The following is a 144,179-nucleotide window of genomic DNA, read 5'->3' as shown; positions in this document are numbered from 1 at the left end:
ATATTAATTCTTTTATTTCTTTCAGAATCCATTGATCCCACAGTTGTTACTTTTTTATAGATGGATAGTTCGACGTCGGCGCGTTGAGGGTTTTGTGTTCCCAAACGTTTTAACTTTTTGTTGACGGAAAATGCTTCGTGGGCGTGTTCAGGAATTTTTTTTTCCAAACTATATAATTTTTTTGTTGACGGATAATTCTACGTCGGCGTGTTCAGGATTTTTGGATCCCAAACTATAAATTTTTTTGTTGACGGATAATTTTACGTCGGCATGTTCAGGATTTCTAGATCCCAAACTATTTGATTTTTTTTGACGGATAATTCTACGTCTGCTCAGGATTCTGTGATCCCAAGCTAAATAAACTTTTTTCCACCATTTGTGAATCTGTTTTTTTTCAAAGTATTTTTATACCCTTGCAGAGGGTATTATAATTTCAGTCAGAAGTTTGCAACGCAGTGAAGGAGACGTTTCCGACCCTATAAAGTATATATTCTTGATGAGCATCACTAGTAGAGTCGATCTAGCCATGTCCGTCTGTCCGTCCGTCTGTCCGTCTGTCCGTCCGTTTATATGCAAACTAGTCTCTTAGTTTTTAAGCTATCTGCATGAAACTTTCCCAAAAGTTGTCTTTCTATTGCAGGTAGTATATAAGTCGGAGCGAGCCGGATCGGACGACTATAGCATATAGCTCCCATAGGAACAATCGGAAAAATAAATGAAAAAAATTATAACTTTGCTGTTTTTTAATTTTTTTTTAATTCTTCGAGATATAGTAAGGGTTAAATATTTCAGAATTACGGTTTAAATTTCATCAAAATCGGACGACTATAGCATATAGCTCCCATAGGAACAATCATAAAAATAAATGAAAAAAAATTATAGCTTTTCTATTTTTTAATTTTTTTTTTAGTTCTTCGAGATATAGTAATGGATAAATATTTCAGAATTACGGTTTTAATTTCATCAAAATCGGACGACTATAGCATATGGCTCCCATAGGAACAATCATAAAAGTAAATAAAAAAAAATTATAACTTTGGTGTTTTTAAATTTTTTCTATAAGTTCTTCGACATATAGTAATGGATAAATATTTCAGAATTACGGTTAAAATTTCATCAAAATAGGACGACTATATCATATAGCTCCAATAAAAATAATAAAATTATATAAAATAACTACCTAATAATGAGCTGCAAATCATCATTGCTTCAATGTTTTTAGACATATACGCAAGTAAATCAAAATTTTAATGTTTTCAAAAATATTTAATTCTTGCAATAGCTGCAAGGGTATATAAACTTCGGCTTGCCGAAGTTTGCTTCCTTTCTTGTTTTTGTTATAATTGATGGTCCCTTTTTGAATATCAATAACCGCCCCTATTTTTTTTAAAAGATTAAAACCTATTCGGATTCTAACCCTTCTATTTCATGAAATACTTGTCTTGTGTTAAATACCGTTATTAAATGAAAAAATTTTATTATTGTAAACCCATTAATAGTTGAAACTCTTTTGTAAATTGGGAGCTCTTTTTTATTTTGATAAATTCCCCTTTTTATGTAACAAGATGTTGCTCCTGTGTCGATTAAAACTTTTAATTCTTTTTCGATTTTTTTTCTGTTCTCATCAAGTAGGGTAATCCTACTCCGGATTCTGATCTAATAAATGATCCTCTACTATATTATTTACTCTCATAATTTTTTGAGCAGGCTGATTAATTGAACCAGTTGGTTCCCGCTTTAACTGTGGATGTAATTCAGATGGTTTGTTTTGAGTTGCGCTTATATATGTTTTTTGGCCTTGGTTTTGATTGTAATTATTTCTTGGATAATAATTATTATAATTTTGTCTGTTATTATTCCCCCATTAAAATTATTATTAGGACGTTTTTGATACTGGATTGATTCATCTTTCTCCATTGGTTCAGGAGCAGACTGTACCTGATTGTTAGTATTTTGTCCCCACTGATTATTATTATTCTGACTCTGATTCCATTGATTATTTTTAACTTGTTGCGGAGATCTTTGATTGTATCTCAAATAATTTAAATTATTGTAATTAGTGGTCTTTTGATTAAAAAAATTATTATTTTGTTCTGGGCCATTACTATAATTTGAGCTATAATTTCTATAACTCATTCCAACGAAATTGTGAGCGAATTTTGCTCTCATATTATTACTTTCCATCTCCTGTACAAACGCCATTGCATTAGGCAAGTCAGTTGGGTTCATGGAATACAGAGTTGATGATACTGGGCCGTTAAGGCCAGTTGCGAAAACTCTTAGTGCACTCTGTCTTTGTCTATTTCTGAAGTGATTGGCTTATTACGACCATATGTCATTATAGTTTTGTTAGTCAGTAATGTTAGTTTCCTGTACACTTGGTTATAGTATTCCATTACACTTAGTTTTCCTTGTGTAAGAATACTTAATTCTTGTTCGATGTGTAGCGGTCTTCTATCGCTAAAAACGATGGATGGTTAGAGCATCGTTTGCTTTTCCTGTTATCTTGTTCTTAATATTGATAGTGCTGCGAAATATCGCTTACTTTTTCGAATATACTGACTCATAGCGTTTTCTGCCGCTTCCCTCCAACTCACATAATTATCAAGTTCCCCCTTAAATTCTGGAACTGATTTAATGATTTCATTGGATTCTTCACATTTAATAAATTGTCAACTTCTTCAATTTTATAATCTTCTGCTTTGTTGACATTCGTTTGATGTTCTGTTTTAAGTGTTTCTATTTCGTTTTTTAAAGAATTTACTCCTGTTTTTTTAATTCTTTGGTTAAAAAGGCTTGCTTTTCTAATTCTTGATTCGCCATTTTACTTGTGCTTGGCGTATCGGTCACTTCTAATTTATTAAATAGATTCAACAAATCTTCTAGATCTTCCAGGATGTATTATATAATTTATCTTTCAAATTAAATTTTAACTTAAAATATAATTGTTCTTATTTCTTACGATCTTTTAATTTTTAAGCTTGTCTTCTTTGATGATGGCGGGGGAATGCCCTTCAGCTTCCTTCCTTCTTTGTTATTTTGGTTGTAGTCGTGTTAAATTTTGGCGAGGGAATGCCCTTCAGCCCTTCCTTCCTTCCTTCTTTGTTTAAATGAAATATTTCGTTTTTATTCTTCTTGGATTTCCCAGTTGATATGTTTGTGTTTATTTAACTTCTTTATTAATTGTGTTTTTGTTTATTATGCTTTAATTATTATTTTTGATTTATTGTTCTTTATTTATTTGTTTTTTTGTTGTGTGTTCTTGTACTGTGAATTTTTTTTTAAATTTCCATTTAAATTTTTAAATCACGATCACATTCACAATATTGGTTGTCGTCGGTTTGTTGGGTTTTTGCGGCGCAAGTTCCTTTTTTATATTAACTTGTTATAATTAATAATTTTTTAGAACTTTTTTATTCACAGCCCCACGTTGGGCGCCAATTTAGTTTATCACTAGTAATTCTGTCAAAAAAATATATTTTTTATTTTATGGAATTTGGTGTTAAACCTTTTTATTTAATTTCACTAGTACAATACACTTTATTTTTCACATTCGAATTTTTTACTTCCGAACTGTTTCTTGATCAAAGATGGACTGCCGGCTTAATTCTAAAATCTTTTCTTTGAGCTTCTAGAACTTTTCCTTTTGTTTAGAATATAAGCTTAGGATGAAATCATGGCTTCCTATTGCGAAATTCAAATAGGCTTGGGCTTTTGGGCTTGGATCGCAATAGTTTGAACTTAGAACGCAATTGATTGGGCTTCGAGTGTAAACTTATGTTTACTTTAAGTTTTGTTTGTTTATCTTGGTAGGGAAACCAAGAGCGGACCCCAAAGCCAAAGGCATGGGCAAAGACAAAGGCAAATGCAAAGGCATAGGCAAAGATTGTTTAAATTGAATTTTGAAAATTGTTTATTAATTCCATAAGCGGCCCGGTTTCACGGGTTGGTTAACTTGCATACCATTTTTAAACAGCTCTAGATTTGATTCGATGTTCTCTATTACCTACATTTGTGTACTAATTGATTTACCTAAGATTACGTAGTCTTTTATACTAACCATAACATGAAAATTATAACGATATCTTCTTCTCTTTTATCTACACACATATACAATAAAACTAAAACACATAACTATGCCGTGCCGAAAAAAACTTCCGGCGTCCTTTTTGAGTAAGTGTACACTTTTTGAGGATTTTGAATGCGCGTGGTTGTCACTCGTAGCATGCGGTCCTTGTAGACCCTGTAGTTAGTGATTTTCTTCGCAGTTTCCACATTTCTTCTTTTGGGGGTCTTCCTTGTTGGCAGAAAAGTTTTCGGAATTGAGAAAATCTCCACAAACTACACAGACTGCAGTATGTCCTGGTGTGTCCATACTCCTGACAGTTTTTGCATTGCACTGGGCCGTTCCTTTTATGTGGCTCATCCACCGTAGTTCTTCGGTGCAATAGGTTATAGATAGGATGCACTTCATTTTTCGTCAAGACTCTGCTATCTGGCTCCAGCTCCACCTTGAAGAGTGGTTGCGGCTTTTTGTTCTTGTTAATGATGTTACTAACGTTCTTTGCAAAAAAACCGTTTTCTTTGAGGGCATCGATAACTTTATTAGGGGTTACATCGGGCTCGATTAATTTTAATACAACTTTCAAGCCCTTGCTGCTTCTGTGTTGGTACGTGTTGTAGTTTTTTCTTAGCTTCCTCAAGGTATTTGAACATTTATCTAAATTAAATTGTAAAAGTGTCTTACTTCTTTTAACCGCTAAATGTACTAAATGTGCGAAACGTGTTGTGCTGGGACCTTTTTCGTCGTCTTTTAGCGATTCTGGTCCTTAACTCTACTTCTGAAAAGTTCACAACACTGCCAACAAAAGCTTCCAGCACAGATTCTGCAAACTGCAAACATTTTTTTCTAATAGTAGTTCTTTTGATGTTATGCGTTAAATCTTTTTACCATTAATGGCTTTAGCTGAGGGACACCAGCGGGGACCATTCAATGACCTGTTCGCAATCATTCAAGAGGATGACAATAAAACTACACTGACCATGCTCAACTCTTTCACCAATAATAAAAAATTTACAATGGAACTAGAAGAAAACAACCAATTAACTTATTTGGACTCAGTGATAATTAGACGTGGAAATCGATTAAAATTAAAATAGTACAAGAAACCAATTGCGACCGGACGAATCATCAATTTCAACTCCAAACACCCAAAACAAATGATAATAAATAGAGATAGAAGCTGTATACATAGAATGCTCAAAATTTCAGACACGGATTACCACGAAGAGACGACCCAGGAGATAAAATCAATGTTGACAGACAATGATTTCCCAAAACACATAATAAAAACATTATTATCGGAACACAAAACAACAAAACAAAATAGCGTTAAAAACAATAAAAACAAAAAATATATGTCAATTACATACGTCCCGGCATTATCCGAACGTGTAGCGAAATCGGAATGCTACGACAAAGAAAACATAAGTATCGCACATAAACCGGACCACACATTAAAATCTATATACAACAGAACAAAATCAAAGATAAATGAAATTGACAAAAAAGACGTAATATATAAAATACCGTGCAACGGCAACAACAACGAAATATGCAATATGATATATATAGGAACAACAAAATCTAAACTAAAAACTAGACTAGCACCACATAAATCGGACTTCAAAGCTAGACATCATACGAGCGCGCAAAAAACAGCACTCATGTCCCACTGTGCCAAGAGTAATCACTCACCGAACTTCGAAGAGGCGAGTATTTTATCACAAGAACAACACTATGCCAAACGATTCACCATAGAAATGCTACATATCATAAAAACACTTACAGACATACGGATGAACTACAAAACGGACACTGACAATTGCGCTCATTTATATAGACACTTACTAGGGAAAGAAAAATTAGTTAACAACTCCACGTCACCGGACGCAGACGTGTAAATTAAATGTATGTCAAATGTAAATTGTTTTCTGTTTGTTAAAAATATTAAAATCGTTGTAATTATTTTATAGTTGTCCTGAAGATGGTTGCCGAAGAGCAACCGAAATATATTGACAAATAACCAAAATTGAAATAATTTTGTGTTTTTTCAACATCCTGACCTCGAGCCGGCTAACAATTAATATACTTTGGAAAGGTCGCCAAAACCAACTATACTTTTAGAAAAAGTATTCTGAACTTTTTTTTTTTTAAATAAAATAAAAGTCTTTTGCGTAAATATATTTTAATACGAAACAAAAAGCTATCCCTTTCTTTTGTTTGATTTTTTTTGTTTTGTTTTTGCCTGATGAAAAATAAAAATAAAGTCATGACGATCGAACCTTCAACATGCAAAGGTTATTATATCTAATTTTGTGACAAAAACTAACAAACATACGACTACATAAATACTATTTTTTAAATGTTCCCATTCGTATCTCTTAAGCCAGGTGTTCAAACCGTTTACCTACACAGTCATTTCTTCTCAGCTGCATGTCCTTTTTTTGGCGGTTTTGTAGATTTTAATGCTGTTGGTTTTTGAAGTCCCTAAATGCTGGAAGCGACCAAGTCTGAATATGTATTTTGCTTTTGCAATAATTTACTGGATATCCATTTTAACACGATCTGGAAAATTTTTATATAGGTTTGTTTTATTTTTTATTTATACCGTATTTTATTTTAGAGACTAACGAGAAGTATGCAAATCCTAATCTGATATATATATTTAGATAATTACAAATAATTATTTGAACAAAGGAAGGAAGCAAAATTTGGCAAGCCGAAGTTATCTGCATGGGTATATATTGCAGATAAATATTCTTGAAAACATTAAAATTATGATTTACTTGCGTATATGTTTAAAAACATTGAAGCTATGATGATTCGCAGCTTAAATGTTCCTTTGGCAGCTATATGATATTGTTTTCCGATTTCAATAAAATGAAAAGCGTAATTCTGAACTGTCAAATTATTAATAAGTCAAAAAGAAAAGTTACAAAATAGAAAAGTAACATTTACAAAAAAAAATTGTTTTTATATTTTTATTGTTTCTATGGGAGCTATATGATATAGTTCTCAGATTTTGATGAAATTTAAACCGTAATTCTAAAATATTTAAGAATTACTATATGTCGATCTTTCTATTGCAGGTAGTATATAAGTCGGAACGAGCCGGATCGGACTACTATAGCATATAGCTCAGATAGCATGCAAGTCAATCATAATTTTAATGTTTTTAAGAATATTTAATTTTTGCAATAGCTGCAAGGGTATATGAACTTCGGTTTGCCGAAGTTTGCTTCCCTTCTTGTTTTTTATGAAGCTGTTGAATTTTTCCGTGATACATGCTTTATACCCCACGCTATTAAGTCTTAAAGAAAGCAGGAAATTATCTGTTTCAGTAGACTACTAAAACAAAATTGTTTTCCGTGCTTTTGATAAAAGTCCTCACAGTTGTTGGTGGTTGTTCGTGCTTTAGACAGTTAAATTCCAAAAATTCGCATCGGGCTTGTTTGTTTCGTTTGGCCATGAACTGTCCTAAACCTATTGGGTGGTTGTCCGTGCTGCATCACAGCTAAAAGTCCATGCAGTTAATGGTTGTTGTCTATGTTGGACGTAACGAAATTTGTTCGTTTTTTTCTGTGCTATAATCAAGTTGAAGTCTGAAAGATCTCTGGGCTTTCGTTTTTTTGTATGAACGTTTAGAGACCGAATTGTTGTGTTTTTATTTATGGTGTAGTAAACTTTCCGCCAAGAAATTGGCAATTGACAACAAGCTGAAGGGAAATCCAAAAATTGTATTAATTTCACTACCGAGTGAAAACTTGAACAGGCATGAGGGCATTCGTTTAGAGCAGTAGCGTCAGTCAGCTTTTTTATTTCTCACCAAGTTCCTCTCCGTTATGAAATTTTACAACAAGCAAGGAAAATTTTAAGTTTTAGAGACCAAATTGTTGTGTTTTTATTTATATTGAAGTAAACTTTCAGACAAATGGGCGAGGGCGTTCGAACTTGTTTGCTGCTCGCTGCTTGCGCTTTGCGGCCGGTAATTCGCTAGACATTCTTCAAAAAAAAAATTTTTTTGAATCTGTGTTTAAAGCCGGAACCAGTTTTCCAGTTTTCGTTAACGTTGGCGGATTTCCCTTTAACATAATCTGGTGCTCACATTTAATGTCTAAGATCAGTCAATAAATCATTGGTAGCCAAAAAAAACCAAATTTTACTCATTTTAAAGGCAGTGATGGAAACTGACAAACAAAAGTGTTAAACAACTCGTGTGGAAATCAGCTGTGTTGCCCGAAATAATTCAAAGATTGTTGGTTTGATTTTAACAATGATTTTGCAGTTTTTGGCAAATAACGAGTTGAGGAGGCAACAACTGTTGGACATTAACGCAATATCCGAAATTTAAGATGCAATTCCAGATCGCCAGTAAGTAACTATTCATTCGAAATTAATTTAATAACTGAAAGTGTTGCAGATTTTTGCAATCTTACCGGATTGACAAAGATCAATTTTTTTCCTTATTGAGAAAATTGGACCTGACTTAGGGCATCCCTGGATTGCCCATGTTACCCAGCTTGAGGCAGTCATTCGTTTTCTGGCAACCGGGTCGTACATTTTGTATTTTAAATGAATCAGCTGCTTGGTACCAGAGTTGCAAACTATTCACTAGTAGTGTTCGGGACCAAAGATGTGTAACGAACATTGATAAATTTTGCTTCTGCGGCCTGATGTTGGGCCTGACCACTGAGCGCACGCAATGGTTACCTCGGCTCTGGCTCGTCAGCAATTGGGGTGTTGTTCTTGCTCAGAAATCAAGGCGGCCTAACTAATTATTAACAAATTCGATTTGCGTGCTGCGACAAGCAAAAAAAAACTACTTTGAACACACTTCTACATTTAGGGCTTTTGCAGTTGGCCAAGAGAGGCCAGGCACTTAACTTGATCTGCTACCGCATCTCCACCTCTGCTGTTATTGAGGCTAGTTTCGCCCACCCTTCCATCGGCCGTTCTCCCTTCCCTTCACTCCCGGAACAGCCCCTTCGTGGCTTTGGTTAATTAAGGCATTGTCCGCCGAGGACAAACATTAAAATTTAAAACATTATAAAAATTTATTTATCAACTAAGAAAGACAATATACTAACGTTTGGGAGCACTCCATAATTTTTTAATATTAATTATATATACATATAATTAATATGGGACAAAAGGCAAAAAAAATTGAAAATATAAAAAATTGTATAATAAACAATATAAATTATAAATGGGTGCAGTTCTTGGTAATAATGTGGTATTCTAATTTAGTTTTGCTTGCGATTACATATGGTATTCGATGCAACAAAATAAAAAAATCTTTATGGACGAGGCAAGGAATTTAATTTGGTTAGCTAAGAACCTGACCATTTACGATATTCGACTGCAAAAAAAAAAATGCAGGGTGATTCGAGTTATCTCCTTTTCTTCCACTCGAATTCCCCTCAATAGTTTTAGTTTTTTTTTTTCTCACTTCTTTCTCTTTTCCTTTTGAAGGTTAAAAAAAAATCATTTTTTTTTTTTTTTTTTTACTCAAAATCTATATTCTTTTTGCTTTTCTTTATTCATTAATTAGCTTTCCTCGCGATTTTGCACTGCACCACGAAATCATTTTTGCTTTTCATTTTTTTGTTTTTGAACAATTAAATAAAAACGTTTAAGTTTTCGCTCACCATGGCTGTCGCTGCGGATCCAACGAAGAAAGCGCTTTCTCGAACGGTCGCCGAATGCTGTAAAAGAATTCACGTCTTCGCGGTTAAAAAATCATGGGGCAGGCAAGTCTGGGGATAATTTCTTTTCTCTTTCTTCAACTTTCAAAAAGGAACTCGAGGCGAATTTACATTTTTTCTTTGGCGTAAAATAACAAACGAACTCAAATCACTCTCACATATAAAAATATAAAAGAAATATTAAAACTGATTCCTAATAACTAAATTTTATGACTATTTTTAAAACCTGGTTTTTTGGATTTTCTTTTCCTTTTCTTTCTTTTGTTTTTCTTAAACTTAAATTTTCTTGATTTTAGGGTTAATTTCCTCCCTCGGTTTTTTCCGCTTTTTCTTTTTCTTTTTTACACCGTTAAATTTCTATTTTTTCGCACTACCGATCTATATTTTTTTCTCTGCCACAACGGGCCACAATTACTTTTAGCACATTAGTTCGGGTCGGGACAGGGGTGAATTATATAATTAAATATTTATTTCTTTAGCACTTTTCGTCGCCGATCTCCTCCGCTCGCTTTGCAAGGCGGTCGCGTTGCCACTGTCGCCCCTCCCTCGAAGCACTCCAGGCGTAGGCGGATTTCGGTGATCGGCTTGAGTGTTCCCACTAGACTTCGCTTCGTTAGGGCGTTGTAAAAAAAATACAGCAATGCTGCAGCCCTAATGCGAAAAAATAAATTTCTTAATCTTTTGCCAAAACATTTTTTTTCTCTTTTTTTTTCCCCTCCATGCCAGCGTCTAAAAAAAATCTTTTTATCTGCCCTTTATCCGAATAACTCACCTTATTTCGTTGGCTCTATTAACAGTCTATTGGCTCTATTTGAGTCGTTGATTGGGTATAGCGTCTCTCTCCCTTTCGAGTGAAAACTTCTGGCACCATAAAAAAAACTTTTGACTGCGGTATCAACCTCTCTAGTGGAAGGCTCAAAGGGAAAAGAACGCAGGTGCCGCCCAATTATGGCAGCAAGCCCCTTAACAGCGAAAGAATAGAAATGCTCTCCCCAGATCAGTGCTTGACACTTAGCCCTGTTCACCCGCCACATTCGCCACGAACTGTTTGGGTTAAGTTTAAACTACCAGCGCTACAAAAGCCCCCCCTTAAGATCTTGACTGGGGTCCGACAACCCCAAAACAGATCCAACCAAAGCTGGTAGCAACGCCTCGTTACTGTTTTAGATCTTTGGCATGGAAACGCCCTACTGATCGACCTTGCAAATCCTCTAATTCATAGCAGGCATTTCTAAGTTTTTTTCCGGACTCTGGCCTAAGATAAGCGGGCCCTAACTAAGAACTGTATCCTCCCACGAAACTGTTTTGTTTAAAATTCTTTCTAAATACTTCCTGACCTTCCTGGTAAGACACCTCACGAGACCTTAAATTATACTGCCGCTCGTTCTTCTCATTATGTTTCTGCAACACCTCCCGAGCTTTTCGACGCACCAATTCCAAGGAGTCCTCTTGCGTAAACCTCGCGGCTCTTTCCTCCAACATCTCCAGGGATCTCAATAATTTATATGTCGAACCTGATGAAATAAAATGTTGCCCGAACGCCATATAATGCGGCGTAGTCCCTATCCCAGAATGCACTGATGAACGCAACGCACAGCAAATGCTACTCAAATACTCATCCCAATCTTTCTGGTCGTCCCGAATATAAGACCTTATGGCCGCTTTGACTGAACGATTGACTCGCTCAGACGCATTAGCGTGTGGCGCATAGACTGCTGTCAAACTATGGGCAACTCTATATTGCCTCAACAACTTTTGAAACGGTTCTGATTTGAATTGAGAACCAATATCTGACACAATTGTTTCGGGAATTTCAAAAGTATGAAACAAGTCTTTTTGCAGATACTTTATTACGACGTCGGCCGTCATTTTCTTCGTCGGTCGCTGTACTCTATTTGGTGCTTTTGTACTCTTACAGACATCGCAATTACCAATTTATTCTTTGACATCTGCCACTAATCCTGGCCAAAAGTAGTACCTACGAATTCGCTCTAAAGTCTTGTGTACGCCTCCATGCAATGCAAGTGGGTCGTCGTGGGCTTTCTTTAAAACCTCTGGAATCAAATCGCTTGGAATACAAAGCTTCCACGCGAAAGTGTGTTGCATCAGCTCTCCTGTCTCATGCTGAGTCCTGCGGTACAACAAACCATCCACAACCCTTAATCTGGAAATTTATCGCTGTTGGCACTGACTTTTTTCTGCATTTCCAAGTAATCACTCTCCTTAAACGCCGGAGATTGCAAATCGACTAACAATCCGTGGCTGTCATCTAAAACCGCCACTTCCTGCTCGTTCACTCTGGAAAACGCGTCGGGAACAACATTTAGTTTGCCACTACGATGCTCAATCTTAAAATTAAAGCCTTGAAGCTTTAATGCCCACCGAGCCAGACGACTATTTAGATCCGTCTGATATAAAGCCACTTGAGGGATGCGTGATCGGTGATCACCGTAAACTCATGTCCTTCTATATACGCGCGGAATCTTTTGATGCAGATAATTGAGACCAAGCATTCCTGTTCAGAAATCGAGTACGCCCTCTGACATCTATTTAATTTCTTTGTCACGAAGGCAATTGGATATTCGTCCCCTTCATCCGTTTCCTGAACCAGGACTCCACCCACACCGGACTTGCTGGCATCACACTGCACAAAAAACGGTTTTGTAAAGTCTGGGCTCCGAAGCACTGGTGCGGAACACAGCATCTCTTTTAGTTTCTCGAATGGCCCTCAATAGTCATTTCAAACTTTTTCTTTGGCTTTAGAAGATCAGTTAGCGGAGCTGCCACCGAAGCGAAATTATTAATAAATTTCCTATACCACCCCACCATGCCGAGAAAACTTCTAAGTGCTTTTAAGGATTTGGGCAATGGGAAATCCTTCATGGCGGACACCTTTTCAGGATCTGTGCGAATCACGCCTTCTCCAACTATATGCCCCAAATACTTGACCGATCGCATACAAAATTTGCTTATTTCAACATTCAGAATTAATCCAGCGGAGCGAACATGATCAGCAACTGTACTCAAAACCCTCATATGGGCTTCAAATGTATCTGAAACAACCAGCAGATCATCCAGATTCACAAAGACTTCATTTCTCAGCGATGGAGGAATTACCTTATCCATGAGCACGGTCATTGTTTGTGATGCGTTTGTCAAACCAAATGGCATGACCTTATACTGATACAGCGGCTTTCCGGGAATGGTAAAAGCTGTATTTTCTCTGGAATTGTGCTCTAGCGGTATTTGCCAATAAGCATCTTTTAAGTCCAAGCTGGAAATGTATATTGCCTTGGTCAGTTTGCCTAATATACCATCGATTTGTGGAAGAGGATACGCGTCCTTTTTCGTCACAGCATTGACTTTCCTACTGTCGAGACATAGTCTCACCTTGCCAGGCTTCTGAACAAGGACAACAGGAGAAGACCAAGGACTATTCGATTCCTTCACCGTACGGTAACTTTTCGGTTGCTGGAGATACCGGGAAATGGCGTTGTTTAACAGGTTTTGCATCGCCTATTTCTATAGAATGCGAAATAAGTAAATTAAAATTTTCCCAAAAATCGATTCCTAAATATAAATCTTGGCTTAAAGAAGGTATTATTTTTAAATCTAAATCTTTACTAACATTCTTATAAGTACCTAATGTACGCAACCGACCAACCACTTCCAGCTTTTTCCCATCTGCCGTGCATACTGCTGACATAACTGTCTTAAATTTCCGCCTATCACGCTGATTGCTGCTCCTGTATCCAACAGCCCTGTAACTATCCTGTCCAACAGCCGAACCTCAGCATAAGGTCGTTTATCATTCCTTTGAACCGAATTGTATTCATAGTTTTGACGGATCGCCAATATGATCGCATGCGTGTTGTCTGCCTAGATACGGATTTGACTGGAGCTGCAACATTATTATCAATAAGCTGTGCTTCGATTAGTTGAGGCCAAACCAAAAGCTGAGTTTTCGCCCCGCTTAAATCCTTCGGAAAAATGTTTGTGCTTCATGACGGTTTTATTGGCTCAGCTCTGTATTCGTGCTTTTGTTTTTCGGAGCACCCAGTCGCTGGCGGTACTGCGTTCACTTTTTCACGTTTTTTTTGGCAACGAACACAAGAAGGCTTAAAAACAATTTTCGTCCCACAGATATAGCAAAAAATCCTTCTCTTATCCTCGCAGTCTTGGTATCGATGACCCTCTTTATGGCAATTCCAACATATTAATGCTAGAGCGCCGATTTCTTTTTCATCGTCGACATCTGAAAATTCTACGGGCTGATCCAACTGCATTTCCTCGACTAGCTCCACTTGCTTGCGAAAAGGAACTACCTTCTGATAGCCCTGATTTTTCCTGACATCATCCAGAAAGCTTTCACGACGGCGCAAATTTCCCTTAACCGATCTACAGAATGAATGGACAATTTCAAAATCTCGTGCCTTACTTCGGGTCTCAAATTCCTCTTGAGAATCTCAACCACAGTATACTCGTCTATAGGTACCTCTAAGCCATCCATCATCTGCATAATAGCGTCATAAAAACTGTCGAAATTCTCTCTCTCCTTTTGTTTTCGATAGCGAATTGCCTCCCGAATGTCCACGTCGCTTCGAGTATCCCTAAACTGCTTCCTCAAAGCTTGGCAAAGAAAATCCCAACCCCATGGCATTGGAGCCGTCTTGTGGAACCGCCAATAAAAGTCTCAAGCTTTACCCTCGAACAGAATGCTTGCATTACCACACAGTGTGTTGAAATCCGATGCCAGGGCCTGTCGTGTAAGAGCTTCAACTCTATAGATAAAATTATCAATATTAAGTCAGTCTTCGTTTCCACTGAAGCGAATTTTCCACCCATTCATAATATGAGCAACCTTATCAGGTCTCTGCGATAGCTTGGAAACTCCGCTTCTATGGGATCCGTGTGCAGACCCGGGACCAGGACCAGCGTCCAAATCTCTATTCCCTAGACCAAGAGGAGACGTATTACCAGCACCTACAAGCCCTTCTCTTTGAGACAGGTTTTCATTAAGCGGCCACAAATGCTCAGAAATATTTGTTTGAATTAATTGAGCCATCTGCGCCGACAGTTGAGCTAATAAATCGTTCTGCATTGCTCGAACTGCTCGAGATACGGCATTCGCTATTACTTCCGACTGCACTGCGTTATTCTCTTGTATTTGTCCAGACGCAGATGGAGCTGGTGAGCCCTCTTGGTTTGATCGAGTTTGCCCTCTTGTATTTGGAGGCGGAGGCTTTTCAAAACAAATAACATTACAAGATGGGCATGTGTTTTTTTTTTTTGGAATGCGCTAAAATACAGGCTTTATGATTTTCATGCATTTGGTTCTAAAAGTGGTGGTTACGGTTAAAGTTTTTACGCACAGCGCGCAAATCGCTACTGGGGTTTCGGGAACATCTTCCTCATCACCCATTTACATTAAATATTAAAATATAGTTTTAAAGATAATCATTATTAACTATATATAATTATACCCAAAAAATATTTTAATAACTAACCTACCCTAACAAAACAGTCTCTGCCAATTGATTTTAATTCTCTCCTTTCGTTTTATCTACTTAAAGTTCAATGCCCTCAGTGGTCGAACAGCTGATCGAACGCTTTTCGCTTTGCTCTCAAATTCTCTGCTTAAAGCTTAATTAGTATGTATGCAGACGGAACGAAAAGTAACCAATATAAACAAATTCGGAAACAAAATATTAATTTGCCTTTAGCGTGACTAATCCCTCAAAAAACCAAATTGAAACATAAACCAAGTCAAGTGCATAAAGAATACCAAAAAAACGAAAAAAAAAAACAACGGTTTTGTCTTGGGCATGCGTACGGACTGCGCTTATCTGTAGTCAAACGACAACAACAACGATAGCGATTGTGGTCAGCGAGCGGTCGCTCTAACTGTGATCCATGCAATTTCGATTTTCAATTTATGAACGTGGCCACTTGACTTAATTTTTTTTTTTATACATTTTTTTTTTTGAAAGTGTATCCAAGCGTTCGACAAGTGACTGATTTTACTCTTTTTACGGAATGAGTATTTAGTGTTATACTACAGACGTGGCTAGGCAAACTGTTGAAAAAACTGTGGGCCTTTGAATCCTATGCGGCTGAAAGTTAAACTCTTAAAACTCAAATAAGCTGCGTGTAAAAAATAAAAACAATGATTTTGCTACCGTGGTCGGTTCCAAAACTGTTTTGTTTAATTTCGGCCACCGCTTTCCGATGCGCCTGAGTCAGTGTTAAGCAAAAACAAGAATAAGTGAAAACATGAAGGTAAGAATTTGTCAAGACAACATTTATACCCTTTGTGGATAAAAGTGAATATTTGTGTAGGTGTGTCTGGGTAATACACTGAAAAAATCAGCCTTAACGTTGGGCACCAGAATAATATTAATAATTATCTTATAATAAATATTAATTTATAAATGTAACGAACATTGTTAAATTTTGCTTCTGCGGCCTGATGTTGGGCCTGACCACTGAGCGCACGCAATGTTTACCTCAGCTCTGGCTCGTCAGCAATTGGGGTGTTGTTCTTGCTCAGAAATCAAGGCGGCCTAATTAATTATTAACAAATTTGATTTGCGTGCTACGACAAGCATTTAGGGCTATTGCAGTTGGCCAAGAGAGGCCAGGCACTTAACTTGATCTGCTACCGCATCTCCACCTCTGCTGTTATTGAGGCTAGCTTCGCCCACCCTTCCATCGGCCGTTCTCCCTTCCCTTCACTCCCGGAACAGGCCCTTCGCGGCTTTGGTTAATTAAGGCATTGTCCGCCGAGGACAAACATTAAAATTAAAACACTATAAAAATTTATTTATCAATCTAAGAAAGACAATGTACTAACGTTTGGGAGCACTCCATAATTTTTTTAACAGATATATGCATATAATAAATATGGGACAAAAGGCAAAAATTAGAAAATATAAAATAATGTATAATAAACAATATAAATTATAAATTGGGTGCAGGTCCAGGGTGATTCGAGTTATCTCTGTTTCTTTCCACTCGAATTCCACTCAATAGTTTTAGTTATATTTTTTCTCACTTCTTTCCCTTTTCCTTTTGAAGGTTAAAAAAAAATCATTTCTTTTTTTTCCTTTTTTTTTTTACTCAAAATCTATATTCTTTTTGCTTTTCTTTATTCATTTAATAGCTTTCCTCGCGATTTTGCACTGCACCACAAATCATTTTTTTTCTCTTTTTTTTCACCTCCATGCCAGCGTCTAAAAAAAATATTTTTATCTGTCCTTTATCCCAATAACCTACCTTGTTTCGTTGGCTCTATTAACACTTTGAGTCGTTGATTGGTTATAGCGTCTCTTTCCCTTCCGAGTGAAAACTTCTGGCACCATAAAAAAAACTTTTGACTGCGGTATCAACTTCTCTGGTGGAAGGCTCAAATGCTCTCTCCAGATCAGTGCTTGAATCTTAGCCCTGTTGACCCGCCACATTGCCACGAACTGTTTCCGCCACCTGCTCGCAGCTGGCGCCAGAAACTGGGTTCAGTTTATGCTACCAGCGCTACAGATGCAAAGAAGGATGAAAAACACAACACGCTTTGCACAATAAGTTCATTAAATGAAGGGGTAATAAGAACATAAAAACACTTTTAAAATAAACTTAGATTATTTACACTTCTAGCCATATAAAAACAAACCGAAAAGCGCTTGTTAAAAATAAATCCCAAGAAAATTATTATTTTTCGTACCGAGACAACCCTTGCTTTATTTCTATCAAATTCGTTCGGAAATTAGAACAGGGGCAAAATTTTAGGAGGGAGCCGACAGCCAGACGAAGTAGAAATTTGCAAAGGTACTGCGTTAGATAACTGAAAGGATCCGTGTTCGATTTGTTCTCTGAGCAGAGCTTCAAGCTTTTCGTACATAGTATATTTTTTTTCGTATTTCGAATTGAGATGGATGGATGCCGCATCCTTGTCAGCAGCCACATTACATTTGGAGCATGTATAATATCTAGGAGAGTCGATCTAGCCATGTCCGTCTGTCCGTCCGTTTCTACGCAAACTAGTCTCTCAGTTTTAAAGCTATCTGAACGAAACTTTCCCAAAAGTTGTCTTTCTACTGCAGGTATTATATAAGTCGCAACGAGCCGGATCGGTCGACTATAGCATATAGCTCCCATAGGAACAATCGGACAGACGGACATGGCTAGATCGACTCGCCTAGTGATGCTGATCAAGAATATATATACTTTATAGGGTCGGAAATGTCCCCTTCACTGCGTTGCAAACTTCTGACTGAAATTATAATACCCTCTGCAAGGATATAAACATACGTACATACTTGATTTTTATATCCTTGCAGAGGGTAAGAAGTTTGCAACGCAGTGAAAAAGACATTTTCGACACTTTACGGCGTATATACTTATGATCACCAGGAGAGTCGATCTAGCCATGTCCGTCCGTCCGTTTCTATGCAAACTAGTCTCTTAGTTTTAAAGCTATCTGCATGAAACTTTCCTAAAAGTTGTCTTTCTATTGCAAGTAGTATATAAGTTAAAACGAGCCGGATAGGAAAAAAAATATAAAGAAATTATAACTTTGGTATTTTTTTAATTTTTTATATTAATGGTTAAATATTTCAAAATAACGGTTTAAATTTCATCAAAATTGGACGACTATAACATAAAGCTCCTATAGAAACAACAAAAATACAAAAAAAACTTTTTAAAAATTTAACTTTTATTATTTTGTATTTTTTTTTAGAAATTCTTTAATTCTTTAATAAAATTAAAAGCGTTATTCTGAACTGTCAAATTATTAATTAATCAAAAAGAATTTCTAAAAAAAATTACGAAACAATAAAGTTAGTTAAATCGATCATTGCTATATGAATTTAAGCAACTTTCATTTAAAAAGCACTTAACAAAGTGAATTTCGAATTGCAACAAAAGATACTGTATACTGTGCAATGTTTCACCATGGTCAAGGATTTATTGAAGGACATTACGAAAAAGAGGGAATCTTTTTTTAAGCCGATGACGCAATAATAACTATATCTTCTTGGCCTCCTAACAGCAAAGATTTATATATATTTTTCTATGAGAATAAGTAATTTAGAGGGTTACATACAGGTAAAAAGCCTAAAAGCGAATTACCAGAAATGTTTTTAAGACAACTTTTGAATTCATGATCTTAAAATTTGTTCTCATATATTAATAGCTTTTAACTGTATTTGAAGACTTAGTATTAGTATAATTAATTATTTGGAAGGAAGCTACAGCTGACCTCCGGGAGCGTTTCTGAACTGTAACCTCCGAAATTAAAAAAAACCAAATAGATTCCGTTAAGTAATGTTAAATTTAGTAATTTATCGATGGAACAGCGAACAAACATTTTTTCTGGCGGTTTTTATAAAAAAAATTGATTTATGACCAACATTTTGGTTTTAAATTGTTTTTAAAAAACAAAATATATATTTATATGGATTCGTACCAAGGTGGAGTTCTGCAGCGCGGGTTGTTTAAATATTGTGTTGACAATACCCGTCGATTGACAACCAGTTTGCTTGGATCCGATGCTCCGTTCAAAAGTTATTAAAAAATAAATTTTTTCGGTATATCTGAAAATGAATATAGCGGGAAAACTCTAAAAACAGCTAAACTTTGCACGGCTATAACTTCTAAACTAGTAAAAATCCGGCATGTAGTCAAAATACCTGAATAAAGCGCTCCGAATGGGAACATTTAAAATATGTATATATTTAGTCGAATGCTTATACATTTTTCGTCACAAAATTTGTGATCAGATATTTTATATGTTGAAGGTGCGATCGTCACAACTTTTTTACCTCGATAAGAGGTGTTATTTTTTTAAATATAATAATACTAAATAAAATTTACTTCTGAAAGCTTTTAACGTTATAAATAATAAAAGTTTTTGGCCTAATGATGAACTAACAATAAAAGAATTTTTTCCTAAAAGACAAAGAAATTATAATCGGCTTCCGATTTTAGAGTCTGTTCCAAAAAACTGAACACTCTTATATTTCTAGCCTTTCAAAATGTAAAGGGACTTAATATGAAGTTACCTAGGTTGTTCGCTCACTTCTCTGCCTTTAATGAACATATTTTAGTCTACACAGAAAATTGGCTGAATCCGGAGATTTCACACTCCGAAGTTTTTCCAAACAACTTTAACACTTTTAGAACTGATCGCCTTTCTCGTAGGGTAGGTGGGGTGCTTATTGCTGGTAACTCCAGTTAATTCAGACTGATTACTTCAATGAAATAGAATTTGTTAGTGCAAAAGTTTCCATACAGGCCTTATCTATTTTTGTAACCTGTTTTTGTATCCCCCCTGGGTTTGACATTTTAATTTATGAACAATATTTGTCTGCTATAAATTCCGTCTGAGGTCGTTGTATCTAGAATTGACCCTCTAGTTGTCCCAGAGGACCTTTACCATCCCACAATGGAATTGACAATTTCCCTGCCCTGCCCTATTCCCATTTAGTTTGTTAAACTAAAACGAAATGCTTCTGTAAATGTTAATTTTTATATGCTATACTACTTGATTTCCCAATACAACTGGCCAAACTTATACAATTGCGTGGATATGGAAAGTGCCACTGAATAATTCTATAGCGTTTCAAACAAGTTTTTAGTGAATGCGTTCCTGACAGTCTTCCTCCAAGACATAACAGACCTACGTGGTTTACACAAGAGACTTAAAAACCTAAAAACAAACACTTACAAAAAGTACAAAAAGACGGGCAGCCATCTAATTTTTCGAAATATTATACTGTTCGATCGGATTTTAGTGTTCTTAACTGTCAATGGTATTCTATGTATTGGAACCGGCGTAAAACCGAATTTTCAAATAATCTGAAGCAATTTTATAACTTTGTGAATGTCAAGCGAAAAAACTCAGCCTTGCCTTCATTAGTGCGATTAAACTCAACTGAGGCGTCTACTAAAAATGAAATTGCTGATTTATTTGCCAAGTTCATCCAAACTACTTGTAGTGCGGAGTCTTGTCTAAATTCAGTTTACTCTTACAAATTGAACAGGTCAAAATTTATTTCTCTTCTAAGGGATTTGGAGACCACAACACCAGCATACTCTTCAGGGCCGGATGGGCTCCTGGGTGCATGCTTATGTTTTGTGACTCAACTATTTGTAAACCGATTCTTGAACTGTTTCAATTGTCTACCTCAACATCAGTTTTTCCAACTATCTGGAAAGATTATTTTATTATTCCACTCCATAAAACAGGAAAAAAGTCTGAGGCTCAAAACTATAGAGGTATTTCTAAATTGTCTACAATACCTAAAGCATTTGATCGCATTTATATTTCTCATTTTGCAACATTTTTGTTCCTCACCAATATCACCATATCAACATGGTTTACTACCACGAACCTACTGGAACTGACATCTATTATAGTTAAAAGATTTAATAATAAAACTCAGACTGAGGGTTATTTCTAAAAACGCAGTCTAAACTATGATTAACGTTACGTCTGGAGTGCCTCAGGGTAGTCATTTGGGCCCATTGCTATTAACTTTATTCATCAATGATCTTCCATCTGTCATAACACATTCTCGAGTATTAATGTATGCTGATGATGGTTAACTTTGTTTGTCCTATAATAATTTCGGGTTTCGGTTTACAGTCGGATATTGATTGTTTTCGAGATGGTATCAATCTAACCTCTTAAATCGGAATTGCCTCAAATGACTTTTTATAGGAGTACGCCTTCATTTATAATCTATTTTCTTCATAATATTCGGTCAACAATTTAGGAGTTTTTCTTGACCCAAAATTAAAATTCGACTGCCACTTAACGTCTACTGTTAACAAAACTATGATTGTTCTTGGATTTATTAAGCTAATGTCAAAAGAATTTGACGATTCTTATACAACTTATTTACTTCCCCTTTTAATGTGCCTTTAGACCAACCCGCAACTAACATTCTCTTAACTGCATGAACCCTTTTGTGTTCTTTGTTATATTTATAATTATAAGTTTGTATTTCAACCTTTATCCCAGTCTTAAAAACTACAATTTTGACATATTTGCACCGTACTTAATTTTAGCTTTTTTATAAATGTCTATATTAGGGCATTTGTGTTTTTCTCGCGACCTTGATAATTGCCCACAATGTTAAAAGGGCCCGCGCGTAACAAGCTCGTGATTGGTTTCGTTGGGCCACTTGTTTGCCCTGTTTAAAGAGCATTAACGTTCAAAAATATAAAAAAAATATATACTTTCCATGTATCTATCAAAATAATTACCATCATAAAACCTATGTTGGGATAAGCGGAAGCTGTTACATTTTATCATGCGTGTATTTTATTGTAATGATCAAAAAATGTTTCTATACAATTTATATTTAAAAAAACCAGTAGGTAAAAAAAATTTTTAACGGACGTTATTTGTATGATCATAATAGTTATAGTAATTATAATAAAAAGTAAACCAATTTTCTACAATAGTTCTAAATTAAATGCGTCTACGATTGAAGATAAGGGTTAACTTTATTTTTCAAAACCGTTCCCAATGGAAACAGTTTTGATTAAGCTTTTGTGCAGAGAGCTTTAGCAGTAAAGTTTATTTTCATGTGTAGATACAGCTGAACTGTTCTGTCGTCCAAATTCGAATCCGTTAGAACAGTAACACACTAGTATTTCATTAAGCTGCATTGAAAGCCGTGCGATTCTCTTAAAAGCTTCAATTTCATATTCATTTTGAGTCCGCCAAGCAAAGTATCTCGGCAAGGAGAAATCCGACATACGTATTTTCACCGTTCGGCAGCTTGGAGCGTTCGCAGAGCATTTCTTTGTAAGGCGCACACGTTTCCAGTAAGTGGATATTAGCCGATTTATAAGTCGGTACGCGAGTGAAGCAAATAAAATCTCTAGCCAACGTATTTATTGAGCTGTGCAAGTCGCGGATAATTTAAAGAATTAATTCTACTTCGTTAAATAATAACCATCAGTAAGCAAAAAAAACTGACCAGTGCAAATCATAAAGTATAAAAAAGAACAACAAATCTACCAAAAAAGGTATTAACAAATTAAAGACTTCATAAAATGTGACCACAAATATAAAAACCTGTAACTAAGTATCGGTTAAAAATTACTACAAATCCAAATGGATACTGCTTAAACAACTCCATATTACCAGACATAAAATTTTGTCAGTTTAAGAAAAATGTAAGACTTTCTTGAATTATTCTTAGGCAAGAAAGGAATATAAATTAATAACACTAATCGGCATTGCTTCGTTCAAGGTAGTGTGCAAAAACCCCTTAAGTGATTTAAAATCCTCGTTCAGTATAAAACATACAATGCAATGTTAATATCAAAATAAATTATTATGAGAGTAATATATTCTTTATTCTGAACAAAAAAGTTGTTCAATAATTTTCAACGGATAAACAAGACTTGCAGAGACCACTCGGATTATAAACTAATTTTGAAAGGTATGCTTATTTTTTAATAAAGCAGAATAGAGTGGAGTAAGTCCGGCGCTGTGGCTATTATTCTACCGTCATCTATATAGCCATTAAAATTCAATTTTTATAACAGAACAGATTACTCGTAAATACCGAATTTACTAGTAGAGTATAGAATACAATAGTATTTAAATCCTATAAAATCTCTATATTCAGGGGTTTCTCAGAAATGACATAACGTCAACCAAAATAACAATAAAAGAGTTTTTTTTGTAAAACTCAATTGATCATTCACTTGAAAGTATCAATCAGCGAACACTCCATGAGTGCCCCTAGTCAGTATCGGGTTTTTGAAGTTAGTGCCAGCAGTGACACCTCTTTTATATCGAACAAAATATTCTTCACAAAGCAATCGGGGCTTAGGTGGCGACATTTTTCGAGCTGCTTTGCCAACAGTAGAGACTAATATCGTACACCACCCCCGCTAACAGTTCTTTCACTCTGTTTCTTTATATCAACAATCACCAAACCCTATTTAATGAGTATGATAGTGTTTTGCCGGCAGAGCAGCGGAAGATTTGACCGAAACACACATATACAGTCCAATAACTAATCTTTACCATGCATCAGAAAGACATGACAGACTTTTGCGCATGGCAGCGATTTCCCAAATCTCTAGCTTTTTGAAAAGGATGGTAACAATCTCTTATTATTCTCGAGTACTTATAGCTTTCGAGATTACCCAACCTTTTATATTTCTTACAAAAACACCTATTGGCGAGGTAAGAATAAAGTGACGATCGGACCTTAAACTCCAAAAGTTCTAATATCAAATTTGCTGACGAATTTTTTTTATTTTACCAAAAAACAAGAAAGGATCAAGCTTCGGCAAGCCGAAGTTCATATACCCTTGCAGCTATTGCAAGAATTAAATATTTTTTAAAACATTAAAATTATGATTTACTTGCGTATATGTCTAAATTAAAGCTATGATGATTTGCAGCTCAATTATGAGATAGTTATTTTATATATTTTTATTATTTCTATGGGAGCTATATGATATAGTCGTCCGATTTTGATGAAAAATTAAAACGTAATTCTGAAATATTTAATAATTACTATATGTCGAAGAACTAAAAAAAAAATTAAAAAGCAGCAAAGCTCTAATTTTTTTATTTATTTTTTCGATTGTTCCTATGGGAGCTATATGCTATAGTCGTCCGATCCGGCTCGTGCCGACTTATATACTACCTGCAATAGAAAGACAGCTTTTGGGAAAGTTTCATGCAGATAGCTTTAAAACTGAGAGACTAGTTTGCGTAGAAACGGACGGACAGACGGACATGGCTAGATCGACTCGCCTAGTGATGCTGATCAAGAATATATATACTTTATAGGGTCGGAGATGTCTCATTCACTGCGTTGCAAACTTCTGACTGAGATTATAATACCCTCTGCAAGGGTATAAAAAACGTAATTTTTTTAATTAGTTCGGTAATCGGTACGATGATTTGGAATTGTTAGTTCACAAGGCTGTACTCTTGTGCAGCTTTAAACTTCAAAACCATGACTTGGCTATTGAACAAACCATAGCACACGGTTCTGACAATTCATGAAAATTTTACAGTTTCCTTAAAAATGACCGTAACAGGTGTCAAGCAGTATTAAGTTGCTGAGAAAGTGTATTAATCATTTAAGCAGTGACAATAGTAAAATACTTATAATTTCTGAGTATACAGAAATACTCAGTTATAAAGCTATCTGCTTGAAACTTCACCAAAACTTATCTTTCTTTTGCAGGTAGTAAATAAGTCGGATCGGACGACAACAAATGAAAAAAATTTATAATTTTATTGTTTTTAAATTTGTTGTTTAGGTTTTTAAGATATCGTAATGGTTTAATAATTCAGAGTTGCGGTTTTAATTTGATTGATATTGGAGAACTATCACTATGGAAGGCACATGTACCTAGAGCGTGTGCATAGGAGACAACTATATACAGCAGCAGACCCGGGTTGTTAAAAGATTATTTTTTTTTTAGCACAGTTAAAGTTTTGTTGAAAATACGCGTTTGATAAACCCCAAATTGCTTGGATCCGATGCTCCGTTCAAAAGTTATTCAAAAAAATATTCCTTTTTGTATATCTCAAAGTAAACATTTTTCGGTGTTTGTCAGTTTCAAAAAAAAATAGCGAAACTTTGCACGGCCAAGCTAGTAAAACTACAGCTGACATAAAAATGTCTGTATAGGCAAATACCTTGTATTGCTATTAATATTCTAATAATCTAATATAGATTGATTTCGGTATAGACCGAAAAGTATTTTTTTAGTAACACATAATCATGAAATGAAGACCATTTGGTTTTTATTAATTTAAGACCAAAAGGTATTATTTTTAGTAAGGTGGTTTTTTGTTCTGAAGGGAAGAAAAGTCGGTATTATTAATTTAAGACCAAAAGGTTTTGTCTAACTCCTTTTTGGTCTTATTTTAATATCCAATTGGTCACATGAACTAAGAACTATTTTTTCATTAGGTTTCAATCAATAACATTCAAATACATAAAGTGCGCCTATTTAAATAAATTAAGTCTAAACTATGTACATATTTCCGTAATTCAAAAAATACCTTTAAAAAGGGTTAACTTATAAAAACATCTTTGGAATTTCATATATGTATAAAGCAGTTACATTTGATTACTTAGGGTCGTACTTTGAAGTAATTTTGCTTAGAAATTTTTGAATGAATAACCATGCGTCACTACATGCTTCTGGATGTTTTAAGTCCATTACATGAAATATTTTGAATCAAAGATCAAGACATTCAACAAATGATGGAAGTTTTATAAGCTTATAAAACGCTGATGGAAGTTTTAGAAGCTTATAAAACGCTTCTAGGTTTTCGTTATGGTATTGTAGTGATTCGACTACAACAAATGTAAATATTTGATTTGAGATTAAAAACAAAAAAATATGTATACGAAATTAAGTAAAATTAAAATTAGAGCAACAAAATTTAAATAAATAAAACTTTTCCGAATTCACATGTGTGAACATGTTTAACAAACGCCTAAAATAAGGCGCATCTTTACATACACATGCCCAAAAACGGAGGCAATTCAACTCACACATATGAACATAAAACTCGACGTTATTCTTGTGTTAATTTAAAAAAATTTGTATATATAAATAATTAATATGCAACATTTTGTTTTCGTAGTGTATAGTGTGTGAGTTTAATGAAACACGATACAGAATTTCACAAATCTATACTGGTTTTTGCACAGTACTGCCCAAAATAGTGCACCGCAGTACAAAACTTTACGTTTATGCACAGGACCGTGCAAGACAAAACAAAACTTTTTTGATTTTTGCACAGCAGTATGAAACTTAAGTGTTAATTATACACACACAGGCTGACAACACAAGGTTACGCTTGTATTATTTGTTTTTTCGTTTTCGGAACTCACATCAGAATTTACCTCTGTAATATATGTACATATGTATGTATTCCAACTCGCACCGCAGCCAGAATTAAAGAGACGCGTTCCTAATGCAGCATCAATCGCGCGGTAATATTTTTGTCTTAACTTCCTCATTTATAACCGTTCACTCATAGGCAAATATAAAAACCGCGAAGGCGCAAGAACCAGTGTTGAGAAAAATGTTAGCTGAACTTATTCACTGTTCTTTACTTTTCACTTAGTCGAACTGCTCGATTCGATTCTCAAAAATGGACTGCCCTTCCTCGAGTTCAAACCTCGGCTAAAGAGATTTATCTCAAAAAACTGATTAGAGAATGACTCAAGAAAGTCGGAAAATAGGATGATGAAATTTGTCAAATAAATTTGAAATTTAATTTCGGCTGGATATTGGTGTTTACGTTAGCGGACTTTAGGAATAGCTGGGTGGGAATCATTTGAAAGCGTAGTTGAAACAAATAGCTGACCACGGATTTATTATTTTGAAAACTTGCTCTTGGCTCAAAGTTGTTTTTAAATTGGGTAAGTGCCCCTAAATAATGTGTCATATAACTCCCCCCGTTCTAAATTGAATCGTCACGATTCATTGAAACTGATGGGTATATTGATGGGTATAGAATTGATTGGTCAATTCGACAACGATATTTTCTGCTATGGTATTTTCATTGTCGGGAGTATTATTTTTGTCGATGTCGGAAATAATAATTTCCGGATTGAAATTCTTTATGGAAATGAATATTAAAAATTTTCTGTATTTGATTATAACCATAATGATTAAATATATAATGTATACATGTATGATGAATATTAACTTACTGGTATTTGAGTTAGTTTGATTTGATAAAAGGGTTTAGTATGTTAATATTATCGAATGAGAGTTCCGAATCATTTGACACAATATATTCGGATACTAAAAAATCAGTTTATTTTTGAGCGGTTATGTACTCCAATATCTTATTGTCTACATTACCTCACCTCCTGGGCTTTTTGTGCACTAGTTATTAAATATTTCTGTCTTAAAGTTAGACATTACATAAAACTTTTTTCTAGATTTTGCGATATTATTAATTAATAATTTTAGATCATTATGAGAAATAGATCTTGAATTGAAAACGTCACGTCGATCGTTAATAATAGGGTTCTTAATGTATATTTTATCAAGATCTTGATGCAAAGCATTTCTAAATTCTGATATATCAAACAGATAAGTTATAATAACAGGTTTATGTTCGTGTTTATAAACTTATTGCATGTCTTTATTGTTTAGAATTTTAGTTAGCGGAGACGATTTTTTCTATGTGGAATATAAAATCCATTTTGTATAAAAATGGCTGAAAACAAGAGCGCATGCTGCAAATTCTGCTCGCAGTACCACAACGCATTACTGCCTGGATCTCTAGGCAAGAAATAACTCCCTCAAATAAGGGGATCCTTGCCCTTTTTAGAAACTGTGGTGGTCGCCATTGCAACCGTCAAAAAACACCATCAGCTTCTCTGCCTTGTCGTCTAAGTTGGCAAATGCCTCGGTCGCATTATGAATGTCCTGCTGAGCTTTAAAGAGTTGAGTTAGCTCATATTTATTATTTTTAATTAATTTCTTTTGGATTTTCCAAAATTCAAAAGTAAACATACCCAGATCAGCTGTTCGTGCTTCTCACATGTCGGAGTAGCATTAGATAAATGCTAATGCGCACATGGAATCAAGCACATTTAAAAAGTCCACTAATGCGGCAATCAAATCAGTCTATTAAATTCGTCAGATAAAGTTTTTATTTCTATTTTAGAATAATATCGATTTGATCGTTATTATTTTGCATTAAATCATCGATTTTATTTCGCCCTGTTATGAAATCAAATAGTGCCTTATTCAATTATAACTATTTTTGATCTATTCGGTTTTATTTGTGAGATAAATTGTTGGATATTTCCCAATGAAAATTCTGGATGACATGATTGTTTAAAAATTCTCTTTCAACAATTTATTACTAATATCTTTATGAAAACTAATATTAGTTAACCTTATCTGGAATTTGATACAAATTATTTAATATTATCTTTATGAATCGTACAAATTAAGCTCGACTTTAACGCAGTGGGCAATTTCTGTTAAAGTATAGTGTTCTCTTTTTATTTGTCATTTGGACGTACTATGTCAAGGATCCGCAAAATATAAAGAGACACCGTGTTTTTGTGCAAAAGATTTAAATTGGGATGAAGAAAAACTTGGCTCGATATTCATCATCAAGGTTTTGGCTAATGGAAATTGTTGCAAAATTCGGGAACTTTGTTTTCCATACTTAGTTTATTAGGAATTTCTTTCACGACTAAATATTTTGAATAAGAATCTATACAAGAAATGAATATAAGATTTTGGTCATAAAATATGTCGATATGCTAATTTTCACCTTCTCTTTCTGTAATAGGTACTTGGTGTCTGTTATATTTCTTTTGATTGCAGATAGTGCAATTTGGACAAACTCCCTAAGTTTTTGGTTTAAATTAAACCAATAATATAGTCGGGTTATTTGTTTATAGTTTTCATCAAGCCCTATGTGCCTTACAATGCGTTTCTGTGGTTATAAAAGATCCGTCTTCAACGTTTTCGACATCCTGGACAAATGTTTTTGTATATATAATGAATGAATCCATCAATGGATGATGCGAACAATGTTATGTCATACCCGTACTATTAAAGTTCGTTTACTATTAACCGTACCATAAAAATCATTATGGACAATTTTCCCTGACTCAATACTCAATTCTTGCTCAATCATATGGATGGGACATTTGTCACTGAAGACAAGGTCAAGTCTGTCCATTATGGCATCGAAATTTAAAACCGTTCCATTATGGGTAAAGGCATCATTTGGCATTCCCGTTATTTTATTTCTGAATAATTATAAGGCAGAACAAAACCTTTTACTGCCTCTGGCATATTGCGCCATAGTTATTATAGCTGATTCTCTCTAACTGGCATATTTTTCTTCCTCACCTTTATATTCTCTGAACGATTTGATGATCTCATAAGATGTGTCGCATTTTTTATTAGGATTGATAATTTATAACTAAAAATCTTTAATCGTTTTAATTTGGGAGATAACTGCGTTATTAATCTGGTCTCGTCTCTTAATGGATTCAATTTGAAATTTATAATTTGTTCTATTAAATCTTTTCCATTATTTACTACTGCATGAGTGTTTGTTGGGTAAAGAGACGCACTCATTGAGTGAGGTCTTTTAGTATTTGTTCCAGCCTGGCTGGATGATGATTCTGAAGGATTAATTTTGGGAATTTTTTTAAAATCAGAAATTCATTCTTCCACTTTGTTTTATTAATTCTCTGTAAATAAAAAAAAGTATTATCGCTCGCGAATCGTATTCTTTATTGGTCTTGATTGATGATCCTGCTCGGGGTCGTCCATCTTGATTAATGGTCCTGTCTCGAGTCGTCCTTCTCTTTTGATTTCCAATTTTTTTTTTTAAGGGTCTTCCTTCTTATTAAATGTTTTTATTTGGCGAGGGATTGCCTTCAGCCAGGTGTTTTGATTTAAATAGTTGTTTTTGATAAGGTTATTAAATTATGATGATTTATTAATTTTTTTGAAATTTTTGTTACGGTTACTATTTTGTAATTTAGAGAGTTAAGGGGATTATTACATTAAATATTTTTCACCTTATTTTTTTTTTTTGGTCAACACAAACTTCATTAATTTCGTCGGTTTCTTCGGGTTTAAAGTTTATTTTCCTGCTTATTTATGATCAACACAAACTTTTTCGATTTCGTATCCTGTTGTATCAGAATTGTGGGCGCACTAATTCTTTTTTCACTTTAAGACTTTTGCATTTTTATTTTCAAGCCTGGTTTTAGATTTATTAGTCGCGCGGCCCCCGTTGGACGCCAATAAACTTTCTCCTTAGTAAATTTATTAAAAAAGTTTAATTTTATTTCACTTATTCGAACTTATTACTTATTGACTGCTCTTTACTTTACAAAAACGGACAGCCCTTCCTTGAGTTCAAACCTCGGCTTGAGAGATTTATCTCAAAGATCTGATTAAGAGAATGACTCAAGAGAGTCAGAAAACAGGATGATGAAATTTGTCAATTAAATTTGAAAATTTATTTCGGCCGGAAATTGGTCTTTATGTTAGCGTACTTTAGTGATAGCTTTTGGGCTCTGATGTTTACAATATCGGCTTGGATATTTACAGTATCCGTTTGATCAGAACATTTAAGAGGTTTATTAATTTTCAAATGCTTATTTATTTTTCGTCGCAAAATTTGATATCAAATATTAAATGTTGAATGTGCGATCGTCACTACTTTTTACCTAGTTAAGAGGTGTTTTTGTTTGATAACAGAAGTTTTTGTTTGAAATATAGTCAAATTTTACAACAAAAAACTTTTACCTATACAAACAAACAACGTTTGGCAAGATTTAAAAGCTTAACTAACAAGAAAGGAAGCAAACTTTGGAATGTCCAAGTGTCCGTCTGACTGAAATTAAAATACCATATGTAAAGATATAATAATTAACGAGAAGTTATCTGGCCCGATAGAACATTAAAATTTGAATAACTTCGTTGTTTATACGATATTTGCTTACAACTTCCTATTTTTTTGCAAAGTATCTGATTTCAAACAAGAAAGGAAGCAAACTTCGCCAAGTTGAAGTTTATATACCTTTTAAGCTATTGCAAAAATGAAATATTCTTGAACACATTTAAAATTTGATTTATTTGCGCCCCGATCGTACGTTTATATTATATAGCTATCTGATATTACTTGCAAGGAATTTTCGCGCAGTCTAAAAGCTATTGACATGCATCTTTTCAAATCGAATTTTTTATGCATACCTTGATCAGACATCAATATCCTATAGCACCCATAGAAACAATATGGTGAAATCGTTTAAAATTGTATACTTTTCAGGATATTTCGCGCATATATAAGCTATTGACATGAATCTTTTTCAAATCATATTTGTAAAAATATCCCTTATATATCCCTTTATACCCTTTCAGTGTATTATAATTTTAGTAAGAAACTTGTCACGCAGTAATTTAATTTAATTAAATTTATTTTCGTTTTATCACAGTGCTACAGGCCAGGTCAAGCCAACTTGTTATGACTTTTTAGAACAACGTTTAACATAAATGATTTTGTCTCACATGCTAACATTATAAAATCTTAAACATAAAAACACAAGAAAACGGACATTTGCAATCTAACAGTCAAAAATTAAAAATGGATAATATTTAAAAACGAAAAAGTACAAAGAATTGTGGATTGACAGAAATTATCAAATTAAAATTTAAAGTTAAAGATGAAGTTAAAGTTAGAGTGTGCTTCGATGGTAAGATAAAAATTTAGTTTTGACTTGTGTTTAATTTTTAATGTTTTTTAAATTGTTCGGCAGTTCATTCCAGTAGCGAACAATTTGGATAAAGAAATGTTTCTCTGCCGATCCTAATTGTAGTCGGTTGCAGATAATATTATTTGCTCTAGCGGATGCTGACATTAGGTACTGTGGCTCCTTCCTGGATTTTAGTTTGTGTAAAAATAAGAGGGTTCTTAGCTTAATCCAGGACTCAAAACGGAGCTCAATGAAAACGAGGAAGGAGCCGCCGCATCCGTTAATAGATTTCCGCTATCGCGGCATGTTGGAAGAATTTTTCTTTCCCCAAAAGGAAGAGGAAGATATATATGACTTATGGTTCCAGCAGGACGGCGCTACGTCCCACACAGCCAACGTCACAATCGATCATTTGCGCGGTACGTTCGAAAATGACATAATCAGCTGATCCTCAATTGAAATTAATCGTACTGAGAATGGAAAGGTTTTTCGCTTGACATTTACAAAGTGATATAATTGATTCGGATCATTAGAATATTTGGCTTTACACCGATTCAAACACATATACACATTGACGGTTAAGAACATTAAAATCCGATCGATGGCTTGCCCGTTTGATCTTTTTGTTAGTGTTTGTTTTTAGGGTTTTAATATTTTTGAAGCTCTTGTTTTATACCACGGAGGTCTGTTATGTTATGTCTAAAACGCTATAAAATATTTCAGTGGCACTTTTCATATCCATGCATTTGTATAAGTTTGCTTGGACACTAACAAATTATATTTCATTGGGATACTAAAGCTGAATTATATGCGTTGCAAGACTGAAGTTAACAGAAATAAGTACCCCAATTCCCCTTTGAGAAACGCGATCGGTTCTATAAGTGTAAATTTTGTTTGGAAAACTTCGGAACTAAAAATCTTCGGTTTCAGCCAAGTATCTGTGAAGACTAAAATATGTTCATTTAAGACAGAGGAATCAGCTTAAATTTAAAGTAATTTCCTATAATCTTTTGATAGGCTAAAAATATAGAAATATTCAGCTTTTTGGAACAGACTCTAAAATCGGAGGCCGATTAATTTTTCTTTGCCAGCTAGGAACAAGTTCTTTAATTATTAATTGAACAACAGGATAAAAACTTGTGTTATTTAAAACATTGAAAGAATCTGGAGGAGCAGATATTTTAATTTTAAATTGTTTAAACCGGTTTACCATTGAATTGTGAAGTACATAGCTTGTTAGATTGTTACTGTTTGTCAAGCTCTAACATTTAATATATTTCTAGTAAAAGAAAAAACGAGATGTAGACGCCCGAAATCGGTTAAGCAGAACTGGAGATAAAAAATAGAACTGCCTTTTTTAATCACCTGAAAATTAAGGTTCTATCTCTGGACATAAATTTTTAAACCATTTTTATCGATAAAAATAATGTTTATAAAAATGTACTTATTTAATTATTTTTGCTTTAACTTAGGGGAGCGTACCAGGACATGAAAATCATTTGGCTTAGGAGGAAAAACGGTGAAATATAATATACAAAACCAATTTAGAAAATTTGATCTCTTTGGGCAGATTGGGCAAAATGTTTTGTTGTTTTAACATAAAATGAATTTTAATTTATTTTGTCAGTTTCTCATTCGGGGCGCAGCTTTGGACAAGTTTAGTTTTATTGTGCAGCTCTGTGCAGATACGAAACTTATTAAAGAAATTAAAAATTTAGAATAATAATCATCACACAGATTCATTATTAAAGAAATTAAAAAATAAAATAACAACCACCCCAACATATATATAACAAATATTTCGCAATCTATCGTCGGAAATGAACACCTTCTAGAATGACACTCTTCACGTTTAATTTTCAAGTAAAAATTAGAGCAAGTATTCTTTCACAAGTGATATATGGTCGTTCTAAATGCGATGCATTGGAAGCGGTCGGCTGTTCCTTCCAAAAGTACTTTACGAATTTCCATTAGAATATGCTTAGAACCTGAGAAACCGTGCTGATTTTTGAATGTGTGTTGTAATTATTGACCACAAATTGTAGAACTGTTGAAATGATTGACCAAAAATTCTAAACAAATGAATACAAATTCTATTTTTTTCGATTTTGTAGCAGAATATTAAATTTTTTTCGGGTAAGTTTGTTCCGCATTTTGTTCACCCATATAGCCGCCATATTCGAAATCAGCTGAGAATAGCCCGATCTTAAAAAATAATATTGCAATCAAAAGGTATCACTTTTATAAAAGTTTGTGCATACTAAGAGCTTTAGAAAGTCATTTGGTTTTGGATAAATGGGTCCGGCGAAGAAAAAAGTCTTACTTCTGGCATTAAATACGCTAACACAACGATACCACAACCCGATACTCAGTTAAAATAATAAATAAGACAAATACAGCTTTTTTAAATAAGAACTTTTCCGTTTTTGGCGTGTATGTGCGTATCAAGGCGATGTTTTAGGTCCTGAAACCAATTGAACTGTATTAAGCAGCTCGAGCTGAAAATTTTTTGTTTCACCAATTTTTGGAAAATCCGTTGGTTTAGCGGAATAACGGCTAAAAAATAGATTTCACACGCCCACAAAATTTCTAAAGCTTCGGTTGCGTGGTATTTTTAAGGGCTGTTTATATTTTCTTCCAGTAAAATAATTACGGAAATTTAGCCAAAATTAGGTTTTTGTGTTCAAATTTTAGCGATTTTATAGAAAACGCCAGTATAGATTTCTTTTTATTTTCGAGGACAGAACTGTGTTCTTAGATTTTTTTAATATACAAGTCATTTGGGAACAACTCCTGGTATAGGTGCTGACGTTATTTAAAAAAAATGGGTTCCCGTCCTATACAAATTAAAAATAAGAAAAGAAACAAACAAAAATCTATATTTATTCGTATATGCTTAAAAACATTGAAACTATAATATTTTCAGCTCAATTTTTCGATCGATTTTGTTTTGAACCCCGATTGTTCCCGTTGGAGCTATATGATATATTAGTTCGATTTTAATCAAAGGACTAACAAAATAATTGAAAAACAGCAAAGTTATAATTGGTTTTTCTTTTTTTTTCCGGTTGTTCCATTGGGTGCTATTTTTATTATTAAGTCGATCGTTCCTTAGGCAGCTATATAATATCGTTTTTCGATTTGAATAAATTTAAAAACAAAATGGTAAGGTATCAAATTATTACAATGTCAAAAAGAATTTAAAAAAAATAAAAAATTGTCCCTTAACCTAATAATTGTGCAAAGCGTGTTGCGTTGGGACCTTTTCATCGTCTTTGGAACCTTGGTCCCGAACACTACTTGTGAAAAGTTTGAAACACTGGTGCCAAGCAGCTGATTCAGGCACACAATTTAAAATACAAAATGTAAGTAAGAAAGACGAATTATTTCTCTATTAAAAATTAATTTGATTAGGAGGAAACATAATGCAAAATGCAAAATGAATGCAAAAGTCCAAAAAGGTCTTGAGTGGATCAACCCAAATCCTTAAAGGAGGTTTGCGCTACACAATATAACATGATGGAGCGCGTGGTGTCGTCTTTGGAGGAGTTAAACTAGACAATGCGCACCCAATCCGAATTGATAGTCCAGCATTATGCAGAGATGCAGAAGATCCAAGAGAAAAAGTTGGAAGTCCTTTCCAAGATGCTGAATAATAATAATTAGATTATAAACCGTAGAATGTAAAATAGATAGTAAGATATAAGTTCTTTCCGCAATAAAGCAAAGCACTCAAAACCAGTAATTCAGAAGCATTTTTAATATCCTCCTGAGGACTCGGTCCCTCCTCTGCTTGGCTGCCCTCATCGATCGCCTCATCAATCTCAGGTATTGACGCATTACGTCGATAGCAGAAGTTTTGTAACAGGATCATAATGATGAGTGCCATGAAGGCATCTAAATCTAATTTTTATTAGACCAATAGTCCTTTCTACAATGTTCCAAGCTGCTGCATGTTTCACGTTGTACACATGCTTCATACTTTCATTTTGTTGAGAAAAATTCACTAGTCCTGCTGTTGTTCAAAATAAAATAATCATGGCAAGATCCGGGATGTGTGGCATTTATTGTTATTAGTTATTGTTAATACCATAATAGGTTTTCCAAAGATTCCACTACTTTGTGCAGTATTTTGAAAAATGTGCTTCTTTGGCAATCTGGTCTTTGTCAATCCGGTAAGATTGCAAAAATCGACAAAGCTTTCAGTTATTAAAGTAAAATCGAATTAATATTTACTTACTGGTGATCTGGGAAATGAAAAATGTTAGCATTAAAATTAAATTTTGGTTATTGCGTTTAATGTCTACCAATGATTTTTTGACTGATTTTAGACATTAAATGTGTGCACCAATAATGCATACAGATTAGGAACAGCAGCTGGCCAAATGTTGATCAGCGATTTGTCTAGAAAACTAAGGCACATCATACAGGCCTGTTCCAGTTTTCACTCCCTAAAAATACACACGGATTCAAATTTCCCAGACCTGTTCCAATTTTCACTTCCGAAAAATTCACACGGAATCTAAATTCCCTCTGTTAATTGTCTGTTAACTTCCGTAAAAATCTCACGGAAACGTTTCGCCAAGAAATTGGCTGACGAATTCAGATCCGCAAGAACAGAAATTAATTCTTTTAAAATACTTTGAGAAAATTAAAGTGCAAATGAAATTTTTATTATATTCTTTGATGTTTTAAGAACATTGTTGCATAACAGATTATGTTATTAGAAACATATTTTGCAAATCCGCCCCCCCCCTGTACTTGTTTTCGAACGATTTGATCGAAACAAAGCATGGGTTGTCATGGTAAATAAAAAAAATATATTTTTTTGGGACTCTTTTTTAGGAAGCACTTTTCGGTTTGGTTTTCCATGGTTAGAGGTGTTAATTATCTAAGTTTAGTTTAAAAGTGTTGTTGTTATTATTACTCTTTAATTTAATCTACTTATTGTGCAAAGCGTGTTGTGTTGGGACCTTTTTCATAATATTTGCGAACTTTGGTCTCGAACACTACAAAAAAAAAAATTTGCAACACTGATGCCAAGCAGCTAATTCACACGAGTTGTTCAACACATTTGCTGGTCAGTTTCCATCACTGCCTTTAAAATAAGTACAATTTTTTATTTTTTTCTATTAATTTTTATACCCTTGCAGAGGGTATTATAATTTCAGTCAGAATTTAGCAACGCAGTGAATGTTAACGAATTCACTTCCGAGTGAAATCTGGAACAGGCATGATAGGCTTTTGTTAAGAGCAGTAGCGGCAGTCAGCTTTTTTATTTCCCCCCAAATAAAAATTGCTTTGGGAAAGTTGCTAGCAAGCAAAGGAACTTTGATTATGTTAGGGAAATCCGCCAATGTTAATTCACTTCCGAGTGAAAACAGGAACAGGCCTGATAACTTATATGTATTTATTTATTTATTTATTTGTATTGTATTTATTATAAAAATTCATCCTAACGCTACAAGTTTGGAACATATAAATTAATGCGCTAGTCACTAAGAGTTTGCAAATATTGAATTGTTACATTAAACTTAAAACTAATTTTCATAAAAACTAACTTAAGTCGCCTTCTATTTTTACTTTAATTACGTAATAGTGTTTTTAAGGTGTATGAATAATTTTATCTTATCTGATCTAAATCCGACAGCCAAATTTCTGCCGGAAAGTTTCTGTGAGATTTTTTCGGAAGCTAACATAGAATTAACAGAGGGAAATTTGAATCCGTCTGAATCTTTTGGAAGTGAAAACTGGAAGGTAGGCATTTAGCAATTCCGCCGCCCCCGTTCTAGTTTCCAAACCAATTTGAGAGGGAGTAGGAAAAAAAGTATTTTCTTGGGATTTATTTTGAATAAGCCCTTTCGTGTTCTTTTATTTGCCAGAACGTTCAAAAACAGTGTACAAAACAGTACAACAATGTTTGAAATATGTCGGGCAACACAGCTGATTTCTACAAGAGTTTTTCTGACTTAAAAGATAAGTACAATTTCTCATTTATTGCTGTCAATCATTAAATGTGAGTACCAATAATGCATATAGATTAGGAGCAGGAGCGGGCCAAATTTAGATCACCGCTTTGGCTGGAAAACTCAGTCAAAACATTGGTTTTTGCTGAGAGCAGTAGCGGCAGTCAGCTGTTTTATTTTACCCCAACAGGAATATTTACCTTGTTTTATACTCCGATGTTGTGTGTTGTTCATAGCATGCTCTACCTGCTCTACTATTAAGTCGCACAGAAATTAATTAATTTAAAACACTTTAAAGTGAAGGTGATATTTTTACCTTATTCTTCAATGGTTTCAGAATTATTGCTTTACAAATTTGGTTTATAAAAACATATTTGACCTATTACAAATTATTTTGTGATTGCATTTTAGTTTCCGAACGAAATGAAGGGGAGGCTGTAAGGGTTGTAATGGTACGAAAAAAAACAATATATTTTTGGGACTTATTTTTAGCACGCTTTTTTGTGTTCGTTTAAATATGGTAATATAGGCATTTAATCAAAGTAAAATTTAAGTGTTTTTGTTCTTATTACCTCTTAATTTAATGTTCCATTTGTTCCTTTTTCATCTCCTTTGGCAACTCTGGTTCTCAACACTACTTGTGAAAAGTTCACAAAACTGACACCAGCATTTTCTAGAACTGGCTTAATGCGGCATACAAAAATTTTTAAATTTGTATGGCCGCCAATGCATGCTCCTTCGATTTTATGCGCTAAACATTAATCCCATTAGCTAAGGGACATCAGCGGTCCAAAATTTAATTAGCCCTGAGGCAGCAAAACTTTGTCAAATCAAACGCCTTTGTCAATAGGGGACAGCTGCCAGTAAGCTGATTTTGTTTGGGAACAAAATGGACCAAAAATGGAAATGTTTAAGGGAAATCCGAAAATGGAACTCGCCTGACAGACTTCAAAAGAAAACGCGCGGCCATAAGTGGCTCATTTAAGGGAATACACTTTTAAGGAATGAACTAACTGACTAACCACTTGCAGAGGGTATGATAATTAAGGTCAGAAGTTTGCAACGCATTAAAGGAGACGTTTCCGAAAGTAGTTATGTTCTTGATTAGCATAACTAGGAGTGTCGATCTAGCCATGTCCGACTGTCTGTCCGTCTGTCCGTCCGATTCTACGCAAAACTAGTCTCGCAGTTTTAAAGCTATCTGCATGAAATGAATTGCAGGTAGTGCATATGGCGAAACGAGCCGGATCGGACGACTATAGCATATAGCTCCCATAGGAACAATCGGAATAATAAATGAAAAAAAAATTATATATTTGCTGTTTATTAATTCTTTTTTTAGTTTTTCGACTGCTAAATATTTTTTTGGAATTACTGTTTAAATTTCATTAAAATCGGACGAAATTAACGTAAAACTCCCATGAAAGCAAAAAAAATTTTAACAATTTTTTTTTAAATGTAACCTTTTTTGTTTTGTATTTTTTTTTTAAATTCTTTTTGACTTGTTAATAATTTACAAGTTTAGAATTACGCTTTTAATTTTATTAAAAACGGAAAACGACATCATATAGTTTTTCAATGTTTTTAAATATATACACAAGTAAATCATTATTTTAATGTTTTCAAGAACATTTAGTTTTTGAAATACCTGCAAGGGTAAATAAACTTCGACTGGCCGAAGTTTGCCTTATTTTTTGTTTTTTACTTAATTTCCACCTGATCTACAACTTGTTTTAAAGCCATTTGAATAAAACTACCAAAGAAACTGTTTTTACCAACTTTGACCTAGTTATTCGTAATCAGGGCCCTGAAGTATACGTATCTATTCTTAAAATTGGAAAACGATCAAAGGTCGTGTCGTTTCGAAAGTTTGGATATATATAAACAAATTAAACAATACAAAAAACCAACTTGGGTATTCCCTAAACTACTGAATTTCTGAATTGTTAAAAACGACCCAATATATGAATGTCCTGCTGAATTGTCAAACAGCTGTTTCATCAAACAGTCGTTACAGCTGCTGTTTTCTTAGCTTTTGCTTGAAATTTATTAAAAAGCTATGAACGATCTAAACTTCTATATTTGCATATATTTAGGGATAACTTTAATTTTGGGACCAGTGTTGCCCTCTCAATTTTAGCAGGAAAGAGCGACTACCCTAGCTTTTTATCAATTCAACCACAAATTTCAGCAGTCTCTGTGAATTTGTATAAAACAGCTGACGAACAGCTGACCGAATTTTAGCAATTCAGTCGCTTACGGAATACCGAAAGTAATAAAAAAATAGGAACAACAAAGTTAAAAACCAAAATGCAAGAAGTTAGACTTGCGAAAGCCTTAGTGATGCGCAGTTACGCATTTTTTTTTAATATCGATTATTATTTATTTATTTTTTTTTCGGTTGCGGTATGGTAATGGGCTTATCACACTACATTGTTGCCCCCATTCATTGCTCATTTATTTTTTAGCTATATGATTTTACGTACAGTAAGTAAGTGCGAGCAAGACAAACGTGTGACGATTCCAATGAGAATTAAATGAAAAAAATTGACAGAACCCGATACCCGATAGTAAAATACTTTCGGAATTGGGTTACAAAAATAACATTCGATAAAATACCACCGGGGCGATACATCATGAGCAAAATTTGATTTTAAAAGTAAGTAAAGCTTTTCTGTGTCTTATGTATATATGTAATATTATTAGTTCGTCTAGAAGAGGTAAATGATAGTTTTTTCTGAAGGTAGTAGGGTTGTTTGGTGCTAATTATTTCATGAAATGCCACTAGTTTCCTGAATCGGTTCCATGATTGAAGATCGGGAGCGTAGTTACCCATGTCTGGCGCGCGTGGCCCGACGTGGTGTTGATTTAATGGCACTTAGTATTTCCACGAACTTGTGAAAAAGCAAGAGAGAGCTTAGCCACGTGGGTATCGGCTCATCCGGTTTAGTGTGGCTGTTTCCCCTTTTCCTTAAGTTCTTCTTTTTTGTGAGATTAGATCGTGGTAAATCTCATTGTGCGATCGGGTAGCCTTGTTGCGTGGCTGCCATATCTGACGTTCGGAGAATCGGGCTATCTAGCTATTTGTTGGCTTACTAGCCAAATCAGTTTTAAGAGTTATTGATTTTAGCAAGCTATGTAAAAAAAAGTACGCGGTTATTTTTCTGGAGCCGTTGGGCAAAACTTTTTTTGATTAGAACAAAACCAAAGAGGTTTATTATTTATTTACTTTCACATTAGTAAACAAGAAAGGAATCAAACTTTGGCAAGCCGAAGATCATATGCAGCTATTGATAAAATTAAATATTCTTGAAAAAATTAAAATTATGATTGTCTTGAGTATATGTTTCAAAACATTGAAGCTATGATGATTTTCAGCTCACTTTTGATAGTTCCTATGGCAGCTATATGATATCGTTTTTCGATTAAAATAAAAATAAATGAGCTGTCAAATTATTAATTAGTCAAAGAAATGTCTAAAAAAAAATAACAAAATAAAAAAGTTACATTGTTAAAAAATTTTTTTTCATACTTTTATTGTTTCCATGGAAGCTTTATGTTATCGTCGTCCGATATTGATGAAATTTAAACCTTAGTTCTGAAAAATTTAACCATTACTATATGTCGAAGAACTAAAAATAATTTTAAAACGGTAAAACATTTATTTTTTTTGATTGTTCCTATGGGAGCTATATGTTATAGTCGTCCGATCCGATCGATAAGTGTTCTGTTGAGTGAGAAGATTGCATGTTGAGACTTAACAGGATGGACAGCGATATTCCACCGAGAAGCCCATGCTTCAAACTCATCTCAGAAACGCAGTGTCATCGGCATACGTAGCTGTGAGAGTTTGACTACATCCATGTTTCAGATTTTGATCCTCGAAGATTGAAGTATGTCAATGGAAAATTTGGCTTAAGCTTATAGAGTAAGACGCAGCGCCAAACAAGATATAAGGATTGTTTCACGTCTAGAAATACTCGGCAGCAATACCTTTTCGTCTCAAAGGCTTTCAGAACATGATTACCCACCCGATGCATCTGTTCAGCAGCACCATGCAGACTTCTAATACCAAACTGGTGATCAGGGATTACTCATGGAAAGGAGAATGCGCTCGAAGATCTTGGAGAAGGTCGGTAGAAGGTTTATAGGCTGGAATGAGTCGGCACAGCGGTGGGAGACACATCTTTTTAGGGATCATAACAACATTAGCGCGTTTTCATTGCTTTGTATAATAAGAAAGAACAATAATATCCATAAGCATGCGCGTTAGAAAGAAACTAGCAGGCACCGGAAGCGCTTTGGCCACTTTTCCGTCAATACTGACATGCCCAGGGCCTTTATTCGACATTAGCAGCTTGATTTCGACTTTAACTTCTTCAAATGAATAAAATGAATTCTGTAAGCAGATGAGGCGTCAGCGGCAATCTTGATCTTGACAGCAAGGTCTTTAACGGCAAAACTTATAATGTAATTACTTCCTTTAGTGGGCACTTAAACTAATGATAAAATAATTAATGATTAACGATTATGAAATAAAAATATACTTTTAAATACTGCGTTTAGTTATGGTTTACTTATTAAATCACTGTTTCCAAATATATCGATCCCGTAAAATAATGCAAGTGTCAAATAGGTCTTTGACATTAAAAAACGGATTCTATGAGATTAATATAATTGCGTGTGGTAAAAGGACCTTAGAAGATCATATGTATTTCCAACAGCTTGGTTTAAGTGAGTGTTTGTTGAATACGATACCCAGATTGTTTGCCTCTTCAAAATATTGTATTACCTCATTTTTTATTACGAGAGACTTCAGGGCAATGGTGCCATTCACTTTTTTATAAATAACTACATATTTCATTTAATCTTCACAAAAAGCGTGATATACACATTTGTATGTCCTCAGGCATCATATATGGAATAGCAGAGGTTCTAAAACTGATCCCTGTGGAACTCCTCTAGAGAGCTGCTCATCTTTGGTCGTTTGAGAGGGTGTTTCTATGGCATGACGTCTTCGTGTCTTTAATATCGACCTACATGGCCCTAAAATACATGAATTCTGAAAATTAAATCTGATTTAAGCTTGGAAAAAATCTCACTCCAGTGTTATAGCTATCTTTACTTCTGCACTCATCCACCATAGAGCGCATCCAAATAACACGGTTGGGATTTCCATAGATGTATAACTCGCGTTCTGCTAAAGTGTTTTCAAACGTTAGAAGTCTACAATTTATGGTGTGTTTTTGCAGGCTCAAGATCTGGGTATTTATGGTGCCTATTTTTCTTCTTCTCCTTTCTGCAATATTTTTCAAACAAAGAACTTTTAAATAGTAGTTAATAATGTATATGGTTTGTTCTGAATGTTTAAATAATGTTAATAAAAAGTGCTGGTTAGCCTCCCAATCCACCATTTCTCTTCTGACTATGAAACTAGGGTGGCTGACATGTAAATTCAAATTTTTTCTCACCAAGATATCATGGCTGCACCGAAAAACCATCGGCTTAACAGATTCCAAACCTACGCAGGCTTTACTAGAATTCGTAAAGTAGTTCCCAGTTTCTTGGCTCTTACAGTAACCAAAAACTTAAATAGTAAATTAGTGATATATAAATATAAATTATCTAAAGTAACCTTTTAATGTCGTTTTCCACATAATTAAATTTTCCTCATGCTACATTTAGCACCACTCCCCCAAAACCAGCTTAAAATAGTGTTTTATCGTCTTGCAACGAGTGAGTTAACAAATTAAATATTCATTCTTTCTTACAGATCTCAGCGTTGGAATGTATAAAAAAGAACACAGAATCTGCCTAAATAAACTGCCATTAACTCTATTACCAGACATGCAATTATCTTGGCTTTGGCGTTATGTGCACCTCGCTAAATATATCCGTGTGTTCTAACTTGGATTAATGCTAATGTTTAGTCTTGTGGGAAAAAATCATCGTATTCTACCAGCAAAAAAGGAAACCGAAGTCAAGTTAAAAAACGATTTGCAAATAAAACCTACTACTGTGTAAACTATTGATAACAGTTAATAGCAGTAGTTGGAGTGATTGAAATTTCCGAACGCCTTCGTCCACAACCGCGCCTCAAGGCTGCGACTTTGCGATGGAATCCTGCCTAGTATGGAGCCGACACCGCTTTTACTGCAGATCCCTTCATCTTAGAGTGGTGTTTCTGGGATGGGCTTTAATATGGACGCAATCCCTAAACTGTGTTTTCTGCGGAGAAAAATTGGGTAAGGTGCTAAAAAACAAATTTAAATTTTTCGTTTTTCATTTCAAAGTTTAAATAACCTTTTATAAAAAAATATATTATTAAGATTAGCTGAAATTTGAACACCATTTTTTTGTAATGTTAATTTCAATATTTTTAATATAAATTTTTAATAATTTTTGATTTAAGAGGATATATATGAAAAAATTCACACCTAATCTCTTGCTTGTATAAATATTATCATCGTTTTGAGTACAGATTCAGCCCTAGAACTCACATTGAGGATATTTGTAATCATATTAAGAACAAAAACTTAAACTGAGGATATAATGTTTTAAAATTGAGGCAAAATGAATTAAAAATCCGTTGTCCGAGATGTCCAGACAGAAAGCGAACAACCAAGGGTCCGAGTTCACTTCTTTTTTTTTCATTTTATTTTATTTATTCGTTTTTAATGTAGCTGTTTATTATTTCTAAAAATAACGGCAAATATTATGCTTAAAATAGTATAGTTTGCAAATTAGTTTATATCCATCCGGTGCGCCCATCAGAAAGTGGTTCGGTGTCAGTGCAATATCATCAAACGATTCTACACTTACGAATGTTAGCGGCCTAGAATTGATAATAAGTTCATATGGCCTTCAAAACATACGTATCTAGTCCTGATAAGGCGCTCCCAAACTCCTCCCATGTGTGGGGGAAAGGTCGGTTAAAGCGCCACTTTATACGATCATATTTGACGGTAATAGAGTCAAAATCATTTTTCAGAATTGCCTTCTCAATTCCTTTTCTGTTGCTCTAAAATTTGTCCCGTTGTCTGTGTAAATTTCAGACGGAGTACCACGCCGTGTCATGAAGTTTCGAAGGCACACGATGATGTAATGATGTAAAAATTACTGCGCACCTTTTTTCCTTGTGTCGGCCAACAGTTACCAAAATTGGTCCGAAATAGTATACGCCTGTGTATGTGAAGGGTTTTTGATAGCTGGCCGACCTTGATGCCGGAATGGGTGCCATTTGTGCTACAGCACCGTTTTTGCTTTTTTGGCATGTTCTGCGTACCTACCTACGGTTTCATGACACATATGATGTTCCTTGAGAACCAGAAATGTTAAATTGCTTTGTTTTGTTAATATTATGGCATCCTCAAATAAGCCTTGGCTACGCATAATTCCTTTTGAGTCGATATATACGTTCATCCCTTTTAGGGAGCTTTGAAAATTTCAATGTATAGAACGAATGTAGCTACTACTCTATACAAAGTACACAAATTACACTGCGAAAAGTATCTTTCATTAATATTCAGAACAGTTTTATTAACCGTTATATGTACTTGTTTGCGAAGTTATTTTTCGTCGTGTTCAAAGTAAGCGCAATTAGATTTTGGCCATTCGTGTTGTGGCTTTTACAAAAACTTTGGCCCTTGGGACCATGTGTTTATATAAATGGTGCTAGAAACCGTTGTTGCTTTGTCTGCGAAATTCCACTTTGTCTGAACCCATCGCCATTGCTTTAAGTGCTAAAAGTTTCGCGGATCCATCTCTAGCCAGTGTAAATCAGTTTTGAGTCCGTCCAATAATTAACTCCGTCAATTTCTAAGTCATGAACAGATTTAATCTTTTTTGCCAAACGCAAACGCGGAAACGAGAGAAAATTTAGAGGAGCCACTTTTGTTTTGCTACCAAAGCCACGTGTACAGTTTCGTTCATCTGTACGCGAATGTAGCCTATAGCTGCATAAGTATTTTCGCTTGCGTCAACATATATTTGAAGGGTTATTCGAGTCGCTGCTGCGAAGATTTGTGAATAACAACTAGAATATATTTTCTTGATCAGCATCACTAGGAGAGTCGATCTAGCCAAGTCCGTCTGGTCCGTCTGTCAGTCTGTCCGTCCGTTTCTACGCAAACTTGTCTCTCAGTTTTAAAGCTTTCCGCATGAAACATTCCCAAAAGTTGTCTTTCTATTGCAGGTAGTATATAAGTCGGAATGAGACGGATCGGACGACTATAGCATATAGCTCCCAAACTCATAGAAAAAATCCAGAATTTCGATGTCAAATCAAGAACGAACGATGTCAAAAGTAGGGTAAATTCGAATTTTTTTGATTCAAGAGCGAAAGGCTATATTCAAGTACGAATTATTCAATCCTGAAGTTCTATATTTGAGAATGAACGTCATCAGTCCAAGAACTCAAAAGTGCTTGAAGAAAGTGCGAAAGATATTAGAAGATATTTAAGTTTTTTTAAAAAATGTTTTTTTTTGTCTGTCTTTCTCTTTTTTTTCTTTTCTCTTTGATATCATATGAAATTAGTTTGAAAGGGAATATGATAAACTGATATGTAAAGTAACAGAAAAGCAAACCTTATTTTATTTTTTGCAAGTTGACCCAACCGGGATTCGAACCGAGGCCTTTGGATTCGTAGACGCATTAGCTGGTTGCGCCACACTGGCATCACGATTTAATGTGTACTACGCCCGTATAAGAATTCGAAGCAATTTGTTTGCAATCAAATAGCTTTTATTTGCTATACTTTTGAGGTCGGCTAGATAAAAATTTAAATAAAAGCAGAACGTTTGAAAAATAAAACATAAAAATCAAAAAAAAAAATTTGATAACTTTGTCTGGGATTTGAGCTCGGGTTCTTAATAGCTTTACCAATGTTTGATGTTCCAAGACACTTACCCCCTAGGCCAATCATTTTAAGAACGAAATGTTCTTGTTTTAAATTAATAGTTCTTGTTTTTTGTTAAATTAATAGTTTTTAATAGAGTTTACTGTTTTTAATAATTCTGATTTTATTTACAAACGCTAAAGGCAGGGATAAAGCAAAAAATATTGTTTTCTCTATGTATTAAAACAAACTTTTTTAAATATTATTATCAAGTATGACCCGTACTTGTTCTGTACAAGTTTTTTTTTTTAATTTTATGAAATATTCGGACGATTTTCAAGAACGTCCGTTCTAAAATTATTCGTTCTACTTTTTTCTGGGTGCAGAGGAACAATCGGAAAATGAAATAATAACTTTGGTGTTTTTTATTTTTTTTTTAGTTCTTCGAGATATAGCAATGGTTAAATATTTCAGAATTACGATTTAAATTTCATCAAAATCGGACGACTATAGCATATAGCTCCCATAGGAACAATTGGGAAAAAAATACACAAAAAATTATAACTTTGCTGTTTTTTAATTTATTTGTTAGTTCTTCGACATATAGTAATGGTTAAATATTTTAGAATTACGGTTTAAATTTCATGAAATCGGACGACTATATCATATAGCTCCCATAGAAATAATAAAAATATATTAAATAACTATCTAATAATTGAGCTGCAAATCATCATTTTTAAACATATATGCGAGTAAATCATAATTTTATTGTTTTAAAAAATATTTAATTCATGCAATTGCTTAATGGGTATATGAACTTCGGCTTGCCGAAGTTTGCTTTTTTCCTTGTTTAATAACAAATTTAAGACGATTTCCCATTGATTATACTAATTTTTTCGTAGTTTCTACTGGAATTTTATTCCACTCCTCCAATAAGGCAGTCTTTAGCTCGTTTTTGTTTGAAATTTTCCTTTTTCGAATGGCCTGGTCCAAAATCTACCACAAATTTTCTATCACGTTTAAGTCTGGAGACTGTGCTGGTGTCTTTATGGTGTGTTGATAGTTTCAGACCAATCAAAGAATCACATTGGCAGCAATGTGCTCGGGGTCGTTATCTTGATAGAACCTAAAATGGTCCAATCTATCTGTTCTTTGTAGTAAGTTGTCTTTGAAAACAGTTAAGTACAACTTAGCATCCACAATGCCATCAATGTAAACCAAGTTTTCAACGCCAGACGCAGCTATACAAGTTTTTAGTTTCTAGCTCTGTATTCGGACCCGAAAAGGTTAAATTTGGATTCGTCCGCGAAATCGTCGTCGGGTGAATCTCAATCTCCTGACGAACTTGAAACGATCAATCCCATTTTTGTTGCTTATAAATGGTTTCTTTCGAGAAAATCGACCATTGAAATTATAATTGTGCAGTACGTTGCGAATTGTGTCTGGGCAACATTTTTTGCTCATTTCCTTCTCTACCTCTGCAGCAATTTTTAAAGCCGATAGCTTAATGTTTTCTTTCTTCTTAACTTTGTTCGCGAAGCCATCGTAGGGTTATAAACTTTTTTCTTTTCATTTTTTTTTTAAATCAGCAGTATGTTAAGAATATTCTACAAATTTCAAGTCAATCCGACTTAAACTAACGGAGTTACAGCGTTTCAAACGACCGGTCCACGCTGCACCTATACAAGGTAAACTCAACGCACAAGCTGATCTCTTTTTTTAGGTCGGTAATTTTGTCACACAATTAATTAATTAATTAGAGGCACACTTTTTGCCGAACGGTTGTGTTGTGCAAATCATCATAGCTTCATTGTTTTTAAACATATACGCAAGTAAATCATAATTTTAATGATTTCAAAAATATTTAGTTTTTGCAATAGCTGCAAGGGTATATGAACTTCGACTTGCCAAAGTTTGCTTCCTTTCTTGTTTTTTTATTCAATTGCAAAATGACAAAAAAAAGGAGCCCGGCAGGATTGACAGAAAAGTGGACTTATTTTGGGTTGACCGAAAAATAGACCTATCCCAAAGCGTAAAAATGGTAGTGTCAATGTGTGCAGCGCGTTACAAAAAAAAAAATCTTAGTTGTTCTGAACATGTAAAGCAAGATTTGGAGAAACATTAGGGATTATAGTTTTCCTGTTTGAATTTTCAACGTTAATTGTGATGGAAAAATGAGCTGTAAAAGAAGAAAAAAAGTAAACATGCAAAGCGAATACCGTAGAAGATACTAAAAAATTAACAATATCAGGTGACGGAACGTGGAAGAATCGTGGATCACTACATTAAACGTCGGTCACTAAACAGGACACCAATGTAAAACTTGGGATAATAAGTTAGAGACTGCCGAATTTGAAGACTGGTACGAAGAACACATCAACAGCGGATATTGTAAAGCAAAACATGAAGGCCCATCAGGTAACATGGAAGAACACGCCATCATACAGATGTTCAAATGGTCCACAGAATATCATGGAGTGAAGTTCAGAAATTAAATAGGAAATCGCGATGGTGAAGATTTCACAATAAATAAGAACGATTGCGTAGGACACGTGCAGAAAAGAATGGGTACGGGATTTAGTAAAAACAACTTTGGTCGATAGTGAAACTGAAGCAGGAAAAAGAATTAAGAGGAAAAGTCTCTGGAAAAGGTAAGCTCACTGCAAAAATTATAGACAAATTTACCGTATATTATGGACTTGCTATTCGACGCAACCACAATTATGTAAAGAAAACGAAAAATGAGAATCATTATTGCTCGACAGACAAAAATCCACAGCTCAACAAGTGCCCGAGCGGTGAGGACTCTTGGTGTGAATGCCAAAAAGCGGCAGCTGCAAATACCCTGCGTTCGTTCAAACTCTACTGATGTTACAAAGGCCATAAAGCCAATCTATGAAGATTTGAGCAAAGACGCACTTTTGAAGCGGTGTCTCGGAGGCTTCACGCAAAATAACAACGAGTGCTTTAATCAACTTATTTGGAAAATTTCTCCAAAATCACTAAGCAATACTGCAACCGTTGTTGAAATTACAGCAAATGTAGCAGCATGCATTTTCAAAGAAGGAAGTTTTGCTCAGTTGTCCTTTTTGGATGAAATGGGCATCTCTACCACCAGTGGGCCCGCGCCTAACTGATGAACTACGAATAACCCGAGCGAACGAAGAAGCTGCGTGCACAACAAGGAGGATTCAACGTAGACAAGGTTAAAAAGATGCACTGGAAATTATGAATGACAGTGTTTCACTGTACGAATCCTTTTATTGACGGTTTATTTCAAATTTTTACGTATGAAAAACTTTAAATCGATTTTGCCGAAAAAGTATTTTTTAAGTCCGTAAACATGTTACTCTTCAGAACCGATTCTTTTAAAAATTTGAACATAACTTCCTCTCAGAAATCAGCAAGTATATCACGTGACCGGATTAACTAAAAAAAAAATGTATGTGCATTTAAAAGCTGATGAGTTTATCGAGGTAATGACGAAGAGTTTTTTTTTTTGGTTTTTTATAAAAAGCAAAGAGCGATTTTTGTAGCTAAAAATCGCTTTTTCACTTCAAAAGGGTGAATATTGCTTACGAAATATGTAGCATTTCGAAGTTCAAATGATCTGTTCGTTTTGTCCTTTTCGTTAAACTAATTTTAAGGTCATTTAAATATTGGGTTATTGTCCAAGCTGCAGCACAGCTTTAGGTATTAACAGTCGATTTCTGTTGTCCATTTTAGTTTTATGAAACTTGTTGAATTTTTCCGTGACACCATGCTATATATTGAGTCCTAAAGTTCGCAGGAGTTTGTCCGTTTCAGCAGAGTACTAAAACTAAAATTGTTTTCTATGCTTTTGGTAAAGTTCCTCACAGTTGTTGGTGGTTGTTGTGCTTTAGACTAACTGCCATTTAACACGAACTGTGTTAAACAAAAAAGTCGCATGGAGTGTGCCCGTTTCGTTTGACCATGTTCTGTCCTAAACCTATTGGGTGGTTGTCCTTGCTGCAGCACAGCTTGCAGTTGATGGTTGTTGTCTATGTTGGATGTAACGAAATTTGTTCGTTTTTTCTGTGCTATAATCAAGTTGAAGTCTGAAAGATCTCTGAGCTTTGAGTTTTGTGTATGTTTTTATTTATGTTGTAGTAAGCTTTCCGTCAAGCAATTGACAACAAGCTGATTTTTTGTCCTTGAATGAAAAAGGAAAATTCTTTTATTTTAAAGGGAAATCCGAAAATTTTTTTATTTAATAACCGAATGAAATCTGGAACAGGCCTGATGACATTTGTTAGGAGCAGGAGCGGCAGTCAACTTTTTTATTTCCCACCAAATTCCTCTCCGCTATAAAATTTAACAAAAGCTAGGAAACTTTTAGTTTATTTTTTAAAGTTAACAGAGGGAATTCAGACATCGTAGGAATCTTTTGGGACTGAAAACTGGAACAGGGCTGCGAGCAGTGTATCTAGATAAGTACTTACGTAAGAATTTATGTTACCTTACCTAGGTAACGATTTTTATTTGTCTTATTTAGGTACAGAAATATTTTTTTATACCCTTGCAGAGGGTATTATAATTTCAGTCAGAAGTTTGCAGCGCAGTGAAGGAGACATCTCCGACCCTATAAAGATATATATTCTTGATCAGCATCACCAGGAGAGTCGATCTAGCCATATCCGTCTGTCCGTCCGTTTCTACGCAAACTAGTCTCTCAGTTTTAAAACTATCTGCATGAAACTTTCCCAAAAGTTGTCTTTCTATTGCAGGTAGTAGTCGGAACGAGCCGGATCGGACGACTACAGCATGTAGCTCCCATAGGAAAAATCGGAAAAATAAATGAAAAATAATTATAACTTTTTTGTTTTTTAATTTTTAGTCTTTCGACATATAGTAATAGTTAAATATTTCAGAATTACGATTTAAATTTCATCAAGATCGGACGGCTATAGCATATAGCTCCCATAGGAACAATCGGAAAAATATATGAAAAAAAATTATAACTTTGCTGATTTTAATTTTTTTTAGTTCTTCGACATAAAATTCTCAATTTTAGACCATTTTACTCAGTTTGAGTACAAATTTTCCAGAATGAAAAAACTCAAAATAAGAATCTACCAAAATAAATCGGCAAAAAATGTAACTTACATTTTCTTTCAACTTTATTGTATTGTTTTACATTATGTTATATTATTAATTTACGTGTTAAATGAAATCATTTTACTTACGAAATATTTTTATGAAAAGCACATGCCTTGACAAAGAATTGAACCCGGAACCTTTCGCACTCTAGATGTAATCCTTAACTACTCGTCCACGCACGCTCTAACTTGTCACTAAGCAAAAGCCCCACAACTATTTTCTTTCAAAAGGCTAATTCGTATTTTTAGCAAAATATTTGCGGTATTTTTTAGAAACGATAAAGAGTTACATAAATAAGCATAAAAAAAAACAACGAAAAAAAAAAAGAGTCACACAACTCGAAGTGAACTCGGAACCTCAAAACCTTGGGTGTTGGCATCCTGGTCCGGAAATCTCAGACCGCTAGAACACGGATTTTGAGTACATTTTGCCTTATTATTAGCACATTTTTTCTCAAATTAAGATTATATCCTCAGTTTAAGTAATTTTTCTTAAAATGAGTACACATATTCTTAATGCGAGTTTTTGGGCTAAATCAGTACTCAAAATGAGTATATCGTCAAGTTGAGAATTCAAATTCTCAATTTCTGAACGTAAGAAGTTTCTTTGTGTGCAAGATATAAATTTTTTTTATTTTTTCCTTCAACCAGACTTAGTTGCAAAATAGTATACACTATATAACAATTCATGTACAACTTCGTGAAAACTTTTAAGCAAAAAAAACTTTTTCGAACAAATTTTTTTTTTAATCTGTGTTTAAACCAGGAATCGTAGCAATTATAAGATGTACTATTTTAAAAACCTTAAAAAATTTATAATTATCCACTTACAAAATCTAACTCAATAATAATTTGTAGTCTTCGATAACGGCTATCAAAGACTTAAAAAAAGACAGTGATTTATAAAAGACAAATTATGAAATGATACTTTTTTATTTTTCAAAAAATAAAACGAAGGCTTTTTGCGTATATGTATTTTATTACGAAACATAAAGCTATCTGTTCCTATTATTTTTATTTCGATTTCTTATACCCTTGCAGAGGGTATTATAATTTCAGTCAGAATTTTGCAACGCAGTGAAGGAGACATTTCCGACCCTGTAAAGTATATATGTTATTGATCAGCATCACTAGGAGAGTCGATCTAGTCATTACCGTCTGTCCGTCCGTCTGTTTCTACGCAAACTAGTCTCTCAGTTTTAAAGCTATCTGCATGAAACTATAGCATATAGCTTCCATAGGAACAAACGGAAAAATAAAAGAAAAGAAATTTTAGCTTTGCTGTTTTTTAATTTTTGTTTTCTCGACATATAGTAGTTGTTTAATATTTTAGAATTACGGTTTGAATTTAATTAAAATCGGCACCTATGTCATATATCTCCCATAAGAACAATCGAAATATAAAAAAGTCATTTGACTAAGTAATAAATTAATAGTTCAGAATTACGCTTTTATTTTATTCAAATCGGAAAACGATATCATATAGCTGCCATAGGAACGATCGAATAATTAATCTGAAAATCATTATTGCATCAATGTTTTAAAACATATAAGTATATAAATAGAAATTAAGATGCTTTAAAGAGGATTTAATTTTGGTCTTGCCGAAGTTTGCTTCCTTTGCTTCCTTGTTTTAATTAAAAAATAACTTTTAAGTACAGCGAGAAAATGAGTCCAGCAGAGTCCACTTCTAAAACTTTTTGACATTTGTAAAGTATTTAATTCTTGTTCAAATGTATATTGTTAGAATCGCTTTTTGCCACTTTTTCTGAAATTTAGTTTTTAAGAAATAACCTCAAGTTTTGCAACTTGGATAGCGGTAAAAATTACATACTGCAAACTTTTTAAATTGGAGCACATGGGCCTTACTTGGTAAAGTTTTTCACTCTATAAGCCTAGTTTCAGTTTTAGTGAAAAAACGCGTCGAAAGACACCCAACTTTCTTCCTTCGTTCAAAAGATATTCCAAAAATACCGTTTCAAAATATCCATCTTTGAGGCTCTGTTTGTAGGTTTCAAACAAATTTAAGGGTTTGTTTTAGGGTCCTTGAATACATCTGTATGTATAGGGTACACCGGCAAGTTGCATCTCGTGACATCGCCCAGTAGATCGGAGTAAGACACCAAACCACTTTAAACCATCTCCAGAAGGCTGGATACAAAAATAAAATTGATTTGACGCAAAAAAACCTTCTGGACCGAATCAACGCCTGCGATATGCTGCTGAAACGGAACGAACTCTACACATTCTTAATGGATGGTGTCTGGCGACGAAAAATGGATCACGTACAACAATATCAATCAATATCAATGTCGGTGAATCGGTCCCAATCATTGGCCAAGCCGGAATTGAAGGCTATGAAGGTTTTTGCTGTGTTTGTGGTGGGATTGGAAAGAATCATCCACTATGACCAGACCCTTCATTAACCGTTTGAAGCAGGCGATCGACCAGAAGCGTTCAGAATTGACCAACAGGAAGGCTCTAGTATTCCACCAGGACAAAGCCAGACCACACACTTCGTTGATGAGTCGTCGGAAGCTACGGGAGCTCGAATGGCATCCACCATATAGCTATATATATATATATACTATATATCACATAGCGCCAAGTGATAACCTCCTATTACTACCATTGCGAACGCCCTTGGTGGTGTAAATTTGAACTCAAAAGACGCTTGTGAAAAGTGTCTTTCCGAGTTCTTCGCGAGGAGGTGGGCTTCTACGAGGGGGTATTGTAAAGTTGCCGTCTAGATGGAAACATATTATTAAACAAAATCATTTAATCAAATCATTTAATAAATAGCAAAATAGCGGGAGGCAGATATTTGCCTGGGCTTGAATTTTCTCCCATAACTATGCATCACCAATTTGGTTAGGAAAATGTAAAAAATTTCTAAGTTAAAGGAAAAAAACATTTTCACTTAATATTTTTAAAATATTAGTTATTTTTTAAAAATAAAATGTAAAACTTAAATCTGAATCAAAATTATATGCAGTCAGATACTATGCAAAAAAGTGAGCAAGATGTAACCAAATATCTCAAAATTATGTCTACCGGAACACTCACAAAAAGCGATAGAGTGGAAAAGTCATATGGGCACGATTTCGGGTCATGGAATTGGGGTACTATAACAGTAGTTAAAAACTACAAATTCTGATATCAAACTAAATTTTCTTTAAGCGAGTTAAAAAAAATTGTGGCTATCCCAAATAAATAATTAAGCATTTAACTAAATAAATAGTTAAAAAAAATTGTTTTCCTAATATCGTCGTTCCAATGTCCTTGGCGACATTGGAGAACACAACTTGTTATCAGTGCTTCGAAACCAGGAATACCATAAAATCTAGAGCTTAAACACACGTTTAGTCTACAAATAACACCAAGAAAATTACTGGAATGTAAGAATTACTATTAGTTTTAAAGCCTAATAAGCCACATCGTTTGTTTTCAAACAAAAATGCTATTGTTTTTAATTTTCAATACATAAGTACTTAGTTTTATTTTAATTAAATAAATATGAGCGACGATGAAAACAATAAAACTAATTCCAAACTGTGGAAAAACAAATTAAAGAAAGATCAAGTTAACACATCGTTCATTACACATTTTTTCGGCAAAATTCCATTTTAGTCATCAACATAGTCCTCTTTTAGGACGATACAATCAATCCAACGCTTTTTCAATCTTTGTATACACCTTTTATAAAACTATATTTTGAGGCCTTTAAATATGCTTCAGTTTCGGCGATTACTTCCTTATTTGATTCAAATTTCTTACCACGGAGCATCTTTTTGAGTTCTGCGAAGAGCCAGTAATTGTTATGGGCCAGATCTGGAGAATTTGGTGGTTGCGGCAGCCATTCGTAACCCAATTCATAAATTTTTCCCATCGTTTTCATTGACTTGTGACACGGTGCATTGTCTTAGTAACGAGCAATGGCGGCACCCAATTCGGTCTGCTGATATCTTCAGAATGTCAGCGCTCTCATTCACTTTTACTTTACTGCTGTTCATAATGATTTTCAGTGATTTTTCTTAGTTTTCTGGTGTAACTGCCTCATCTGTCCATCCAGCGCGATCAGCATCATCGGTGTTTGTACGATTTGCTCTTGTTGGTGTCCGAGTAATATTTTTCAAGAAACTCCTGGCTTTGAACAGTATTTTTTTCAACAAAACGCAATGATAAATCAATACACGAAACTGCTTCGGAGTCATTTTTTTGAAAACCGCAAAAGTAGCGTCACTTGCAGCACTGTAACTTGTAAACTACTGGTTGGATTGTCATGATATTTGGACATTATGCCTGAAAATGTTGTCTCTTTTGAATGGATATATGGATTTACAACAAGCGCCATGCTAATGGGAGACTTATTGAACGAAGACTGCAACTATTTTAAAAGATATCGGAAAGCTAGACTAAGAAAAAAATTGGTTTAGGAAATGTTGAACAATTATAGAAAGAAAGCGGTACAACCGAAAAAAAAGATGGAAAAAAGGAAGAAACTCGAAGAATTCTAAAAAGTATAGTAAACTGAAATGATAATTTCACCTTCCATTGCTAAAGGAATCACTATGAGCTCTTTAACTGGATTTTTATGAAAAACATCATGCTCTAAATAGAAATTGTTGAATTGTCGTCTCCAAAACCTTTGAAATAGCCTTGATCCACTCATCCTGACGTTAAGCCTGCTGAGTTCGGTGTCTGATCGATTCCTGGTTTGATAGACCGTAATCTTGGCTAAATGCATCGACGTGTTTCACGCTCGTGCCTGGACGATGTTCGATTGTATATTCAAAATGTTGCAATAACATTGCCCAACGCAATAGAGTTAAAGATATTGATCTCTTTCCCTAGCAAGTAAATTTTTGCACTACTTAAGAGCCTGAACTATAGCGAGTACTTAATAAGGATATTTTGGTTCAGTATCAGTTGTCTTGAACCTCATTTACTCCATTGGGTAAAACTCTTGATCGACCGAGACTCTTTGGAGGAGATCAGCTCCATATTCAAAACATGCTTGCGTCGAAGCACTCTTTTGGTCAAATAGTTTCAGTACAGGATAACTGGGTAAGTATAATTTTATCAGGTTGAAGAATGCTAATTCTTTTTCGCCGATCTTAATGGGAGTGTTCTTCTTGAGAAGGTTGGACAATGGTCTGGGAATGATATCAAAATCCTTCACAAACTCGATAACACATAAATAACTAAGCAGAACCCTCAATAAATAATTGAGTGAATGTGGTATTTTTATTTTGGGAGCTCTTTTTGTCGCCCGAATACTGGGCATTATACGTAACCCTGAGTTCTTTGCAAAATCTAAAACCTTTAATTTTTCAAGTTCATCCTGTCGTCCTCTGATGAAATAACAAAATCATCCATGTACAAAATCAGTGTACCGTCTTCTATCAACGGCCTGAGCCCCGCAAAAATGTATCGAGGTATATTTACCGGAACTTTTATGCACAAAGACATGGAAAATCCATTGGAAAGGTCTAATGTCATGTAAAGTTTTTCCGTCTGGAGTTTATGTAAAACGTAGGAAAAACGTGAATAATCTTTTGGTTTAACTTTTTTTGGTGCCATCTTTTTTAGCTGCAAGGACTAGCATATTCAGAAACACTTTCACGGTTGATTCCTTCTTTAAGCCAATCTTTTAGTAAAAGTTTTTGACCTGATGAGGAACTAGCTTATCAAAATGTAAGGGGACTTAATATGAAGTTACCTAGACTGTTCGCTGACTCCTCTGCCTTTAATGAACAGAAACTTGGCTGAAACTGGAGATTTCCAACTCCGAAGTTTTTCCAAAGAGCTTTAACAATTATAGAACTGATCGCATTTCTCGTAGGGGAGGTGGTGTGCTAATTGCTGTTAACTCCTGTCTTACATCGGAGATAATTCAGACTGATTACCCCAATAAATAGAATTTGTTAGTGTAAAAGTTTCCTTACATGCCTTATATTTTTTTGTAATCTGTTTATATATCCATCCTGGGTCAGGCATTTGTGAATTTAAACTACTTGATTCCCAAACAAAATTGGAAATTGCATGGATATAGAAAGTGCCACAGAATAATTTTATAGCGTTTTACACGTTCCTGACAGACTTCCTCCAAGACATAACAGACCTGCTTGGTTTACACAAGAGACTTAAAAACCTAAAAACAAACGCTTTCAAAAAGTACCAAAAGACGGGCAAGCCATCTGATTTTCGAATTATGTGGTTGCTCGATCGGATTTTAATGTTTAAGAGTCAATGCTATTCTATATATAATATTTGAACCGGTGTAAACCCGAATTTTAAATTAATCCGAAGCAATTTTATAACTTTGTAATTGTCAAGCGCAAAAACTCCGCCTTATCTTTATTAGTACGACTCGACTGAGGCGTCTACTGACATTGAAATTGCTGACTTATTTGCCAAGTTCTTCCAAACTAACTATAGGGTGGATTCTTGACTATATTCAGTTTACCCTTACAATTTAAAAATATCAAATTGTTTATTTATTTATTTTATTTATTTTACATCCTAGCACTACGAGTAATTAAACTCTTAGTAAAATGTGCTAGTCACGTTGTGTTGTGATACGGAGTTACAATATTCTTATTCTAAATTACAATTCATTTAATATAAAATTAACATAGATTTAAATTTGCGTTAAAATTGAGTTAAGTTAGATAGAGTTTGTGGTAAAGTGAGCGGACTAAATTTGTATGTTTGGGGGCTTTTTATTGATTCTATGGGGTGCGGAATTTGATTACTCGTAGTGCTGGGATGCAAAAAAAAAAAAAAATAAATTGTACTTTTTCCCCGGTAATAACAGAATGTTCTCTTCTAAAGGATTTGGAGACCACAACACCAACATATTCTCCAGGGCCGGACGGGCTTCCTAGGTGCGTGCTAAAGTTTTGGGCCTCAACTTTTTGTAAACCGATTCTTTAACTGTTTCAATTGTCTACCTCAACATAACGCGTTCATTTATAAGCTATTCTCTTCATAATATGCTACTGACCGTATATAATCGGTCAACGATTTAGAAGTTTTTCTTGACCCAAAAATAAAATTCGACTTTCATTTAAAGTCTACTGTTAACAAGGCTATGAGTGTTCATGGATTTATTAAGCTATGGTCAAATGAATTTAACGATCCTTATACAACTAAATTATTATTTGCCTTAGCGTCCTAATTTAGAATATTGCGCTCACGTTTGGAGTCATACACATTGATCGTATTGGGTCGGTGCAAAAAAAAAATTATTCTTGTCGCCCTTCTTACTCTGGCATCTTAATGTTATAGACATTGATCTTATTACGCAATATGTTGTACCTACCGCCTTTTTTATGTGATCATTCCAGGTAAGAGTGTCATTAAAAGTTATTCTTAGATTCGCGGCTGTGTCTACATACTTAATTTTTAAAATCTGCAGATCATTTAGATTTATCGTCTCTTTGCTTTTATCAAGATACTTGGATTTTAATGAGTTGAGAAATATTACAATGAATATTACAGTCAGATAACTTACAAGGAAGGTTATTATTATTAATTAATGTAAGCAACAACAGACCGGATCCGAATATTTTCAAATTCAGACAATACGTACGACAATAAAACAGACTGACGACGATTTTACAGGTATGAGGACTAAATTAGCAGAAATTTTTGAGAAGTTAAACACATACCGTAGCTTAGCACAAAGTACATCATGGTTTACTTTATCAAATGCTTTTCTATAGTCAAGTAGAATTAAACTTGTAACACAGTTATCGTCTAATTGATCTCTAATATCTTCATTAATTTTTAAAATGGCAAAAGTGCAGTTGCGACTTTTCCTAAATCCAGACTGATTATTGATAAGGAATGCATTATCAGCTATGTATTTTCTAGTTTGATTTGGCTTTAAATTTTCACTATTAATGCTAAGTAAACTCTGAAGTACTCACATTGACCTAAATATATTATCACAGATGATTTTTCAAAAAACTCAGGCACTGTTCAATTTATAAATTTCGTTCCTTACTCTATGATGTTAATGTGCTGCTCAAGCCTTGCTTTGTATTTACATTTCCAAGTTTGACCAATGGAAGCGTTATTAAACTAACGGAAATAAAAATTTACATTAGCTTTGTAAATATGTTTGGTAACTGATTGCCTTAATGACTAAAAAACAAAGTAAGCTTGCGGTGTTTTGCACCGTTATCCGTTTTAATATGCCTTTTATAAAAAGCAATAATACAACGGATTATTGTTATACCCTTGCAGAGGGTATTATAATTTCAGTCAGAAGTTTGCAACGCAGTGAAGGAGACGTTTCCGACCCTATAAAGTATATATATTCTTGATCAGCATCACTAGTAGAGTCGATCTAGCCATGTCCGTCTGTCCGTCCGTCTGTCCGTCTGTCCGTCCGTCTGTCCGTCTGTCCGTCCGTTTATATGCAAACTAGTCTCTCAGTTTTTAAGCTATCTGCATGAAACTTTCCCAAAAGTTGTCTTTCTATTGCAGGTAGTATATAAGTCGGAGCGAGCCGGATCGGACGACTATAGCATATAGCTCCCATAGGAACAATCGGAAAAATAAATGAAAAAAAATTATAACTTTGCTGTTTTTTATATTTTTTTTTAGTTCTTCGACATTTAGTAATGGTTTAATATTTCAGAATTATGATTTAAATTTTATCAAAATCGGACGACTATAGCATATAGCTCCCATAGGAACAATCGGAAAAATAAATGAAAAAAAATTATAACTTTTCTGTTTTTAAATTTTTTTTTAGTTCTTCGAGATATAGTAATGGTTAAATATTTCAGAATTACGGTTTAAATTTCATCAAAATCGGACGACTATAGCATATAGCTCCCATAGGAACAATCATAAAAATAAATGAAAAAAAATTATAGCTTTTCTGTTTTTTAATTTTTTTTTAGTTCTTCGAGATATAGTAATGGATAAATATTTCAGAATTACGGTTTAAATTTCATCAAAATCGGACGACTATAGCATATAGCTCCCATAGGAACAATCATAAAAGTAAATAAAAAAAAATATAACTTTGGTGTTTTTAAATTTTTCTATAAGTTCTTCGACATATAGTAATGGATAAATATTTTAGAATTACGGTTAAAATTTCATCAAAATAGGACGACTATATCATATAGCTCCAATAGAAATAATAAAATTATATAAAATAACTACCTAATAACGAGCTGCAAATCATCATTGCTTCAATGTTTTTAGACATATACGCAAGTAAATCATAATTTTAATGTTTTCAAAAATATTTAATTCTTGCAATAGCTGCAAGGGTATATAAACTTCGGCTTGCCGAAGTTTGCTTCCTTTCTTGTTTTTTGAATGTTTCTATGAAACAATGGTTTCTCGGATGCCCTTGTTCATCAACTGCTGAAAAGAAGTATATGTTCTTCCAATTGCATTAATTAAGCGTAATATATAAAATGTCATAGTTTATGTGTCTATAATCCCTAAAAAGTAATGTATTGTCATCGTATTGTAGGTCAAGTGCGTATGTCAGCAAAATGAGGTCATGTTTTGAAAAGGACGGTATGGTCAAGTGAAATCAAACATTTTTATGTTAGTGTATTTGAATCAATTATAAAAATCATTAATTTTATATTAAACCTTATTTAAACCTTCAGTCAATTATGAACATATTGCTCATAGTAAAATCAAAGTTTTCCATCGTTATTTTTACTATTTTAAAGTTATGCAATTTTGTATAATATGATGAATGTTGTATCGTATTTGATTTTAACATTTTAGAAATTTATCCGAACCAGGAAGCCATTTGTTTTGAATATGAAAAATATTAAAAACTGTAAAAGAAAATCAAAATGTGCAAAGAGGGATTTAGATGAAGTTTGGCATCGTAGTTTTTACTATTAAAATATTATATATTTAGCATAGTTTAACGAATGTTGTTTCATATTTTATTTAAGCCATATATTTTAAACATAATCATACTTATTATGAATATGAGAATTTATGGAAGTTGTCACAAGTTTACATATAATAAACATCTATTTACGTGCGTTCACAAAATGTGTGTGTTCTTTTTATACCCTTGCAGAGGGTATTATAATTTCAGTCAGAAGTTTGCAACGCAGTGAAGGAGACATTTCCGACCCTATAAAGTATATATATTCTTGATCAGCATCACTAGGCGAGTCGATCTAGCCATGTCCGTCTGTCCGTCTGTCAGTCTGTCCGTCTGTCCGTCCGTTTCTACGCAAACTAGTCTCTCAGTTTAAAGCTATATGCATGAAACTTTCCCAAAAGTTGTCTTTCTATTGCAGATAGTATATAAGTCGGAACGAGCCGGATCGGACGACTATAGCATATAGCTCCCATAGGAACAATCGGAAAAATAAATGAAAAAAATTATAACTTTGCTGTTTTTTAATATAGTAATGGTTAAATATTTCAGAATTATGGTTTAAATTTCATCAAAATCGGACGACTATCATAGAAATAATCAATAATAATATATAAAATAACTATCAAATAATTGAGCTGCAAATCATCATAGCTTGAATGTTTTTAAGCATGTACGCAAGTAAATCATAATTTTAATGTTTTCAAAAATATTTAGTTATTGCAATAGCTGCAAGGGTATATGAACTTCGGCTTGCCGAAGTTTGCTTTCTTTCTTGTTTATACTTGTTTAACTGCAGCAAAATCTACGAACGCTGAACAACATAAACTATTTAGTTAGTTAAAGCAAACGAAGAGGAGAGCCGAAAATTCTTATTTTCATGATCAAGCATAAGTACACAATCGACATTATATATTAGCCTTTGAAACCAGTATAACCGATGACGCATGCGGAGAAGAGCTTTTCTGGATGGTATTATGCTTGAAAAGAAGATCCAACTGTGACCGTAATGCATCCCTCATTCAAAATTCTACCTGTTAGCGTACGACCCAGAATCGGTGCTGTTGCTAACATTTCGATTACTGTGGTATTGCATCTACCAATATTGGAAAGGTCTTCGGCATTGCAATCTGAATAACAATTCAACATACCGCTCACCTCATTTTGCTGGGAGCTGCTAGCATCGTCGCTAATATTAAAGTTCATCTTATTATCAGTTGCTACCATTACCGATCCTGAATTCCCGATTTATAGTCTTCCTGGCACAGCAGGGATTCCTGGTGTCAAGTTTCATAGGAGTTTGTGTGCATTCCTTTTATTGAAGGCTGACGAATTGATCCTTGAGGTGAACAACATTCTCTGATGAGTGTGTGATCGCTGTCAGTATCGTCGAATGCCTTCATAATGGGGCAAAATCCTTGGTATTTGCTGCATCCACCTGCGCGACTGAAGACACCTTGACCCTGCAATCTTTTGATCGTACTCCGGCAAAACCCCAATCACATCATTAATAACAGTGATACGTTGTGCGCTTCTGGATTCTAGTGATCCCTTGATCCTGACGGCACTCGCCTGAAGCTGCCATGTCTGCTTGATCTTGCTGCTCTAAAGATGCCGCCGCTGCTAGCGTTCCAGCGGGCTTTCCCGCCTGTGCTTGGGTACTTTCTTGTATACTGATGGCCTGTACCGACTGCGACAGACTTAGTACCATTAATTGTATATGGTCGATCTGCGCCTGTATCGTTTGACTGCTTTGTAGTCATCTCGTTCAATTTCATCACATTCCATGATTCGTGTGGGATCATCGATCTTAGCCTGTTAGTTTCCGTTGACTGGAATATTGATCATACGTAGAATAATGTCCAGTTTGGAAACCCTTACTCGACCTAGTTTAACCAACATTTTAGATTGACTCATGGTCCGAGGCGTCGTATCTTCTCCTCTTTTCACTCTTGATGCTTCACAAGCTTTTTCTAAAGTGACCCTTTTCAGCTTTTTACGCTGTATAGAAAAAAAAACTAGGAAACGTATTCAATTCATTTTAACACACATTGAAGTATAATATACAACAAATCAAAAAAAATTAAACCAATAAAAAATATTAAGTGGTTTAAGATTTATAAACTTTTAAAACGACATCTTTTGGTGCCCTAGCTGTCAATATTAGTAAAATAATCATACCAACAAAAATGTATATATTTTTTTGTTTCTTCTTTGCGTCTGCATCATCAAAGGTTTAAAAACAATAATTTTTTTTTAATATTTAAAATGCTTTATGATGACATCAAACGGCTCTTCAGTGTACGCATTATTAAATGTTATGCGTTAGTATTTTATGAGTTGTGAAGAAGCAGCATTTTGGGCTTCAGTGGGTTGCATAAAATATTTAAAACTGCCTCTCTTTAAGTTCTTACTTAAAACCGCGATTCTCGAAAACTTAATCAAAACCGCGCGAAATCGGCGGGTGATTTTGGTATTTAATTGATCAAATAACTTATTTTAAAAGGAATTCATTTATTTCCAGAGTGTACCCGAATGTAATCCATTTCGAAAGAAGCGTGATTTTTTAAAGTTTTTGCCGATATTTATAAAAATAAGTAAGAAATTCAACCTAATTACATTTTTACTTGACATTTTAACCAATTTCAATGACTTTACAAGAAACTCGATCAGCTAAGTAGTCATCTCATTTCGCTAGAGTTTTTTATTTGTTATTAAATTTTTCTTAAAATTTAATCATAAAAAATATGCCCAAAGAAATACATTCAGTGTTATTCTTTGAAATGTTGGCATAAATTAGCTTAATTTATATTAAAAAGGGCCCCATACATTTGTGTTTAATTTTCTCAAAGAAATGAAACAAAAGGGACTTTTGTGCACTGTAAGTACGGGTATATTAAAAATAACAGGTACACAAATAAATTACATTTTTTTTTTAAATTTAAAAAACAACGACAACCGAAGCTATTGTCAGCAAACCACATTTTTTCAAAAACAAACAAGCAAATTTATACTTTTTTTTCAGTGTAGAAATACGATTTTAAAAGTAACAAGAATCTATATTTACCCATAATCGGCATATAACTGAATGATTGGTATGACAGATATATGGCCGCTATCGGATTAAGTCAAACAATTTTCATCAAATCTGAAGAAACAGGTTCAAAAAACTTAGAAAACCGCATTTGAAAACTTAGAATAAAAAAAATTAACATTTTGACAATTAGGTCAGGTTATAGAAACAGACAGACATGGCACTGCAACTCGTGTAGTCATGCTGATAAAAAATATATATACTTTATAGGGTCGGAAATGTCTTATTTACTGCCTTACAAACTTCCGATAAAATTTGTAATACTTTCTGCAAGGGTATAAGAGTAACAGCTAAATCGAAAAATTTTGAACTGATGGAACTATGGAAGATATAGCAAATTATCGTCGCAAAACAAGACCGAAATCGGTTAAACAAAACTGTAGATAAAAAAAAATAAGCATGAAAACAGATGCAAAACCTTACACACACTTAAAAAAATGGTGCCATACAAAAAATGTGGAGTGTCATTTTCTGAATCAGGGAATCCAACTGTACCGGAAAACCAAGGTTTGATCTCTGGAGGATTTTGTTGATTTAAATTTGTAAGCTAGTGTAGTTTTGAGCATTTAAAGTACTTCAAATGACAAGCAACAGTTTATCCTATCCCTTCTCATTTTTTTTAAAGCTCAGGGTTTTTAATTCCTTTTTTTTAAATTTTTTTATTATTATTTTTTTATTGTTCATATGTTTAAGTACACAATATGTATGTCTTCAAGGGACTCCGAGTTTTATATTTTTTTATGGATATGGGCGTTAAATAATGTACATAGTCGATTTTATCAAATATTAAATAGTATAGAAACAAATAGTAATGTCAATATCAGCCGCAATAAGCAGTCGGTCAGGCTGTAGTGATTTGCTAAGTTGACTGTGAGCGTTACATTCAATTTAACTCGTCACTCATTTAACCGCAGCCGACTTTGGCGGAGCCGCAACGTCCACGCTGACCTACTTTCACAGTTCGTCAGCCCTTAGCAATGCCGGTTGGTGGTGGGTTTCCTTGTACCTGGGGAGCAGCTTTGGCTCCCTTTGGCTAGGGGACATGCGCTTGTCGAGCTCGCAAAGAGTAAATTTCCCGAATCGCATCTCGCTCGTTGAGAGAATTCCCCGCCTCGTCCGAGTTTTTGCTGAGGCTGAATCAGTTCTTCGCCGATATCCAACCGACGCGGTCATAAAGAGCTCGAGTCACAGAGACTAGCTTTAGCTGGCGAATGCCTACCACCTCGGAGGCGCTCTATCCAGCCGAATCAGACGCGAACGGTCGCTTAGCACGTGCTTTTATACGCCGAGCTCAAGGTGTTTCTTAAAGTGACTTCGTGTTCCCCTTTTCGTGAAAATGTAAAACATTTAAGTAAGCTTCCCGTCGTTTTAAAATGAAAAAACTGTGCAGCGATTAGCCCGGCAGACATTTATTTAGAACCCCACACTCAACACACAAGACCATGAGCTTTCGAAAAGTTCGCAGCTTACTCCCTGGTGGTTGGCTCCTGTGTCCATACCTCGGCGATGTACTTTGAGCCGCTTATTATCAATGTTGCCGTCAGCAAAACGAAGCAGTCGCCGAAATGGCATTATCTAGAGCCGGTCTTGCATAAAGCACTGCACCGGCCTTCCACGACCGATTTCCAGTGGAATACCACCCAGTCCCTCCTGCTGATTTCGGTCGCCGTCGGTGGAAAAACTTCTACCTACGTCTTAGTTGGACGAACATCCCTAGAACCTTTAGCGACAGGATAGAAGTTGGCATGAATCGATTCATTAATCAAAACTTGAGCGGTTGGTAGTTAAGCTCAGTCGCAGCGCAGCCCAGATATGATAGTTGAGTAATACGGAACAGCCAAAATGGTGTTCTCCTATGACCAAAAAAAGGGTTTTATTTCTATGTTTTTAAGTGTGATTCAGTGCCGACTTTAATTGAAACGAGTGTATGTCCCTTCCTACTGTGGCTACAATTTAAGCTTTGCTGCTACGAACATCCCCAGAGGAGACTTTCATTTGCCTAATGCAAACTAAAAGCAAGGGAGCAAGTGACGAATGCCATATTAATTTCAAGCAAAGACTTCTTATGTTATTTGGGAACCTCCCAGCTGGTTTCAGCGTGTTCTCTCAGTCCAATGCTCGCTGCAAGAAAATTTTGCTATCGAGACCGATTTGTGTCTGCCCTGAGTTAAGAAAAAGTTCAGATTGTTCAAAAAAATTCTTTGCTAATTTAAATAACATATAAATGACTCTGACTTTTCCGTTTGCTTCCCCAAGAAAGCTGACACTTATAGTAGTAAAGTATAGTAGCAATCGTTAATAAAGGATTAAACAAAATATAGGCAAGTCCTGCTTAACTTCTAGAGTCTTTGGTCAAAAGCACAGAAACTCAGGCCTCTCAAATATCAACTGCAACTTCAACAGTATGTTTCCAGTAGATGTTGACCACCGATGGCGGATAAGCACGTGGTTAAGCCATTATTAGAATGGCTGACATTTTACCACCTTGAAAAAATGTTAGCTCAGATGAATTTGGGTTGAAATAAACAATTCCTGTTTCAGCACTAAATTGTTGAAACACAGAAAATAGTCTTGATTAACATACCAATATCGGTAACCCCAAAAGTGCTACAAATTTCTTTTGATCAGTAAAAATATAAAACAAAAATAAAAATGTGCGAAAAATATTAAAGAGGAGTGATATATAATAAACAACTAATTGCCACGGGCACGGGCAGATTTTCTAGACTATAAGCGGTAAAAGTTACCGATATCCTTAGAAAGACTGAAAGAAGTGCTTGCTGTAATGCGAGTGACCACCGAATCCGACAATTGCTTTCTGTGCTGCGCCGCCAGTGGATTTATTGACTATAACTTGCTCGCCTCCGCCAGAGAATGGATTACTCGAAGGCCAGGAGCCTTGTGCTGTCGTTCATGTGCATTGCCAGCGCGGCCACGGCGGATAGTGAAATTATTTTTCGCATCGATCCGCTGGGTAAGAAAAGATAAGCTATAAATTAAAGTTGATGTTATGTGGGTAATAACATTGAACACGCAGTGAATTACGTGCATATGTACCGGCAAAATTACCTTCAACAAGAAAGGAAGCAAACTTCGGCAAGCCGAAGTTCATATACCCTTGCAGCTTTTTCAAATACTAAATACTCTTGAAAACGTTAAAATTATGATTTACTTGCGTGTATGTTTAAAAACATTAAAGCTATGATGATTTGCAGCTTAATTATTTGATAGTTCCTATGGCAGCTATACGATTGTTCCTATGGGAGCTATATGCTATAGTCGTCCGATTTTGATGAAATTTAAACCGTAATTCTGAAATATTTAACCATTACTATATCTCGAAAAACTAAAAAAAAAATTTAAAAACACCAAAGTTATCCGGCTTGTTCCGACTTATATACTATCTGCAATAGAAAGACAACTTTTGGGAAAGTGTCATGCAGTAGCTTTAAAACTGAGAGACTAGTTTGCGTAGAAACGGACGGACAGACGGACGGAGAGAGGGACATGGCTAGATCGACTCTCCTAGTGATGGTGATCAAGAATATAGTTACTTTATACGGTCGGAAATGTCTTCTTCACTGCGTTGCAAACTTTTGACTGAAATTATAATACCCTCTGCAAGGGTATAAAAATTATTTAATCATTTTCGAATCGGGTGTGTTAGTAAAGGATGTCAGGGGCCAATGTTTAAATAAACAACACTGTTTAACCAAGGATCACAACGAACAGTTTTTTTAATGGTAAAACAGATTTAGAACAAAACGAGTTAAAAAACATTATTTTTGTAAGACTAATGTCAAAGCATAAAAAAATGCTGGCATCGACAAGATAAGGCTTATTGCAGATAATACAAAAAGACAAAATTCTATAAAACAAATATAATTCCATTTTAATGTGCACAGCTTAGATACAATAAATCCATGTCGGTTTTCCGATTACTTATCGATTGTTCCAATCTTAGATAGTAAACCAACTTTCGGAGCACATTCGTGTAAACGAAGTTCAGACTTGTATATAATATAGCAAGGACCGTAAAAAATCATTTTTTAAAATAAAAAATAGTTTATATATCCTTGCAGCTATTAAAAATATTAAACATCTAAATTTTTACTTCAATTATTCGATTGTTCCTATGGTAGCTATAAAATATCGTTTTCCGATTTTTATAAAATTAAAAGCGTAAATCTGAAATATTAAATTAATAAAATAAATAAATGTCCAAAAGAATAAAAAAATTTGTAAGTTTTAGAAATTCTTTACATGATATGGTATGATATAGTCGTCCGACTTTGATTAAATTTTAAACGTAATATCGAAGGACTATAAATAAAATTAAAAAATAGCAAAACTATAATTTTGTATCATTTGCTTGCCGGTTTTTATATGTTGTTATATGTTGTTGTTATATAATCGTCCGATCCGGCTAGTTTCAACTTATATAGACGAAAATGGTTAAATCGACTCTCCTAGAGATGCTGATCAACTTTATAGGGTCGGAAAGGTCTCCTCCACTGCGTTGTAAACTCCTGACTGAAATTATAATACCCTCAGCAAGAGTATAAAAATTAGCCACTCGTGATTGACATAGAAATGAATGGTATATACCAAAACTATCCTCTTTGTCCAACCTATGCGTTTTTGTCATGATTTTTTTCCGTTTTTTTTTCATTAAAAATAATTATTTTTAAGTAATTTAACAAAACTTAGGGAGCAAATATTATTTTTGATCAGAAAAAATAAAACTCACAAACAAGAAAGGAAGCAAAGCCGAAGTTCATATACCCTTGCAGCTATTGCAAAAATTAAATATTCTTGAAAACATTTAAAATAAGATTGACTTGAAGCTATTTGAAGCTTATTTGATAGTTCCTATCGCAGCTATATGATATCGTTTCCGGATTTTAATAAAATTAAAGGTGTATTTCTGAACTGTCAAATTATAAATTTATCATAAAGAATTTATAAAAAAAAACTACAAAATAAAAAGTTAAATTTTTTAAAATTTTTTTTTTATATTTTTATTGTTTCCATGGGAGTTTTAAGTTATAGACGTCCGATTTTGATGAAATTTAAACCATAATTCTGAAATATTTAACCATTACTATATCTCGAAGAACTAAAAAATTTAGTTCTTTTTTTTTATTTATTTTTCCGATTGTTCCTATGGGAGCTAAATGATATAGTCGTCCGATCCGGCTCGATCCGACTTATATACTACCTGCAATAGCAAGACAATACCCTCTGCAAGGGTATAGTAAAAATTATACTGTGCAACAAATCGGGGTCGATGAAAAAATACATTGGTGCGAATATATAGGAATAATAAAGCTGAGCACGACCTCATCATTGGAATTTCTCCATCACACACACAAATTAAAAGGCCTGGATTTTTATTATTGTTTTTTATTTTGTTGTATGTTATTTATATTCAGTAGCATAAGTTTTTAGAAGATTTTTGTTAAAAAATATTTAATTTTTATACTTTTGATGAGGGTATTATAATTTCAGTCAAAAGTTTGCAACGCAGTGAAGAAGACATTTCCGACCGTATAAAGTAACTATATTCTTGATCACCATCACTAGGAGAGTCGATCTAGCCATGTCCCTCTCTCCGTCCGTCTGTCCGTCCGTTTCTACGCAAACTAGTTCCTCAGTTTTAAAGCTACTGCATGAAACTTTCCCAAAAGTTGTCTTTCTATTGCAGATAGTATATAAGTCGGAACGGGCCGGATCGGACGACTATAGCATATAGCTCCCATAGGAACAATCGAAAAAATAAATTTAAAAAAATTATAACTTAGCTGTTTTTTATATTTTTTTTAGATCTTCGAAATATAGAATAGGTTAAATATTTCAGAATTACTGTTTAAATTTCATCAAAATCGGACGACGATATATCAATAAAAATATTAAAAACTACATTTTTTAAAAATGTACCTGTTCTATTTTGTAATTTTTTTAAAAACTCTTTAAGACTTATCAATAATTTGACAGTTCAAAATTACGCTTTTAATTCTATTAAAGTCGGAAAACGATATCGTATAGCTGTCATAGGAATAATTGAGCTGCAAATCAACATAGCTTCAATCCTTTTAAACATATAGTATAACATAATTATTAAGTTTTCAAGAATATTTCATTTTTGAATTAGCTGCAAGGGTATATGAACTTCGGATTGCCGAAGTTTGCTTCCTTTCTTGTTGGTATTATTTTCTGTTACGGTTTTTTTTGTTTGCAGATATGATGAATGGTGTAGGAAGGGAGGAGGGGAATGGAGGAAAGTAAAGAAAGCGGTGTAGGCAACATTTTTTAAACAAAATTTAAGCTTGGCAAGAGGATTATAATTTTAATTTTCTCAGAGCGAGTGATTCCGACCTGAACTGGTGCGTACTTACTCTGCTTCAATATCGGAAAAACAAACATTTAAATAAAGGAGTCGAACAACGCAAATGACAAGCAACCAACTACTCAATTTGTGTAGAGTTTTAAGCTAGGTTACTCACGGAAACAAACGTACTTTAGCTAGACGATTGAACGAAGCTCCCTTTCGTGGAAGATGCCCAAGTGTACCAAAAGAAGAGGTACTTTTTTGCTAAAACAGCAACAACAACGACCAAGCAAAGCGACGAATGGGCAGAATATTGAATTACTTTGACAACGCATTTTACGATCCGAATCCCTATCAAGTATTTCGCAAGGACCGGGATGCTGTTGAAACGCAATGCTCTAGTGGTGACGGCGTTCTTACAGCTGTGCGGCTGTAAGAAGATGTAATCAGTACATCTGAGTTCTGGGTGACTTCAACCTTTTTTCGCTTCTTTGGGCTCATGATGCAGATGCCTCGGCGATAGTTCCCAGTAATTTAAAACTGCCTCATGAAATTATATTAATTAATGATCTTTTTAGCATGGGATTAGTCCAGATTAAATATGTATTTAAAGAAACTTTTAGATCAATTTTTGTTAGTCCCGATTCTTGTAGTAACCCTCTATCGGAGTGCGATGCTCACCCTCAACCATTTTAAATTAAGTTGACCTGCAATATTTGTTCACCAAGTAACTTGACGGCGCCAATATCTTTGGTTAGTAGTTTGTAGTTTGAATTCAAATCGGAATGATATTTATAATTTTAAGTTTTATAAGCGTTATTCTGAAAGCGGTGCTTCTGTAGATTTTGATCGGTACAAGCCCGAATTCAATTTCTTGAAATAATTTTTATACAGTCAATACATTGCAGATGTGAAAAAAAATTGGATACTAACCCTAAATCATTCTGTCAATTAAAAAAAAAAATATCATACATTCCTTCCCGTATGTTGCTTGAAAGTGATTAAGCTTCCTCTGACTTGGGGGTGGCTTATTTATTTGCTAAGCTTTTTTCAAACCACTTTGAGCCATTGTCTTTCTGGAATGATGATAAACATAGGGAATTTAGATGTCACTGATTTTGAGTGTCATACCGCTGCTATGAGCTTTATTGAGTCGGAAAAAATTGATTGCGACGGCCTTTCTTCCTTTATATATATATAAGTTCACTGCGGCCCACTTAAAATCATTTTTAATAATACTCTTCCAGTAGGGTGTTCATTCAAAGATGGAAACTTGCCACAGTTACTCAGATTTTCAAGTCCGGTGTGAAAAACTTAATTTCTAATTGTAAGCCAATAGCAAAGCTCAGAATAGTTTCCAAAATGTTTGAAAGAATTGTGGCTAGGCAGCTTGTGTTTCTTGCTGGGCACACCATTAGCCCTAACCAGCATAAATTTATGCCACAAATTTAGTTATGTTTAATAGCTTTTGTATTGTTGTTTTTTTTTAATTCATAACCAAGTTGATACTGTTTACATAGATTTTGCCAAAGCGTTTGATAAAATCTGTCACAAAGCTCTATTGGCTAAACTTATCAATCCTAAACTGGATAAGATCCTATTTGAAGGAGAGTGGAAGACAATGGTTTTTTCTCTAATGTGGTTTCTCGTATATGGCAGCGTCCGGCCTCCCTCATTATATACAGGGTTGCCCATATTCGACGGACCCATGTTTTTTTTTTAAAAATCAAAGAAAAAAATAAAAATTTGGCAATCTTAATCATTTAATTTGTTTCAAGTAGATTTGTTTACATCAATTTTTGAATATGATATCTTTCAAATGGCCGCCTCTGGCGTTGATGGCGTATTGTGCCCTTTTTGCAGCATTTTCCATCGTTTTCGCCAACATTTCGGCCGGAATAGCGGCTATTTCTTCACGAATGTTGTCCTTGAGCTCTTCTAGGGTCCTTGGCTTGTTAACGTAAACCTTTGACTTCAAATATCCCCACAAGAAGAAGTCAGGCGGCGTCAAATCGGGCGAACGCGGTGGCTTTTTTTTGCTTATTTACGGTCCCATTCAATGTGAAATGGGCTTCATCGGACATGATAATTTTGTTCCAAAATTGATCGTCATCTTCGGCCATTTCGATGACTCTCGCGTGGCGTGTATTGTTCCATGGTAAAAATCTGCTTGGACTGACGCTTCAAACGCGGTATGTCATTAAGCGATCTGGCATCTCTGTCAAAAGTTATGGCGTCGTCAGATGGGTCCGTCGAATATGGGCAACCCTGTATATTAACGAAATAAGCCATTGCATTGATGATATCAAAATATTTAAGTATAGTAACTCAGTTTTTGATAGTCAGCTTCTCCAAAATGACTTTAACCGATTAAGTTTTTGGGTGCTCTCGAAAATTACTACCGCTAAACTTTTGAAAATGTTTTTTTAAAAATGTGCTTTGCTCGTATCGTATTAATACTTATTCTCTGGCCTCAAGAAATGAGTCCCTGGACTTAGGAGTTAAGTTTGATTCCAAATTTCTCTTTCTCAAGCATATTAACTACATAATTCCGAAAGCATACGCTATGTACGGCTTTGTGAAGCGCAACACTGTGCATTTTTCGATTCATATACTAAGCCCAGTTTATTTTCGTCATTTTTTAGGTCTAAACTTGAATATGCTTCGTTCGTCTGGAATCTGACTGGGCCATACATGTTCGCCGCATTGAGCGTGTTCAAAAGCTTTTTTTTACGTTTTGCCCTTCATTCTATTAATTTTCACGATTTTGCTCCTTCCTTTTCCGCTAAATGTCGCCTCCTACATCTTTCTTCACTTCAGGATCGCAGAAAAGTATGCACTCTTTATCCTTGTTCTGCTCGGGGGCAAATTAGACTGTCCAGCGTTGCTTAGTTCAATTAATGTACCTTTTCCAGGTAGATCTCTAAGAGCAATGGAGCCATTTAACATACCGTTATGTACTTCTGATTATGGTTCTAATGAGCCTATTCGTAGAGCACTATGTTTATACAAATCCAACCACCTCAAATGCGCCTGGATTTGAGCTCCCACAGCGCCTCCGTTACGTTTGCATTTTTCAATTATTTTTCTACTATTAATGATTAGTTAAGTCCTAGTTAAGTAGTAAATAAGTAGCTAGTTAAAGATTGTTCTGTTGACGAAATATATAATCAAAAAACAATCGATGAAGCTAACGACGAGGCAAACGGCGTTTGTCTGCAGCTAATATGAAGCCGTTGCTCTGTTGGTCAAAAAGCAAAGAAATTATAAAACAAATGAATGCGAAGATTATGATAAATCAAATAAAAGTGAAGGTAAAGATAAAACAAATGAAAGTGAAGATAATGATAAAACAAATGAAAGTGAGGATAATAATAAAACAAATGAAAGTGAAAATAATGATAAAACAAATGAAATGATAAAACAAAATGAAACGAATGAAGAGGTTTTTGGAAATAACATAAATAATAGTTTTAATAAGGCGAATAAAGTAATTGAGGACAGCACAACAAATAAATTGAATAGGAATATGAACAAGACAAACATAAATGAAAGGACAAATGTAAAAGAAGATAAGGACATAAGAAAGGACAAGGAGAGTCATTACAATAAGTCATTTAAAGTGAAAAATACTAGAAGCAAAGCCAAAAGAAATGAATATGGACTCTTTGAATGATTGGTCCATTTTAACTATACCAGGATCAGGAGATACTTTTCGGCCAGGATGGCCGTGTTATGGTAGCGCTAATCATATTTGTTAATACTTATACACATAGTAGCCCTAAACATCTCCATATATATACGGTCTGATATTTAGATGTTTACACTCTGTTGAAGTTCCTAGCTCTTAAAATAATGTTAAAACGAGAGAATAAATGAGAGGGAGTCAGTTTTTCAAGTGATCCTGACCTTTACTCCGCTACACCAGTTAATACACTTTTCGCTACAATGGCTTTAATTCCTTCAAAAGCACCCTTTTTGTGGAAAGTGGCAAAAATATTCTACTGAAAGTGAATAACGTTAAACTTGTTTCAAAGATTTTTTATTATAAACTTGTTTTTAAATTGCCTGCACAACAATGTGAAAACATGAATATTTTTTATACGGAACGGATTTTTTTTAATTTTTTTATTATTGGCTGAGTGAAGCAATTTGTTGTAAGAAAGCTGGTTGCTCGTAACTGCAAATGATTGTGTTCCATTGTGCATCCAAGCAACACAAGTGAAAATGGTACATTGTCAGTTAGATAAATGAGCCGATTAAACTTCGTTTTGGTTTAACAGACGATAGCTTTCATATGAATCAATCTGTAAAATTGTTTCGTGTTTTCCAATTAATAATTTTCTAAACTGAAAATACTTTTGTTGTACTCAGTAAATAAATGAATGAATTTTTAATGTCCTTAACTTAATCGTTAACGGATCTATGCGTCTCGCTTTTATAAGAGTTTCTGTATACTCAGACTAAGATGAAGAGGCTATTGGGTTTCTTCATTGCATCATAAGCCAGACGCAGTTTCCGACCCTATAAGGTATATATATTCTTAGTCTATGTATAGCTGCCACGATCGAATAATTGAGCTGAAAATCATCGTAGCTTCAATGTTTTTTAAAATATACGCAAATAAATTGAAAGTGAGATGTTATTAATTTGCAATGGCTGCATTGGTATGTAAACTTCGTCTTGCCGAGGGTTAGTAACATATTTTTTATTTTAAAATGAAATAATTTTTAATTATAAAGTATTATATCAAATACGTTCTTAAATGTTCTACACAAAGAACTAGCAGAAGTCAAATTTCAAAAATTATTTACTGGTGGACTTGGATTTGTCCATAAAATCAATAGATAGTGCAAAAAGTCATCTTCATGCTAGAAACCGTGTAATTTCAGGTCGAATTTTTTGAGTAATGAAATTTAAGCCTGACTTAATTTTAAAAACATTAGTAACTTTATTTGAGTAGCTTTGCTCTCATTTTACCCTATCAGTGGTTGTTATAATTTCAGTCAAAACGTCCATATAATCTTTATCACTGTCACTAACACTTCATTCAATAAGTTTTCCAACTAACAAATTAAAAAACTAAATTCCTTTTTATTCATCATTATAGTCTTGTTTTAGGACAAAACAATCATTCAAACGCTTTTTCAATCTTTCTATACAGCTTTTATAAAACGATTTGTCGAGGCCTTCTACGATTTCTTTTAGTCTCAGCATACCAATAAGAAATTGTATATTTTGTTGGTGCAGAGTTCGAATAACATTTTTCAAGCAATTTCTGGCATTGAACTGTATTTTTTTCGGATTCTCTTTCTTGAAAACCGAAAAAGTAGCATCACTTACAGAACTGTAACTTGTAATCTACTGGTTGGATTGTCATAATATTTTGACAGTATGCCTAAAAAGGTTATCGCTTTCAAATGACCATATGGATTTGGTACAAGTAGCGCCATCTACTTAGTAGGGAGACTTATTTTTTAAATTTATTGAACGAAGTAGTAGGAGAGTCTAGCCATGTCCGTTTGTCCTTCCGTCCATCCATCCGTCCGCCCGTCTGTCCGTCCATCTGTTCGTCCGCCCATCGGTCCGGCCGACCGTCTGTCCTTTTGTCTGCTCGTTTCCGCGCAAACTAGTTTGTCTGCTTAAAAAGCTTTCTGGACGAACCGATCCCAAAAGTCTTTTCTTTACTGCAGGTAGTATATAAGCTGATTCTGACAATTTTGTCGTATCGAAAAATTTCTAGAAATTTTTTTTATAATTTGTACGAAAAAAATTGGAAATGCAGTATTTTTTTTTGGATTGACAAAATTTTTGACTTAGCTAAACTTCCCAAAAAATGTTATAGTTCTATAAAGAATAATTTGTACCCACTGTTTTCTTACTATTTCAACTTAGCTTTGTTATCTGCCACTTTGCGCACATACCAGAAAGCGGCTTGTGACTCGGATCAGGTGGTTATAGCCTGCCCTCGAGGTACCAGCATTTCTATCGAGTTTGCCCAGTACAACAAGTTCGTTGCGAAAGGTAAGTAAACAAACCAATCCCACTGGATGCTCTTAATGCGACTTTGTGTATACATTGTGTTCTTGGCTAACTACCATATAGATGGCTACAGTATCGAGGAGCTATGTCCTGTATCTGGGGAAGCAGGACCTGAAATCCGGGGCAGGACGAAGCATTTGCTCCGAGGATCCATCTTTGGCTCTCCCTTACTGAAAGTACCGCCAAACAAATATATTAATGACGGTCTTGCAGTTCAAGTGCAATCTGCCGGTGAAGCTATCAGCACCATTGCAAGTGGCCCCGTATCGTTCTCTGGAACTACTGGCTCTGTTGACGACGTACAAAGTACAGATTACAACAGTGAAAACTGCATGTGGCCGAATGCATTACAGGTAACAAACTAGAAATCATGTTGAGTCCAAGTCAACTAGATGAAAGATTAATCATCAGCTGTTATGATACTTGCTGAGGTGTTATAAAATTGTTCAAAAGTTTATAAAGGAAATCAGCATAACCTTACAAATAGTATTGGCGTTGTCCGTCGTTTGTATAGCTGTTCAGCTTAAATTTAAGCATAAAATCTGGTTTTGGTACTAAATTTGTTATAATATATGATGCCTTTCCAGTTATTTTTATACCCTTGCAGAGGGTATTTAAATTTCAGTCAGAAGTTTGCAACGCATTGAAGGAGACATCTCCGACCCTATAAAGTATATATATTCTTGATCAGCATCACTAGGAGAGTCGATCTAGCCATGTCCGTCTGTCCGTTCGTTTCTACGCGAACTAGTCTCACAAGTTAAAAGCTATCAGCATGAAACTTTCCCCAAAGTTGTCTTTCTTTTGCAGGTAGTACAGGGTTGCCCATATTCGACAGTTTAAATTTCATAAAAATCGGACGACTATAACATAAAGCTGCCATAGGAACTATAAAAATATTAAAAAAATATATTTTTATTGTGTAATTTTTTTAAAAATTCTTATTGACTTATTAATAATTTGACAGTTCAGAATTACGCTTTTAATTTTATTAAAATCGGAAAACTATATCGAATTATTGGGCTGCAAATCATCATAGCTTCAATGTTTTCAAACAAATCATAATTTCAATGTTTTCAAGAATATTTAATTTTTGCAATAGCTGCAAGGGTAAATGAACCGATTTATTTTTGATAAGCACCATTTTCTTCTACAGTCCATTGCCATTTTGATGATAAAATCCTTCCTTCTTATTTGTTTTCACAATCCTCTCTTGTAACTAATTTTACACTATCCAAATCGTTTCACATTGATAGGAAAAGGTGGTAGTCACTTGGAGCGGTGTCCGGTCTATAAGGTGGATGAAAAATATTCTCCCATCCAAGGTCTCGGTGCTTCTGGCGAGTCGCTATTGACGATTAGCGATGGAAACAATTCCTTTCCTATTGGCCAAAACGGGGCGCTTCTGGCCGATTGCTTCCTTCAGACGGTCTAATAGTTGACAGTTACAAAACCGAATTAAGTGTTTGGCCATAGGGGAGCAGCTCATAGTAAATATTTCCTTGCCAATCCCACCAAATACACAGCAAAACCTTTCTTGCCGTCAGTCCTGGCTTATCCACCGCCTGGGCAGGCTCATCCTTCTTCGACCATAACCTTTTTCTCCTCACGTTGTCGTAGGTGAGCCACTTTTCATAACCAGTCACCATCCGCTTCAAAAACGGGTCGGTTTTGTTGCGATTCAGCGGAGACTCGCAGATCGATATTCGGTCCAAAAGGTCTTTTTTGATAACTCATGTGGCACCCATACATCGAGCTTTTTTGGGTTTCCAGCATTTGTTAAATGGTTCCAAACTGTTTGTTGAGCAAAGTTTAGTTCTGGGCAATTGAATTACTGCTTGAATGACAGTCAGACTCAACGATTTTCATTAATTTGTCGGCTTTTTTGACGATTGGCCTTCCGCAGCTTGCCCCATCTTTAAAATCAAAATTCCCAGAACGAAATTAACGAAACCAGAATTGTGCATGGTTGGCAGTTGCAGTATTAGGTCCATGAACTCCATTTACATTTTCAGCTGCCGGCTTGCGTTTTCCCTTTTTGTCAAAGCAAAATTGTAAAATATAGCGAACTTTTTCTTTGCCGGTCTCCATATATATCGAGCTCTCTTTCTCTTATCGATCACAAAACTTTTCCAAGAAGCTTTTATAGTAGGAAAACTCAACTTTCTACAACGCGAGATACAGATCACTTAAGTCATCTATTGTTCAAATAATGGATTACATTTTTCTTGAACTTATATATATTTAGGCTGCGCTTCATAAACCGTCTTCAGGGCAACTATAAACAACATAAAAACACATAGTTTAATATTAAGGTTAATGTTACGTTATACATTTAAAAAACAACAACAAACAACAACTGAACGCCAATTTACATTTAGTATTCCTTGTTTATAAAAAACCTTGTTTAAAACAGTTGGTTAGTTTGAATTCCTTGCCAACTTGTATTACTTAATTACCCTTCACTGTAATCATATGTTTGTATTTTGAATTCGCTCTTATACCTACAGCTCACACATGTACATCATTGTAATCTCAAACTTGAACATTAAATCAGTGCATATCAGAGATCGAAACAACTCGGACGTTTTACTTTGATAACTCTGCATTTGGGCAGAGTCCGCACATATGACATACAATATATTTACACGACTGCACAGTATGACGTAGAGATTAAAACTAATTTGCTTTTAGAAGATGTCTGTAATTATGAGCGCAACTTTCAACGTCCGGTTTGTTAATAAGTCTTATGTTTGTGTGCTTATAATATGTAGCACTTCTATGGTAAATTGTTTTCTGTAATGTTGTTCTTGTTTCAAATTTATTACCGCGTCAAACATTATTTTTTGTATTAAGAAATATTGTTTCTTGCTTTTTATACCCGTTACTCGTAGAGTAAAAAGGTATATTGCACTCATTGAAAAGTATGTAACAGGTACAAGAAAGCGTTTCCGATCATATAATGTATATATATATATTCTTAATCAAGATCAATATCCGAGTCGTTCTAGCCAAGTCCGCCTGTCCGTCTGAATGTATGTATGAACGTCGAGATCTTGGAAACGCAAGTTTTTTCATCACGGAGCCACGCCCACTCTAACGCCTACAAATCGTGAAAGAATTTGAGATTTGGTAGAATGTAGGTGTTAGTTTTTGTGTGTGTGTTTCGGTCATACCTATCGGTAGACACTCCAATTGTGTAAATCGAGCTATTATTTTAGTTATGAAGGTTATGAAGTCCTCTGCCGTGGCTCTGCCGCGCCTCATCTGCTCTGCTGGTGGTAGCAGATGAGAGCGAGAGATTTACAGAACTGTTAGCGGGGGGTGGGGGTGCTGCACGCTCTTAGCTTCTAGTTTCGGCGGTGCAGTTTGGCAGATCGCGCCCCCTAAACTCTCACTTCTCTCTTTTTCATCGTTTTACCGTTGGCTAGAGAGTGTTAATTAATTACTATTAGTCTACTATACTAAGAAGGTAATATAAGATTTGCATCCCAGCAAAAAGTATAAACTTTTTTGTACTGATTCAATGCGGTCAATATGTATTTCATATTGCGGACTCCAGACGGGAGAACAGTTTTCCAGAATTAGACGAACTACCGATATATATAAAGTCTTAGGTGTCCTAGGGATCCTTAAATTCCTTTGATCATTTTTTAATAAAACCAAGCACACCCCTAGTTTTATTAACCATGGACGAAATATAATCGGAAAACATAAGTTTTGAGTCCAGAAGGACGCCAAGATCGTTTACAAGAGCAATTCCATCAAAGAGCAGTCATTTAGAGTAAAAGCCGCTTATTTTAGATAGGCACGAAAAAAAGTCATCACCTTACACTCAGAGCCGTTTAAATTTAGTAAATTATCCCGGGACAAATGTGGTTTCTGGCTATAAATATATTACCAAGAATTAAGATTTATAAATTCAAGGACAGCTTTGCTATTTTTAAGAAAGAAATAAAGTACGTTTCTGAAAGGAATTTTCTTCAAATAATACGGCCTTGCCAAAGCACGCCATGATTGTAAAAGTCGCATGTTTTGTATTCACACGAGAAACTGGAAGCATATTGCACTTTGAGCAGTTATCATTTAATAAAGTATCCTGGTACCAGTTTTAAAAAGGTATTTAGATCGGATCAAAATGGCTCCCTTGTAGGACGCTAAGGGAGAAGATAAGATATTAAATTTTTAAAAAAATAGTACTCTTTAGGTCCCGCCACACAGTGTAAAAATTGTAGTTTTTAAGACTGGTATAAAGGTTAATTTGATTATATAGATAATTATAATTATTATTGGCAAGTTAAGAGAATGGTAGTTGCGGGTTGGACTAAAAGCACATAAAAAGTTAAGCGGCATACCAATTCTATGGACTCAATATCACCTTTGACAAGATTGTGCATAAAAATAGTTCCAAGAATGATTCTATGATTTACAAGAGTAGGTAAATTAAGCACAAGTAATCTACTCGAGTAAGAAGGCAACCTTACGTTTTGATCCCAGTTCAAGCATCGAAGGGCGAAAAGAAGAATTTTTTTTGTAACGACTCAATACGATCCCTGTGTACTTGATATTGGGACAAGGGAAGTAAATAATAGTTTAGTTGTATAAGGATCCTCAAATTCTTTCGACCATCGCTTAATAAACACAAGAACACTCACTGTGTTGTTAACAGTAGAATTTATTTGACAGCAGAATTTTAATTTTGGGTCAAGTGGAACTCCTAAATCGTTGACCGAGTATATACGGTCCAGAATAAGAGAATAGCTTATAATTGGAGGCTTACCCCAATTAAGGAAATTCAGATTTAAGAGCTTAGGTTGACACCATCTCTGGAAACAATCAATATCAGACTGTAAACCGAAACCCGATTGCAAATTATTATAGGATAAACAACGTTTTACGTCATCAGCTCAGACTAGTTATCGAGAATGTGTTATGACAGAAGAAAGATCTTTGATGATCTTAGTAAATAGCAATGAGCCCAAATGTTGTTACGCCTCAGATGTTACGTTAATCATGTTGGAAACATCATTTTTAAAATAATTCTCAGAGTTCTTCCAAGTTAATAGATAATTCGAAATAACGAGCTTATTTAAATAGAACTATATATAACATCCGTCGGCATTTTACTATTAAATCCTTTAACTACAATAGATGTCAATTCAAGTAGGTTCGTGGTAGTTGACCTTCGCTTAAGCACGCACCCAGGAAGCCCGTCCGATCCTGGAGAGTATGTTTGTGTTGTGGTCTCAAAATCCCTTAGAAGAAACCTTTTTCTTTTGCCGGGGAAAATATACAAATTGACCTATTAAAATTGAAGGAGTAAATTGAAATTAGACAAGAATTTATTGGTCATTTGGAAGACCTTGTGAAATATATCAGCAATTTCAGAGTCAGTCAACGCCTCAATTGAGTTTTATCGTACTGATGAAGGAAAGTGCCTAACAGCGAAACAGAACAGACGCGTTTATAATAGTTCAAAAGAAGGTTAAGTTTAAACCTGGTATTTTAGGTCGATATTTTTGGTTAAAAGCTAAATTGGTATCTTATCATCACCGTGAAAATTAAAAATAAACATTGTCGTTGATTTCTTTGATCTTTATATGATTTAAAATTCGTAAACTATTAATTTGGAGACCGTCTTGCGTTTTTGTATATGTATGTGCAATTATCCCGGCACTCGCTTTTGTGTGTGTGTATCGAACCTGCGTCTGCCGCCGTTTCTCAACACCGTACTCACCCTCACATATCCACTTGCCACTCATCATGTCAAGTGCAAGTCATTCAAACAAGCGTCCGCGAAGCTGCAAAAAACAACAATGTTGGTGGCGCCGTTACCTCAGCTTCTAGAGATGCTCATCCCGCGATGACTTAAGCAAACACTGAAAATCATTGAGCTCGACCAAGAGGTGGAACAGCGTATTTCTAGTGGCCTCCTGAGTCGTTTTAATTGCAGCAGACGTAAAAACCGTGGGTGAACGAGTCGCAAGCGTGGAGGCTGAGGTGGCCGTCTTACGAACCGGAAGGAGCGGGAGATCTGCGTACTCAACACACTGGAAGAGAGTGGGGGAGATAGATGCTAAAATAACTGCTCAGCACTTGGCAACTCAGGGCTGCGAATTACGTATGCACGGTTTTCCCTTTTTTGGAGGGTGAGAATTTAATTATTCTTTACAACAAACTATGCTTCTCAGTGAAGCTCACTCCGACTCCGAAATTTACTGGCATCTTCCGACCAGAAAAACACAAATATCATCTTCAGATCCGGTAGTCATCATAAAATTAAAAATGTTCACAAAAAAATCACGCTTTTACGCTGCATTGGGGCTTACCGGCGTAATGCCAGCAACAACTTAGCCTGCAGCTAATGGGTTTCGCAAGCCGCTCTTTACATTAATGAGCAACTGTTAAGAGAGAACTACTTGATGTTTAAAGAGGCAATGAAGCTTTAGAAGCTTAAGTGTTGAGCTCTCGGCGCACTCTCACGATCTGGGCGTCGAAAACCAAGCCTTTCTTCACATCTCGACTACATTTACTGGCGCTTCGTCTGGATCGCATGAGACGGCAGGGGCTTTTAGCCATCAGAGCTTTCGCAATTAACTTGCAACATTGTATTTATTTTTATATTAAATTGTATATTTATTTTTATCTTACTTGTATCTTTTAAATCTTTTTTTTTATTTTTTGTCAATTGTCAAAAGTTTGCAACTATCTTATGTCTCTTTACGTTCTCATTTTCCTGAAACACGATTCCAAGTATGTTCTCAATATGTTCATCCAAAATGGTTTAGGTAGTTCCATAACTGCAAGTTTAATTAGAATTTTGTTTGATCCGTCTAATGTAGATTCATTTGCGTCTCGGTAACCTGGTTCTTGCCTGATTTTAGCGACTTGTCAATTGCTTGTGATAATTATGTTGTATATCACTATTTACGTAAATAAAAAAATACAATTGTACTGTTAAATGTAAACACCCAGCAGATAGCGATATGGAATATTTATTTTTACAACATTTTATTAATTCCCTTCTGAAAAAGCACTGATTGGATGCATCTACAGGCCGAATTGTACTTTTGACTATGCTCCCATAATAAACGTTTTAACTTATAAATCGGTCAATTATTTATCGGTTATTATTACAGGTGATCTGAATAGTTGTATTGTAAGAGAAGTAAATATGCTAGATAGCTTCGAATCCATCGGCTTGTCTGCAGTTAATCTGCATACCCCAAATCATTTTAACCATACCTGTGAAACTCTTCTTCACCTTTTTTGTATATGACGATAGTAAGATTATATTATATGACAAGGTTTCTTTTTCAGTCTTCTCCAAACATGACCAACTAAAACTACAATATTTACTGTTGATTAAAAAGAAAACTATTCACGGCCAGCACAATTCTATAAAACCGAATTTTTCGAATCAAAATTCACACAAGTTAGAAAATAGGTACGGTTTTTACGACTTTTATAGATCTAAATTTCAGTATCTTTCCACTAAACCACTACTCCTCCAATTACAACTTCCACTCTTCCTTCTGTATGGAAGTTTGTCAAAATTACCACAATATCCCTTCTTCTTTTTCTGTCAAAAATTTTTGAAAACTAGCTGGGCGTACAGATTTGACCTTTTCTTGACAAAAATTCCCTGCTGAGTCATTAGAAATCTGGCTTAAGAAAACAGAGGAGATGTACTAGTGCCATTATCGATGTTGTTGAAGATATACGTGCTAGAATCGATAATAACTAGACCAAGTTTTTGAATTTACTCGATACCGTCAATCACAGCATTTTATGCACTAAGCTAAAAAATCATTTTAAATTCTCTGACTCTGCAGTTAGGCTTTTGAAGTCTGATCTTACAGATAGACAACAATCCGTCTTGTCTGGGTTGTGTTATTCTCCTTTTATTTCACTTACTAGAGGTGTGCCCCAAGGTTCTGTGCTAGGTCCTTTGTTGTTCTCTATTTATGGTAATGACTTACCAAATGTTCTGTCGTATAGTGATGTCCATTTATACGCATCAGTGAGTGTAAAATGTACTCCTTAAAATAAATAAATGTGTTAATGAAAACTAACTATTTCTGAACCAAAAAATAGCAAGTGAGTAGTTATATCAACAAAACCTTTCAATACTTCTCAACTTCAGACGTTAGTTATTGACAATAATCCAATCAAATATGAAGAACACTCTGTCATGGAGTTAACATATTTCTAAGGCAGCTGGGCAAACGTACGGGCATTTGAGACAGTTTTCGACTTCTCAATCATTCTTACCGACTTAGACCCGAATAATAGTGGCCAAAAAATTGTAGTTCCTACTCATTTTTATTGCTTTGAAATTTTTGGCCATTGCGACACGCAAAAAATAACTTTTGCTTGCAATATTATCGTTCGCTACGTATTTTATCTCTGTCGTACCGACCACACATCTCATCTGATTAACAACATTCTTGATCGACTTTAAAGCCCTTATTTATTTTCAAAAAGCTGTGTGCACCCGTGAACCTTCCTATTTATTTCAAAAACTTTATTGGCAAGTCCAGAAGACGGAGCCTGTTGATGAAGGATGACAGGTTAAAATGTGGATTCCAGTTTAGACCTCCCTAATACCCCCACATACAATAACAATATTCGAGTAAGGGTCAAACAAGCGAAATATAAAGAAGCCAAGTGGGGTAAAGGTCTTTAAACTCTTTAGACCAAGATTCGATTATGGTTAAATAAATCGCCTAAGTCTGATGTTTGAGAAATACGTATTAGCTGGTTTGGGCCAAGCAAATAATTAGATGCCATTGGTTCAGAGCGGTAAAAGCACATTACATTGCATTTATATTGGTTTAATTTAAGATTTCTAGATCACAAGGATTGTAGTATATTTAGGTCATTTTGCAAAAGAAATTGCGAATTGCATACATCACAAAGGTAGAACCAAGTAATGCAGGTAAATCGTTTATGAATAAGACAAAGAGAAGTGGACTCAGGACTACCTTGTGGAACTTCGGAGGTGACGAAGACATTTTTGGCGAGACAAATGTTAAAAAAAACTTTTTTTGTGCGATTGGACAAGTAAGTTTCAATCCACTTGTCTACGCGAGTAGGGAAACCGAATAGAGATACCTTTTTAAATTGCAGAAGGTGGTTAAGTGAGTCAAAAGCTTTAATAAAATCCGTAAAGATAACATCAACTTGATATTTTTGTTTGAATCACTTTCTTATAATAGACGTAAATTCAAGAAGTTTTGTTCTTGTAGCCCGACGCTTCATAAAACCATGCTGAGATGGGGAATAATAATAATAAGATGTAACTGACAAGTTAGTATCAGCTCGAACAACTTCGGTATGGCGCAGAGCTTGGCTTTTCCACGGTAATTTTGAATGCATGATAAATTAGCAAATAAAGTATTCCTTCCATATTAATTAAAGTTTTTGTCTGTGGTTTTGACAGAGATTTTGCGCGGTTTTTTAGAACGCAACTGGGAATTTGATCAGGACCAGCTGAATATGATGGTTTTATCAACTTAGGGATTTCAAATATTATTATTTCTCAATAAGGATTGGCATAAAAATATTTTCTGAGTGCGGCAGAGAGTAAGGATAAGCGGGTAAACTAATAAGAGGGTTAGAAGAATAGGTAGTTTGAAAAAACTCCGAAAATTAATTGGCGATATCAGCGTCATTACTAGCAAAAAAAAGTATTAAGACGGTGGTTTAGATTTAAATGAATTCGTACAACGTGATAAATAAATCTTTTAAAATTATGAATTATATTGAATAAAATCCGACTTGGCAACTTAGAACGCGTATTCTTGTTTTTTTTTAGGTAGGAAAGCCGGCAAGTAAGCCAGGGGGGTTTCCGAGAAGTTGCAAAGGATGGCACATTAGGAACAAACAGGTCAAGAGACGAGTAGAGCAAGCTATAAAAGTTATATATTAAGAGAAAATGTTCTTGATACAGATCAATAAACGACAAATCTGATTCCGAGTGGCATAGATTTAATTGTTATAATTTAGCTTTTTTATATAAACAGTTCAATCTAAACCCATACTCTAATGGAGGCATAAAGTAACTTCTGATTTTAAAAACAATCTTTAGGGGTTTAAAGATGGTTCATTCTTGACACTAAAAAAGTTTAAAATTCAGAAGACAAAACCACATCGAGGAGCTTGCACTTGACCTATGTCAACAATACCCTGAAAAAAGTCGTGCGCGCTTGTCGAGATGAAATAATTGGATACCTTTACACAACTAGGTGATTATTATCCCTAGAATACTACTGAATAGATGGGAAAGCCGATAAATGTAGCATATTAATAGAAATGTCAGAACGTGGTACCACCACGAGCATGATATGTAAAGATATGCATCGTTTTTATTAAGACTGATTTAATTAATGCGCTTGATTCTGTATATCACTCTCTTCTTGTACGGAAATTAGACTTATTAGGGTTTTCAAATGATCTTCTAACATGAATTTTTAGTTATATGAGTGGTAAGACACAACGAGTCCTTTTTAAGTGCTTGGTCTCTAAAATAATCCAAGTTACTTCAGGCTTCCCACATGGGAGCCACCTTGGCCACTTCCTTTAACGTTATTTATTACCGAACTCCTTCTAGTCTTGGCAAAGTGGATTGTCCTCATGTACGCAGTTGACGTTAAGTTATGCCTGCAACATAGCGATATTTCCCTCTGTTCAGAATTACAAATGGATCTGGTGTTCTATAAATTTATTGGACTTAAAAAGCGCTAATTGCAAAGTAATGACATTTTATCGGGTCAATCCACTGTATGTCACGTATACGTTAGGTGGATTCTAGAATTCGACATATTTATGACCTTAGCGTCCTTTTGGACCTACTTACTTCCATGGTAAATAATGAACGGAGAGTGCTTGGTCTTATATAAAGATGATTTAAGTAATTTGCATGAACCTTTTTGAGTTTTATGTAATGACTATCATAGCTGAGTGCTTATCAATTTTAAAAGCATTAATCATTGTTTTAGTCCTGGTCAGGCCAAATGTAAGGATCTAGGACTTTTTTTAAGAAAGTGTTATAGAAAGTGAAACCTTAAAGACCGAGATATCACTTGCTTGAAGTTGAACTTGGTGACAAAAAAATCAGATGTATGAGCAATTAAACTGTTACTCAAGTGGGATTTAACATCATTTGTAGTAGCACCCGGGTTCAAGCGTGAGATTAACCAAAGTGGCCCAAAGTGGGCATTGTAGGTACAGACAATTGTACTTTATTGGAAGATGAAGGTTGGTCGCTTGCTACTTTTTTTTTTGCTTTACTATACTATTTATTTGCTGGATCTACTCATTTAGGGGACTAGCAACAATTTATAAATACTTAAATCTATAAATTTACTTGATGCCCATTAACAGGGCCATTTGGTTGATGTGTGGCTACCGGGCTAATAAGTCGTTTATTCTTAGGCGGTTTTGAGTCGGCGGTTTGTACTCTAACCGAATTGGAGAGCGGTAGTGTATTAGCCAATGCAGTGGTCCAGACATAGGTTTTAGTTGTTTGCGCTTAACTTATATGTGCTTCCTCCAAGTAAGACGTCTATCAAGGTGTAATCCGAGGTATTTGACTTCATTGGTAGATGGTGTCAATACGTTATTGAGTGATAATTGTGTACAATTTTTTTGTTTAGGGTTGAGGTATATGTTTGCATTTTTACCATTTTTCCAATTGGGGTAGATGGAAAGCTAGTAATGATGATGCCTTGAGTGGACATTTTGAGCGACTTAAGATAGCTCTGTCATCGGTGGACGTAGTTGTCATCAGTTCCTAGCTCGTGGGTATACCTGCCGTATATAAATGGTAAAGACTGGGTCCGATGACGCTTACTTGTGGTACGCCTGCCGCGATGTTAACCTCATTGGCTAGGCAACTTTTGTGCCTTACCATGAAAACTCGGCTTATCAGATACGATTCAACCCTCTTGTGAACGTTTGCGGAAGTAGGAGCTTAATCCTCTGTGCACGAAGGCTAATGACTTGTTCAATAGTACAATGCTTTTTTCTAAATCAAAATTGATGATCCGGGATGTTGCTGCGTTCTGTAAAATGTGGCATAATTCGTTGAAGAATTAGTTTTTCTAAGAGTTGGGATAGGCATGACAGGAGGCTAATTGGTCTGTATGACGAAGGAATAGTTTAACCTTTTCCTGGCTTGGGAATCATAATTAAAATAGATTTTTTCCATTGTCCATTTCCATTCGATGTAATCGAAATTATTACATCTTCTGATGCAATCTATTGCGAAATCTGCGATCGATTCATCCAGGTATTTTGCCTACACTTGCATTGCATTTTTATTTCAGCGTGACGAATGGGAACATTTAAAAATTGTGTTTATTTAGTCGAATGCTTATTAAATTTTCGTCAAAAATTTGATATCGCCCCGAATTTTTTACCTCGTTAAAAAGTGTTTTTGTTTGATATTAGAAGTTTTTGATTGAAATATATTTGAACCATGGTTTTTACAAAAAAAAAATTTTAACTATACTTTAGTACTAATTTTGTTTTGGCAATACTTTAAAGCTTAACTAACAAGAAAGGAAGCACTCTTCGGCAAGTCCAAGTTTATACACCCTTGCAACTATTCCAAAAATTACAAATTGTTTAAAGTAACAATATTTTTATTTTTATCTTTTGTGTTTTACAAGCAGCTTTTTGGTTTAACAATAAACCATTACTTTGTGTCGAAGTATATTCAAATCAATTGAAAACAAGAAAGGAAGCAAACTTCGGCAAGCCGAAGTTCATATACCCTTGCAGCTAATTCAACTTATACTAATAGTTTTAAGACTGAGGGCTAGTTTGTGTAGAAACGAGTGGACAAACAATCGGACATGGTTATATCGACTCTCCTAATGATGCTGTTAGGGTCGGGAATGTGTCCTTCTGACTGAAATTAAAATACCATTTGAAAGGATATAAAAACTAACGACAAAGACATTTATAGAACATTACAATTTGAATATCTTCGTTGCTTTTAAGATATTTGCTTATTCTCTTGCAAAGTATTTGATTTCAAGTAAATTTGTTTAAATCAAGATTAGTTTCAAATTTAATTAAGTTATTTAATGAAAATATTTCTTCATTTAACCTGAAACCATTTTTTCAAAGCATTTTCCTCACCAAGTTGGGAGTTGATACTTTAGGAGGAAACCCTTGCCTAAGCAGCGTTAACTTCTCCAAACTGAGAAAAATATCCGTTTCCGTTGATCAGTAACAGTAAAAACATTCAGGCAGAAAAATTAATGAATCTCAAGGGCTATAAACGAAATTACACAAAAATCGACTCTAACAATTTTTAAAAATCTGCAAAAAAAAAAAAATATAAATTTAATAATTTGTAAACTACCTTATTTATATCAATTATGCAATGTCTTTGTGATTAGCATTTGACAATACCCTTTTAATGTCTGTAGCTTTATTTGGTTAGAAATTAAAGCCGTGCAAAATATAGCTTTTTTAGCGGATTCCGCTAAATAGGATAGTTTTTCATCTTCCCAACACAAAAAAATGTATTCCAGAATTCTAAAACAAGTCCTTAAAATTTATTGAAATTGAGAAGCGATGTAAAAAACTTTTGTATTTTTTAAATATACCTAAAAAAAAGTATCAGATCCAAGCAATTTGGTGTCATTCTACGCGTATTTTGAATAAAATTTAAATTTTCCTAATGTTTTGGCTTGCAACTCTTGTTCATTTAGCGATACCTTTCGATTAGTGTATTACTCGTCACGATCGGACCATCACAGCAGATTTTCAATTCTTCGGCTATATAATAGAAGACTCCTATGGACACGCTCTTGGTGCGTATCGTCACCACATGTACTGTCGTCCATAGTGATAGACAATCGCAAAAATAAATGAAAAAATCATAGCTCTTATTCAATTGACTTGATTACACTTAGATACATATATGGAAATAGGGCTATTCCGGTTTCCACTCGGGAATGAATTTGATAACATTTTCGGATTTCCCTTCAATCAGCTAATAGCATTAATGGTATACTAGTTTAACGCATAAAATCGAAAAAACTGCCATTGGCGGCCACAAATACAAGTAGTGTTGAGAACCAGAGTTGCCAAGGGGATGAAAAAGGTCCCAACGAAACACTTTTCGCACAAATACTACAATAAATTAAGGGGTATTAAGAACAAAACACTTTTAAATTTAACTCTGATTATATACCTTTCTTACCAAATTTAAACGAACACATAAAAGCGTGGTAGAAAAAAGTCCCAAGAAACTACTTGCTTTTTTCGTACCATGACAACCCTTGCAGCCTTCCCTTAAATTTGTTCGGAAACTAAAACCGGATCGGCGAAATTGTTAAAATGCCGATGTCTAGAATCAAACTGATTCTAAGGTGCAACCGCAAAATACTTTTTCCACGGTCAAACATGTTATTATCAACAAATTTTATTATTAAGTTTTGTTCATAAAACATCAAAGAATAACGTAAAAATATAATTTATACGGTAACTTATTGCAAAGTATTTCAAAATAATTATTTTCTGTGCTGGCGGAAAGTCAAATGTCTTGCGAAAAGTTTCCGTGAGATTTTTTCGCAAGTTAACAGAGTTACCGGGAGGATTTTTCTGAAATTAAAACTGTGTCAGGTCTGAGAAATTCGAATCCGTTTGAATCTTTTGGAAGTGAAAACTGGAACAGGGCTGAGTATATTACTTCAAAACAAGAAAGGAAGTAAACTTCGGCAAGCCGTAGTTCATATACCCTTGCAGCTATTGCAAATATTAAATATTCTTGAAAACATTAAAATTATGATTTTCTTGAAGCTGTGATGATTTGCAGCTCGATTATTTAATAGTTCCTATGACAGCTACATGATAACGTTTTCCGATTTTAATAAAATTAAAAGCGTAATTTTGAACAGTCAAATTATTAATTAATCAAGAGGAATTCCTAAAAAAAATTACAAAATAAAAAGGTTAAATTAAAAAGAAAATTTTTTTTATTATTTTTATTGTTCCTAAGGGAGTTATATGATATAGAAGTCCGATTTTGATTTGTCGAAGAACTAAAAAAAAGAATTAAAAAACAGCCGAGTTATAATTTTTTCAATTTATTTTTCGGATTGTTCCTATGGGAGCTATATGCTATAGTCGTCCGATTTTAATAAAATTTAAACCGTAACTCTGAAATATTTAACCATTTCTAAATGTTGAAGAACTTATCAAAAAATTAAAAAACAGCAAAGTTCTAATTTTTTTAAATTTATTTTTCCGATTGTTCCTATGGGAGCTATTTGCTATAAGTCGTCCGATCCGGCTCGTTCCGACTTATATACTACCTGCAATAGAAAGACACTTTTGGGGAAGTTTCATGCAGATAGCTTTAAAACTGAGGGACTAGTTTGCGTAGAAACGGACGGACAGACGTACGGACAGACGGACAAGGGTAGATCGACTCTCCTAGTGATGCTGATCAAGAATATATATACTTTATAGGGTCGGAGATGTCTCCTTCACTGCGATGCAAACTTCTGACTGAAATTATAATACCCTCTGCAAGGGTATAATTACGGTTTTAATTTTATTAACGATACAAAGTATGGCTTTAAAATGACTTTGATTACCGAAAACAAACTTGTACGAAGGTTTTTTTCTTTAAGATAAAAAGTTTTTATATTAAAAAATTTATGTAAAACTAAAAATTATATTTTTGAGGACCAAAACTAAAAAAGGAACAAGGGCTGACACTCGAATTTTCGTTTAGCGTAACATTTTTTCAGTGAACGATACATTTCCATTACCGTCTGGTTTATCTAAATTAAATTCTATAAGTTATTTATCCTGTCCTCAGATCTTTGGACGATCGCGTTGGTTTTTAAGAACTTTTTTATAAGTCAGACGGAAAGAAAGTTTAATGTAAAGGCTGAAGTTTAACCAAATCTTCTTTTTCTTCTCTTTATTCCCAGTACTCCTTACTGCAAACAGTGGTAGAGGCCTGCCAGAAGAAGAAGCACTGCAAGTTCCACGGATCCCCACAATTCTACGGACAGGGAGCCAGCGGTGTGGGCGACTCGTCTGGAACGAGCAGCTATCACAGCAGCACGGCCAGTTCCAATGCAATAAGCAGCGACCCGTGTCCCAAGCGAAGGAAAATTGTTGAAGTCGCCTATAAATGCCGCCCATGTAAGAGACAACCAAAATTTAAACTTTAAAAACAACTACCAGCCATCAGCATCAACGGTAACTTAAACTCAGTTTTTTTGCGAGACAAATAAATAGTCAGGAAATGTTAGCTTGCTAGGAGTTAATGTAGTCAATAAAGCAGGTAGGTCTTGGCAAGTGGGCTCGCATTGTGGTGCGTTCCAAAATCCAGTCTGTTAAAACTGGGGCACGTCGGTAGGAGGTTCGCCAAAGGGATATAAGACTGCCTGGCGTTTTAAAAAAATGTTGTGCCAGTTAATAGTTGAATTCCAATTTATTATCAACAAGAAGGGAACCAAACTTCCGCAAGCCGAAGTTCATATACCCTTGGTGCAATTGCAAAAATAAAACATTCTTGAAAACTTTAAAATTATGATTTACTTGCGTATATGTTTAAAAACATTTAAGCTATGATGATTTGCAGCTTAATTATTTGAAAGTAAAAGCGTAATTCTGAACTGTCAAATTAATAATAAATCAAAACTAATTTAAAAAAAAATTACAAAATAGAAAAGTTACATTTAAAGTTTTAATATTTTTATTATTTCCATGGAAGTATTATCGTCCAATTTTGATGAAATTTAAAACGTATTTTGATGAAATTTAAAACGTAATTCTAAAATATTTAACCATTACTATATATCGAAGAACTAACTTCTAATTTTTTTGTCATTTATTTTTCCGATGGTTCCTATGGGAGCTATATGCTGTAGTCGTCCGATCCGGCTCGTTCCGATTTATGTTCTGCAATAAAAAGACAACTTTTGGGAAAGTTTTATGCAGATAGCTTTAAACACGACGAACAGACTGACAGACGGATAGACGGACATGGCTAGATCGACTCTCCTAGTGATGGTGATCAGAATATATATACTTCATAGGGTCGGAAATGTCTCCTTCACTGCGTTGCAAGCTTTTGACTGAAATTATAATACCCTCTGCAAGGTTTTATAGATGTGCTCCGTCTCACATCAAGTGGGCGTGGGCAAGGATAGGTGCGTTAAAATATTTGTAACATTTAAGTTAACCGAACATTCACAAAACAACAAAAAATACAGTTCATTATATGGTCAACATAAAACGCAAAACGGAACGCATATTTCAAGAGCAATAGTACAAAAGTGACAGGATGATCTTACAGGAATAGAAAATCGTGTTTGGCTGAGTAGGTAGCTTGAATTAATGTGTCCATTGATTAATTTGTGAAGGAACATCACTCCGTAGCAGATCAAATGATCCTTTAGCGAGGGCAGGCTTAATAGACGGAATCTATCGACGTGAAATGGCAGGTGATGGTGTGGTTCCCAGTTTAACCCACGTAAAGCAAACAAAACAAACTGTTTTTGTACCGATTCAAAAAGGTACTGATATTTAGAGTATTGAGGTGACCATGTCCACGAACAGTATTCAAGAAATGGTCGAACTAGAGAAATGTAAAGGTGTTTTGTGGTGTAGGGATCCTCAAGTTCCTTAGACCATCGCTTGACAAATGCGAAAACCCCTCTTATACCAATGTAATCGGTAGAGTTTAAGATGTGGTCAAATAAAACTCGACGAAAATAATGTGTTCAAGATCGCTAGTCCCAAAAGAATATTTTGGGAGGAAAGCCTCTTCCGACAAAAAGACACGAAGCTACATGAAGCTAAGAACAGAAAATTCTGGATGCACGTTAGTTGCAGATTTAAGTCCGTTTCCAGGAGGTTGTGGGAATCAGAATTTGTTAATGGCAAACAGAGTTTTTAACGTCATTGGCGTACATCAAAACATGGGAAGAGAAAATACCTTCAGGCAAGTCATTAATAATAATCCCAAACAGAAGGTGTCCCAGATGACTTCCTTGAGGAACACCAGAAGTCACATGAACGAGTATTGAGATCAAATTTTTAAATGCTACTCTCTTGGTTTGGTTCAGCGTGATCGGGAATCCCAAAAGATCAAGTTTTTTAAAAGTAATTAATGGTTCGCCGAATCGAAAGCCTTACTGAAATCTGTGAAAATGACATCAGTTTGATTGCTTTTTTGAAAGCAGTCCTGATTACTGCAGAAAACTCTAGCATGCTGGTAGACGTTGATCTACGTTTCATAAAGCCCTGCTGTGTGAAGGACATTGTTGATCTGCATTGGTGCTGTAGCTGAGAAGTAATTTACTGTTCAAAGAATTTGGGAGCAGCACAAAGTTCGGCAGTCCCACGGTAGTTTTGAATGTTTGATTTACTACCCTAATTATAAAGGGGAGTTATAAAAAATTCATACCAAACGTGCGGGACGTATGAATGCAGCAAAGATAACTGAAATAGTTTAGGCAGAGGCTTAAACAACGTTCTAGCACAATATTTTAGAACATAGCTTGGTACAAGATTAGGACCAGAAGAGAAGGAAGACTTGATTGATTGAAAAACGATATCTGCGCTGATTATGGTCATAAATATACAGTTAGAGTGCGAAAGTTAATAAGGACAGGGCGAAGTTATTGTCGTAGTTAACAGATGAATACGTAGACTAGAAAAGTTTGGCAAATATGTTTACAATATTTGAACTCATTAAAAGCCGAAACGGTGTCAAGATTAAGTCTAAATGGACATTGCTAAGATTTTCGTTTTGAATTGAGAAACGCATTAAACTGTTTGGGGTTATCGTGGAACTAGTTTCTGCCACTACCTAGGTAATTCTTGTAGAATTGGGAATTGTAAATTAAGTATTTGGAGCGCGCAGTTAGGTAACTCCGATGGTCTACTTGCAATCCTGACATCTTTAAAAATCTGGACTTGCAGTTTTTCAGATAGGAGAGTCTACGAGAGAACGAATGAGGCTTGTGAGAAACTTTCTGTGAGGGGAAATGAAGGCACATAAATATCGAAAACAGCAGCGAGTAAGCCGTATACCCATAAATACAGTTTTGTAATTTTAACAGTTTGTCCTCAAACGGTCAAATTCGCAAGCAGACGCGGCTGGAATTTTCAAAATATCAAATGTTACATCAGTAGAAGCACCAGAAATAAGAACTGGTTGCATAGTTACCTTTTTGTGTTTGTTTAACAAAAACAAGGGTAACATATTTTTAATTGTGGAAGATTTTCTTATAAAATGACTAGGAGCAAACAAAACTAGAATACATAATAACAACAATAAAATATTTGTAAAAACCAATGTTCTGAACATTTGCCGACACAGATGGAAACATTAAGATAAAAACTTCGACTTACCAAAGTCTGCTCCGTTCTCAAATCTGTAAAACCTTTTTAACGTATATGGCATTTATTAAAATTTCAACAGAAGACAGAAGAAAATTAAGACACCTACAAAAAAATGTGTATAAAAAACAAGGCAAAATTAAAGATGTAAACACAGGAGTCTAGGGAACGTGTAACTGCTCTTTCGACTAGGCTTCTCCCCTGATATTAACTACCTGAAACAGTTGAACCCATTTTTTTTAATTACATTAAAAAATTTAATGCGAATTAATTTATATTTTAGATGAGTTTCGCAGTAAGGTTGCTTGCCATAGTGATGTTGCCCAACTAGAGTGCAATCCTTACTCCCGGATAGCCGTATATAGTGCCAGCTTTGGAAGAACCGAGTACGAGAGCATTCAATGCCCCCAGCCGCAAGGGGTTCGCGAAGAAAGTAAGTTTGGTTCCGATTCGCACAATGTGCCAATTATCTTATTTGTTGGAAAAATTAATAGCTCGTTTCATTTATGGTGAATTAAAAAAATATATATTTTTTTTTATTTTCTTACACACAAATTTTAAAAGGCATTTTAGAGTGCTTCAAAGTTTAAGACAAACTTTAAACGCGTTTTTTCGAAAACGGCTAGACTGATTAGTCTCAAATTTTAACACGAGCTTCTGAAATATATTTTTAAATAACTAGTCGAAGTTAAGGCTTAAATCTAGAGCGCGTAAGATTCCGGGCTAAATTCTCAGTCGAGTCATGTGTTTTTTTATAAAAGGGTTTCGTTATTAAAATGCTTTTATTTTAACGTAAAACAATAAGATAATACCGACGGGAGAGGTAACACTCGTTTTCAAATTTAATTTATATATAAGGTCAAGTAAAAAGTAATCTATATATAAACAATAGATGACTTTAGTTATCTGTATCTCGCGTTGTAAAAGTCCGATTTAATTAGGTACCGTTAGAAAGTTGAGCTTTCGTACTAAAAAATCTTTTAGAAAAGTTTTGTGATCGACAAGAGAGACAGAGCTCGATAAATATTGAGACCGGCAAGGAAAAAATTCGCTAAAAAATTCCTCGACAAAGGCAAAAACGCAAGACAGACAGCTTAATATTTAAATTTAAATGTAAATGTATGGCCCTAATACTGTAACTGCCAGCCATGCACAATTCTGGTTTCGTCTATTTCGTTCTGGGAATTTTGATGTTAAAGATAAGGCACGCTGAGGAAGACCAATCGTCAAAAATGCCGACAAAATAATGGAAATCGTTGAGTCTGACCGTCATTCAAGCAGTAAATCAATTGCCCAGGAGCATAACATTGCTTCAAAAACAGTTTGGAACCATTTAACAAAGGCTGGATACACAAAAAAGCACGATGTATGGGTGCCAAATGAGCTATCAAAATAATAACTTTTAGACCGAATTTCGATCAGGGAATCGCTGCTGAATCGCAAAAAAACCGACCCGTTTTTGAAGCAGATGGTGACTGGTTATGAAAAGTGGCTCACTTACGACAACGTGGGGCGAAAACAGTCGTGGTCGAAGAAGGATGAGCCTGCCCAGGCGGTGGATAAGCCAGGATTGACGGCAAGAAAGGTTTTGCTGTGTATTTGGTGGGATTGGCAAGGAAATATTTACTATGAGCTGCTCCCCTATGGCCAAACACTTAATTCGGTTTTGAACTGTCAACTATTAGACCGTCTGAAGGAAGCAATCGACCAGAAGCACACCATTTTGGCCAATAGGAAAGGAATTGTTTTCCATCGTCAATAGCGACTCGCCAGAAGCTCCGATAACTTGAATGGGAGGATATTTTGCATCCACCTTATAGACCGGACACCGCTCCAAGTGACTACCACCTTTTCCTATCAATGTGGAACGATTTGGATAGTGTAAAATTAGTTACAAGACAGGATTGTGAAAACCGACTGGCTCAGTTTTTTGCAAATAAGGACGAAGGATTTTATGAGAGGGGTCTTATGAAATAGCCATCAAATTGGCAATCGATTGTAGAAAAAAATTTTCTTATTTTAAATAAATCGGTTAATTCTAACCATAACCATTTCATGTACAAATAATGGATTACTATTTACTTGACCTTATATATATGTATAACAAACAACAATTTGAAACCAAATTACGGTTTAAGTCGTTTCTTATTATCAAAACAAAATGTTTGAAAAAATTATTGATGTACTTAAATTTTTTTTTTCTAAAAAAAATGTTTAATCAAACTTAGTATATTTGTTGACTTTATACTTAAGCGACTTGACTCAGAAGGAATTATTTAGCATAATTAATTAATTAATTATTTAAGTTAATATTTATTGTAGACAGTTTACAGTCACACACAATTGTGGGACATGTTGATTGATTTTAACCATTTTGAATCTCAATTAGTTCATTATAAATATTCGTAGAGCTAAAAAGTTTATTTCGAGTCACACTTCTTAAATTTATTTTAAATAAATTAAGTTTTTTTAACGACGTTAAAAAGTGTTTTGGCCAACACACGTTTATTCACCACAACATGCAATTCGTTTTCTTTTTATCTATCTTTTCTCTGTGAGTTTATATATACTGATTCTTGCATCTTGCCTTCTACAGCATGCCTGGCCTCGTTCGCCACGGAGACCGTGATGAAAATTTGCCATGGGCGACGAAGATGCAACCTGGCTGCAGACCCCAAAACTTTTGGTTCGCCTTGTCAACCCAATTCTCGTATGTACCTGAAGGTTGTTTATACATGCGGTAAGTGGGAAGATGAAATTTGTGGCGGAACAGTGAGGTGGAGGCCTGATCCCACAGAGCACCATTCTTTAGCGGGATTGTCCGAAAGTTTTTGCAGTTCCAAAAATATTTCAGTTAGTCAAAGAGGTGGATTAACGATCCCCGCATTTTAGTTTTTGTATGTCGACCATCTTAATTTATGTGAGCCAGAGGTGTGGTCGAAAGAAAAGTGGGCTTATGCTGCAATTTGTATAGAATAGATGTTAACTCTAATATAAAAGTTTATTATTTCTTAGTAGGGACCTGCACGAGTTGAGATATTGGAATCGTAGGTCTTGGAATTATGGAATCATCGACTAACAGCTCATGTCATGAGCTATGATTCTATTAACTCGATAAAAAAAACAGTTCAGATCGAGTAGCTCACAGCAAGAAAACAAACAATTTAATCAAGCTTATATTACTCAAAAACAAGAAAGAAAGCAAACTTTCGGCAAGCCGAAGTTCATATACCCTTGCAGCTATTGCATGAATTAAATACTTTTGAAAACATTTAAATTATGATTTACTTGAGTATATGCTGAAATACATTGAAACTATGATGATTTGCAGCAATATTATTAGATAGTTATTTTATATATTTTGATTATTTCTATGGGAGCTATATGATATAGACGTCCGATTTTGATAAAAATTTAAAACATAATTCTGAAATAATTAAACATTGCTATATGTCGAAGAACTAAACAAAAAATTAAAAAACAGAAAAGTTATAATTTTTTTCATTTATTTTTCCGATTGTTCCTATGGGAGCTATATGCTATAGTCGTCCGATTTTGATGAAATTTAAACCGTAAATCAAAAATATTTTACCATTACTATATGTCGAAGAACTAAACAAAAAATTAAAAAACAGCAAAGTTATAATTTTTTTTAATTTATTTTTCCGATTGTTCCTATGGGAGCTATATGCTATAGTCGTCCGATCCGGCTCGTTCCGACTTATATACTACCTGCAATAGAAAGACAACTTTTGGGAAAGTTTCATGCAGATAGCTTTAAAACTGAGAGACTAGTTTGCATATAAACGGACGGACAGACGGACGGACAGACGGACGGACAGACGGACATGGCTCGATCGACTCTACTAGTGATGCTGATCAAGAATATATATACTTTATAGGGTCGGAAACGTCTCCTTCACTGCGTTGCAAACTTCTGACTGAAGTTATAATACCCTCTGCAAGGGTATAAAAAACAGTTTAAACAGCTCATGGCAAATATTTCTGGTGAGGCAAACAATACGGGCAAATTTTCGTTAAACTTTATATGCTACTCGAGCGCATGACTCCAAGAGCTTATGATTCCAATCCATAAATGTAAATGTGACGATTATAACTTTTATGAATAAAAAATTTAGTGGTCTATATGCCTAATTTTAGTGGCCTCGGCAAAATTTTCGATCGATCAAATTAAGGTGACAAGACCAAATAGAGTATTATCTGAGATTTTTATACATAAAAATCCCGAGTAATAATTATTTGAGATTTGTCAAAATAAAATTCTCAAATAATGATTACCTATGATTTGTCAAATAACTAAAATAAATATAAATCTTAAATAACAATTTTTATATTAAAAATGTGGAATTCAATTTTTTATTTTAGTTTTAAAACATGGGGGAAAAACAATTTTAATGTATTAAACATTTTGTTATTCCAATAACGATTATTTTTGGTCCCTGATTAAAAGCAGAACATTTTGAATGTAACATTTTTGGGAGCTGATTTACTCAAGCTGTTTTGCTGAAAGGGGAGTCTAGTACACTCTTTTAGTATACTCATGTCGGACTCTGTTTCATAGCATTCAATCAGTTTGATAAAGTAAGACCCCCTTAAAAAATTCTACTTGCGCTACTATGAGTGTTTATGGCTGTTCTTGGATGGACGATGATGGCTCTGTGGGAATACCAGTTTGACGTCTGTCAAAAATCCCAACTGTTCCGCTTGGATGTTATCTATGGGATTGGGCTATAATCTTATTATTGGGCCTGTCTAGTGCCAAAGCAAGTTCTTAAGGAAAACAAGGATTCGGAAAAGGAGCCGGATGAATCTGAAGGCTTTGAGGGCGATATGATCGACCTCTACGAAGATGAATTGATTTATAAGGAGTCCGAGGCGATTCCTAAGTTGCACAGCAACTCAACAACGTTAGGACGCCGCAACGGCACCAGCTGGCTGGGGACGGGATCCGAGAATCCAACAACCAATCAGACCATGACGAACAACTCTCTGGTCACATATGTCGATAGCAGTGTTGTGAATCCAGTAATGACACACAGTGCTGACTTGAGCCTGGAAGGTAAGTCATATTTAACAAACGAAAGATTTCTCAGCTTTTTCTTGCGGATAAAACTTAATTAAAAACAAACAATTTAAGCTTTCTGATTCGATTGGAAATGTTCTTGAGCCCTGACCTCTTTTAGTTCACAGTTTTTGTACATTTTGGGTTTGTTAAATTAAATTTGATTAAGGGGTTCACGACTTGAACTAATGACAAAATTTGGCTCTTATTTTTTGGTTGCTCTTTATTGACATTAATCATTTTAGTTGTTATGTAGTCCAGTTTTTTTTTTAACTTTTGTATTTTTACAGAGGACCAGGAGCGTCTCTATTTGTATCTGCTTGCCTTGGGCTCACTCGGAGTGCTCTTCTCCATAGTTATTATCGCCACTAGGCTAGTGCTTCAAAAGCGGCGCGATCTGAATACTAACACGCACTCAAGCTCAACTAAAGTGAGAGCAAGAGGAGGCATAGTTGAGGACACAATCACTCCGAGCGGATTTAACGACACGATTTCCGAAATAGACGCTGACATTGACTTAAAAGCATCGCAGCCTGTACCCTTCGTGTCCAAGAATGAGGTGCGTATTTTTTAATAAGGTATCTAGGTTATCTTCCCACCTTGTTACCTGCCCCCATGCAGAACTATTTAACGTACGCCCCGACGAGCAGCCTATACGCCAGCTTATCCCCCAACCAGCTCACATCAGTGGCTAGCCCGGTACCCGACGCCGGGATAATGGCAAATCCGCTCTTGTTGGGGACTCGACAGTCACCCGACCTTCTTGGCATTACCCCGGGAACCTTCGGGACCACAAGTATAGCCAGTCAGGCTCAGGTGGCGGGCATTCTGACCTCGGCTATTGTGGTTGGAACTAAAACCTCCAGTAGCAGTGCTCTAAGTAAGTATTCCCGCCGACCAATTTATCATTGATTCCAAAATTGTTCTCCCTCGGAAGGCACCATGGTACCCATAAGTTCATTGGCTCATTATACAACGGCGCCGACAATCAGAGGCGGGTATATCGTTAACGCCGAAAGCATAGGCGTGCTTCATCGACCGAATAACACGCCGACCCCACCAACCTCGCTGCCCGGGGGCTCGCCAGAGCATCCTCCTCAAGCAGTTCCGTTACCTTCCCCATTGGCAATGACTGTGATCCCACAAAGTCATGTGCCTATGACAGTTGGGGGAGCATCGACATTGCGACGCGTCAAGCCCCCCTTGTTGCAGTCACAGCTTTCATACGACGGTACTGCCCCACGCACTCTTCCCACCGGCGTGGCCATTGGCTCACAGATTTACTACGGGTGACAAAGCACACTGGGCCGCGATCCCCATATGCTCACAACTGCTTTAAGTGTGGGAATAGGTGTGGCTCCGTCAATTTTCAGCACCCAGAATCCGACAGAAGCGGCAGATCGCGTTAGCACGGTAGAGAACATTTCTTCATCTTAGCCATCGACGCAAGCAGATCCAAGCTGCTCTACGTTCCTGAACAACTATGGGCTAACTGCTATTGGCAGTTCGATTGAAAAGAAGTGTGGCTATTCTCGCTCTCAGCTTAACCCAAAAATTGAGTAAGAGGCTTCCACCCGATGCACTGCCTTGAAATTGGTTATCGAAATATAGAAGCTGTTCTAAAAATGTACTAGTAACCGGCAAATGTAATGAATAAATCCTTTTTCTAGATAATTTTCAGATTTGCTACATAGTTTATATGGCTTTCCACCAGCGAGGCCACTACAAAAATTTAAATTTATATTTGCGGTGTTGAAAATATCTTGACCTGAAGGTTGTTGTAACAAACATAAAAGTAAACTCTGTATATGTGGTCAGAAACAATCTTAGATCGCAATTAAATTGCTTCTTACCGCAAAGTAGGGGAGTTTTCATAAATGGTGAGCTTAGAAGCAACCTTTGGCCAAAACATGTTTACGATCTGCCCAATCCTCATTATTTTATAGCCCAATTTCACAGACACCCATTTTCATTCTCCGCACAATAGACATCATTATTAGAAAAAAAAAGGATAAGTTATTGTTTCTGTTGTCCACATTCAAAGTGTTAAAAATTCGACAAGGAATAAGTCTATTTAAATAATTTAATGTTTATAAGAGTGTAAATTTAGTATAAAAATACTAATGCGTTATCGATACTTCGTAAGAATTAAAATTGCCGTCTTTTGACTTTTGTAGTACTTTCTTTGAAGTAAAATATGCATTGTTCTTAGAAGGATAATTAGAAAACTTAATGCTTGTGTTCTTGCTTAGGTATAAAAATGTTAGTGTTCACACATTATAATTTTGATACCCTTGCAGAGGCTATTATAATTTCAGCCGAAGTTTGCAACGCAATAAAGGAGACATTTCCAACCCTATAAAGTATATATATTCTTGATCAGCATCACTAGGCGAGTCGATCTAGCCATGTCCGTCTGTCCGTCCGTTTCTACGCAGTCTCTCAGTTTTAAGGCTATCTGCATGAAACTTTCCCAAAAGTTGTCTTTCTATTGTAGGTAGTACATAAACGGAACGAGCCGGATCGGACGACTATAGAATATAGCTCTCATAGGACCAATCGGAAAAACAAATGAAACCAAATTATAAGTCTGCTGTTTTTTAATTTAATTTTTAGTTCTTTATTTAAAATAATATAAAATATTTTAGAATTACGGTTTAAATTTCATCAAAATCGGACGAATATAAAATATAATTTTTTTTATTTTAACTTTTTTTTTGTATTTTTTTTCAAAAATTCTTTTTGACTTATTAATAATTTAACAGTTCGGAATTACGCTTTTAATTTTTTTAAATCGAAAAACGATAGGAACTAACCAAAAATTGAGCTGCAAATTATTATAGCTTCAATGTTTTAAACATATATGCAAGTTAATCATAATTTTAATGTTTTCAAGAATGTTTAATATTTGCAATAGCTGCAGGGGTATATGAACTTCCTTACTTCCTTTCTTGTTTTAATTTAATCTCAACCGCATGTCCAAACTGTTACGAACTTTTTTTAAAGTTTAAATTCTAAACAAACTACCCAGTGTCTTGCCATTGTAGAATAGCGGTTTTCGTTGAGTAAAAGGGAGGAATGTGTTCGTTGAAAAGCATGTAACAGGTGGAAGGATTCGTTTTCGACCCAATAAAGTATAAATAATATCTTGATCAAGATTAATAGCCAAGTCGATCTAGCCATGTCCGTCTGTCTGCCCGTCTGATGTCTGTATTTCTGTCCGTACGTATAAACTTCCAGATCTTAGAAACTATAAAAGCTCGAGATTTTAAGATTTGACATGCAGATTCAAGTAGTTCTTACGCAGCGCAAGTCTATTTCAAAACGGGCTGTCTGTGTGTTTCGGTCAAATCAATTGGTAAACACAAACATTTTCAAAATCGACGTCTTAAGTCCTCTGCTCGGCCGCTGCTTTGCCAGGGAAACACATAACCTTATGATAATAAGGAAGGGTCGTGGTGATCGCTGATGTAGAGCTACAGAACCAAAGAACTGTTGGCGGGGGTGGGGGTAGCTTCTACTGTTGGCTATGCAGTTCGACAGGTAGCGCCACTTAAACTCCGATTGTTTTATGGGGAAATATTCATTTTTAAATTTCTTTCATGAGCACCCGGTATTTAATGGTTGATGCAGTATCTATGCCATGTTAGTTTTCTTTAAAAGTCGAGTTAAGAGTAATTAGTTTCTACTTAAAACAAGTTGTAAAAGGCAATCCATAGCGTTTTCCCAAAAAGAGTTTTCAATTTGAAATTTTTTATTTTATAAATTTTTACTTTGTTGATCTAGTCGTGATTCGGCTTGATATTTTCATTTTAACTGTCAAGTGCCTTCCTTATTAGCCCTTAAGTGTGTATTTTATGTGAACTTAAAACCTCCAACCTTTGGATAGTAACATTCGGTTAGAAAAATTGTAAATATGTAATGTAGTATTCAAAATATTCGAGTAATAGCAAACCCACAATTACATTAACAGTGATCTGCAACCTGTTGTAATGTCAATGGCGGTGTTTCAGATATGTAAATGAAATTTTAGTTGACCGGATCTTTGGATACCAATAAAACACAATTAATCCTGTGTATATAAATATTATTTTAGGTCATTCTTAAGATTTAGGCTAATTCACAATTTATAACTGATATTCGTGTAATAAAACGTTCGAGTAAATAAAAAATAAACAAATAAATCATAAAAAATTAATGCTGGCACAAAATTAAACCAATTGAGTTGTTTCATGGGTATGACAAGGCATTGAGTATGCCAATCTTTTATAAACTATTTGAGTTGGGAAAGAAATGTGTATAATAAATTTACATTTTGAGTTCATTGTAAAAGAGTTAAGGGTTCATATTACTTAATTTAAATGTAAGTATTGTAAAATTTTTACGGTTCGTTTTAAATCAATAAATTATTTAGTCGTAAATTAATTTGTTCAGAAAATTAATTAAGTTGAATTGGAACTTGTTTCAGATTTTAAAACAGTTTGTTAAAGTTTAAGGTTTTTTATCAATAACTTTTATGGTAAAGAATTGAATTGTAAAAAAAAAAAACAAATAAAATTTGCGTAAGTAAATTTTATGCAAAGTAAATTCTAATAAAAGTAAGTGACGAACAAGATTATCGATTATTGACCAAGAATATCGACACCGAAATAATAAATTACTACACCTACATACTTAAAAGAAGCAAAGGTCTACCAGTAGTTATCAAAAGAATCGAATCAACAGTCCCTATCGGCGAGATAAAAGATGGTCTAAATAAAAAGAGCAAACATAATAACATAAATAAAATTCGCCATCCGATGTTTAAGGTAGAATTGTCGCCTGAAAGTTTGCCTTAAAAAATGAAGTTCACCTAATCTGCAAGCTTATAATATGTATTACTGAACCGCCGAATCACCTGTTGAGGAACCCTACAAACAGAATGGAATCCTATTGCACTTTGCGCGGAGTCTGCTTTGCCTGTGGCTATGCACATACAACTGAGGTCTGCCCTGTAAATAAGGAAGACCATTCTGCCAGCTATAGAGGCTGCCCTGTCTATAAAGAGTTAAAAACTCGCCTTAGACAACAAATAACGGCAGCTCGAAACCCAGTCACCCTACAAAACATTCCGTATATACCATTATCCACGACCACAGGAGTTTATATTGCTCAGGCGTTAAGTTATAGCAACGGGTCACCCGCCTCAGCCTCTAAGCCGACAATTCACCAAGCCGATGCAGGAATAATGCAGCTCCAGACCAGATCAGAAATTACTGCCCCCTCGTCTAGTGGATCAGAATCAATGGTGGTAGCTATGACAACCACAATGGTAGCAATGCAACAAACGCTGTAGTTGCTCATGCGCACACAAAATCTCTTGAGCTCTTAATCACACAAAAATTGGTTTAGATTTTTTTTTTATAACAGTTCCATTTTTATACCCTTGCAGAGGGTATTATAATTTAATTTACCCTATAAAGTATATATATTCTTGACCAGTATCACTAGGAGAGTTGATCTAGCCATGTCCGTCTGTCCGTCCGTCTGTCCGTCTGTCTGTCCGTTTCTACGCAAACTAGTCTCTCAGTTTTAAAGCTATCTGCATGAAACTTTCCCAAAAGTTGTCTTTCTATTGCAGGTAGTATATAAGTCGGAACGAGCCGGATCAAACGACTATAGCATACAGCTCCCATAGGGACAATCGGAAAAATAAATTTAAAAAAATTATAACTTTGCTGTTTTTTAATTTTGTTTTTAGTTCTTCGAGATATAGTAATGGTTAAATATTTCAGAATTACGGTTTAAATTTCATCAAAATCGGACGCCTATAGCATATAGCTAACATAGGAACAATCGTGTAGCTGCCATAGGAACTATCGAATAATTAAGCTGCAAATCATCATAGCTTCAATGTTTTTAAACATACACGCCAGTAAATCATAATTTTAACGTTTTCAAGAGTTTTTAGTTTTTGAAATAGCTGCAAGGGTATATGAACTTCGGCTTGCCGAAGTTTGCTTCCTTTCTTGTATTGTCTACTTCCTTACAAATTATATTTTCGGTGATTGGTCCAATTAAAACTCTACAATTAAGTTTAATGACATTAATTGTGAGTGCAAAAATAAAACATTAACTCTTCGCCTTGACGATCTGGGAGCAAAAGCGAGTACTAGAGCTGGCTCGATTCGGTTTAGTAGTGTCGATATTTAGATTGATTGCTGAAAACTATAAGTTACGTTAACGTAATGAAATAGTTCTAACGAAAATCAAGTAGTTTTAAGGCCTAGGCAGAATTGTTGGTGGTTGAGATTAAGGATTGAATTTTTTCATATATTTAGTCCTTGTTGGTATGACTTCCATGAGCTGGCGCCAAAGAACTTGGGCTTCAATTTTAAGCCGGTGTCATGTTGCGTGCGCTTTATAGTTACTAACTCGTTCACTTTATAGTTTAATTCCTTCTAACGTCCTTTGCTGAAGGTCTTACGATTCTCTTGCTGAACTTAAGCAGTGTTCTCCTGTGCTTTTGTACGAACGGTATCTCTTTCCTGTTCCAATGCCTCGATAGCGGCATCTTCTAAGAACGTGTTCAGCTTGGACATTTCAACGCCTGTCAACAGCTTAGAATTTATTAAACACATCGTCTACCTTGAGAATGCAATTATAGTTCTTGCTGGTCTGCTCTATGGTCCAACGTGGTCAATATGATATGTTTCCAAAGGCTTAGCATTTTTGTTTATAGGTTTTAAAAAAACATTTCTATTATCCTGCCTTACCTTTAGAGATGATATATTTAACACAACTATTTACCTCTCCTACTACTTTTTTCGATAAGTTGGGTATGTAAAACGTTCTCTCAACTGCCTCTTGAGTCCTTCGTACCTAGAAATGCCCTTGCTTATGGGCCATTCTAAAAATTCCATCCTCCATCAGAGTCGGCACCACGATACATTCCTTGACGGGATCCTTGTACAACATGCCGTGTTTGACATAAAAATCATCGTATTTGCTGTTTTTCAGAGCTGCCTCCACTGCTCGAAACCATGATTTTTGAGACTGTGCTCCCTGAAGCTTATGGTGCAGTGTGTCTTTCAGCATAAGGGCGGGGTTACGCCCTATTTTTAAGGTTTTTTTTTTTGCTTAATACTAATCAAAAAAAATTTTTTTCTATTCGGAAGATTATGTTGAAAAAATACACGTTTGGAAAAAAATGGGCGTGGTCTTACCCTTTTATTAGGATATCACTTTTTTTTTTCTTTTGAAGTTATTTTCAAAGTAATCGCATTAAGTGTATTGAAACAAGTTTTAAAAACCCTGTAATAAAGAAATCTATAATTTCGTTTTAATTAATATTTTATGTGGCACACCTATTGTTCATTGTCCTCATTTTCCAGCTGAACATCCCATGAACTTCCGAAAATATTGTCTTCCATCTCATCCTCCTCCAGATCGCTTATGTTATTAAGTTCGTAAGATAGAAACTTTACAACCTCATTTGGAAGGCTCTGCTTCTTTTGAATACGTCTGTCCAGGTTTACACTGGATATTATTGGATCAGATGTATCCATCGTTCTTTGGGAAACGTCCGAAAAGTTGGCAACACGACTGCATTTCTTTGCATGGTGCGATCGGACTTATAGAATTTGTTTCTTGATTCGGCATCCTCTTCTCCAAAGTAACCCACCGGAAGTACCGTGTTCTCAATAATATCACCAGAATGCACAAGGATTTTATGGACTGTCGCAGTCATAGGCAGCCAAGGATACTCATCAATTATAAGTTCAGCAGTTTTAAAGCAGAAGATTTGAACTTTGGTGACGTCTTTTGGAATCTGGCTTGAGAGACATATTAATATAGTTCTCAGATTTGTGATAAGCCTAAGGCCTATTCCAGTAATTTCTGAAAATTTGATTGGTTCACCAAAAGCTCGACGAGCGGTATTGCCATCGTTTGTACTTCCGAACCCGCCAACCTTTGGTTGATCGACTTTTAATGACAACTGCGTCCAAAACAAATTTTGAACTAATGTCTTCCTGCTGCCGACTTCAATTTTATTTTCTTGGCTGGATATTCTCCACTTCTTGATTTGACACTTGTATCCTGCGTGCAAAACAAATTCGAATAATCGAATCCAACTGGACTTAACCCGTAACTTAAATTTTTCTGAACTGGAAGAAACCTTTCGCCTTTAAAGTTTTTATTGTTTAGGAAGTCCTTTGGAGTTGCTCCACAAATCGGACAAGCCTGGGATGAGTTGGTTCCCGTCAATGCATTCAAAACTTTCCCATCAATTACAGTCAAATACAAGCGGAACTTAACGTAAATAACACTCAAAATTACCTCTTCTTTCAAGCAGGCAATTCGACCTGTTTTGTGGTCGAGAAGGTTTTGCAAAGATACCTCTGCCTTTGTCTCCGAAATTTGCAAATCAGTGGGTCGACATTTTTTTTCTGGGCAGCAACCTCCTTATACGACGGATACAAATTGTTTTTGGTTTGCTCCCTGATTGCGCAATATTGTTGCCTGGTTAAGCCCTGGTCTAAAATGAGAGCTAAAGCCTCGTTAGCGGACACTTTAGTTGGCTTTGCAACTGGCAGGTTTAAAACCTTTCGAAATAATTTTGCTTTTTCGGGACATAAAGCTAACATTTTCAATATATACGCAAGTTCGGGCTGAGCGCGCTTTCGAGCAGCTGCACTTGCAGCTTGAATTAGTAACCTAACATTGCATGCCTGCATTAATGCTAGATCTGTCGCTTATTTTCTATGCGTTTTATATATTTTTGATAGAAAGGACATTTTAGGCCGTCCAATCGCTCTTAATGTTTATTAATTTGAACATTTGAATGTGAGCTTAACCAAGAAAAATGCCTTTGGCTGAAAAGATTTAAGTTTCTTTTGCACTTTGCACACTTCTGTGTTACATTGTAACAAAGGCTTTCACTTTTTTTTAAACAAAATTGCCTCATCTTGCTTGAACAAGGTCCATGTATTAACGCTTTCAAAAATTCGAAGATGGCAATCTCCTTTGCACTTTTTGCGCCTCTGCTTTCCATGTGTTAAAAAACTCCAAGTTTGCAAATTTGAGGTTAGAACCTAAAAAGTTTAATTTCAGAAAAAGTGCGCAAAAGTGCACTTTTATACTAACAGAATATAAAAGATATTGAATAATCTACAACATGTAACAAGTTTTAGAGTTTGAAAGTTCTTCAATCACTTTGTAGCTCTATTCAAAAATAACATTTTATTTTTTTTTTTGGGTTATAACTTACACAAGATTACAGGGACACCACAATCGATAAATACAATTCACGTTTACAAACACATATTACAAACCACTATTGTTGGACTGCATGCCAAAAAATTGCACTTTAATTGGTGTTTTTGCTTCTTTTTTTTAGTGATAAATTTGGAAGAAAAATTTACGACTGAACAGCGCTCGCTTCAAGTTGCACAAACAGCTGACTTTGACAGCTGATAGCTTAACAGTAATGCGCTCTGTTAAAATTTTGTGTTTGCAACATTTAAGATTAGGGTTATTCCTATCCATCGCGCTTAAAAAAATATATATTTAACGACTTTTAAAAAATGGGTTTTGGCCAAAAAATGCATGCAGAAAGAGGTTAAGTCTTCAAGGCGTAATCTGCAAAAAGCCGCCTGAAATAAGAGGTTACTCCAAGGAACCACTGAACATTTTTCCAGTCTTGTGCATTCGAGAAGTTTTTTACTGCTTGAAAGCTTCGGATGGTTTTATAGTCCCTCTCTTGACAATGTAGCCCAAAAAGATAACCTTACTCTTAAGAAACTGGCAGTTGCTCAAGTAATATTCTAATCCTCGGTTATATTCTAAGACACGCTTCAGCTTTTTGACTCCTTCCAGGGAATAATAAGGTTATCCATGCACGTTACGGCTGTACCATCTATCACCATATCCAGTAGAATTGCTTTAATGAATCTTGAAAACACAGCTGGCGAATTCGAAATTTTTTAGAATTTGGGTCAACCGAAAGATGGGAAAAACCATTTTCTAGGTTTAGCGCTGTAAAGAGGCTTTTTAATTGTAGTCGATCACATCATCTGTAAGTGGCATCGAAAAAGACTTTTGGCTATATTTGAGTTCATCCGTATTAAAACTAAGTACAGTGCAAATATGTTAAGAACGTAGTTTTTAAGACAGGGATACAGGTTGAAATGCAAATTTGAATATATATGGCAGCTGCGGGTTGGTCTAAAAGGCACATTAATAGCTAAGCGGCTTACCAATTGTTCCTGAACGCTTGCAGCTTATCAATTCAGTACCAAATAGGCTTCGCAACTGGCAAGAATACAAAACATACAGTCCACTCAATCCCGATTGTCTTGTTCCTGATCATATTGTTGGTCCATCGTTCCGGATTCTTGGACAGCTATTGAAGTGCCTTGGAAATCAGGGTAGTTGGTTGCAAGGGATTAATTAAAAGCACTAGTGAAAAGCCGTGTCAGGCTCAAGGCCAACATCACACGCACACTGGCATGCGCTGAACAAACGGAGTCTACTGCGCAATCGGAGTACACTATACGCATGGAACTGCTGCAGGCAGTTTGGAAGGAATTATACCAATACGGCAATTGCATAGGTCTTCACGAGAATGTGGATGGATATGTTGATCTGGAGATTGACAACGCGACCTACGAAACGAAATTTCTAAGGGAAAACGTTTTACTTATGGAGAAAAGTAATACTCTACAACCCAGTACATCTGCAGGCATAGGGAGTGAAAGCAACGTGCTTCGTTTAAACAGTAGCGTCATCGTAAACTTGCTGCAACAAAACCAACTATTCAAGAGGCTAGCAACAAATCAAGGAATATCAAACATACAGCTGCAAGACGGTGCTGACGTAATCCCGGCGATTTCACATTCGGTGTCGGGACTGGCAGCACACAGCGACTTGCCCAAAATCAAATCAAGAGGTTCACTGGCAACTACACAGAGAGGCCATCCTTTCAAGATATTTATGAGAGCACACTTCATTACAAGCCACATCAGTCCAACACCCAGAAGTTTCATCACTTGAAAACTCTTATTGTAGATGAGGCTGCGAACTTAGTGTGACACCAGGCAATTGCTGATACGGTACGGAAAGGTACAATCGTCGTCGGCATGAGCTTGCCACATACCACATGACAGATGCAGTGAATCAAACGTGACGAGACTGATGGATCATCTATCTGGCACTGGAACAACTTGAGGCTGACATTGGGCGCAGGTGGATAGAGCGCAGTAAGGACACGGACCCACCTACTCTTGAGGAATTCTTCAAGTTTCTAGATTCCCGCTGCAAGGAACTAGAGCTGAGTAAATGGGAGCTTGCGACTGTAGGCAAGTCAGCAATGCATGGCGAAAAGCCCAGAATGGCTTCAGTTGCATTAGCTGCGCCAAATGTAATTCTACGGAACAAACTTTGTATGGCTGTCAGCAGTTTTTGAGCATGTCTGGCGATCCCTTGTGAAAGAGTTATCATTATGCTAGAACTGCTTGAAACCTGGACATGGGGTCATCAAGTGCAAGTCAACATACAAATGCAAGCAATGCAAAGTACATCATCACTCCCTTCTCCATATACAGGGAAATCAACAAACTATTGGGAATCTTGCCTAAATAGAAGGACAAAACGAGCACAACACGATTGATCAGGACACTGTCGTCACAACAAGTCACTTGGCCCAAGGAGCGGGCACACCAGCGGTTGTAAGTGCACCAGGCACTGCAGAATTCTCAAAGGAAAAAGGAATCAAGCGAAGCGTACTACCCACTGCCATGGTGTATGTTCAGAACGTGAAGGGAGACAACTTAACATGGCAAATCTTATTGGACACGGGCCCCAAACTTTCATATGTATCCGAACGTTGGAGCCAGGCTTTAGGATTAGCACTATTCTCATCTCGTATATTGGCTATAGAATCACATCGGTGAAAGCAGACACCACAAGGGGACGCAGCAAACTCCATATTAAGTGGCGTATATCGGATAATAACTTGGTTGTCAATTGGAAAACGTTTAAAACAAAACAAAACAAACAAACCAAATCGGAACAGGTTGAGAAGTACTTTCTAACCACTCACCATCGCGACGAGAACGGGAAGTATATCGTGGAACTTCCATTCAACACACCGAATCCTGAATTTGGAGATACTTTTTAAGGAGCGCTCAAACTTTTTAAATCTGTTGTGAGGAGTTGAATAACTCCCCACAAGTTAGAAAGCAAGCAGAGTAAGCGCATGCAAGCAGTGGCCTAAAAGTTACCAGTTACGATATTACGCCGATAACTAGCGGTAAACGGAGGCCTATATAAACCGGCCGAGCGCAGGAAGCTGGATCAGTCGATTTCTACCAAGTCAACAAGTAACAGGCATCAAGTGAACCAGTAACCAGTGAAACAACGTGAACGAGCAAGTAAAGCCGTGCGGAGTCATCAAGGAAACAAGATCGCTACGTCGAAACGTTCGGGACTTAGAGCTAAAGTCTCCGAATTGAGACACAGGTAGCTGGGTCCTTACGGCATCACACGGCTAAGTCCAGGCGCTTTGTCACAACTTCTGTCGCAATTTCAGCTTGGCATCCCACCCGGCGTGTCCGGCAGAGTTGAACAAATAGAGTCCTTCGACGAAGAACCGTGGGCTCAGAAGGAAAGTTGTCTAGAACTAACTGCCTGCCTACAAGGACTGCATTGGCGAACTCCGGCGTATGCCTGATCGTCCTGCAGGAACTGTACAAGGTCCTGGTGCGACTAGCCCGGAAGGACTCGCGTATGTTCAGCTGGTGTCTCGAAAGGCGTATGCTTTGAGAGCACAGCGGTCCACCGCTTGAGTCCCAGAACGGCAGCTTACCGAGTCGTCAACAAGGAGCGGAGTCTGCCTACAAGGACTGCATTGGCGAACTCCGGCGTATGCCTGATCGTCCTGCAGGAACTTTACAAGGCCCTGGTGCGACTAGCCCGGAAGGACGATCGTTTGTTCAGCTGGTGTCTCGAAAGGCGTATGCGTTGAGAGCACAGCGGTCCACCGCTAGAGTCCCAAAACGGCAGCTTACCGAGTCGCCAACAAGGAACAGAGCCGGATGCAGAACAAGGACAACGAGGACCCCAGGACGACAAACAACGAGCGTCGTGCGAGCAGCGTATACTTCGAATTCTTAAGCCTGCGGCAGAGAGGGTAGGGTGGAAGCGTTCGTCTAGAACCTGGCGTTTGACCCAGGGACTGCGTTGGCGGCTTCCGGCGTACGCCTGAACCGTCAGGTAGAAACTGAGCCGACGTCCGGTGCGACCGGCCGGGACAGAGCAAGGGACAGGAGGCTGCGGCTGCGAGAGGCGTACGCCTTGAGAGCACAGTGCCTGTTCACCTAGTCTGGGAACGTTGACGCATCCCAAATCCCTATAAACCCGCCGAGCCAAAGACAGCAGAAGACACCACAAGCGAAACCGGCGAGGGATACCCCACTTCGAGGCCAACACGATCCAGCGGGACGTTCAGCGTGGGAAGGAGACGACGGCAGAACATAGTTCTACATTATCAATACACCACTCAGGCCGAGGGTTAAGTCAGCGAATAAAAGATCACTGTGTACTCCCAATCTTTCTCTGTTTTCACTGAGCAACAGGGCGGTCACGTATATAAAAATTTGGTGGAACGAACACTTACAGCTTCTGAGCTAGCCGCACGATATTCGTAGCGAGCAGATAACCAAGAAAATCAGTTCGTTACATCTGGCGCCCAACGTGATTGTCCTGACAGTGAAAATACAGCATTAAACAGAAATGGAGAAAAATTGGATTTATCTCCTCAAGAAAGAGGATTTCGCAAAGGTGGCAACCAAGCTTGGCATCATCCTGGAGGGCAGGTCGGACGACATGCGAAAAGCCCTTTCAGAGTATGTTACAAAGACACAAAACGACCCAGGAATGGCGAAAATTTGGGCTGAGCTGGAGGAATTGTACGACAAACCAGGCTCAAGCGGCAAGTTGCAAGTCCCAGACGCCGAACAGCTCATAGCTAGCCTGGGCGTGGAGAGCATGAAGGAGGCAGGAAGATCCAGGGGCCCAAGCCAAGAAAGAAGAACAGAACAGCAAAGACCTAGCGCACCAGACTATGCAAAAGTCGCAAAGCAAGTCAGGGAATGGTCGTTCAAGTTTGACGGCACGGAGAAACCACTCGAGTTTCTGGAACAAGTGGAATGGTCAGCAAACACATACGGTTTGAACCTGAACCTCATTCCCCGAGCCATGCCTGAATTGCTGCAAGGCAAGGCCCTAAAGTGGTTTATATCAAACAATAAACACTGGAGGACATGGGGAGAGTTCAGCGACAGTTTTCAAACGTATTTCCTGCCAAAGGGTTTCTTCTCAAAGCTCGCAGATCAGGTCAAACAAAGGAAACAGGGTTTCAGAGAGTCGTTCAAGGACTATATGGTTGACATGCAGACCATGATGGGACCACTCGGCTAATCCCCAAAGGAAACACTCGAGCTGATAAAGGAAAACTGCACGCCTGACCTGAGTATTTCCCTGAGGACGTATAAGATAGACGATCTAGAGTCTCTAATGGTGCTGGCTGACGAGTATGAAGAACTCGAGAAAGAGCGAGAAGCATTTATTCAAGAAAACAAATTCTCGCGAAGCAAAGCAACAGCACCACAACAAGTCACGTGTAGAAGGTGTGAAGAAGAAGGCGGACATCAAGCACCCATCGACGGACCGAGCCAATGGACTCCAAACACCTACAACCACCAGAACACGTTATGGAGGCCACCTGCTACCAATCAAAGGCCACCCAGCGCAGCACCAAGAAACCACAAGTCACAGACACACATCGTGAACCCACACGAAGCATGTAGGCGGTGTGACGGTCACGGGCACTGGGCCAGAGGATGCCAAAACCAGCGGCTATTGTTCTGCTGGAATTGCGGCAAGGTTGGTGTTAGAAGTGTAGAGTGCTGCCAGAGATTGGGAAATGGCCCGCGATCTCAGCCGCAGAGAGGCGAGCATGGGTCGCAAGGTGTTGCCTCTCCAAACTAACTGGCGAATTAATCGAAGAAGAGCAGCAGTTATCCGCAGCGGTGAAGATTGGCGGAACCTCCCACAAAGCCACAATCTACACCGGAGCAACAGCGAGCTTTATAAGCGAAGAGCTGGCGGATATACTGGCTGCCTAAGGAAAGATTACAAAGACGAGAAGGCAAGTTAGGTTGGCAGATGGCAGGTGCAGCGGGATAAACACGCAGCTCGAGGTGGAGATCGAATTCGGCAATAAGCGGTTGCCCATGAGCCTGCTGATCCCACCAGGAGTGGTAGACTCGCTGGTGCTGGGATGGAATTTCCTCACAGGAGTTGGCTCCGAAATAAGGTGTGCCGGACATACAGTGGTGATCCCAGGAAGAAGAAGGCACAACGGGTGGCTAGAGGAAAAATTGTCCGTGGCAGTGGTAAAAACCACCTCTGAGGAAGGCGATGTTGAAAAATTCCTAGAGCAGGAGCTTGCGGAATTTCGAACTATGAGTGGAACATCCAACATAGCCGAGCACCGAATCACCATGAAGGACGACAAACCAATCAAACAGAGATACTACCCGAAAAATCCAAAGGTCCAAGGGGAAATCAATGCGAAAGTCGACGAGTTGCTAGAGAAGGGATGCATAGAACACTCGAGAAGTCCGTACAGCTCACCGATTGTTATGGTGAAAAAGAATACAGGTCAATGAAGGCTTTGTGTCGATTTTAGACAGATCAATGCCAAATCGATCAAAGATGCTTATCCAATGCCAAGGATAAATTACATCTTGGACCAGTTGTGGGAGGCAAGGTTCATAAGCAGCCTAGATTTGAAAGATGGCTACTGGCAAATCCCCCTAGAGGAAAATAGCAGGCCATTCACGGCGTTCACAGTGCCAGGAAAGGGGCTTTTCCAGTTTAAAGTAATGCCATTTGGCTTACACTCCGCCTCGGCGACGTTCCAGAGAGCACTGGACCAGGTTATTGGACCGGAAATGTCACCACACGCGTTTGCATACCAAGACGACATCATCGTGATCGGACGCACACTGGAAGAACACAGAATGTTCCTGAGAGAAGTTTTCCGACGCCTTAAACAGGCAAACCTCAGGATAAATCCCGAAAAATGTCACTTCTTCAAAAGCAAACTGCTTTACCTGGGACACCGCGGTACGAACCAAGGAATCGGAACTGATCCCGAAAAAGTAGCAGCCATAGCCGAGCTGGAACCACCCACAACCATCCGGGAACTGCGTCAATAAATGGTTGAACATCATCGAAAGTCCCTCAGGAAGAAAAACGAGGTGGGCCCTGGAGCTGCAGCAGTATGATTTTGAAATATCGTACAGGAAGGGGCAGGAAACTCCGGAGGACACGCAGGGAACATGCAGCTGGATCAAGAATATGTGTGGGAAGATTAACACACAGCCAGAGAAGTTTCCGGACTACCTCATAGAGGGAGGCGCGTTATACATGCATATCCCGCACAGAGCAGGCAGCGAAGACGTGGCAGCATAGAAGCTCTGTGTCCCACGGGGATGAGGAAAACGGTCCTGAAGGAGAATCACGACTCACCAGCCGCTGGACACGTGGGAAGCCGGAAAACAATTGCAAGGCTGGCAGCTCGATATTGCTGGCCAGGAATGCATAGGGACGCCCGAGCACAGATACGGAAATGCGAGACATGCCTCAAATACAAGCCTAACCAGATGCAGGCAGTTGGGAAAATGCTGACGCAAATACCCGAAGAACCATGGGCAACGGTATGTGCAGACTTTGTCGGACCATTGCCCAGGTCGAAGCATGGCAACCAGATCCTGCTAGTGCTGATAGATAGGTTTTCAAAGTGGACAGAGTTGGTGCCACTGCGAGCAGCAACGGCAGAAACACTTCAAAAGGCGTTCCGAGAAAGAGTCATCGCTAGGTTCGGAGTCCCGAAGGTGGTAATAACGGACAATGGAGTTCAGTTTGCCAGCCGCGCATTCAAAAAATTCCTCAGCGAAATGGGCATTAAGCAACAATTCACAGCACCATATACACCGCAGGAGAATCCGACGGAAAAAGCAAACTGAACAGTTAAAACCATGATAGCGCAGTTTGTGGGACAGAACCAGAGGAATTGGGACTGAGAAGTGGCCGGAGATTATGCTAGCGGTAAACTCAAGTACGTCGGAATCAAGAGGGTACTCCCCGTGTTTCCTCACGCAGGCTCGGGAGCCTCGATTGCCCAGCGCCCTGTACGACAGGGAAACCATCGGCACAGGAAAGCAGACGGAAACGCCTGAAGATAAGGCCAATAAGGTGAAGGAGATCTTCGAAATTGTGCGCCGGAACACGGAGAAAGCTGCTCAGGACCAAGCCAGGAATTACAATCTACGAAGGAGGCAATGGAATCCAACAATAGGGGACACAGTCTGAGCGGAGGAGCACCATTTGTCTCAGCCGAGGGTTTCGCGGCAAAGCTAGCGCCGAGATATGACGGACCGTACACGGTAATAGACTTCGTCTCACCAGTCATTTGTAGAATCCGCCACAAGGTTACACAAAAAGAACGAACCGTCCACGTCAGTGAGCTAAAACAACAAAAGCAAGAACTCGGTACAGACAAGCAAGGACAACACAAGCAAACAACAACAAGTAGTGCGGACTATAGCGTCGGGCAAATACCAGAGTCTATATAGAACGCAGGACAACACAAGCAGGCAACAACAACAAGTAGTGCGGACTATAGCGTCGGGCATATACCAGAGTCTATATAGAACGCAGGATAAAACGAGCATGCAAGGACAACAAGTAGTGCGGACTATAGCGTCGGGCATATGCCAGAGTCTATATAGAACGCAGGATAACAAGAGCATGCAAGAACAACAAGTACCAGAGTGTATATAGAACGCAGGACAACACAAGCCTGCAACAACAAAAGGAGCGGACTATAGCGTCGGGCAAATACCAGAGTCTAAATAGAACGCAGGACAACACAAGCAGGCAACAAAAAAAAAAAAAAGAAAAACGGACTATAGCTTCGGGCAAATACCAGAGTCTGTATAGAACGCAGGAACCAAGGAGGTACAGTGACCCAGACCACGAGGCAAACTGATTCTGCGTCGGGCATAAAGCCGGGGTCATCAGTAAGGAGCCGCATGAAATAAGGTGATGCACATGTTGGGTACCGTAGCGTCGTTAGAGTCTATACGGCACACAAACTGAAGCTACTAATGATCAAAGAAAGGAAACGGCACGATTAGTATGAGTGAACAGGAGCTCGTACCGTAGCGTCGTTAGACTCTATCAAGACTGAAGCCGACGTCGACCGAAATAGAGGGAGTGACGGCACAGCAAAGCTGAACTGTAAAACCCAAGCGGCGACGCACTCACACGGGGAAGGGCGACATGAAAGAAGCAACGGTATCGCAAGAGAACACCCGAAAAAGGAATGCCCGAGGGAAATAGCGGGAGGGTCATAAGGAATGACCAAGAACCGAGTCATCGTCAGGAGAGCCGCCAGCATGAGGAGCCAATTCCAAAAAAGAAAGTCAAGATGAGCACTCGTGTCACTAGAGCCGAAGCCCGCAGGAGGATGGCTGCCGAGGACATGGCAGGATCCGGACCGGGGCAAGGACGGTCGGAGGACAAATCCCCGCGAGGACCCCACGGAACCGACGACGGTCGGAGGCATCATCGCCGGAGCCCACTGTCAGCTCGGACAGTGTCGTGGAGATGGTGGACGACCCGACGGTGGAGGCCAGGACGTGGCGGCTGCGTAATGCCGCGGGGCAAAAGGGGAGTATTCCCCATGGCTCGGAAAGCAGTGTCCACCAGGACCGACTGCGACCATGCGGCCGAGGCCCGCAGAATAGCGGCCGTAAAAGCGGAGTACCGCCGCCGGCATGAGCAGAGGCAGCAAAAGGCTGCGCTCAAGGAGGCCCGCCAGCGCGAAGAGCAGGACGCTCGGGCAAAATGGGAGGCGGCGCCACGTTGGGTCAGGGAACCGATAACAACTGGAGACCGATCGATTTGGCGGAGAGTGACCATACAAGGGAGAGTCACACGGGAGAATATCGATAACACCGATAACGACTGGAGACCGATCGGCACGACGTAGAGTGACCATCCGACGGAAAAGACAAATCATGGAGATCGAGAAAGTCATCGGGGAAAACGTCTAGGGCGGGAATTCGAAAGCCTAAGGGGGAAACGTCTGTTCGGGAGATTCAAAATCTGGAAGGAGGATCGGCGCTGTGGAACTCAAGAAGGAGCTGTGAGCGTCGTGGGAACCGTCTGGAGGAGCGAGTCGACTAGAAGACTACAAGCAAACAAGGACAAGTGCGATGAGAAGACACGTCGAGGGAAGGATGACCAAGGCAGAGAGAACAGCGAGTATCTTTTTCATTCCCGAAGTAAGGGGAGAATCTGAGGAGTTGAATAACTCCCCACAAGTTAGAAAGCAAGCAGAGTAAGCGCATGCAAGCAGTGGTCTACCAGTTACCAGTTACGCGGCGAATTCGCCCGTGGTAACGGTAGTGCGGCGAGAGAGAGTGGTGCACTGAGCACCAGACAAGGACACGGAGAGTCCGAGAGGGACAGCAATAGAAGAGAGCGGCGAAGGGCCGTGGGCAGAAGGAAGTAACGGGACGGCACCGGACTTTGGACCCTGATATTGGTGCCGTGCGCAGAGGGCGAAAGGTCGAACGGTAAAATCATAGACTTTGGACCAGGAGTCAAGGAGACGCCGATAACTAGCGGTAAACCGAGGCCTATATAAACCGGCCGAGCGCAGGAAGCTGGATCAGTCGATTTCTACCAAGTCAACAAGTAACAGGCATCAAGTGAACCAGTAACCAGTGAAACAACGTGAAGGAGCAAGTAAAGCCGTGCGGAGTCATCAAGGAAACAAGATCGCTACGTCGAGACGTTCGGGACTTAGAGCTAAAGTCTCCGAATTGAGACACAGGTACCTGAGGTTCTTACGGCATCACACGGCTAAGTCCAGGCGCTTTGTCACAACTTCTGTCACGATTTGAGCTTGGCATCCCACCCGGCGTGTCCGGCAGAGTTGAACAAATAGAGTCCTTCGACGAAGAACCGTGGGCTCAGAAGGAAAGTTGTTTAGAACAAGTTGCCTGCCTACAAGGACTGCATTGGCGAACTCCACCGTGTGCCTGATCGTCCTGCAAGAATTGTATAAGGTGCTGGTGCGACGCGCGTTTGTTCAGCTAGTGTCTCGAAGGGCGTATGCGTTGAGAGCACGGCAGTTCACCGCTAGAGTCCCAGAACGGCAGCTTACCGAGTCGTCAACAAGGAGCGGAGCCTGCCTACAAGGACTGCATTGGCGAACTCCGGCGTATGCCTGATCGTCCTGCAGGAACTTTACAAGGTCCTGGTGCGACTAGCCCGGAAGGACGCTCGTTTGTTCAGCTGGTGTCTCGAAAGGCGTATGCGTTGAGAGCACAGCGGTCCACCGCTAGAGTCCCAAAACGGCAGCTTACCGAGTCGCCAACAAGGAACAGAGCCGGTCGAGATACCTGGATGCAGAACAAGGACAACGAGGACCCCAGGACGACAAACAACGAGCGTCGTGCGAGCTGCGTATACTTCGAATTCTTAAGCCTGCGGCAGAGAGGGTAGGGTGGAAGCGTTCGTCTAGAACCTGGCGTTTGACCCAGGGACTGCGTTGGCGGCTTCCGGCGTACGCCTGAACCGTCAGGTAGAAACTGAGCCGACGTCCGGTGCGACCGGCCGGGACAGAGCAAGGGACAGGAGGCTGCGGCTGCGAGAGGCGTACGCCTTGAGAGCACAGTGCCTGTTCACCCTTGTCTGGGAACGGTGACGCATCCCTAATCCCTATAAACCCGCCGAGCCAAAGGCAGCAGAAGACACCACAAGCGAAACCGTCGAGGGATACCCCACTTCGCGGACAACACGATCCAGCGGGACGTTTAGCATGGGAAGGAGACGACGGTAGAACATAGTTCTACATTATCAATACACCACTCAGTCAGCGAATAAAAGATCACTGTGTACTCCCAATCTTTCTGTGCGTTTTCACTGAGCAACAGGGCGGTCACGTATATATAAATTTGGTGGGAGCGACGATTACTGCAGAATGCGGGAAGGCATCAATTTCGGACACATGAGAGAAGTACCGCCAGACGAAATTGGTTTTGGAAACAAATTTTATCTGCCGCACCACCCTGTTTTGGGTCGAAAACTGCAAGTTTATTATTGACGGATATTTTCGAGATGCCAATGGTAAGGCTTTAAACTAGACCCTTTCTGCAGGGCCTGTGTGCTGTGTGCCTCCGCTTTGGAATGTAAAAATTCGCGTTCCAGCGGATATTGTAAAAATGTTCCGCTAAATATGGGTCTGCGAGGGTCTATGCCCGTTCCAGAAAATTATCTGGAGAGCGGACCTATGCGCACCGTTTCTGGCCGTTTGCGTACAGGAGCAATTGGCTGTCGATCATTAACAGCAATACCCAAACGCTGCGAATATCCTGCTGGACGATTTTTACGTTGATGACGTTTTTACTGGTTCGAAAAGTGGAATGAAATGCTTCAAAACCGAAACGAGTTGATTGAGCTGAAATCTTGCGCTAATCTTGAGCTCGGTAAATGGGTATTCAATATTCCCTGCATACAAGCGGACGACTCCAAAGGCGAGCAGATCTAGATACTCTTCAGCAATTCCAATTACTTCACTTTGTTGCCAACGACGTGGACAACATTGAACTCCACGGATTTTCCGACGCATCAAAAAAGGCCTACGCTGTTGTGGTCTACAGCAGGATGGTAAACAAGGATGGCTCAATTTCGGTGTCATGAGTGGCTGCAACAGATTACCGTTTTTGTCTGGTCGGACTCATCAATAGTTCTCTCGTGGCTATCATATGCACCGGCTAAAATTAAGACATTTGTTTGAAACAGGACCTAGACAAGCCTGGCGTCACGTGGACTGCAAATCAATCCCTGCAGACTGTGCATCCAGACGTCTCATGGCTGCAGATCTGATGGACTTTTATTTGTGGTGGAATGGACCTGAGTGGCTACGGGACAAGGAGCAATACTCGGTAAAGTTGAACGACTCACGATTTGGTTTATCCATTTCAGATAAACGCATTCAAGGAGAAGTTAAAAGCACCTGTTTGGCTACAATTGCTGATCCAAGTTCTTTGCATCCACTTGATGAACTCGTCGCACGAGTGTCTTCTTGGCTAGGGCTCATTCACATTATCGGCTTCGTTATACGATTTGTCGAGCGCGCACTAAATCTCTCTCGCAGCGAGGCCTCTTTGCCTCTAACATTTCAATAGATCAAGACGGTAAGGATTCTCAGTTTGAGGCATGCGCAAGACTGCTTCCATGATGACTACCAATCGATACTCGCAAAAACACCACTAAGGAACCGCTTGCAACTGATCAAACTAGATCCAAAGATTGACGAGCACAAATTGCTGAGGGTTGGCGGACGACTGCACCACTCGCAGCTACCAACAGAAGCCAAACATTCAGTTTTGCTACCAAAAACTCATCGCATTTCAAAGCTTATACTTGAACACGAGCATATGCAACCACAGTTAACATGCACCCTGGCTTTTCCTCACTCTTCTTTATTGTTCGGAAAAAATTCTGGATATTTGGAGCACGTCATCTAAAAAGGAAAATTACACATGATTTTTTGGCTTGCTTTCGACAACGTCATCACACCTCACATCAGTAAATGACGGATTTACCAAGCGTGCGTATAATTTAAGCACTTTCATTTGTTAACACTGGCTGGGATTATGCCGGACCAATTCTCCTGAAAGATGCCAAAGTAAGCAAGATACATATGCCTTTTTGTTTGCTTGGTCAGAAACTTTCTTGGCAGCCTTGCGGCGCTCCATATCATTACGTGGTAAGTGCAGCAAAATAAACAGCGACAACGGATCCAATTTCATAAAAGCAAAACGATCTCTAGATAAAATGCAAGAACTGCTATCATCACAACAGCATCAGGAAATTGTCACCAGCACTTTTCCAGATGATGGAATCCAATGGGTATTCATTCCTCCGAGAGCCCCTCACTGGGGAGGGAAGTGGGAATCCGCAGTTTGATGTGTAAAACTGCATCTTCGCAGAATCATCGGGAATTCTACGCTTACCTTTGAACAGATGCGCACCAGTGATAAACTCACGCCCCTTATGCTACACACCGGACACAGAAGCTAACTTCTTATCTCCAGCTCACTTCTTGATTGGCCGGCCTTTACCACCCTACCGGATCTGTAGCGTGTAACGTTCGACTAAAGTGAAAAGTACTTCAAATGATTTCATGGATCTGTATTGGCTGGGCACGCTTAATATTCCGGCTCTAGCTCGTCGGCTTGGGGGTGGAGTTCTTGCTCGTACAGATCTTGAAACTGTCTACGTGAGAAAGGGGACAGACAGTTTAAAAGAAAGAGAGAGATTTGTTGTTTGCGACGCCTTAGATGTAATTTGGCTCGCATATTGCCCACCCTACCTATGACCACCTGCTGCTAGAGCATAACTCTGGTGATCCCTTGTATACCCTAAGACCGCAAAGACATCAGCTGAGTTCACTTGGTTAGTTTATTAAGCTTCCATTTTAATATTTAATTCAATTGCAAGTAACATATATAATCTTTCTTAGATAAGAAAAGATAAAATGTAATAAGTGTTAAACCGCTTGGGTAAATACTGGGTTTCCCAGGTGTATATAATTGTTAATGTAAAGTACATATGTATGGTGGAAAATAGTTAAAAATAAGTATCGCGTATATTAAACAATATGATTTTTCGAAAAAAATTGTTTATGTTCAAAGGAAATTCAATAATTTGTTCTTTTATAAGTATTAATATTCTTTCTTATTTCATCATTCATCATCATGGTTCGCTAGTTATTTACTTTTAATTTTTATTAAAATTAATTTTGTTTTTTCAGAGGAAATATTCTCAGTGTAAATTTAGAGAATTCATTTTCTTTGGATCAATTCATTTTGGCATGGTTAAGTTTATAAGTAATGGCTTTCTTAAATTTTCGGCATTGATATATATTTGTTTTTTTTTTTTGTTTATGAAGATTTAATTGGCACAAATATTTTAGTTTTTTTTCTAGTAATTTGAAATAAAGGTAAAACAACTCACACAGCTGGTTCTTCGGCGGACGATCGATCTTCCGACGCAGGCAGGCTGGAAAAGAAATCAAGGCATTCCTGCTTTGACATGGGATTTTGTGTGCGCTTATAAACGTTTTATAATTATTTTGTTGTTTTTTTTTTTTTTTTTTAATCAAAACGAATTTAAGAAAACTTTGGGCAGAGAAATAGTAACCGTAAATTAACCGCGCTCTAGATGAATCATACCTTGTTTTAGATCTTATAATTATTTAACTAAATTAAATTCTCTTTTTTTTCATAATATAATTATTGTCACTTCAATTTTCAATCACTTAATCTTTAAATACATTTTTTTTTTGATTTACGTTAACACATGTTTAGGAATTTCTTCCAGTGCAGCCTGTTTGGCTGATATGCACGTGAAATTCTCTTGCAAGCTTGATTTTTTTAGGTTACAAATAAGGTTAAGATCGATGCCCAAGCGTAGATTTTACATTTTTTTTAGATTTGGGTTAGGGCCGATCTAATTGGACATTTTTTTTCCCGTAGCTTATATGATTATTTGCCCGAGGAAATTCCTCGTTAATTAAACGAGAGAGCTCCCTGCTGCCCCTGCTGATCGCAAAAAAAATTTGGGGGTGCTCCCGAAGGCACTGCGGTTCGCTGGCAAATGCGGGTGCTCCTCCAGGCGACTGCAGATCGCCGGTCAATGTCGGTGCTCCTCCGGGCAGATCCGAATCGCTGGGCAGCGTGGGTGCTTCACAGGGCAGATCCAAATCGCTGGTCAACGGGGGTGCTCCACAGGGCAGATTTGGACTGCCGGCCGATGTGGGTGCTCCCTGGACAACGGCGAAAGTTAACTGGGCACCTTGCACATGCACTCGTGATGGTTTTCCGTATCGGAAAACGTAGAATTTCAGGCTTTTAAAAGAAACCGAAAATTCAGCACTTGAAAATACTTAGCGAAAAAACCCATAAAACTCACTTCTTTGCTTGAATTAGTATGTTGGAAAATCACTTTGAGGGAACATCGAAATGCCGCGTGTTTCTTTTTTTTTATATCACCACTTTACCGAATGGGTACGAATAAAATTTCCCACATCTGACGGCCACGCCGGTTTAATTAAGAAGGAAGTTCAAAAATCATGCGGCGTCGGTTTCGGCCATTTCTAGAAATTTCTGCCAGCTGAGAAATCCGCCATTTCGGCTTAGGACAAGCTTGTCAGCAACAGCTGATTCAAGAACTATCTGGCATCACCCGCAAAAATACTAATTAGTATTTTTTTTGCTAAACACTAATTTCCGACACTAAATTTGGAGATGCATCTGGCTAGTCTCCAAAGGTCGCCTAATACTAAAATAAGCGCCAGTTTCCAAGCTGAACCAAAAAAAAAAACAAACGTTCTTCAGGCTCCGCTACAGATCCTGAATTAAGTCCCATTCCCGTGGGCCGATTGGGATACTGGCAAACCGTTCAAACTATGTAGCAAGGCTTCTGGAAAAAGTGGCATCATTAGTATCGATTGATGATGTTGTATTGGTTAAGGAGTCTTATACACCATGTATTCCATTTTCTTGAATTGGCAACGCCGCAACTATAGCGTCTCGTTGTCAAATTCAATTCAGTACCAAATAGGCTTCGATACTGGCAAGAACAAAAAACATACAGTCCACTCAACCCCGCTGGTCTTATTCCTGATCACCAATACAATGAAGTCAATATCACCTTTGACAAGATTGTGCATAAAAATAGTTCCAAGCATGGTTCTACGAACTACAAGAAAAGGTAAATAAAGCAATTGCAATCTACTAGAGTAAGAAGCCAACCTTACGTTTTGATCCCAGTTCAAACCACGAAGGGCGAAAAAAATTTTTTTTGTACCGACTCATTACGATCAATGTGTACTTGACATTTTAATTTTGGGTCAAGAAGCACTCCTAAATCGTTGACCGAATATATACGGTCCTGTGGCATAATATGAAGAGAATAGCTTATAAATGAAGGCATTTCAGATTTAAGAGGTAAGATTGACACCATCTCTGAAAACAATCAATCAGACTGTAAACCGTATTATATGGCAGACTATGTTTAACATCATCAGCATACATTAATACTCGACAATGTGTAATTACAGAAGGAAGATCATTGATGAATAAAGTAAATATCAATGGGCCTAAATGACTACCCTGACGCACCCCAGGTGTTACGTTAATCATATTGGAAACTGCGTTTTTAAAAATTACCCTCTGAGTTCTTCTATTCAAATAACTTCAAATCCAAGGTAAAAGAATCAAAAGCCTTGCTATGATCTGTATATATAAAACTGATTTTGAAGTAGAAAATTGAAGTAGAATTACAAATAGTTGAAGCATAAAACTTTAGCCCTGTTATTACCGGGGAAAAAATACTTTGACATGTTTAAATTGTAATAGTTAACTGAATTTAGACAAGAATCCGCACTATAGCTAGTTGGAAGATCTTGGCAAATAATTCAGCAATTTCAGAGTCAGTAAACGCCTCACCTGAGTTTAATCGCACAAATGAAGGCAAGACAGAGTTTTATCGCTTTGCATTAACAAAGTTATAAAATTGCTTCGGTTTTACACCGGTTCAAATACATAGAATAGCATTGACTGTTAAGAACATTAAAATCCGATTGAGTCTTTGTTTTTAAGTTTTTAAGCCTTTGAAGCTCTTGTGTAAGCCAATGAGGTCTATTAGGTCTTGGAGGCATTCATCAAAAACGTGTTTAAAACGCTATAGAATAATTCAGTGTCATGCAATTATAAAAACTTGTCCAATTGTATTTACAAATCAAGTAGTTTAGCTTATTAAAGTCACATTTCGTTTTAGTTTAAAAAACTAAATGGGTATAGGTATCAGGGAAGAGCAGGGAAATTGTCAATTCCATTGTGGGGTAATGTCAGTACTCTGGGTCAACTAGAGGGTCAATTCTAGATACAACGACCTCAGACGGGTCGAAAACAAATACCCGAGATAATTGACTATTTAAAGAGTTACGGATGAAGCTAATTTGTTGTAGTAATAGGTCTAAAAGTCCATCAACAAAGTCATCGTCCAACAAAGGCGTGCAAACAAGCGAGTCAGTAGGAGATGACCAAGATATATCTGGGAGATTAATATGTCCCAAAACAATCAAGTGGTCCCTGTCAGAAATTAGATTTAATAGGAGACAAATGATGTTCATAAATTAATATGTCAGACCCAGGAGGGATATAAGAAAAATATATAAGGCACGTAAGGAAACATCTACACTAAAAAATTCTTTTTCATTGGGGTAATCAGTCTGAATTATCAATCATAACAGCAATAAGCACCCCACCTCTCCTACGAGAAACGCGATCAGTTCTATAAGTATTAAAGTTGTTTGGAAAAACTTTGGAGTTGGAAATCTCCGGTTTCAGCCAAGTTTCTGTGAAGGCTTAAATATGTTCATTGAAGGCAGAGGAGTCAGCGAACAGCTTAGGTAATTTCATATTAAGTCCCCTTATATTTTAATAGGCTAAAAATATAGAAGTATTCAGTTTTTTGTAACAGAGTTTTTTGGAGGAACAGATATTGCGAGCGTATGAAAATTTCAACTGTATGTTTGAAGATGGGTATTTTTTCTTGAATAAAGTCCATAACATCATCAGATGTGGTTTCGGAGGTAAATCGAGAAACAACGGAGCAACGGAAGTTTATTTTTATCACTACCAACACCTTGAACACTGCGCCTTTCCGATGAAGGGAGTACTTCCGAGCACGCAGTACCATTAGGAACAGCTGGTTGTAAAGCTGGCTGTAAAGCGTTGACCCACCGGGCTGCTCTTCAACTTCTCCAGTGGCAGGGGCTGATGAGCTTGGTACCGGTAAAGACTCATTATAAGTATTACAATTGGAATTGGAATTCCTTTTCTGAAACTGAATTTAAAGAAGCGCCCGTTCTAAGGGACTCGGTTGTTTTACGCTTAGGTGACTCACATAGCAGTTTTTTACTAATAAATAGTTCACTTACCGCGTTGAACCCTTCAGTAAGTGGTTTTAATATCAAAAAAGATTCTTGAAATTGTCACCAGTCTACCTTATAAAGACTCACATCTCAAGTTTAATTTCTTGCAGGACTCACATAACCACTTGAGCCAAGTCTGCGGACTGCGCAGGTCAATGTAATCCTAACTTTGCCAACAAATCCTGCACATTTTGCATGCATCATGATATCGCAGAGCCAGCAGAAGATAAATATATCTTTTGATGTAGATGGAAGCGGGCAACCTTTCCTGGCACAGGTAAAAGTCATAATCATTAAATATATGTTTTATTTATAATAAGTTAAAAAGCGATGTTATTTTTTACTCATCAAAAATTAAACAATAAACAAATACATCAGTCAGTTTGACACTTGGATCAAATGAAAACACAAAAATTATAAACACAAAAGTAAAGGAAACGCGTGTAAATGCAAAAGCTCATAGCCCTTGAGATTCCTCAACCTTTGAATATTTTTGAAAGTTATTGACCAAGGAAAACGGCTACTTTCTTCAGTTTGGAGAAGTTAACCCTGCTTAGGCAAGAACTTGGTGAGGAAAATGCTTTAAAAAAATGTTTCAGATTAACGGAACAAACATTTTTATTAAATAATTGTAAAATATTAATATTGTTTTAAATATAAAATCAAAACTAATCTTAATTTAAGCAAACTTATTTGAAATCAGATACTTGGCAAAAAATGAACAAGATGTAAGAAAATATCCTAAAATCAACGAAGTTATAGGAACCGGATAGGCGACTACATCGTACAGCTATGCACCCAGAAAAAATAACGGTACAAAACAAGAACAGTTTTCTTGATTAACGAACAATCCGATCGCCTGCATTTGCTTTCAATTTGTAAACGTTTGTTCACAAAAATCGAACAGAATCGTAAACACATACTTTTTCGTTCGTAAAAATTCGATCGCCTTCTGTAGTCCTCAATTTTCACCCGTTTGTTCAATTTGGCTGTTGCATTGATTTGAATATACTTCGATACAAAGTAATGGTTTATTGTTTCAGAATTACGGTTCTTATTTTTTTAAATTAGACAACTACTTCAAATAGATGATTGTAAAACATAAAAGCATAAAAATCAAAAAATTGTTGTTTTAAAATTTTTATAATTATTGAAATACTTGTAAGCTTGGACTAACCGAAGTTTGCTTCGTTTCGTAGTTTGTAAAAAACAAAATTAGTACTGAAGAATAGGTAATATTTTTTTTTTAAAAACCATGGTCACAATATTGGGGTACTTTGACTGTATTTCAAACAAAAACTTCTGATGTCAAACATAAACACCTCTTAACGAGGTAAAAGAGTCGTGACGATCGCACCTTCAACATATAAAATATTTGATATCAAATTTTGTGATGAAAAATAAATAAGCATTCGACTAAATTAATGCACTTTATAAATGCTGCCATTCGGCACGCTCAGTTAAAGAATCCTTGAGTAGGAAAAATTCCTGGATGAAGCGGTACAGGTATTTTTTGTCTGATGGTTTTCATGGGAGCTATATGATTTAGTCGTCCGATTTTAATGAAATTTAAACCGCATTTCTAAAATATTTAATCATAACTATATCTCAAAGAATATAACAAAAAACAAGAAAGGAAGCAAACTTCGGCAAGCCGAAGTTCATATAAATTAAATATTCTGGAAAACATTAAAATTATGATTGACTTGCTTAAATGTTTAAAAACATTGAAGCTATGATGATTTGCAACTCAATTATTCGATAGTTCCTATGGCAGCTATAGGATATCGTTATCCGATTTTAATAAAATTAAAAGCGTAATTCTAAACTGTCAAATTATTAATAAATCGTAAAGAATTTGTAAAAAAAATTACAAAATTAAAAAGTTAAATTTAAAAAAATGTTTGTTTTAACATTTATATTCTTCCTATGCGAGCTTTAAGTTATAGTCGTCCGATTTTGATGAAACTTAAAACGTAATTTTGAAATATTTAACCATTACTATATCTCGAAAAACTAAAATAGCAATTAAAAAACATCAAAGTTATAATTTTTTTTTTTTTTTCCGATTTTTCCTATGGAGCTTTATGCTGTAATCGTCCGATTTTGATGAAATTTAAACCGTAATTGTGAAATATTTAACCATTATTATATCTCGAAGAACTAAAATTAAAATTAAAAACAACAAAGTTACAATAATTTTTTTATTAATTTTTTCGATTGATCCTATGGGAGCTATATGCTATAGTCGTCCGATCCGGCTCGTTCCGACTTATGTACTACCTACAATAGAAAGACAACTTTTGGGAAAGTTTCATGCAGATAGCTTTAAAACTGAGAGACTAGTTTGCGTAGAAACGGACGGACAGACGGACATGGCTAGATCCACTCTCCTGGTGATGCTGATCAAGAATATATATACTTTTTAGGGTAGGAGATGTCTCCTTCACTGCGTTTCAAACTTCTGACTGAAATTATAATACCCTCTGCAAGGGTATAAAAAACAACAATGTTATCACTTTTTCCTTTGCTAAGTAAGTATGCAATCCGGCTCAATGCGACTTATATCCTACCTGCAATAGAGAGACAACTTTTGTGAAAGTTTTATGCACATAGTTTTAAACCTGAGAGACTAGTTTGCGTAGGAACCGACGGACGGACGGACAAGGCTAGATCTACTCTCCTAGTGATGCTGATCAAGAATATATATACTTTATAGGGTCGGAGATGTCTCCTCCACTGCGTTGCAAACTTCTGACTAAAATTATAATATAATAAAGAAATACAATGAATAATAAAATAGAATGATACAATTCACTCAGTCGATCCTTATTTTGCAAACGCACTCAGAGTATACGCTTAACGTTTCAGTTCTTTCTTCTTGTGCTCGACACATCCTGTGTTCACAATGACTCTGCTATTTTACCACTACTCGACGCCTTCCTGCTCGCTTTCAGGATCCTTGCGAAGGATGTGCAACTCGCTGTACCGCTCCAGTGTAGTCCTTCCTCCAGTTTTCTTTGCATAAACACGCCTCCTCGTTGGAAAACACTGCTGACTAATTCTCTGGACTTCACCTTAAAAGAGTATTTGTCCCTTGCTCGTTTCGTCCCTGTTTCTTCAATCCAATCCCACTTCTGACATCAATTTCGTAGAACCGCCGGTTATTGGTTCAATTGAAACTGCAAAATTTGGTTTCATAACATATTAAATGAGTCGAAAAAGAGAACATTAACTTACCGTATTGACTTCAGGGAGAAAAAGCGAGCACTAGAGCTGGCTCTTTTTGTTTTAGTATTATCGATTTCTTACAAACAACGTTTGTTTCTTTTGTTTGTGATTAATGGCTGGATAATTTTTTTTTGCTATTGTTGATGAGTTTACATATGTAGTTTAAAGCGGTGTTGATTAAAAATGTTTTTTTTTGTAACTATTGTATTTTTGGTGCACAGGTTTACACGCTGTACTGGCTCTTGAATCGGGTATTCCTTCGATGAATAACTTTGGGTCATCCAATTTTACTTTCCCATTTCTATCAGAGAATAAAGGTACTCTTTGTAATATTAGTAATATTCCTTCTTTTGCTCTACACACGCTGTGTTCACAATGACGATGCTTTTCAGGCTATTTCAACACGATAACACTTTTCCGGGAAAAAATTAGTCGTCTTCCTGCTCGCTTTCAGGATCCTTGAGAAGGATGCGCAACTCGCTGAAATACGCCAGTTTACTCCATCCTCCAGTAAACACCTCCACGCCTCCTCGTTGGAAAATGATGAAATAGTTTTAACGTAAATAAAGAAATTTAAAGGCTTGGGCAGAATTGTTGTGGACATATATAACAAAAATAATGAATTTATACCATGTTATTAGAAATATTGTAATTTTAAGTACAATAATTTTTAACAATAACAATTTAGTTTTATAACACGGATTTTGTTATGTTAGTCTGTTTAGATGGTTGTCTAAAACGAAGTTTCTGCAAAGCAAATTTCATTTCACAGCACAAACACGAGCTTTTGCAGTTCCTAAAACATCATGATATCGTTTCACAGACTCATCTAACGAATAAACACAATTTTTAAATGTTATGCTTCTCCATTTTCGAAGCAGAAGTTGTAAAATTCGGAAATGATTGAGTTGAGTTGGCACCTGGTGACTATAATGCAAAACAAACCTATTGGGGTCAACCCCAAAGAAAAAAGACTCTACAACGCTATAATAACACCACGAAACGATCTGTTACGTAGGCCTATTAGTGCCCAGTTCAATGGACTTGGGCCGAGAAAGAACCGTCCTATGGTGAAATACCTTTTGCCGATGTATTTGAGAGTGGGTTTTGTTGGCTTCTTGCCTCTCCAACATAAGCAGAAAAAATTTTAAATGTGCTTGGGAAAATAATTAAATCCGTCTTATGCGTTTGTCTACACTGCCCACAAGCTACCCACAATCCCGAGAGCTTGACCCAAATACGATCGGCAGCGTGTGGCTGTTACCCTCCCCTTCCACATATGCATGTGCCTTTGGATCAGCGCGAGCAATGCAATCTGATCCCCTAAAGCTTTGTCGTCGTCAAAGCTTTGTCAGCATTCCTGACCTACTTTATTTATTGTAACAGCACCCCCTTAAAATGGTGTCTACCAACACATGTTTTTATAATTTTTACAATAAGTATTTATATATTTTATTATATTTCTGTTCTAATTCATTGATATTATTGATAATTATTTTTATAAATATTATTAAAAATTTTAATTTTAAATGATTAAATCGACAATCATTAAATTTAATAGCATATATTAAAATGATATTTATAAATTATTTAATTATTAATTCCAAGATTGTTTTTGCGAAAGGTACCGAATTTAATCGCTTCCGAAAAGCGCACGCGCAGACTATTGCTTCTGCAAATACCTGACACCACCCGCTGCACTGTAAACAAAATCTTAATTTATTACTGATTAAATCTACTTATGCTTTTAAATTTATAAAAATTATAAATAAATAAATGTATTGCAAAACTTATTAAAAAACCAAAAAAAATCCAATTCGGTCAAACTCACTTTTAAAAATTATTAAAAGTGAAATATTAAAAAAAACTAAATCAAAATGGAAAATCCACCTCAGTTGTCCGAGTTCCATCTGAACCAATTGATTGGACAGATAAAATAGTTGCCATACTTCGATGGCAATCCCGCTGATCTAGGTGGATATATCGGACGGGTTGAATATCTACTGCTGTTGTACACAACTCTGGACGTTCCCCAAACACACATCATCTACGGAGATATATATATACATGATTTTAAAAAAACTCACATTAGAACACTTTAATGCACAAATAATACCAAAACTTGAAAAAAACTCACATTTTTATTTGGTCGTCGGGGGGAATTGAATCCAGGCCTTCCGCGCGGGAGTTGGACATTGTAACACTAGGCTATGTTCGCACTCAAACAATAAACGTCAAAAGTAATGACTGTTTCGTCTGCTTGGACAAGTCATGTTTAAAAAAATCAACACAATCATATATTTTCAGAGTTGGTTTAGAATCTGATACTATATATTCAGAAATTGTTCAATTTTATGTACTAGCAGTAAAAAGTTGTTATCATTTTAGATAATTTCCTTAAGTTTTTTGTCTGCCTTAACTTAGCACATTAGGCTACCATTAATCGGCGATTTCTCTTTTAAAAACCTAATGAATGACGTTGCTGAGCCGAACGCCCTTTGAGCTTTCGGCAAAGTCATCCGACTGACATTGTTGACTTCGTACTTTACCGTTCTTTTTCTTTCGAATTGCTTTTGTAAGTCAAAGGCTGGTTTTCTATTTTTGAGGGATATTGCTCTATGGAACTCAAAGGCAAATTCAAAAACTATACAATTGTTGTTGCTGTTGTCGTCCGACAAAAAAACAAAATGAATCCTTTTTCCTATTTTTAAGAAAGTTTTTTTCTTAAAAGTTTACAATCATAAAGGATTTCCATTACAATTACAATTACAATTTTTTCTTGAATCAAGAATTTTTTATCATTGATTCAAAGACTAGCCGTTTTAAAGGCGAGATTTCTAATTTTTGGGAATTTTTTCTATGAGTGTAGAGAGAACTATAGTGGACGCTACTAAAGCCGTTTTATGAACCATGAACTGGATCTCTACAAAACTGGCCTTAATAAGAGCATTCAAGGACCATAGGTCATACGAAGACCACCTGGACAACATAAATTAGACGACTTGCAATGGAAGTATCAGTAAGTTCATAGACGAGCTGAAACGAAAATTTGCAAGTATGATTAATAAATTAGAACTAGAGACAGAACCAACTGATAAATCACTTTATACCATTAAAAATGTATAGAAAGCAAAATTCTCGATAGATTATTTTATTTGTGCCTTGTTATTGCGCTATTTGATAATTCACTTATAAGCACTTGAATATACAAACACTAAGTTACATGATTTTAGTAAGCTAACATATAAAGAAATTATTAACATTTTAGCAAACTGTGTGTTGCTGGTAGACCCGTGGAGTTTTTTCTTGCGACAGCTTGTTGGTTATGTTTTTTCATGAAATGCAATAAATTGGCTTTTTGTTTTGGTTTATTTGGTTTGTTATTAAGCACTTTAAATTTCTTTGTTGTTTTATTAATGTCGCACAAATAAGCGTCATCTTTAGACGTTGTAAGGACTAAAGGCCTGGAGATCAATCACAATCCGGACTAAGTGTAGAATGGTAATCAAAACAAGAATGTTAAAATACTTCGGAAATTTGTAGGTTATAATCAACGATTTCGATACTGGTTGCACGTCTCGTCATTTTTATACCCTTGCAGAGGGTATTATAATTTCAGTCAGAAGTTTGCAACGCAGTGAAGGAGACATCTCCGACCCTATAAATTATATATATATTCTTGATCAGCATCACTAGGAGAGTCGATCTGGGCATGTCCGTCTGTCCGTCTGTCTGTCCGTCCGTCTGTCCTTCCGTCTGTCCGTCCGTACGTCTGTCCGTCCGTCTGTCCGTCCGTCCGTCTGTCCGTCCGTTTCTACGCAAACTAGACTCTCAGTTTTAAAGCTATCTGCATGAAACTTTCCCAAAAGTTGTCTTTCTATTGCAGGTAGTATATAAGACGGATCGAGCCGGATCGGACGACTATAGCATATAGCTCCCATAGGAACAATCGGAAAAATAATTGATTTTTTAGTTCTTCGAGATAAAGTTGTGGTTAAATATTTTTAGAATTGCGGTTTTAATTTCATCAAAATCGAACGGCTATAACTTAAAGCTCCCATAGGAACAAAAAATCCCAAAAAATATTTTTTTTTATATTTAACTTTTTTATTTTTTCTGCTTTTGATGATGTATTATTTGTCTGCAGTCGTTTTTTAATTTACCACTCCAGGACGAAGATATCCCTGACTCAAGTTTCGAAGATAAACTGGCCATTTTTAGGTATCCACTGGGAAAAAGCCTTTGGATTTACTCAAGGTCCTGGCAAGGTCCTTTACAGGTCTCTCCCCAGGAAGGACTGCTACTCAATAAAAGAAGGCATCGGCGAGAGTGGCAATCCCATCTCCTGCGTCAAAGGAGCGGTTAGAAATAGCCAAAACACTACTACGCGAAGCCCTAGAAGATTAGATAAATCGAGCTCAAGTATCCCAAACGGTAGCAAACAATATCAACTGTGGAAAGCCTAGTCAGGTATATGGCAACCAATTGATAGTGAATGTTCTTTACATACTCAGACCGGAGATTGGGCTCTCAGCAAAGAAGAGAGGGAAAATACATTTGCCGTGCATCTATAAATAAAAATGAGCTAAAAATAGCTTTGTGCATCCAATAATCAACAATACTGAAACTAATCCGTCTAACACATTTCAATCAAAGAAGTCACAAGAGTCGTAAAGTGTCAATTATCCACAGCAATGTAGGAGGTCTGACATCAAATTGATCCATAGATGGAAAAGACAAGTCACAACCATCGTCGTATTGGCCAATCAGCCTGCTGCCGTGTCTATCAAAGATATTTGAAAAGCTGCTCCAGAATCGTATTTTGTTAAGGTTTTCCACAGCGTCCAACTAGGACGGCCTAATTCATACAATTAATGTAATACTTCCATAGAACACTCATAATATATGTTATGTTTATTATATATAAATATGTTTGTCATATCTACAGAAAGAAGTTTTGTAGTGCGATGCAAGTATTTTCTCTCTCTCCCTCTCTCCAAGATATCGTGCTTGGACCGACACTGTATTACATTGACAACCAGTGTTAAAACTGTCAAAATGAAAGACGTCCACATTTGTTAAGTTATAATTTTAAACTGATTTTATTTTGTGTAAGTGTAAGTGGGATAAGCGGAATTTCAGCTTCCTCGGAGGCTATTATCTCTAAATATATGCTACAACCCCACACAGGAACCTTCCTATCGGCGCCGGCGTGCACCGCTGCTGAAGGCTGGAAAAGTGTTCCCGGGAATCTGTGCCTGAGACACGGGACACCTTGCTATCGTCGCAAGCAGGTCAGGCTGATATGGTCCGGGAACGCTGCCGATGGTGGGGACAACAGGGAGCCGCCGATGAGTAGATGCCCGGGGGTCAGGACTTCGCCATCGTTCGGGTCGCTGCTTGGTGCTCCGAGGGGCCTTGAGTTTTGGCCTTCCGAAGGGACAGGTGCTTCGTGAACTTCACAACTGCCTCCCAAAGCCGAAGTGCGGTTTTCTGGGCTGACAACGAGAGCTAGTGTTGATTTGCGTATTTACCTTCGACAGTACTTCAGCCGGTAGTTCGAAATGTATATTTACAGGCCAATTATTTTCTGATCCCAGCAAAAACGAAGGCCCACCGAACCAAATGGACGTGGTAGGCTCCTCCATGTCACATCCTGGGGACAAATTGCTTTTTCCGAACACTCCTGAATCTCTGCGAACCGGTTCGAAACAAAAACCGACAACGACAAAGTATAGGTTTTGATCCAGTAGCACGTGATCTCGGATTCTGTCCACGGAAAACATTCTCAATAGGACAATGGTCTGACAATGGCCTGACACGTTTGTAAAGATCTGCTAAAAGGTAAGCTACACACAGCTCAAGGCGAGCTAAAGTTTTCGTCTTGAGGGTAGCTATTTTCGATTTGGCGGTCAATAAAGACACTTTTAAACCTTCAGCACTTTGAGTACGTATGCACGCTCCATACGCTCCCATGGAAGCGTCAGCGAAACCATGTATTTGAATCTGTGTGGACGAATCGCGATACCTGAATTTTCGGCAGCTGTAAAAGCTTTAAACGTCTCCCACGATGTAAGCACAGTTCCTGCTACAACATCTTGCTTTTGTGACCAAAGGACACAAGAGGCCAAATATTTTGCTTTGTAGCGCGAACATGCAGGAAAGAGTCATCCAACCGAAATTGAAAGTAATCCTTAACCGGTAACCAAACCACCGCAAGGGTCTTATTTAAGTGTGAGTCTACAATAAGTGGCATTACAGCGCTATCAGATGCTGATAACTTTGGGCAGTTGAAAAACCAATTTGTCAATTCAAAATCTGCGCCAGTCAACAAATCGTCAACATAAAAATCATTCTGAATAACCTTTGCGGGTTTTGGATGAGTTGCTTTCGCCATCTCTCCTAGCCGCATTAAACACCGAATCGCCAAAAAGGGCGCTGGCGAAGTTCCATGTGTAACTGTGTTTAACTTGAAGATTTTCAGGGACTCAGAAGAATCTCGTCTCCATACTATGAGCTGAAAGTTTTGGTCTGCTTCGTCCACCATCATTTGGAGATACATATTTTTGACGGCAGCAGCAAGGGCAAACTTATGCATTCAAAACCGGAGCAGAGTCGAGAACAGCTCCTCTTGATTAATTGGGACTACCATTAAGATTGAATGACATCTTTGAGTATTTTTCTCAGTGTTGTTGACAGAGTTGTTGCTCAGGAGTATGGACTTTAGCCTTGGGCGGCAAATCGTGTGATCCAGCAAGCGATCTCTGTGCTGATTTGAAAAGCTACAAATTGTTTTCCGTACCCGTGAGACTTCCTTGTCCAGAAACAGCACATGATTTTCGAATTGGTGGTGCCATTTCACATCCTATATCCTCTTAAGCGCCTATGATATGCACGTTTTTACCATTTTAAGAGATGAATAACAGGATGTGCCCCAACAAGGTATTCCCCAATTCAACGTCAGGAGGACAATGGCCTTAAAGAGTCGCAATTTGATCTAGCTGAACCACACACGCGGTCAATTTGTCCTTTCCAACAAAGAGACGGTCCAATGTTACACCAAGGTAGGTCACCTTGTCTTGATGCCCAACACTCGAATTCATTTAAGAATGTCTGGACACGCCGGGAGGCAGTCGATGGGGTACTACCAACTGCAAGAAATGCACAGGTGGCCAGGAGTGTACCGCGTGCAACTGAACGATGTCCATGGATGTCGACAGCAAACTCCCTTTTATCCAAGAATGACACGATTAGCTTTCATAATCCCTCAGGCAAAAGTGACATTAGTTTGTAAAGGAGACTTTCGTGCATAACCCTGTCAGAGGCCTGTCGAACATCAAGAAAGCCAGCTGAGCAGTATTTGCGATCTTCCAAAAAACCCAGAGCATGATTTACTACTCTGTGCACTTGCTCAACTGCACAATGGCGGCTAAGAAAGCCAAACTGGTGGTCTGGAAGTATTTCATCAAATGCAGCTATAGCTAAGAGCCTAGTAAGCATGATCCGCTCAAAAATCTTGGAAAAAGGGGATAGGAGACAAATCGGCCGATAGGAATCTGGGGAGCACTTGTATATTCCTTTTTTTTTGGTACCATTGCGACTAGAGCACGTTTACAAGGGGCTGGAAAATGACCAAGGTCTAGAGAGGCATTAAGGAGTTGGCAGAGCCTTTGCTACCTTTGCCAGGAGCCTTATTGGAAACTAGTCGCCTAATATGATCTCGAACCTCACCCTCGTCTATTGGACGCACATCAAGAGGAGGGCCAAAAGAGATTCCTAATCTAGAGATAGTTGCTTGGACTTCTTGGCTTTTTGCAAAGTCAAATGGAGTGAAGCGATTTTCCAAATCGTCTGCAAATACATCAGCAATCTCGGAATCGGTGTGGGCCCAATTGCCATCGTTACGTTTAAGTGAGAATCTCTGAAGCGGCTGTCTTTTTAGGTTGCGGGTGCATTTCCACAGCGCAAACCCGTGATTCTGGTTACGGTCAATGGCACTGCGCTTGTCCATAAAGAATTCAGACTTGGCCAAATGGAGGACTTTGCCATGTCGATGGTATGCCTCGTCCTCATCCAGACGCGGCGGAGTGTATGACCTTTTCTGGCCAAGGCAGCCATTTCTGACTTCGAAGCAGACCAAGATGTTGGAACACTTCTAGCAGGAGGGGCAGCTTGGTGGATCTGGTCAACTAAGAACTCAGCAATGGAGTCAACTTCGTCCACGGTAGTAAGAAAGGGATGCTCCTGAGTCATGGCAGAAATTCGGGCACCGAAACTTCTCATATCCGAACCACGAGGTAGAAGCCTGGTTTTAGTAACGACCGTATAGGAAGCAACGCAGAGATATATCAAAAGCGGAATATGGTGAGAGGAAAGCCCGGGACAGTCCGAGATAGCAAGGTGGCTACACGGGATGCCTCTGTACACCGCAAAATCAATAGCCGTCGGAAGGGTGTTATTAATCCATGGAAAATGCGTAGGTCCGCCAGTTAGAAACAACCGACATTAGAGTGTTCCCCCGAGTGCACGAACGCCTGCATCCCCAGTAACTGTGATGGGCATTCCGTTCCCTTTCAATAAGAAAGCGATTTCCCACAGAGCCAAACAGGCCCAGATATTCATGAGCTGATAGTGACGAGGAGGACAGTAGACAGCACCGAACGAAATTGTGCCAAACCCAGTGACCAAATTTATGGCAACTGTTTGCAAATGAGGCTCTGATATTGTAACGCTCAAGTGATAGTCGAGGGAGGACGATAATGGCAGCACCACCACGATGCCGATCATCAGGTTGGTTTGCGGAGTATACAGCATATCTATAAATACGGGAAAGAAGAACGGCTGATAAAATGTGTCTCCGAAATAAGTAGAATGTCAATGTTACGTTCCTGGAGAAGATGCTCAATCTCCAGAGAGAAGATTCATTGCTTGGTGATACCGCAGGAAAGTTAAGTTGAACAGGCTCGGATAAACCATGGCCAAGCTTAGGCATGGTGATAGGATCAATAGTCATTGTATCATCGTCATCGTCAGACAGAATAGCAAAGCTATTGTTCTTCCCTGAGCAAGTAGACTATCCTTCATTTAAAGGAGACAGTTGAGAAATCGTAGCGGAGGCGGCTCCTTGAGGACGTTTTTGAATGCTAACAGGCCTTATTAGCGAAGTGTTACTTCCACCGCTGACGTTCCTGTTCCTGAGGTTATTTACCTGGTTCAGACGCTCTTTATCAGCATCATTCTTACTAATCCAATTGAGAGTAAAAGGGTTAATGGCCGGGAAGTCAAAAGAAGAGGCAAGGTCGGCGAAAGTTATGTTTCAAAGTTCAGAAAACCGAGAAAACATAAAATGTTTATACAATTTTTAAATAAATAAGAGAGCACAAAAATAAACACAACCGGTTAGCTTGACATCAAGGTCGAATCCAGTTAATCTAAGCTCAATGTTTCTATCCTTTTTAGAAAGTACCTGAAACACGTCGGGCAGTTGCCTTTGAGTATTTTTCTCAAAGTGTTGTTGACAGAGTAGTTGCTCAGTTGCTCCTATTTCCATTCTTCTTAGGGTTAGATTGGATCTACTGAACAGGTTTGGGCTTGGAAGCCTCTTCCTCTGTGTTGGTATCGACTGTTGACGGCCGCCTCAGATTCGCTCCAAAGTGGAAGCGACGTATAATCTAACTGATCTTCCCATTTTCTTTTAGTTCCTGCATCGACCTTGCTCATTACCAGATGTATTAAAATAGCATTAGTAATGCGTCTATCATCCCCAATAGACAGCAAGGAGTCATACAAGGCTGTGACCGTGTGGATGAGAATTCTCGAGTCTGTACCTATTGGCTGGGAAATTTTTTGCAAATAAAAAAGTGTCGATAGCTATCAAAACAAGAAGGAAAGCAAACTTCGGCAAGCCGAAGTTCATATACCCTTGCAGCTATTGCATTAATTAAATACTTTTGAAAACATTTAAATTATGATTTACTTGAGTATGTGCTAAAAAAAAACATTGAAACTATGATGATTTGCAGCTCAATTATTAGATAGTTATTTTATATATTTTTATTATTTCTATGGGAGCTATATGCTATAGACGTCCGATTTTGATAAAATTTATACCATAATTCTGAAATAATTAAACATTGCTATATGTCGAAGAACTAAACAAAAAATTAAAAAACAGCAAAGTTATAATTTTTTTCATTTATTTTTCCGATTGTTCCTATGGGAGCTATATGCTATAGTCGTCCGATCCGGCTCGTTCCGACTTATATACTACCTGCAATAGAAAGACAACTTTTGGGAAAGTTTCATGCAGATAGCTTTAAAACTGAGAGACTAGTTTGCATATAAACGGACGGACAGACGGACAGACGGACATGGCTAGATCGACTCTCCTAGTGATGCTGATCAAGAATATATATACTTTATAGGGTCGGAAACGTCTCCTTCACTGCGTTGCAAACTTCTGACTGAAATTATAATACCCTCTGCAAGGGTATAAAAAAAAATAAGGCCCTAACTGTTCCTAAAGCGTCTCAAGCTAAGCACGAAATTAAATGATTGAGTTTTTCAATATCGTGTAAAGTGTCGTCTTTGTCAACGAAAGTTTCGAAAAGTCTTATAAAATGTTTAAGTTCGGAGTGTTTTCCGCTAAATGTTGGGAGAGCAACGCTCGGCAGGCGGCATTGAGGCAGGCAATTTGCTGGCGGGGCGGATTTCTCTATAGCCATGTTCAAAATTGAAATATGCTACGATTTTGTTAGAACGGCACCCTTTTCCAACTCTTCGCAGAAAAATTTTTTTTAATATTAATATTTTCATTCAAATATCTAGTTGGTGTTTAAGGTTTTTGATATCCTTGCTTGCTATTGCATTTATTTATAATTATTTCTTTTGTATGGAAGAGGTATTAAATATATATAATTAAATTTCCGAACCATAAGTTTAATATAAAAAAAAACTGGTTACAATAATTTTTTATTTGGAAGAACTCTGACTGTCTTAAGACAAGACTTAAACTGAACTCGCTTCTTAACTT

General features: G+C 36.7%; 1 protein-coding gene across 3 annotated transcripts; it reads left to right on the top strand.

The window, feature by feature from the left end:
* The first annotated feature begins 22,552 nt into the window (after positions 1-22,552).
* LOC128265647 (uncharacterized) lies at positions 22,553-104,338 on the top strand. Of its 3 annotated transcripts, XM_053001822.1 has the most exons (11): positions 22,553-23,225; positions 43,773-44,244; positions 77,163-77,291; positions 77,373-77,662; positions 93,275-93,491; positions 96,985-97,134; positions 99,298-99,441; positions 101,479-101,781; positions 102,075-102,343; positions 102,406-102,664; positions 102,722-104,338. In XM_053001822.1, the coding sequence occupies exons 2-11, from the start codon at positions 44,115-44,117 to the stop codon at positions 103,075-103,077; spliced, it is 2,247 nt and encodes a 748-aa protein (XP_052857782.1). In that variant the 5' UTR covers positions 22,553-23,225; positions 43,773-44,114; the 3' UTR covers positions 103,078-104,338. The 3 variants fall into 3 exon arrangements, with proteins under 3 accessions (XP_052857782.1, XP_052857784.1, XP_052857783.1); XM_053001823.1 differs by lacking the exons at positions 22,553-23,225; positions 43,773-44,244 and adding an exon at positions 65,753-67,910; XM_053001824.1 differs by lacking the exons at positions 102,406-102,664; positions 102,722-104,338 and having other exon boundaries at positions 102,077-102,288.
* The last annotated feature ends 39,841 nt before the right edge of the window (positions 104,339-144,179 follow it).

The sequence above is a fragment of the Drosophila gunungcola genome, unplaced genomic scaffold (genome assembly GCF_025200985.1).
Source record: "Drosophila gunungcola strain Sukarami unplaced genomic scaffold, Dgunungcola_SK_2 000144F, whole genome shotgun sequence".
NCBI lineage: Eukaryota > Metazoa > Arthropoda > Insecta > Diptera > Drosophilidae > Drosophila > Drosophila gunungcola.
This window is presented reverse-complemented; position numbering and strand designations above follow the sequence as displayed.

Coding starts and splice junctions, on each gene's coding strand:
- LOC128265647 (XM_053001822.1), top strand. CDS start 44,115: ATGGAATCCTGCCTAGTATGGAGCCGACACCGCTTTTACTGCAGATCC. Junction 44,245..77,162: donor TTTCTGCGGAGAAAAATTGG/GTAAGGTGCTAA, acceptor ATTTCAACTTAG/CTTTGTTATCTGCCACTTTG. Junction 77,663..93,274: donor TGTGGCCGAATGCATTACAG/GTAACAAACTAG, acceptor CTTTATTCCCAG/TACTCCTTACTGCAAACAGT.